The sequence below is a fragment of the Salarias fasciatus genome, chromosome 10 (genome assembly GCF_902148845.1).
Source record: "Salarias fasciatus chromosome 10, fSalaFa1.1, whole genome shotgun sequence".
Classification (NCBI taxonomy): Eukaryota; Metazoa; Chordata; class Actinopteri; order Blenniiformes; family Blenniidae; genus Salarias; species Salarias fasciatus.
Genome location: NC_043754.1, coordinates 27,955,027 through 28,099,205, shown reverse-complemented (window position 1 = coordinate 28,099,205; position 144,179 = coordinate 27,955,027). Strand labels below are relative to the sequence as shown.

At 45.6% G+C, this 144,179-nt stretch overlaps 2 protein-coding genes across 3 annotated transcripts; both read left to right on the top strand.

Annotated features, from left to right (window-relative positions):
* Positions 1-29,113: 29,113 nt before the first annotated feature.
* tiprl (TIP41, TOR signaling pathway regulator-like (S. cerevisiae)) lies at positions 29,114-71,036 on the top strand. Its single transcript, XM_030101548.1, has 8 exons — positions 29,114-29,247; positions 35,477-35,604; positions 53,133-53,312; positions 58,575-58,674; positions 58,767-58,898; positions 58,986-59,081; positions 59,215-59,277; positions 70,221-71,036. Exons 2-8 carry the CDS (start codon positions 35,480-35,482, stop codon positions 70,344-70,346), a joined length of 822 nt encoding a protein of 273 aa, XP_029957408.1. The 5' UTR covers positions 29,114-29,247; positions 35,477-35,479; the 3' UTR covers positions 70,347-71,036.
* A 6,275-nt stretch (positions 71,037-77,311) lies between these two features.
* On the top strand, positions 77,312-105,610 carry ska2 (spindle and kinetochore associated complex subunit 2). 2 transcript variants are annotated; one of them, XM_030101206.1, is made up of 6 exons: positions 77,312-77,348; positions 87,974-88,066; positions 90,592-90,768; positions 99,517-99,591; positions 105,353-105,392; positions 105,469-105,610. In XM_030101206.1, exons 1-6 carry the CDS (start codon positions 77,316-77,318, stop codon positions 105,474-105,476), a joined length of 426 nt encoding a protein of 141 aa, XP_029957066.1. In that variant the 5' UTR covers positions 77,312-77,315; the 3' UTR covers positions 105,477-105,610. The 2 variants fall into 2 exon arrangements, with proteins under 2 accessions (XP_029957066.1, XP_029957067.1); XM_030101207.1 differs by lacking the exon at positions 99,517-99,591.
* Positions 105,611-144,179: the final 38,569 nt, after the last annotated feature.

Sequence of the window (144,179 nt, the reverse complement as noted above, 5' to 3'; positions counted from 1 at the left end):
ACACGCATGTCATTATGCTGTAACACACATGTCATTACTCTAACACGCATGTCATATGCTGTAACACACATGTAATTATGCTGTAACATGCATGTGATTACACTAACACACGTCATTACACTAACACACATGTCATTATGCAGTAACACACATGTCATTACACTAACACGCATGTCATTACTCTAACACACATGCCATTATGCTGTAACACACATGTATTCATGCTGTAACACGCATATGATTACACTGTAACACGCATGTGATTACACTAACACGCATGCATTACGCTGTAATACGCATGTGTTTACGCTGTAAAACGCATGTGGTTACACTAACACGCATGCCATAACGCTGTAACACGCATGTGATTACTCTAACACGCATGTCATTACGCTGTAATATGCATGTGATTACACTGTAACATGCATGTGATTACACTAACACGCATGTGATTACACTAACATGCATGTCATTACACTGTAACACACATATCAGTACACTAACACGCAGGTCATTACTCTGTAACACACGTCATTACTCTAACACGCATGCCATTATGCTGTAACACACATGTAATTATGCTGTAACACGCATATGATTACACTGTAACATGCATGTGATTACACTAACACGTATGTCATTACACTGTAACACACGTCGTTACACTAACACGCATGTCATTATGCTGTAACACACATGACATTACACTAGCACACATGTCATAACGCTGTAACACACATGTCATTACACTAACACGCATGTCATTACGCTATAGCACGCATGTCATTACACTAACACGCATGTCATTACGCTGTAACACACATGAGATTACACTAACACACATGTCAACGCTGTAACACACGTCATTACACTAACACGCATGTCATTACGCTATAGCACACATGTCATTATGCTAACACGCATGTCATTACGCTGTAACATGCCTGTGATTACTCTGACATGCATGCCATTATGCTGTAACACGCATGTAATTACACTAACATGCATGTCATTACACTGTATCACACATATCATTACACTAACATGCATGTCATTACTCTGTAATGTAATGTAATACTCCCGCTGACCACAAAGGCTACTCGACGTGCGATTGACTGCCTTTTCGCTGCTGAATTGTTTGAGGCTGCGCACCTCTGGCTGACGTCACTCCAGTGAGTGTTTTCCGTGTTGGTGAAGCTTGCCGAAGCTTGCGAGCGACTGAAGTGCTTGCTGTCTCTCTCTTGCTATTACTGTTAATTCACGAAGCCATCAAAAAAATCGGGGTTATTTACGCCCCCGGGGTTACTTTCGCCCCCGATTGACCAGTGATCTCTCGTGAATTACATCTCTTCTCCGCCGTTAGCGCCACCGGCGCGCTAACTAGCTTAGCGTGCTAACTAGCTTGGTCCGCCGGGACCGCTATGGCGTCCTCCCCTCTGTCTTCTTTTCTTTCCTGCTCAGTGTGCCGTATGTTGAGTCAGAACCCTGCCTCCCTTGACGGTAGGGGTATTTGCGTAAAGTGCAGTGTATTGACAGCGCTGGAGGCCAGGGTAACCAAGTTAGAGGTGCGGCTGTGCAGATGTGAGGGGCAGGGCAAGCGCTAGCTACAGCGAGGTAGCGGCAGGGCTCGCAGCCCGCTCCCGCAGTGAGAGGAATGTTAGCAAGCCTAGCCCCGCAGCATGTCCCGAGCAGCCGGGGCAAGACCAGGACCGGTTTGTGACAGTCCGGAGGAAGGCTAGTGCTAAGCACCACCAGGTAGCACTCCAAGAACCGCTTCACGTCTGCAATAGGTTCTCTCCCCTCAGCGACGACACACCGACTGAACTGGACACGCTGGTGATTGGCAGCTCTATAGTTAGAGACGTGAAGCTGCCAGCGGTGAAGGTTAGGTGTTACCCGGGGGCCAGAGTGGGTGACATCAAGGGGAACCTTAAGGCTTTTAAAACAGGAAGGTAGGAGATTCCGTCGAGTCGTGATTCACGCAGGCGGTAATGATGCCCGGCGGAGACAATCAGTGGTGCTCAAATTACAAGTAGCCTCGGTGTGTGAATTGGCTAAGTCGATGTCTGATGCGGTAATATTCTCTGGTCCCCTGCCCAATTTGGTCAGTGATGAAATGTATAGCCGACTTTCATCATTCAATCGCTGGTTGTCTAGATGGAGTGAAGAAAACGGAGTTATTTTTCTAAACAACTGGTGCACCTTCTGGGGAAAGCCTGGGCTCATCCGCAGGGACGGCATCCACCCAACTTTGGATGGTGCAGCCCTTTTAGCTCGCAATATGGCTGCTCGGCTTCGTACCCTAAATTGACAATCGAGCTATGAGCCCCGGGCGCAGAGCAGTCGTGTAGAACGCTCCCTGTTGATCTTGTTGATCCTGTCACTAATCCTGCTCCCGGATTTTTACAAGTCAAGCATGGACGTTTACCGGAAGGTTGGCGGTTCGATCCCCACTCCCGCAGGCGTAAAACTGTCGTTGTGTCCTTGGGCAAGACACTTCACCCACGTTGCCTAGTATGAAAGTTGTGAGAGTGAATGGTTGGTGGTGGTTGGAGGGGCCGATGGCGCAGATTGGCAGCCTCGCTTCCGTCAGTCTGCCCCAGGGCAGCTGTGGCTACAGTAGTAGCTTGCCACCACCTGGTATGGTGTGAATGAATAATGCAATGCTATGTAAAGCGTCTTTGAGTGTCCTGAAAAGCGCTATATAAAACCAATGCATTATTATTATTATTATTATTATTATTATTATTATTATTATTATTATTATTATTACCTAGGCAAACAGAGACTGTGTCTGTCCATAGTGCTCAAAGCATTAGAAAAAAGTCAATGGGTAAAAAGCTTAACACCTGTACGAGACAGAATAACTCTTTGAGTAGGAAATACATAAAATGTGGTCTACTAAACATTAGAGCAATCTCCACTAAATCTCTGTTAGTTAATGACCTTATCAGTGACAATAACATTGATCTCCTTGCTCTAACAGAAACTTGGCTTCAGCAAGATGATTATGTGAGGCTCAATGAATGTACCCCTCCAACCTATGTTAATTTCCAAACAGCTAGATCAACAGGTTGAGGTGGAGGTGTGGCAGTGATATCACACTCCAGTCTTTTTCTTAAACCCAAAACTAATGTTAAATTCAACTCTTTTGAAAGCTTAATACTAACGCTTACTTGTCCAAATTGGAAGAATCAAAAGGCTGTGCTATTAATTATTGTGTATCGACCTCCTGGTCCTTACTCTGACTTTTTAACTGAGTTCTCAGAGTCTTTAAGCAATATAGTATTGACTCATAACAAGATCCTTATAATAGGTGACTTTAATATCCATGTGGATGATTCTGGTGACAGTTTGAGTAATGCGTTTATTGCAGTATTAGATAGTATCGGTTTCACTCAAAATGTTGATGAATCCACTCATAGTCACAAGCACACCCTGGATCTAGTTTTAACATATGGGATAGAGGTTAGTGACCTAAATGTTCTCCCTCAGAACCCCATACTCTCAGACCATTTTTTAATTACTTTTCAGGTTTTGATTGAAGACTACTCTGCTCAAAAAGATAAAATTCAGTTGACATTATCTGAAAAATCTGTGGCTCGGTACAAAGAATTGATCCAGCCTGCATTTGCTGCATTACCTTGTGAACTCACAGAAATGAGCTTATTGACCAGTGGTGATAATAGTGATCAGTTTGTTGACAGTGCTATGCACTCACTAAAATCTGCCCTTGACGTAGTGGCTCCATTGCAGCTGAAAACCAATCGACCCAGGCGCGTTGCTCCATGGTTTAATTCTGAAACCCGTGTTCTCAAACAAAAAACTCGGCAATTAGAAAGACTGTGGCGTAAATCTAAATTGGAACAATCTCTGAAGGCTTGGAAATGTAGCTTGCTAAGCTATAAACAAACTCTTTTTAAAGCCAAGACATTATATTACTCTTGTTTAATAGAAATAAACAAAAATAACCCTCGGTTTCTGTTCAACACTGTAGCCAGACTGACAAACAGTCATACTGTAGTGGAACCAATAATCCCAGAATCTTTAAACTGCCTTGACTTTCTTAAATTCTTTAATGATAAAACCATCAAAGGTAAAATCAATGAAGCACTTTCATCAGATCAAGCTCAGGGAAACCAGCCACTGCCGCCACCTGAAATACCTGAAATACTAGATAGTTTCTCACCAGTAAATGGGGCTGAGATTACTTCGATTGTAATGTCTTCTAAAACTTCGACCTGTCTCCTAGATCCAATTCCAACTAAGCTTTTCAAAGATATTCTTCCAGTTATTTTAAATACGGTCATAACTATAATAAATACGTCTCTAGAAATTGGCTATGTGCCACAGTCATTTAAATTTGCAGTAATCAAATCACTGCTGAAAAAACCTAATCTTGATCCTGATATTCTAGCCAACTACAGACAAATATCAAATCTGCCTTTTATTTCAAAAGACCTGGAAAAAGTCGTGGTTAAACAGCTTTGTCGCCACCTACAGGACAATAGTTTATTTGAGAAATTTCAGTCAGGATATAGAGCTTATCACAGCACTGAGACTGCGTTAGTTAAAGTCACTAATGACTTGCTATTGGCGGCTGACGCAGGTCTAGTCTCAATTCTGGTTCTCTTAGACCTCAGTGCAGCTTTTGATACAATTGACCACAATATTCTCCTGCAGAGGTTAGAATGTGAGGTTGGCATCAGAGGAAAAGCCCTCTGCTGGTTCAAATCCTATTTATCTAATAGGTACCAATTTGTTCACGTTAACCAACAGTCCTCACCGTGCTCCCAGGTCAGTTATGGGGTTCCTCAAGGGTCCGTGCTCGGGCCAATTTTATTTCTGTGATATATATGCTTCCTTTAGGGAACATAATTAGAAGCCACGATATCAGTTTTGATTGTTATGCAGATGACTCACAATTGTATTTATCTATGAAACCTGATCAAACTAATCAAATAGACAGACTCAGTGACTGTATCAGAGAAATTAAATCCTGGATGACTACGAACTATCTCCGTCTTAATCCTGGCAAAACAGAGGTCATTATACTAGGCCCCCATAAACTGAGAGAGTGTCTATCTGAACAGATTATCACCTTAGATAACGTGAGGGTCTAAGGCGGTGGTTGCGTCGTTTTGTCTCGTTACTGTGAATTTGACACATTCATTTTATGCTTATTCACTGTTTTTATTTTTACCAATCAATGTAACATCTTGAAGCCCTCTGAGGCAACTGTTGTTGTGATACTGGGCTATACAAAAATAAATGGATTGATTGATTGATTGACATTACTCTAACACGCATGTCGTTATGCTGTAACACACATGTAATTATGCTGGAACACGCATGTGATTACACTAACACATGTCATTACACAAACACGCATGTCATTAAACTGTAACACACATATAATTACACTAACACACATGTCATTACTCTGTAACCCACATGTCATTACTCTAACACACATGTAATTATGCTGGAACACGCATGTGATTACACTAACACATGTCATTACACAAACACGCATGTCATTAAACTGTAACACACATATAATTACACTAACACACATGTCATTACTCTGTAACCCACATGTCATTACTCTAACACACATGTAATTATGCTGTAACACGCATGTGATTACACTAACACGCATGTCATTACGCTAACACGCATGTGATTATGCTGTAACACACATGTGATTACACTAACACGCATGTCATTACGCTGTAACATACATGTGATTACTCAAACATACATGCCATTACGCTGTAACACGCATGTGATTACTCCAACACGCATGCCATTACGCAGTAATACGCATGTGGTTACTCTAACACGCATGTCATTACACTGTGACACACATCTCCTTGCACTAACACGCATGTCATTACGCTGTAACACACTGGACTCCAGATGCTAGGTGCTAAGTGCCACACTCTATACACGAGACACTAGAGACGCTGGACTCCAAACGCAAGGCGTTCGGCGCTGGACTCTAGACACAAGACGCCAGGCACTGGACTCTACACGCTAAGCGTGGACACTAGACACTTGAGGCAAGGCGCTAGACTCTAGACACTAGACGCTAGGCACTGGACTCGAGCTGGGAGGTGCTGGATTCCAGACACTTGAATCTGGACTTTAGACGCTAGGCACTGGACTACAGACGCCAGACGCTAGGTGCTTTATTATAGACGCTAGACACTAGGTCCTGAACTCTAGACACTTGACGCTGGACTCTAGACACTAGGCACTAGGCGTTGGACACCAGACACTTGACGCTGGACTCCAGATGCTCGGTGCAGGACTTCAGACGCCAGACGCTGGAATCTAGATGCTATGCGCAAGGCGTTAGGCGCTGGACTCTGGACACTTGACGTTAGGCGCAAGACTCTAAACGCTAGGCACTGGATTCTACACGCTAGGCGCTGGACTCTACACGCTAGGCACTGGACTCTACACGCGAGGCGCTGGACTATAGAAACTTGAGGCTAGGCGCTGGACTCTACACGCCGGGCGCTGGACTCTAGACGCTAGGCGCTGGACTCTACATGCTATGCGCTGGACTCTAGACGCTAGGCGCTGGACTCTACACGCTAGGCGCTGGACTCTACACGCTACACGCTGGACTCTAGACACTTGAGGCTAGTGGCTGGACTCTACAAGCTGGGCACTGGACTCTACACGCTAGGCGCTGGACTCTAGACACTAGATGCTAAGCGCTGGACCCTAGACACGAGACGTTACGCGCTGGACCCTCGGCACTAGACGCAAGGCGCTGGATTCTAGACGCTAGGTGCTGGACTCCAGATGCTCGGCGCTGGACTCTACACGCTAGGCGCAAGACCCCAGACACTTGAGGCTCGGCACTGGACTCGACACGCTGGGCGTTGGACTCTAGACACTTGAGGCTAGGTGCTGGACTGTAGACGCTGGGCGCTGGACTCTAGACACTAGGCACTGGACTCTACACGGTAGGCGCTGGAGTATAGACACTTGAGGCTAGGTGCTGGACTCTGCACGCTGGGCGCTGGACTCTAGACGCTAGGCGCTGGACTCTACATGCTATGCGCTGGACTCTACACGCGAGGCGCTGGACTCTGCACGCTAGGCGCTGGACTATTGACACAAGGTGTTGGACTCTAAACGCTCGGCGCTGGACTCTAGACGCTAGACGCTGGACTCTCCACGCTAGGCGCTGGACTCTAGACACTTGACACTAGGCGCTGGACTCTAGACACTTGAGGCTAGGCGCTGGACTCTACACTCTAGGCACTGGACTCCAGACGCTAGGCGCTGGACTCTACACGCTAGGCGCTGGACTCTAGACACTTGACACTCGGCGCTGGACTCTAGACACTTGACACTAGGCGCTGGACTCTAGACACTTGAGGCTAGGCGCTGGACTCTACACGCTGGGCGTTGGACTCTTGACACTTGAGGCTAGGCACTGGACTCTACAGGCTAGGTGCTGGACTCTCGAGACTAGACGCTAAGCGCGGGACCCTAGACACTAGACGCTAGGCGCTGGGCTCTACACGCGAGGTGCTGAACTCTAGACGATAGTCGCTAGACTCCACACGCTGGGCGCTGGACTCTAGACACTTGACACTTGTCGCTGGACTCTAGACACTTGAGGCTAGGCGCTTAACTCTACACGCTGGGTGCTGGACTCTACACGCTAGGTGCTGGACTCTACACGCTGGGTGCTGGACTCTACACGTCGAGCGCTGGACTCTACACGCTAGGCGCTGTACTCTAGACGCTGGGCGCTGGACTCTAAACGCTAAGCGCTGGACTCGACACGCTGGGTGTTGGACTCTACACGCTAGGCGCTGGACTCTACACGCTAGGCGCTGGACTCTGCAAGCGACGCGCTGGACTCTAGACACTTGAAGCTAGGCGCTGGACTCTACACTCTGGGCGTTGGACTCTAGACGCTTGAGGCTAGGCGCATGACCCTAGACACTTGAGGCTAGGCGCTGGACTCTACACTTGAGGCGCTAGATCCTAGACACTTGAGGCGAGGCACTTGAATCTACACGCAAGGCGCTGGACTCTAGACGATAGTCGCTAGACTCCACACGCTGGGCGCTGGACTCTAGACACTTGACACTTGTCGCTGGACTCTAGACACTTGAGGCTAGGCGCTTAACTCTACACGCTGGGTGCTGGACTCTACACGCTGGGTGCTGGACTCTACACGCTGGGTGCTGGACTCTACACGCCGAGCGCTGGACTCTACACGCTAGGCGCTGTACTCTAGACGCTAGGCGCTGGACTCTAAACGCTAAGCGCTGGACTCGACACGCTGGGTGCTGGACTCTACACGCTAGGCGCTGGACTCTACACGCTAGGCGCTGGACTCTGCAAGAGACGCGCTGGACTCTAGACACTTGAAGCTAGGCGCTGGACTCTACACTCTGGGCGTTGGACTCTAGACACTTGAGGCTAGGCGCATGACCCTAGACACTTGAGGCTAGGCGCTGGACTCTACACTTGAGGCGCTAGTTCCTAGACACTTGAGGCTAGGCGCATGACCCTAGACACTTGAGGCTAGGCGCTGGACTCTACACTTGAGGCGCTAGTTCCTAGACACTTGAGGCGAGGCACTTGAATCTACACGCAAGGCGCTGGACTCTAGACGATAGTCGCTAGACTCCACACGCTGGGCGCTGGACTCTAGACACTTGACACTTGTCGCTGGACTCTAGACACTTGAGGCTAGGCGCTTAACTCTACACGCTGGGTGCTGGACTCTACACGCTAGGTGCTGGACTCTACACGCTGGGTGCTGGACTCTACACGCCGAGCGCTGGACTCTACACGCTAGGCGCTGTACTCTAGACGCTAGGCGCTGGACTCTAAACGCTAAGCGCTGGACTCGACACGCTGGGTGCTGGACTCTACACGCTAGGCGCTGGACTCTACACGCTAGGCGCTGGACTCTGCAAGAGACGCGCTGGACTCTAGACACTTGAAGCTAGGCGCTGGACTCTACACTCTGGGCGTTGGACTCTAGACACTTGAGGCTAGGCGCATGACCCTAGACACTTGAGGCTAGGCGCTGGACTCTACACTTGAGGCGCTAGATCCTAGACACTTGAGGCGAGGCACTTGAATCTACACGCAAGGCGCTGGACTCTAGACACTTGACACTAGGCGCTGGACTCTAAATGCCAGGAGCTGAATTCTACACGCTAGGCGCTGGACTCTAGACACTTGACACTCGGCGCTGGACTCTGGACACTTGAGGCTGGGCGCTGGACTCTACACGCTAGGTGTTGGACTCTCGAGACTAGACGCTAAGCGCTGGACCCTAGACACTAGACGCTAGGCGCTGGACTCTACACGCTAGTTGCAGGACTCTAGATCTGGGCTACTCAACCCGCGGCCCGCGGGCCGCATGCGGCCCGCAAGCTGTAACGGTGCGGCCCACGGCTGATTGTAAGCAGTGAAAAAAAAAATCGACTTTTAATGAGGAAAAAACGTTTCTGATATGCGGACACCAGAGGGCAGTGTGTTTGACCTGCTGACAACAGGCAGATAAGTGTTGCAATTGTGGGGCTGTACCAGCTGGTGGCGGTAATGCGCCAATAGGCTGTTTGCTCACTGCCGAAAACAAAAGACTCAAAGAAGACTGATCGAAGTGGAGTTCATGGCTGCCGCCGGTAAAGTTAAACTAAAGTTATGTGATGAACACAGGAAAGTTCAACCGTCATGGGAGGAAGAATTTGCTTTTCTGGAGGTAAATAACAAGCCAGTGTGCCTTCTTTGCCAAAAACCGTCCATTCCTAAACGAGCGAATCTTCAGCGTCACCACGACAGCTGTCAGGAATTTATTACAGTAGGACTGCACCGCTCAACCTGTGACAACACTGACACTGTTCTGTCAGTGAGACACTTCCGAAAGTTTTGTTTTTCTTAATATAAATCCTACGTGTATTGGATTTTGCTAAGAAATGTGATACATCGTCCTGATTTCAGGTGAGGGTAATTGTTTTAGCTGTGACCTTCTGTAGGGCTGCTGTTGTGCACAATTTCTGTGAGTAATGCACACCTGTGTTTTTCTTCTGTCACTGTTCTCCAAAAAGTAAGTCACCTGCAGAGCTATGTTTGTATGCTTTACAATGATTTTTTTTTTTTTTTTATTTGCCACCGGTGATCTTTTTTGTGATGCACAAGATTTAATTTTTGCTTCATTTATTTTTTGCAGGAGTAGGCCAATTATTTTTGTAAAGAATCCCTTAATTTATTTACTTTTTGTGGAAAAAGACCTGCTTTTTTGTTGTAATTTAGTGAATTTCTCAAACGCATTGCTTGAAAAATATTTAAAATACTTATGTTTTGTGACAGAAAGTGCTCATATGTGTAGTAAGTATATTCATATTTTGTGAATAAAGCCCCATTTTATAATTTGATATCTGACTTTTTTTAAATGTCATGCCATTTCACCTTTTTGCTTTTTATTGGAAATGCAGAAAACAGCCACAAATAGATCTATAAGGCGTAGTATAATATATTTTCAACAAAGTCTTATTTTAGTTTTACAAAAGACTAATGTAGTTGTCTTTCTATTGTAATGCATTTAAAATTTCATTATTGAATATTAATTACATTATTTAAATGTCTTTTACATAATTCAGTCATATAAATTAGCAAACCTAGGTTGCGGCCCACGCAAACAGAAATGTTTTTCTATGTGGCCCTCGAGCAATGGTAAGTTGAGTAGCCCTGCTCTAGATGATAGTAGCCAGACTCCACACGCTGGGCGCTGGACTCTAGACACTTGACACTTGTCGCTGGACTCTAGACACTTGAGGCTAGGCGCTTAACTCTACACGCTGGGTGCTGGACTCTACACGCTAGCTGCTGGACTCTAAACGCTAAGCGCTGGACTCTACACGCTGGGTGCTGGACTCTACACGCTAGGCGCTGGACTCTACACGCTAGGCGCTGGACTCTGCAAGCGACGCGTTGGACTCGAGACACTTGAAGCTAGGCGCTGGACTCTACACTCTGGGCGTTGGACTCCAGACACTTGAGGCTAGGCGCGTGACTCTTGGCACTTGAGGCTAGGCGCATGACCCTAGACACTTAAGGCTAGGCGCTGGACTCTACACTTGAGGCGCTAGATCCTAGACACTTGAGGCGAGGCACTTGAATCTACACGCTAGGTGCTGGACTCTAGACACTTGACACTAGGCGCTGGACTCTAAATGCCAGGAGCTGGATTCTCCACGCTAGGCGCTGCACTTGACACTCGGCGCTGGACTCCAGACACTTGAGGCTGGGCGCTGGACTCTACACGCCAGGTGCTGGACTCTAGAGACTAGACACTAGGCGCTGGACTCGAGACACTTGAGGCTAGGCGCTGGACTCTACACGCTGGGCGTTGGACTCTTGACACTTGAGGCTAGGCACTGGACTCTACAGGCTAGGTGCTGGACTCTAGAGACTAGACGCTAAGCGCGGGACCCTAGACACTAGACGCTCGGCGCTGGGCTCTACACGCGAGGTGCTGGACTCTAGACGATAGTCGCTAGACTCCACACGCTGGGCGCTGGACTCTAGACACTTGACACTTGTCGCTGGACTCTAGACACTTGAGGCTAGGCGCTTAACTCTACACGCTGGGTGCTGGACTCTACACGCTAGGTGCTGGACTCTACACGCTGGGTGCTGGACTCTACACGCCGAGCGCTGGACTCTACACGCTAGGCGCTGTACTCTAGACGCTAGGCGCTGGACTCTAAACGCTAAGCGCTGGACTCGACACGCTGGGTGCTGGACTCTACACGCTAGGCGCTGGACTCTACACGCTAGGCGCTGGACTCTGCAAGCGACGCGCTGGACTCTAGACACTTGAAGCTAGGCGCTTGACTCTACACTCTGGGCGTTGGACTCTAGACACTTGAGGCTAGGCGCATGACCCTAGACACTTGAGGCTAGGCGCTGGACTCTACACTTGAGGCGCTAGATCCTAGACACTTGAGGCGAGGCACTTGAATCTACACGCAAGGCGCTGGACTCTAGACACTTGACACTAGGCGCTGGACTCTAAATGCCAGGAGCTGAATTCTACACGCTAGGCGCTGGACTCTAGACACTTGACACTCGGCGCTGGACTCTAGACACTTGAGGCTGGGCGCTGGACTCTACACGCTAGGTGTTGGACTCTCGAGACTAGACGCTAAGCGCTGGACCCTAGACACTAGACGCTAGGCGCTGGACTCTACACGCTAGGTGCTGGACTCTAGATGATAGTAGCCAGACTCCACACGCTGGGCGCTGGACTCTAGACACTTGACACTTGTCGCTGGACTCTAGACACTTGAGGCTAGGCGCTTAACTCTACACGCTGGGTGCTGGACTCTACACGCTAGCTGCTGGACTCTACACGCTGGATGCTGGACTCTACACGCTGGGCGCTGGACTCTACACGCTAGGTGCTGTACTCTAGACGCTAGGCGCTGGACTCTAAACGCTAAGCGCTGGACTCTACACGCTGGGTGCTGGACTCTCCACGCGAGGCGCTGGACTCTACACGCTAGGCGCTGGACTCTACACTCTAGGCGCTGGACTCTAGACGCTTGGCGCTGGACTCTACACGCTAGGCGCTGGCCTTTAGACACTTGACACTAGGCGCTGGACTCTAGACACTTGAGGCTAGGCGCTGGATTCTACACGCTGGGCGTTAGACTCTTGACACTTGAGGCTAGGCACTGGACTCTACAGGCTAGGTGCTGGACTGTAGAGACTAGACGCTAAGCGCTGGACCCTGGACACTAGACACTTGAGGCTGGGGGCTTAACTCTACACGCTGGGTGCTGGACTCTACACGCTAGGTGCTGGACACTACACGCTGGGTGCTGGACTCTACACACTAGGCGCTGGACTCTACACGCTAGGCGCTGTACTCGAGACGCAAGGCGCTGGACTCTAAACGCTTGGCGCTGGACTCTACACGCTGGGTGCTGGACTCTACACGCTAGGCGCTGGACTCTACACGCGAGGCGCTGGACTCTAGACACTAGATGCTAAGCGCTGGACCCGAGACACTACACGCAAGGCGCTGGATTCTACACGCTGGGCGCTGGACCCTAAATGCTAGGCCCTGGACTCCAACCTCTAGATGCCAGACTCTACACTCTGGGCGCCGGACTGTAGACGCCAGCCACTGGACTATACATGCTATGCGCTGTACTCTAGACGCTGGGCGCTGGACTCTAAACGCTAAGCGCTGGACTCGACACGCTGGGTGTTGGACTCTACACGCTAGGCGCTGGACTCTACACGCTAGGCGCTGGACTCTGCAAGCGACGCGCTGGACTCTAGACACTTGAAGCTAGGCGCTGGACTCTACACTCTGGGCGTTGGACTCTAGACGCTTGAGGCTAGGCGCATGACCCTAGACACTTGAGGCTAGGCGCTGGACTCTACACTTGAGGCGCTAGATCCTAGACACTTGAGGCGAGGCACTTGAATCTACACGCAAGGCGCTGGACTCTAGACGATAGTCGCTAGACTCCACACGCTGGGCGCTGGACTCTAGACACTTGACACTTGTCGCTGGACTCTAGACACTTGAGGCTAGGCGCTTAACTCTACACGCTGGGTGCTGGACTCTACACGCTAGGTGCTGGACTCTACACGCTGGGTGCTGGACTCTACACGCCGAGCGCTGGACTCTACACGCTAGGCGCTGTACTCTAGACGCTAGGCGCTGGACTCTAAACGCTAAGCGCTGGACTCGACACGCTGGGTGCTGGACTCTACACGCTAGGCGCTGGACTCTACACGCTAGGCGCTGGACTCTGCAAGAGACGCGCTGGACTCTAGACACTTGAAGCTAGGCGCTGGACTCTACACTCTGGGCGTTGGACTCTAGACACTTGAGGCTAGGCGCATGACCCTAGACACTTGAGGCTAGGCGCTGGACTCTACACTTGAGGCGCTAGATCCTAGACACTTGAGGCGAGGCACTTGAATGTACACGCAAGGCGCTGGACTCTAGACACTTGACACTCGGCGCTGGACTCTAGACACTTGAGGCTGGGCGCTGGACTCTACACGCTAGGTGTTGGACTCTCGAGACTAGACGCTAAGCGCTGGACCCTAGACACTAGACGCTAGGCGCTGGACTCTACACGCTAGTTGCAGGACTCTAGATGATAGTAGCCAGACTCCACACGCTGGGCGCTGGACTCTAGACACTTGACACTTGTCGCTGGACTCTAGACACTTGAGGCTAGGCGCTTAACTCTACACGCTGGGTGCTGGACTCTACACGCTAGGTGCTGGACTCTAAACGCTAAGCGCTGGACTCTACACGCTGGGTGCTGGACTCTACACGCTAGGCGCTGGACTCTACACGCTAGGCGCTGGACTCTGCAAGCGACGCGTTGGACTCGAGACACTTGAAGCTAGGCGCTGGACTCTACACTCTGGGCGTTGGACTCCAGACACTTGAGGCTAGGCGCGTGACTCTTGGCACTTGAGGCTAGGCGCATGACCCTAGACACTTAAGGCTAGGCGCTGGACTCTACACTTGAGGCGCTAGATCCTAGACACTTGAGGCGAGGCACTTGAATCTACACGCTAGGTGCTGGACTCTAGACACTTGACACTAGGCGCTGGACTCTAAATGCCAGGAGCTGGATTCTCCACGCTAGGCGCTGCACTTGACACTCGGCGCTGGACTCCAGACACTTGAGGCTGGGCGCTGGACTCTACACGCCAGGTGCTGGACTCTAGAGACTAGACACTAGGCGCTGGACTCGAGACACTTGAGGCTAGGCGCTGGACTCTACACGCTGGGCGTTGGACTCTTGACACTTGAGGCTAGGCACTGGACTCTACAGGCTAGGTGCTGGACTCTAGAGACTAGACGCTAAGCGCGGGACCCTAGACACTAGACGCTAGGCGCTGGACTCTACACGCTAGGCGCTGGACTCTGCAAGAGACGCGCTGGACTCTAGACACTTGAAGCTAGGCGCTGGACTCTACACTCTGGGCGTTGGACTCTAGACACTTGAGGCTAGGCGCATGACCCTAGACACTTGAGGCTAGGCGCTGGACTCTACACTTGAGGCGCTAGATCCTAGACACTTGAGGCGAGGCACTTGAATGTACACGCAAGGCGCTGGACTCTAGACACTTGACACTCGGCGCTGGACTCTAGACACTTGAGGCTGGGCGCTGGACTCTACACGCTAGGTGTTGGACTCTCGAGACTAGACGCTAAGCGCTGGACCCTAGACACTAGACGCTAGGCGCTGGACTCTACACGCTAGTTGCAGGACTCTAGATGATAGTAGCCAGACTCCACACGCTGGGCGCTGGACTCTAGACACTTGACACTTGTCGCTGGACTCTAGACACTTGAGGCTAGGCGCTTAACTCTACACGCTGGGTGCTGGACTCTACACGCTAGGTGCTGGACTCTAAACGCTAAGCGCTGGACTCTACACGCTGGGTGCTGGACTCTACACGCTAGGCGCTGGACTCTACACGCTAGGCGCTGGACTCTGCAAGCGACGCGTTGGACTCGAGACACTTGAAGCTAGGCGCTGGACTCTACACTCTGGGCGTTGGACTCCAGACACTTGAGGCTAGGCGCGTGACTCTTGGCACTTGAGGCTAGGCGCATGACCCTAGACACTTAAGGCTAGGCGCTGGACTCTACACTTGAGGCGCTAGATCCTAGACACTTGAGGCGAGGCACTTGAATCTACACGCTAGGTGCTGGACTCTAGACACTTGACACTAGGCGCTGGACTCTAAATGCCAGGAGCTGGATTCTCCACGCTAGGCGCTGCACTTGACACTCGGCGCTGGACTCCAGACACTTGAGGCTGGGCGCTGGACTCTACACGCCAGGTGCTGGACTCTAGAGACTAGACACTAGGCGCTGGACTCGAGACACTTGAGGCTAGGCGCTGGACTCTACACGCTGGGCGTTGGACTCTTGACACTTGAGGCTAGGCACTGGACTCTACAGGCTAGGTGCTGGACTCTAGAGACTAGACGCTAAGCGCGGGACCCTAGACACTAGACGCTCGGCGCTGGGCTCTACACGCGAGGTGCTGGACTCTAGACGATAGTCGCTAGACTCCACACGCTGGGCGCTGGACTCTAGACACTTGACACTTGTCGCTGGACTCTAGACACTTGAGGCTAGGCGCTTAACTCTACACGCTGGGTGCTGGACTCTACACGCTAGGTGCTGGACTCTACACGCTGGGTGCTGGACTCTACACGCCGAGCGCTGGACTCTACACGCTAGGCGCTGTACTCTAGACGCTAGGCGCTGGACTCTAAACGCTAAGCGCTGGACTCGACACGCTGGGTGCTGGACTCTACACGCTAGGCGCTGGACTCTACACGCTAGGCGCTGGACTCTGCAAGCGACGCGCTGGACTCTAGACACTTGAAGCTAGGCGCTTGACTCTACACTCTGGGCGTTGGACTCTAGACACTTGAGGCTAGGCGCATGACCCTAGACACTTGAGGCTAGGCGCTGGACTCTACACTTGAGGCGCTAGATCCTAGACACTTGAGGCGAGGCACTTGAATCTACACGCAAGGCGCTGGACTCTAGACACTTGACACTAGGCGCTGGACTCTAAATGCCAGGAGCTGAATTCTACACGCTAGGCGCTGGACTCTAGACACTTGACACTCGGCGCTGGACTCTAGACACTTGAGGCTGGGCGCTGGACTCTACACGCTAGGTGCTGGACTCTCGAGACTAGACGCTAAGCGCTGGACCCTAGACACTAGACGCTAGGCGCTGGACTCTACACGCTAGGTGCTGGACTCTAGATGATAGTAGCCAGACTCCACACGCTGGGCGCTGGACTCTAGACACTTGACACTTGTCGCTGGACTCTAGACACTTGAGGCTAGGCGCTTAACTCTACACGCTGGGTGCTGGACTCTACACGCTAGCTGCTGGACTCTACACGCTGGATGCTGGACTCTACACGCTGGGCGCTGGACTCTACACGCTAGGTGCTGTACTCTAGACGCTAGGCGCTGGACTCTAAACGCTAAGCGCTGGACTCTACACGCTGGGTGCTGGACTCTCCACGCGAGGCGCTGGACTCTACACGCTAGGCGCTGGACTCTACACTCTAGGCGCTGGACTCTAGACGCTTGGCGCTGGACTCTACACGCTAGGCGCTGGCCTTTAGACACTTGACACTAGGCGCTGGACTCTAGACACTTGAGGCTAGGCGCTGGATTCTACACGCTGGGCGTTAGACTCTTGACACTTGAGGCTAGGCACTGGACTCTACAGGCTAGGTGCTGGACTGTAGAGACTAGACGCTAAGCGCTGGACCCTGGACACTAGACACTTGAGGCTGGGGGCTTAACTCTACACGCTGGGTGCTGGACTCTACACGCTAGGTGCTGGACACTACACGCTGGGTGCTGGACTCTACACACTAGGCGCTGGACTCTACACGCTAGGCGCTGTACTCGAGACGCAAGGCGCTGGACTCTAAACGCTTGGCGCTGGACTCTACACGCTGGGTGCTGGACTCTACACGCTAGGCGCTGGACTCTACACGCGAGGCGCTGGACTCTAGACACTAGATGCTAAGCGCTGGACCCGAGACACTACACGCAAGGCGCTGGATTCTACACGCTGGGCGCTGGACCCTAAATGCTAGGCCCTGGACTCCAACCTCTAGATGCCAGACTCTACACTCTGGGCGCCGGACTGTAGACGCCAGCCACTGGACTATACATGCTATGCGCTGTACTCTAGACGCTGGGCGCTGGACTCTAAACGCTAAGCGCTGGACTCGACACGCTGGGTGTTGGACTCTACACGCTAGGCGCTGGACTCTACACGCTAGGCGCTGGACTCTGCAAGCGACGCGCTGGACTCTAGACACTTGAAGCTAGGCGCTGGACTCTACACTCTGGGCGTTGGACTCTAGACGCTTGAGGCTAGGCGCATGACCCTAGACACTTGAGGCTAGGCGCTGGACTCTACACTTGAGGCGCTAGATCCTAGACACTTGAGGCGAGGCACTTGAATCTACACGCAAGGCGCTGGACTCTAGACGATAGTCGCTAGACTCCACACGCTGGGCGCTGGACTCTAGACACTTGACACTTGTCGCTGGACTCTAGACACTTGAGGCTAGGCGCTTAACTCTACACGCTGGGTGCTGGACTCTACACGCTAGGTGCTGGACTCTACACGCTGGGTGCTGGACTCTACACGCCGAGCGCTGGACTCTACACGCTAGGCGCTGTACTCTAGACGCTAGGCGCTGGACTCTAAACGCTAAGCGCTGGACTCGACACGCTGGGTGCTGGACTCTACACGCTAGGCGCTGGACTCTACACGCTAGGCGCTGGACTCTGCAAGAGACGCGCTGGACTCTAGACACTTGAAGCTAGGCGCTGGACTCTACACTCTGGGCGTTGGACTCTAGACACTTGAGGCTAGGCGCATGACCCTAGACACTTGAGGCTAGGCGCTGGACTCTACACTTGAGGCGCTAGATCCTAGACACTTGAGGCGAGGCACTTGAATGTACACGCAAGGCGCTGGACTCTAGACACTTGACACTCGGCGCTGGACTCTAGACACTTGAGGCTGGGCGCTGGACTCTACACGCTAGGTGTTGGACTCTCGAGACTAGACGCTAAGCGCTGGACCCTAGACACTAGACGCTAGGCGCTGGACTCTACACGCTAGTTGCAGGACTCTAGATGATAGTAGCCAGACTCCACACGCTGGGCGCTGGACTCTAGACACTTGACACTTGTCGCTGGACTCTAGACACTTGAGGCTAGGCGCTTAACTCTACACGCTGGGTGCTGGACTCTACACGCTAGGTGCTGGACTCTAAACGCTAAGCGCTGGACTCTACACGCTGGGTGCTGGACTCTACACGCTAGGCGCTGGACTCTACACGCTAGGCGCTGGACTCTGCAAGCGACGCGTTGGACTCGAGACACTTGAAGCTAGGCGCTGGACTCTACACTCTGGGCGTTGGACTCCAGACACTTGAGGCTAGGCGCGTGACTCTTGGCACTTGAGGCTAGGCGCATGACCCTAGACACTTAAGGCTAGGCGCTGGACTCTACACTTGAGGCGCTAGATCCTAGACACTTGAGGCGAGGCACTTGAATCTACACGCTAGGTGCTGGACTCTAGACACTTGACACTAGGCGCTGGACTCTAAATGCCAGGAGCTGGATTCTCCACGCTAGGCGCTGCACTTGACACTCGGCGCTGGACTCCAGACACTTGAGGCTGGGCGCTGGACTCTACACGCCAGGTGCTGGACTCTAGAGACTAGACACTAGGCGCTGGACTCGAGACACTTGAGGCTAGGCGCTGGACTCTACACGCTGGGCGTTGGACTCTTGACACTTGAGGCTAGGCACTGGACTCTACAGGCTAGGTGCTGGACTCTAGAGACTAGACGCTAAGCGCGGGACCCTAGACACTAGACGCTAGGCGCTGGGCTCTACACGCGAGGTGCTGGACTCTAGACGATAGTCGCTAGACTCCACACGCTGGGCGCTGGACTCTAGACACTTGACACTTGTCGCTGGACTCTAGACACTTGAGGCTAGGCGCTTAACTCTACACGCTGGGTGCTGGACTCTACACGCTAGGTGCTGGACTCTACACGCTGGGTGCTGGACTCTACACGCCGAGCGCTGGACTCTACACGCTAGGCGCTGTACTCTAGACGCTAGGCGCTGGACTCTAAACGCTAAGCGCTGGACTCGACACGCTGGGTGCTGGACTCTACACGCTAGGCGCTGGACTCTACACGCTAGGCGCTGGACTCTGCAAGCGACGCGCTGGACTCTAGACACTTGAAGCTAGGCGCTTGACTCTACACTCTGGGCGTTGGACTCTAGACACTTGAGGCTAGACGCATGACCCTAGACACTTGAGGCTAGGCGCTGGACTCTACACTTGAGGCGCTAGATCCTAGACACTTGAGGCGAGGCACTTGAATCTACACGCAAGGCGCTGGACTCTAGACACTTGACACTAGGCGCTGGACTCTAAATGCCAGGAGCTGAATTCTACACGCTAGGCGCTGGACTCTAGACACTTGACACTCGGCGCTGGACTCTAGACACTTGAGGCTGGGCGCTGGACTCTACACGCTAGGTGTTGGACTCTCGAGACTAGACGCTAAGCGCTGGACCCTAGACACTAGACGCTAGGCGCTGGACTCTACACGCTAGGTGCTGGACTCTAGATGATAGTAGCCAGACTCCACACGCTGGGCGCTGGACTCTAGACACTTGACACTTGTCGCTGGACTCTAGACACTTGAGGCTAGGCGCTTAACTCTACACGCTGGGTGCTGGACTCTACACGCTAGCTGCTGGACTCTACACGCTGGGTGCTGGACTCTACACGCTGGGCGCTGGACTCTACACGCTAGGTGCTGTACTCTAGACGCTAGGCGCTGGACTCTAAACGCTAAGCGCTGGACTCTACACGCTGGGTGCTGGACTCTCCACGCGAGGCGCTGGACTCTACACGCTAGGCGCTGGACTCTACACTCTAGGCGCTGGACTCTAGACGCTTGGCGCTGGACTCTACACGCTAGGCGCTGGCCTTTAGACACTTGACACTAGGCGCTGGACTCTAGACACTTGAGGCTAGGCGCTGGATTCTACACGCTGGGCGTTAGACTCTTGACACTTGAGGCTAGGCACTGGACTCTACAGGCTAGGTGCTGGACTGTAGAGACTAGACGCTAAGCGCTGGACCCTGGACACTAGACACTTGAGGCTGGGGGCTTAACTCTACACGCTGGGTGCTGGACTCTACACGCTAGGTGCTGGACACTACACGCTGGGTGCTGGACTCTACACACTAGGCGCTGGACTCTACACGCTAGGCGCTGTACTCGAGACGCAAGGCGCTGGACTCTAAACGCTTGGCGCTGGACTCTACACGCTGGGTGCTGGACTCTACACGCTAGGCGCTGGACTCTACACGCGAGGCGCTGGACTCTAGACACTAGATGCTAAGCGCTGGACCCGAGACACTACACGCAAGGCGCTGGATTCTACACGCTGGGCGCTGGACCCTAAATGCTAGGCCCTGGACTCCAACCTCTAGATGCCAGACTCTACACGCTGGGCGCCGGACTGTAGACGCCAGCCACTGGACTCCACATGCTGTGCGCTGGACTCTAAACGCTAGGCGCTGGACTATACATGCTATGCGCTGGACTCTACACGCTAGGCACTGGACTCTACACGCCAGGCGCTGGACTATAAAAGCTTGAGGCTAGGCGCTGGACTCTACACGCTAGGCGCTGGCCTTTAGACACTTGACACTAGGCGCTCGACTCTAGACACTTGAGGCTAGGCGCTGGACTCTACACGCTGGGCGTTAGACTCTTGACACTTGAGGCTAGGCACTGGACTCTACAGGCTGGGTGCTGGACTCTAGAGACTAGACGCTAAGCGCTGGACCCTGGACACTAGACGCTAGGCGCTGGACTCTACACGCTAGGTGCTGGACTCTAGACGATAGTCGCTGGACTCCAGACGCTGGGCGCTGGACTCTAGACACTTGACACTTGTCGTTGGACTGTAGACACTTGAGGCTAGGGGCTTAACTCTACACGCTGGGTGCTGGACTCTACACGCTAGGTGCTGGACTCTACACGCTAGGCGCTGTACTTGAGACGCAAGGCGCTGGACTCTAAACGCTTGGCGCTGGACTCTACACGCTGGGTGCTGGACTCTACACGCTAGGCGCTGGACTCTACACGCGAGGCGCTGGACTCTAGACACTAGATGCTAAGCGCTGGACCCGAGACACTACACGCAAGGCGCTGGATTCTACACGCTGGGCGCTGGACCCTAAATGCTAGGCCCTGGACTCCAACCTCTAGATGCCAGACTCTACACGCTGGCCGCCGGACTGTAGACGCCAGGCACTGGACTCCACATGCTATGCGCTGGAATCTAAACGCTAGGCGCTGGACTATACATGCTATGCGCTGGACTCTACACGCTGGGCGCTGGACTCTACACGCCAGGCGCTGGACTCTACATGCTATGCGCTGGACTCTAGACGCTAGGCGCTGGACTCTACACGCTAGGCGCTGGACTCTGCACGTGACGCGCTGGACTCTAGACACTTGAAGCTAGGCGCTGGACTCTGCACTCTGGGCGTTGGACTCCAGACACTTGAGGCTAGGCGCGTGACTCTAGACACTTGAGGCTAGGCGCTGGACACTACACCTGAGGCGCTAGATCCTACCCACTTGAGGCTAGGCACTAGAATCTACACACTCTGCGCTGGACTCTAGACACTTGACACTAGGCGCTGGACTCTAAATGCCAGGCGCTGGATTCTCCACGCTGGACGCTGGACTCTATACGCTAGGCGCTGGACTCTAGATGATAGGCGCTGGACTCTACACGCTAGTCGCCAGACCATAGACACTTGAGGCTAGGCAGTGGACTATACACGCTGCGCGTTGGACTCTAGACACTTGAGGCTAGGCGCTGGACTCTAGACGCTAGGCGCTGGACTCTACACGCTACACGCTGGACTCTAGACACCTGAGACTAGGCGCTGGACTCTACAAACTGGGCGCTGGACTCTACACGCTAGGTGCTGGACTCTAGACACTAGATGCTAAGCGCTGGACCCTAGACACGAGACGGTACGCGCTGGACCGTAGGCACTAGACGCAAGGCACTGGACTCTACACGCTAGGTGCTGGACTCTAGATGCTCGGTGCTGGACTCTACACGCTAGGTGCTGGACTCTAGATGCTCGGTGCTGGACTCTACACGCTAGGTGCTAGACCCCAGACACTTGAGGCTAGGCACTGGACTCTACACGCTGGGCGTTGGACTCTAGACACTTGTGGCTAGGCGCTGGACTGTGGACGCTGGGCGCTGGACTCTAGACGATAGTCGCTGGACTCCGCACGCTGGGCGCTGGACTCTAGACACTTGACACTTGGCGCTGGACTCTAGACACTTGAGGCTAGGCGCTTAACTCTACACGCTGGGTGCTGGACTCTACACGCTAGTTGCTGGACTGTAGAGACTAGACGCTAAGCGCTGGACCCTAGACACTAGATGCTAGGCGCTGGATTCTACACGCTAGGTGCTGGACTCCAGACGATAGTCGCTGGACTCCACGCGCTGGACGCTGGACTCTAGACACTTGACACTTGGCGCTGGACTCTAGACACTTGACGCGAGGCGCTGGACTCTAAATGCTAGGCCCTGGACTCCAACCTCTAGATGCCAGACTCTACACGCTGGGCGCCGGACTGTAGACGCCAGGCACTGGACTCCACATGCTATGCGCTGGAATCTAAACGCTAGGCGTTGGACTCCACATGCAATGCGCTGGACTCTACACGCTAGGCACTGGACTCTACACGCCAGGCGCTGGACTATAAAAGCTTGAGGCTAGGCGCTGGACTCTACACGCTGGGCGCTGGACTCTTGACGCTAGGCACTGGACTCTACATGCTATGCGCTGGACTCCAGACGCTAAGCGCTGGACTCTACACGCTAGGCGCTGGACTCTGCACGCGACGCGCTGGACTCTAGACACTTGAAGCTAGGCGCTGGACTCTACACTCTGGGCGTTGGACTCCAGACACTTGAGGCTAGGCGCGTGACTCTAGACACTTGAGGCTAGTCGCTGGACTCTACAAGCTGGGCGCTGGACTCTACACGCCAGGTGCTGGACTCTAGACACTAGATGCTAAGGGCTGAACCCGAGACACGAGACGTTACGCGCTGGACCGTAGGCACTAGACGCAAGGCAAACATGTTCAAATCGCCAAAAAAGAAAAGTTAAAAGTAGCGAAAGTAGCTAGAGGTCTCTATGTTGTTGGAGCGCAAAGACAGTCAACCGGAAGTTGCTCTCAAAAATGGCGCCGCCCAGCAGCACTTCCTGAATAAGGTGAATATGGTCATGTCCGTTAGAGTGGAGAGAGGAGAAAATAAAAGTTTCTGTTTGGGAAACAACTGCTCCTTGTTCCTTTCCTGTTTGGCAAAAGTGAACAAAAAATATCACGTTTGATTGGAAAATTAGTTGTCTTTCAGTTGGTGAGGCTTTCAGAGCAGTCAGACTTTTAGTTTGGACCGTAGAGGCCTCAGTTTGTGAGATGCGCGAGATTTTTCCCCATCCGGCTCCATTATAACTGAGAGCAAAAAAAAATGCAGAGCACACACCTTTTCATACCTGTGAAAACGTATATATAACATGAAATTATCCCCACTTATGTTACATCATCTTGTTCGGGAGAATCTGGTGAGCCTTTACGTGTGCTCGGTTTGTTGATAGGAGTCACGGTATAGCCACAATCTCCAGTTGTTCGAGGTGCTGAAAAAGGTGACTTTTTACTTTTTTTCCCCATTATAACGGATGACGGCCGGAGCAAGGCAGGATTTCAGACTTCCAACTTTGAGCGCTAATAAAATCCACACCGTAAGACTTTTGACAAAGTTGTTCAAAACTTTTGTAGAGAAATTTGTCCTCTACCACGTCACGGGACTCTTATGTCTGTACGACAAACGGTCTCGGAGGAGATAATTTTTTCGTGAGGAGTAATTTTGAGCAAAATTTTACTTTGAAAGGGAAATAGCGGACTTCCTGTTGGATTTAGGTCAGGGGTGTCAGTGCTCGAAATGTAGATCTTGATGAGATGAACGCGTGAGTGTTGGTTTGATCTCCCTACGACATTCCTGCGGGCCGTAGCGACTGTTTTAGACGTTTTTTGGGATATAGGTGGCGCTAGAGAGCCGATGGTTTTCATTTTTGTATTTTATAAAATTTTTCGCCGGTCACGATGTGTGTGCCAAATTTGGTGAGTTTTCGTACATGTTTAGGGGGTCAAATTCGCGTTTATTTGGGCGTTAGTATAATAATAGAGAACGACAATAAACAATAGAGACCTTGCCTTCTGGGCTCGGTCCCTAATAATGCATTGGTTTTATATAGCGCTTTTCATGACACTCAAAGACGCTTTACATTGCATTGCATTATTCATTCTCTCCATACTGGGTGGTGGTAAGCTACTACTGTAGCCACAGCTGCGCTGGGGCGGACTGACAGAAGCGAGGCTGCCAGTCTGTGCCCTCGGCCTCTCCGACCACCACCAACCATTCACTCTCACAATTTTCATACTAGGCAAGGTGGGTGAAGTGTCTTGCCCAAGGACACAACGACAGTTTTACGCCTGCGGGAGCGGGGATCGAACCGCCAACCTTCCAGTTATAAGACAACCTGTTCTACCAACTGAGCTACTGTCGCCCCAATATTTGAGCTGCATCTGGGAAAACCAGACAATCCCCGTTGAGCCTCTGATGAAATACATTCTTAGAGCCAGCATGAATGTGGCCTAAGTACTATTTCAGCACTGAAGCCAGAAATTGCCCCCCCATCTGATGTTCACATTCATTCCACACCCAACTGTTGAATATTCTGACCTGTACTGTACTATGTCACATACTTAGCGCCCGGATACGTGGAGCCTGAGTATCAGATGCCACAGTCTGACCATAACCAAAACTTGAAATACTTCTTGGAGTCCACAATAAAGGGGCACAAGATGTTATTGAACAGTTTGTGTTATGGGAAGATATTGTCACCTGCATATGGCCAAGACTTTTGTACATAGTGTCGTATTTAATAGTTTAAGAATGTTCCTAATGTAAACTAAAATATAAAAGTTGTTAAAACACCCCCCAAGAAATTCAATGTTCTTTCAATGTTCTTTCACTTTATACTAAATACCTCCCATATATTATTACCTTTTTTTCTGCCATGAGTGGCCCAAACACATTTCTAAAGCCAAAGTGAGGCACGGGCACAGTCGGAGAAACAGAGGCCAAACCAGGAGCAGAGCAAAGAACGGAAAAGCACAGGGGAACCAAACACAGTGAAATACAAGATGTCAGCATGCAAACATGTGGCATCTGGTTAGACTGACAGGGGAGACAGAGATAAATAAATTGAGGGGAGAATGAGCTAGAAGGGGATAGAAGAATAATAAGATTGGAAATATGAGATTAAGCAGACACAGACAGGGTGCAGGACCAGACACCGACAGCAGGTGGGGCTGAAGACTGCCAGGGAAGTAATGAAGGAACAGAGAAGGTTCTGACAAACAGCTGACATGGTTGTGGTTACTGACATGTATATACTCTTTATGTATTTTTATTGTGCAGTCGTGTTTTTTTTTTAATTTATGTTATAGATATAATTTACTGTAATGCAATATTATTTATTTATATGCTGAGTAATTTTCAGTGTGTGTCTTTTGTGGCTGGTGTGTCATGTTTTTTTATTCCCTTATCCATTTTTTGTCCTGTTTTGTGTTCCCACTCTCTTGGCCTGCACCTTGTCGTGGTGAGTGGGCTTCAAACTAAGACAGGCTTTGACTAACTGTTTTCAGTGCGCATGACCTGATTTGGTGTGATTTTTCAGGACACTTCATGTAAGTTCAATGTTCATTACAACTGTGTTTCTAAAACTACAACACTTGGGTTGTCCTACATGAAACATCTTGTTCCCTGTTGGAGCATCATTATGTATGATCTTTCATTAGCCTGTATTTCTCACATTATTGTACCTAACATGCCAATATCTGTACTATGTCATCAGAACAAGCATCAGTAAGATTCTCACTGATGAAAATTGCCTGCATTCAGAAAAGAGTTATCACAATTCATTATTTTTAGTCTTCTATTCACACTGTGTTTTCTGGCTCCATTCCTCACTACATCTAAACTAAAGTGTTTTTGATTCTAAAGGTCTCAACATGGGAGATAAAAGAGCAGAGCCAACAGAAGGAAAACCTCATCTCGTTCCGAAAAAGCAGGTTGGATGGGCAACACTCTGAATTAGCCATTTCCAGTTCAGCTTCCTCTGATGGAAGGACATACCAACTCTTTCCACACCTGAATATTCTCTGTTCTTATGTTTTGGCAGGTTCTGTTCCTTATCACTTACTTCATTATAGTTGTTTAACATGTGATTGTACAAACAGTTGACTTTCCTTTTGTCATGTCCTCCACCTCAGCCGGCACATAGGGGCAGTATTGCCCTCTCTCCTCCTTCCCCCTCCCTTTCTGTGTTCCTCAGGTGGGTGTGTGTCTCAGTGTGTGTGGGTGGGAGTAGCTGGTCCAGTTCAATCAGCTAATGAGCTTCACCTGTGGCAGAGTGGCCTGATCACCTACACCTGGTCTTCCCCCTGTTTAACCTGGCTGGGGGTCCTCTTAATTCTGGACTGTCTTTTCACCACAGTTAGTTGCTGTCCTGAGAACACGTTCAGCTCCTGTTTTGCTGTTGTTTGTGCTCCGTTAACTCCGCTCTCCCCATTTCCAGTCTGTAGCTGTCTCTGTGCTACCTGCACCCACCTGGGGAAACAGTACGGAAGCTCAGCTCACAGCCAGCCTCAGCCAGCTCTCCAGAACGCTTCCGTGGCCCACCGCTCTGCTCGACACCTTCTGGGAACCTTCCTCCCCTCTGCTGCTCTACTGTGAACTCTGTGAAGCTCACCTCCGTTGGACTGCTCTGGTTGGAGTGGAACTGCCGCTCTTCCGTTGGATTACTCCTGTTGGAGTGGAACTGCTGCTCTCAAGACTTGTGTGAATAAACGTCATCCTAACCTGCAAATCTACGTCTGCTTGTTTTCCTGCGCTTGGGCCTCAGATCCACCCCACGTAACACCTATAACAGATGTTTTCCTTTTTTGTTACAAATATGTAGCTCGGAGTTAGGTTAAATAAATGATGTGGCATGTCCTATTATTTCCTTGTTTGATAGAGAATTTTGAAATTACATTGATTACTTTAGTTTTTGTTTTTTGTTTTTTTTTTCAGAATACAGTTGAAAAACAGTCCTTGGCTACTAGTGATTGTTTTGAAAAATGGTACACTGCAGAAAAATCTTTATTGCTTTTAACAAATTTATAGCGAACTTTATAGTAGTTTTCTGTGTAACTAAAGCAGATGGTTATTAAGACTTGCAAGACCAAACCATAAAGTACAAAATAAAATCTCTCATCTGCGACTGTGCTTTGTTGCTGATAACTAAACATCCCAATGGCCTTGAATTAAAATGGCAAACTCTCGAATAAATATCAATGTGATCTTATGTAATTAACATACTGTACATGTTGCTATTGTTGAAATGTATACACAATATGCAACAATAAAAGCATCAACACAATAAGAACTCAACAAATACTTTTCATTGACACAAGTTAATGTACCAACACACAACACTCTTTCCTAAGACACTGTGGTATGTCTGGGCCAAAACAACATTGTTTCAGCTTGTGGAGTTCAGCTGAGTCTTGATGGACTCTACAAAACTGTTGAGAAATATATCATTTCCCTGACTGGTGAGGTGAACTCCATCACGCAAAAATAGTCCAGGAGTGTTGAATGTTATGACAGGGTGACGTATGAAGCTACCATTCAGACCCTGAACACATGTCGCCACAACGTTGTTCACGAACTTGTGTGTTTTATCAATTTTTGCTGGATTTACACCAGCCTTCCACCGACATCTCTGAGTGATGCCAGAGAAGATGATCTTCATCTCTGGATGCTGTAGGCGGAGGTGGTGTAGATCTGCCTTAACTGCTGCAATGAGAGCAACACCGCCCCATCGCTGTCTTTCTTCATCTCTGGCTCCAAACATCCATGATGTCAGCCTCCTAGCTTGCTTGATTTGCTGGTATCGAAAACAAACGAGTGACGTCACGGATGCGCCGTCCACTTTTTTTATACCGTCTATGGTCAGAACGGAAAAACGAAAAAAAACGGAAACGCGAGAAAAAGACCCGTTTTATGCAAACTGATTATGTCAATTTAACAGAAAATCAAACTAACAAAAGGTACATTGTCCGCCCCGGACACCAAAGCGTCCCCCCCCCCCCCTTTTTTTTTTTTTTTTTTTGTTTTAGTTGGACACCGTCGCTCTCTCGTGCCAGGACGCTGCTTCTGGATATAATCATATTTGAGGTGTCGACATAAACTTTTCCTTGTGTCTGTCTTCTTAGGAATTGAAGCTGTTTGGAGACGTTTGCTTCCAGCAAAGTATATTTGCAATGTATATCAAAGTAATGTTCGCAATTTAGATGCAATGAAGTGGAACCAACGTTTGATTCTGTCCCTGACGGACACTTTTCACCGACGTGCAGGAAACGGCGGACCTGCATCATCAGGGTATGTGTGGAGTTTTGTCTGAATATTTTTATTTGCGGGTTTTTCCTTCACCAGTTCCGTGGATTTAGTGATAATTGATAGTCCTTTGTAATGTTTCGAGTCAGGAATCACAGCTCAGAGTGAAAAATATTATCATTTCACACGTGGAATGTGCAATGTACTCAAAATACGCCTCTGCATGCCTTATTTTGCCGGCAAGATCTCCTATATTAAAGAGACGAGGAGTTTTCTGTTGTCAGATCAATGTACAAAAAAAAGTCCCTCTTCAAGTCTTTTTGGACAAATTAATGTAAATAAATTATGTTCTGATTAACGTATTTTACGAGATCCAGCTTTTGCACAGTGTGTTACGGAATGATAATCATCTTTATTGTAACACGCTCGTAAATGCAGTCTTCACTGCAGCTTGGCAAGATCTCCGCTGAGTCAGCCATGGCCCATGGAAAGAGTTTTGTTATGAATAACTATGTGAGAACATGTAGAACATGTAGGCATGTATAAAAATGTGCATTTCTACTTGTTGCTCTGTTTTTCCGGGTTTGCAATAAAAGTATCCAAGCATGTGTCATTAGAAGTATGTAGAAGAAGAAGAAGAAATTACAAGTATCAAATGGTTTTCAAATCCAATGGTTTTCGAAAACCCCCTTTTAAAAAGGAAGAAATACTGCAGAACCAGGCTCAGAGCTGGAGCCTTTCTGCTTGTGCAGTTGAGGTGAGGGGATAGAACGAAAAAAGGAGAGGACAGACAAATTGATCCTCTGATTCAACTCAGTATTGATCCACTCTCTGTAGATGGATCAGGAAGGGGGATGCTGGAGGGAGGTAGAGAGAGAGAGTGTTCAGTGTAGGTCCCCCAGCAGTCTTAAAGCGATACTTCAACATTTTTGGCAAATTGGCCCATTTAGTGCAATTCCTTCATCATTTTGAACAGCATACTTAATTTTTTTGTGAGGGCGAGCTGTTGTTTATTCAGCTGTGAGTCGGGGAAGGTTTACATGATGGACACAATGAAGGTGGATGGTATTTTTTGGTTCCCCTCGTCAAATTCATCAAATACACAATCCAACAACCCCAAAACACTTTGGTGGACACGTTATAATCCACACATTCACTACGCTGTGAAATATTAATGCAAAATTACCAGATTGAGTTGTTTATGTGAAGATTGCTCAGACGGAACTACTTACTAAACATGGCGTCTGGGCGTAGTGATTTCAAAAAGAAAAAGTAGTTCCCAGTATTTGCTTAAGTGTCGTAACGCTATAATATTATTTGTTGGTGTTCCACAGCGTAGTGAATGTGTGGATTATAACGTGTCCACCAAAGTGTTTTGGGGTTTGAACTTATAAGTTCAAACCCTTCGACCTTTAATCATATGGGGTAATTTGTGCATTGATTCAAATCATTGAGTACACAAATTAAAAGTTAATAGACACATGGAAATTACAAATATCAAAATAACAAAATGAGCATCTGTTAACATTTCATGTCAGACTGTTTGAAATATCAGTTATGAAACAACTTTCCAATGCTTGTAGTTTATGCTGCTTCTCAAATAGTACATTACATACTTGGACAGGTAGTGTATGTGCAGTCTTTTGCAGAAATCACTGAGATTGTCTAAACAATGGGGAAAAAAAATTAAAGTGTTAAAATGTGTGTTCAGCGCAAGGCTTTCCAGCAGATTTCATCTTTTACGTATGGAACAAATGAGTTTTTCTTTAATTTTTTTTTTACCAATTTGTTATTTTGTCAATTTGTTTTGTTTGTTTTTTCTGTGTAGAACAATGTTGCAAAATATTCACCCTATTTTCTATTGTATTATTTCCTCTTGAGTTCAAGTCATAAATATGTTTAAAATAAATAACTTACATTGAGGATTTAAATTTTTGAGTTTTTAACCTGTCTTCTAAAGCTACATGTGGATCTTAAAAGATTACAATTTAATGTAAAACGTTATTTTCCATTAATTCAATAGAAACAGTTCATGGTTTCAAAGTGAAAGAAGTAAAAAAAAATTAAAAGAAAGTATGACAGAATTGAATAGTATTTTATAGCAGGGCTACTTAACTCCAGTCTTGCATGTTTTTTGTCTCTCCCGCTGCAGCACACCTGATTGTAATAAGAGGCTCATTATTGGAGAGACTTAATAAAAGGACTGCAGCCCACGAGGCCTGGAGTAGAGGAGCCCTGGTTTATGGGATAACCATAGTCACTGTTAACAGTGTTGTACCCGAACGTGTTCAAAGAACATCATTCATGAAGTCATTAATATTTCGGGTGAACGTGAACGGCTCGTTCATTTTTTCATAATGAACGGAAAATTGGGAACGCGGTCATTCTGGCATTTATTGAACAGCACTCTTTTGTAGTTCATATTTTGTTCTTGCCAAATTGCAAACCTTGTTGACAAAACTCCGCTCAAACATTAAAAAACAAATTACGATTATGTAAAATATTTTGTGGAAAAAGTATAAATCTGGCAACCACTTGCCGCAACGTCATCATTCCTCGCCATGCACTCTTTTGGCGCGGAGCTTGGACTGTGGAGGGAAGGATATAACAGGTGGAATGGAGGACGAAGAAGCCAGCACAAGCTCAGACTTTCGCTCAGATGGTGACCCATTTGGTTATTTGAAAGAGTTCTACACGAAAGTGAGTACTGACACGGATGGTAGAAACCTAACCTACCACTGTAGACTGTGTCCCCCGGGATTGAAAAAACAAGTCCGGACATCGGCTACGTCGGCAGCTAACCTCAAACGCCACATATCTATAAAGCAAACAGAAGTGGACTCCTTCCTCGATGCGCCAACCACAGAGGGATTTCATGAGTACAAGCTGTATCCCAAGCTAGAACGACTCTTCATCAAATACAACACAGCCCTGCCCTCAAGTGCGCCGGTGGAGAGGCTCTTCAGCATCGGTGGTCAAATATTCAGGTAAAGATAAATGTGATTGTGCTGTATATTCAAGATGTGTTATCAATATCAAGTTTACAATAATATTGTCATCATAAAAAAATAAACACATTTTTCCTTATTTTTTTCTGTCATTCAGGCCCAGGAAAAACCGGCTGGGGGACAGCAACTTTGAAAAGCAGCTCGTCTTGAATGCCAACCAAAACATCGGAAGGTATAAGATTGTATTTAGGACATAAATATTTATTTTTGTTCTGAAATGAGTAGTAGTTTAGTAGTTTGTTTGAGCAAGTTTGACATGAGACTGTTATTGTTGATGTTTTTTTTTTTAAGTATAATATAGTATAATTGTTTTGAGTGTGCATAGCACACATCTCTAAAATAGAAGTATGGTACACTGCAGATGCAAAGTGCAAAAAAAACAAAAGCAATATCTGTGTTTTTGTTATCACAGGGAAAAAGTAACAAAAGTTGCAGCCAGAAGGCAGCGGCAGACAAAGCAGACAACTGAGGGAGGACCGGAGGACCTGCAGGAAGACAGCCTGGACAAACACTTGACCATACAATTATGAACATTTTACATAAATTTTCATTTACATACTTTCACATACATTACTCTTTTTGTAAGAAGCTTTTTTCTTAATTTTGCACTTTAGGGGGAAATGGATACCCATGGCAAAAGCATGGCAGCAACTTTTGAGTATTGCAGTATTATGTCAACTTCATTTTCTGGACTTAAGACTATAAGACTATAAGTTACTACTCTAATATAGAGAGACTTACCTTTTTTGTTAATTTTGCACTATTTCCACTTTGAACTTTGAGCTGAGTGAGTTGTAATTAAAAAAAAAAACAAAAAAAGTTCATGTTCATTATTTTGCATTTTAGGTGGAAATGTTGGATACCCATGGCAAAAACATGGCAGCTACTTTTGAGTGTTGAAGTATATTGTCAATTTTATGTTCTTATATACCTCATATCATACGAGCAGGTCGTCTTATAACCGGAAGGTTGGCGGTTCGATCCCCGCTCCCGCAGGCGTAAAACTGTCGTCGTGTCCTTGGGCAAGACACTTCACCCACCTTGCCTAGTATGAAAGTTGTGAGAGTGAATGGTTGGTGGTGGTCGGAGGGGCCGATGGCTCGCTTCCGTCAGTCTGCCCCCCCCAGGGCAGCTGTGGCTACAATAGTAGCTTACCACCACCCAGTATGGAGAGAATGAAGAATGCAATGTAAAGCGTCTTTGAGTGTCCTGAAAAGCGCTATATAAAACCAATGCATTATTATTATTATATTTTAAAGAAACGTCTATTTTTTACACAGACAATGGCAGCTATAGTTACTACCTTAATCTAGGGAGCCTTACATTTTGTTACTTTTGCACTATTTCAATTTTGAGCCAAGTCTGAGTGAGTTGTAAATTGTGAAAAATGTTCAAATGTTTTGCACTATAATTATGGGAACATTAAACATTTTGCACTCTTATTAGTAGTATGGTTTTAAAATGAAAATACTATTGTAGTATGGTACTGAGTCCCTATAGCATAAAATGGGATTAAAATACAGCATTAAAGCTCGGGTAGGCGATGTTGTCCAAAAGCACTTCTTGTCATACTGAGTGAAATGCTCCTTGCCCCCTGGGAGAAGTCAATACATTATGTGGACGGAAAAAGGTGCGGAAAAAAATCTGACAACCGTAGCGGTCAAAGGACAGTAAAAACTCCGACCAATCGTAAGGCTCGGACCGCTCTTAAGAAACCAATCAGATGCCGTGCTCTGCTGTCTGACAGTCCCATCTGCTCTGCTCCGTCTGTGTGTGTGTGTGTGTGTGTGTGTGTGTGTGTGTGTGTGTGTGTGTTTGTGTGTGTGTGTGTGTGTGTGTGTGTGTGTGTGTGTGTCGCACATCGGCTCACAAGACGCCTCTCGGTAATGACGTCGTGCAACAAAGTACCATAGTACTGTGTGCAAAGCGCTGGTCAGTTTACGGCTGCTTTCACACCTGCAGCATGTGGTCCGCTTGAAGCGGACTGGAGTCCCCAACTCCTGCAGGTTCGGTTCATATGCGCTGGTGTGAAAGCGGACCAGTTAGTTTTGGTCCGGGACAAAGAACTGTACTGAGACCTCCTGGAGGAGGCGGTCTCGGTGCGGTCCCGGTGCGGTCCCGGTGCGGTCTCGGTGCGGTCCCGGTGCGGTCTCGGTGCGGTCCCGGTGCGGTCCCGGTGCGGTCCCGGTGCGGTCTCGGTGCGGTCCCGGTGCGGTCCCGGTGCGGTCTCGGTGCGGTCCCGGTGCGGTCCCGGTGCGGTCCCGGTGCGGTCTCGGTGCGGTCCCGGTGCGGTCTCGGTGCGGTCCGCTGCTGGTGTGAACGTTGACCGGCCTCGGTCCTGTCCGCTCTGTTGTGGAGAAGGCTTTTTGGTCGGCGGAGGCTTCCGTAGCAAGCCGCGCGGCGCATCACGTCACACATGCTGGCCAATCAGGGTTCACTTCCGTCTCCCAAAACACACTATTGTGTGAACAGCGCCACCAAGGGGCAGGAGGGTCACAGTGGATAGTTCATCTGCAAAAACAAGTGGTATGAATGCGAACCGAACTCGTTGACAGCTGCAACATTTATGAATAATTTATGTCTAAACCGAACCACTCTAGCGGACTAGTAGGTGTGAAAGCACCCTACGTTTATGTGCTATGAGAAACATGAACCCCGGACATCTCCTTGAATTTAAAAAACCCGCCCGGACGCCCCGGACAGGACGTAAAAAGTGGACATGTCCGGGTAAAAGAGGACGTATGGTCACCCTAGGCTTGGAGCGGGGTCCCATTGAAAACATTAGTTGAGATGCGCAGTCTTGTTGGTGAGGGTGTGGCGTTGGGCCAAGCACTGATTGGAGTAGGAGGAGCTTCGGGGGGATGGCTTGAGGTGTGCCACTTTCAAATCTTGCAGGCTCTTCAACATCGTCTACCCTAGCTTTAACAGATTAAACATTTTTTGTTTTGTTTTGTACACATTTGGATAACAAAAAAATCAGAGCTTACATCAACATTAAAAAAGAACTTAAAAAAAGAACGAAATAGTTCATTTTGGGAACCCTGAACCTCTAGTTCAGAATCTGGAATAATGAACGATGAACTGAACTAGTTCATTTTGAGTGACTTGAACTGAACTTTGAACTAGTTCCTAATGAAGGTGAACTGTCCCAAGACTGACTGTTAACACAATAGAAAAAAAGAAAGCTTTTTGTGTTATGCGTTGAAGTAACTGAAAAAAGAAATCAATGATTCAGTGTTCTTGAATTGTTTTGATCTGTGTTGTAGTTGATGTTGGCCTCCTTGTCCATGATGATGTCCCATGGCTTCAAGAGCAGTAACCAAGACTTCACTTTTGGACCATGGAGAGTGACTGCAGCCAAAAATCACATCATGAAATCAAAAGACATTGAACGGTGAGATATTTCTGCATGTTTACCCCTGTTAATCTTCATGAAGGTTCATCATTTTTAGTCAATCAATCAATGTATTTTTGTATAGCCCAGTATCACAACAACAGCTGCCTCAAAGGCTTCAAGATGTCACAATGGTTGGTAAAAATAAAAACAGTGAATAAGCATAATATTAATATAGTCATAAAACTAAACTACTAATTCAAATGTACATCTGTCTGAAGAAATATTTTGTCATGTGATATCACATGTTGCTTCCAGGTGAACTTTCCCATGAATGACAATCATCAGCCTCTAGACTTATTGCCGGTGTGATCCAGATTCCTGGTGTGGCAGTGTGTCTGCAATGTACAGACCTTTTAGTTCAGTCTCAGTTTTTGACAGTGGTTTTGATTCTCACTCAGTCTTTGGTAGTATATTGGTATCTCAAATCTTGGTCTTGGAAGGTCTCCTGTCTTTGTGTTTTAGCTCTGTCCTTGCTTCAACACACCTGATGCTACACTGTCAAAAGGATTAGGGTGGTTTAACTTAAAAGAGCAAGTTCAATTGCTGCCTTAATAATGTAAGTGAACACCAATTCAAGAAAAAAAAATATTTCAACTCAGGTGAGTTATAGAAGCTGCCTAATTGATAGTTGTTTATTATTTGAATGTCATGCTCAAAATATACATTTAATGAACTATCTCTGAGAAAATCAGACAGAAACCATTTTAGATGTTGAACATGGCCTGTCTCTCTACTAGGGGTGCAACGGTTTCAGATTTTGGTGTACGATTATAGTCTGAGAAGAAAACACGGTTTTATGGTTGTTATTATTATTAATAGCCCCTCCAGAAAAAATGCGAGCAAAACTTCTTGATTATGCGTACTTCAATCCCAGATTTTGCGAGCTAAAATGCTTGATTATGCAAATAAATATGCAGGATTTTATGCCATTTTATGCGGTAAAATTGCGGACAGTTGTGAAGGATGCTAATAGTTGTGTACTATACAAAAAGATGCCAGATATGTAGGTTACACACACACACCTCCGTCACATTCAATTTTATATTAGTTCGTTATTTAGCTTAAATTGTTACCTCATTTCTCATTGCCTTGGAAAGGGTTTTGGAGGTTGCTGCCTCAGGTAAGGTGAGTTGGTTAGAGCTTTTTATCCCTTCAGCAAGCCTCTTGGTATGCGTTGCGGTGGCGAAGTGTTGCAACACGCTGGACTTTCTCTTGTGCTCCAAAACCAAATTGCACGGGGTGCAAAAAAGTTTATCCCCGCTTTCATGTAGTACACGGGGGCACTGGTTAGCTCAGCCTTCGGCTGAAATATTAGGTGGCGAATGAGACAGATTTTGTTTCTTCATTGTTTTTTCAAACGTTCTTTGAGTGCCTTGAGTCACTTTGTGGAGAATGTGCAAAGTGATGACGTCGGACCGGGCGTCGCATAATTAACGCAGAAATTGTGACATCAAGCGAGACCATTTCTCTTTTTTTTCATGGTGAATGTGAGATTTTTGCGTGGATTGTGCGTCCTTTTGGAAAATATGTGGCCCCCGCATAATCAGCGGCAAAAGGGTGATTTGTGCGTGAATTCATGCGATTGCATGATCGTGTTTTTCTGGAGAGTCTATATTATTAGACATACAAAATCACAACATTCTTTGAACATGTGTTTTATTGTTTTTCCCCCACATTGTTTGTTCATGGCAGCACTCACTGTGTTTATTTTGAACAGAACAGACTCAAGGGCTGCTGGACAAACTATAATAAAACAGGCCGACTAGATGGTGGGCTTTCGTTTTGAATTACGAAATGAAAATAAATAACTGAATAATAAATTATAAAGTAGCTGCCTTTTGAAACAAATAATTCACTTAAAAGTGAAATAACAATAAAGCTGCCTTTTGAAACATAAATAATACACTTAACAGTGAAATGAATAAAAATAAACAACATATTAGATATGTATTTCCCTTGTGAAAAACAAACAGCAGAACCTCTGTACATCAGGGTCAAATGACGATTTACAGTACTTTTAGGTCAAATTATAGTGTAGAAATGTGAGCATGTTCACATTATCAGTGGTCAGTTTTGACCGGTTAGGACACAGGATATGGCCTCATGCACTGAACACCCTTTCCGAAGGCACGCTGGTAGCTGGAACACAAAGGTACTTTCTGGCCACTTTTGAAATCATTGGCATTTCTTCCACATGTTCCTACCACCAAGCCAGTGGGTCAGCCTCGGCAATGATTGAGGGAGGGACAAGTACAGTTTTATCTCATAAATTTTTCTTGATTTGATGGTGTTGCTCCTCCCGTTGCTCTTCCCAGCCCTAATCTGATCTTCTTTGCGGTGGTGAATCTCTGTAACAGTCCAGACAGGCTCTTCTCTTTCCTCTTGTTGGAGGTGGAGGAGGAAGAAGAGGAGGGCCTTTGTGCTGCTGCTGTGGTGACTGTTCTGTGCCTGGAAGTTCTTCTGTTGCAAGTGCCATTGCTTTATCACTACATGCCTTGACTGTAGCTTCTACATCATCAACAAAGGTTGCCTTATACCTGGGATCCAGAAGACTTGCTATGTTCAGCACATTCTTCATTTCAGCTGTATATCATAGCTGCTCCAGCAGGTCTTCTCTGATGACCCGTTCCATTTGTTTGGCCAGATTACTGTCTCCATCTCGATCTTCAAGTATCTCACTGTTGATGTACTCAAAGACTGGTTGCAGGGCAGAAAGTGTGACCTCTTTCTCAGAGGCCAAGGCATCTGTGAAATCATGGAGCAGGCAAAGGAGCTGGCTTACATCCTCCAGGACAGTGATGTCTCTGTCTTTAGGCATGAGATTCCATGTGTTTCGGTCTCCTGCTAGCACCCCACAGACGGCCTGCTGCAACTGCAAGAACCAGGAAATTATTTCACATGTGGAACCCTGTCTGGTGACCACGTCATGAATGAGTGCAAGTGGAGGCTCATCAGGATTTAATTCCATCTGCCTCTTTCTAAGGTCTCATTTCCGTTTCCAGCTTCAAGAAAACCCTTGCACTGCATGTCGGCATGCTCTGGTAGCAGATTCCACCTTGGTCATCTTGACGACTTTGGAAATTGCCAGGTTTAGATTGTGGCTGAAACAAGAAAACCAGACACATGGGAAATCTTCAAAGGCTTTCTTCATCTTACTGGCATTATCTGTTGACAGACTCTCTTTTTTTATCTTCCAATCTGAGAGCATGTTTTCCATCATCTCACAGATGTGTTCCGCTTTGTGGTCACCTGGAAATTACATGTCTCCAGACAGTGAGAGTTGAGTTGCCAGTCGGTGGTCAGGTACTGAACTGTAAAGTAGGGCTGCCACAAACGATTATTTTGGTAGTCGACTAATCACCGATTATTTTTTCGATTAGTCGACTAATCGCATCATATATAAATTAAAGTAAAGCAGTTTATCGCACCACCATGAAGCTGCTCTTATATAGGCACAGTTAGATTTCAGCTTTAAGTGTTTAAGGTATATAGTAACTAAAAATAAAGACAATTCAGATGATAGTTCATTAAACCTTTATTGAAATATGCAACAAACACTTGTTTAACTGTGTACCATAAAGTGCTAATACTTGAGTAAAATAAGGAAAAGGCACTTGCCTAAACAACACAAAAATAAATCCTCCATGTTAATTTTGTATTCCTTAATTTGTGTTTAGCATCAAGCAGAGCAACAATGAGGTGGGCTCCTGTAACTGCGGAATTATTGAAGTTTTCATCTCACTGACTTAAAACAAAAGTGCATTTTTTGTTCAGTGCTCAACTGTATACAACTTTATTCCACTCTGACTCTACATAATCCCAAACTACACAGGGCTCTGGTTCACAGCCAGGACAGTCAGCATTTCTACATGTTGGAGACAGGCTGCTCTCTTCTGGGAGCAGATGTTCTGCTGCTGAGAAAATCCGCTCCGATGGGGTGAAGCTTTGAAACATAATGGTAGAAAACATCAGCGCGACGTCACTTCTTATTAAAACACATCACTGTTAGAGCGTTACAGAAAACATGAAATATGTGCTAAAGGTAGTAAATGAATCAAATCGTGACAGCTAATGTTAGCATTGACAGCTATGAGTCAATAGCAAGTTAGCCCTCTATGCTAATATTATTAGCTTACCGAGACGACGGTCAATCATCGTTGTCACGAGCCACGACGTGCTTCCGTTTCGGCTGCTCATGCATCGCAGTTGTGCTGCCGTGGAAGGCCGGTTCTGTCCTGCTGATGCTGCATTGCACACTTTTCTCTGAGGTTTTCTTTTCATGCTCCCACACTTTGGAGCTCCACTGCTGCCGGGTAGCCATGACACCAGTCTTGTGTCGTTGTGGCTGACACGACTGCGCATGTGTGTCAAATATAGAAAGGCCACTGCCGCGGCAGTTTCGAGACAAAAACAATAAAAAAAAAACTGTTGTCAATCCAAACCACACACCCTCTGCCAGCTGCTTCTCCACACTTGCTCGTACCTCCTTGTACAGGTCCGGTATTTCCTTTTCAGAAAAGTAGGTTCTGCTTTGAACCTTGTACTGTGGAACTGCCCTTTTCATGAGATTGAGGAAGCCAGGTTTTTCCACAATCTGAAACGGCATCATGTGCTTTGACATAAAGAAGGCCACAGCTTTGTTCAGATCTTGGGCTTGTTTAGAGGAGGGAGCATAGGTAGCACACTTTGCAAATGCCTCTCCAATAGAGGGTTGGGCAGTGACAGCAGATACAGCACCAGCCTTTTCCTAAAAGTTAATTAGAAAAAATGAATTAAAAAATGAATAGTCCATGCTTAGATTACCTTTGATTTAACTTACAATAATGAATGTAGTTGATTTTTACTATTTAAATCTTTTACTATTTAAATAATTTATTTTGTATTTTATTAACTTTTAAATCTAACTTATTCATTTAAAGGAGCACAGCGCAGTTTGCTCGTTTTATGCGAAACACCGACCCCTGCAGGCCTCAGGCGTAACTGTAGCTTAGTGAAAAGCTCGTGTCTGTGGCTTGTGCCCATGTACGTGCACAGAAGAGGGGAACTCCTTCCTCGCTCTTTTAGCAGCGCTCCAGTAAAATGTAAGTTTCTCCTGCCTGGTGGGTCTGTGCTGGAGCTGTGGCAGTGCTGGAAGCCGGTCTGTTCTTACTTTCTGGAAGCTCCAGCCTCAGTGCTGCTCAGTTGTTGCTGCTAAGCGTCTGGCGGAGTAATGGTGGACAAAACGAAACCTAAGGATTACCAGGCCAGCGGGAGGCGCATTACGTCAGGCTCAGAGCGATTCGTACCCGAATTACTCATATTGCTGTGCCTTCAGCGCCCTGCACTGGACAATAGGAGCGGCTGTGATCTTGCAAAAATAGCTCTTGCTGCCCATCAGGCAAAGGTGAAAACGTGTGTGGGTGTGAATAATTGAAAATTTAACATTTAAAACTGCGCTGTGCCCCTTTAAGATAAACTTATATACACTGTATAAAATATAACAAATGGGTGTAATAAACTTTTGTGTTATCATCAACTGTATCATCCATGCCTATTAGCATTTTTTTTTAAGTTATACATTTTTAATCATCTAACGTTATTTTGCTGTTTACACACGTTGGTAATAAATGTTAGTATTATTATCATCAACTGTCAGTGTCGTCATCCATGCCCAGTATTATTAGTAGTTATTAGGGATGGGACGAGATCTCGCGAGATCGAAATGCCGTGAGATTGAGTACGTTCATATAAAGGCAAAAACTCTTTATTAACTGGAATATTGACGGAATAACACATTACTTGGTGCACAGCCATATAAACACGTGCAAAACCCTGAATATGCTCATATTCATATTTAAAAACCCGGTCGAAAGGGACATGAAATACTGTTCTGCACATGTTCTATCCGCAAGGAATCTTGGTCTTTTGTGTCCACAAACTACTTGTGATCCAGTTTAATTGATACGACGTCAAGAAAATGTGCGGAAACGATCGTTCAGTTCTTCTCTTTTATTGAAAAAACGCTGCATCGCATCAATGAACATTTGACCACGTCTTGCCGGCTCACACTCTTTTTCTAACAACATGCAGAGAGCCTGCAGCCTGCAGCCTTCTTCCTCTGTGGTGTCTGTGTGAAATAAGGTTGAACATGCAAACAGCACACCTAGTGGCATGAAGTGCAAATGCAGTCATGCGTCGTCTGTGTGCCGCGGTTTGAATGAGGATAGGTGAACCAGGCGGCCGCATAGGGGGCAGTGTACAGGGGGGGCGCCGTGGCTGTACAGGGGGCGCCTCAACTTCCATGTGAGCACTGCTCTGTGCCGCTCAGATGCTGCATGTGAGTAACGCGCCCCCCCCCCCCCCCCCCCCCCCCCGTGTCGTCTCGATCTCGTGGACTCAATCTCATGAGACATCTCGTCTCATGGAATTTGTGTCTCGTCCCACCCCTAGTAGTTATATATTTTCAATCATCTAACTTTATTTTTGCAGTTTACTAAAACACACGTGGGTAATATCCGTTGTTGTTTCCATCAGCTGTCGGTGCCACCATCTATGCCTTGTATTATTATTAGTTATACATCTTTAATCATATAACGTTATTATGCTTGCTGTTTACTTACCTTAAAAACTTCGGCATGTAATTCGGGATGATGATCAAGCAGATGCTGCCGGAGATTCGAGGCATAGAGTATTTGCAGCTGACGTCACACACCCGGCCTCACAATGCTCGTCGGGTAGTTGCCGCCATGTTGGAGTGAAAACAAACATTCGGTCGCTCCTATGACACTCTTTCACTATTCTAGAGGATTATGCGGCTAATTTCAGTCAGAGGAGCGTGAATAGATGGAAAATGACCACAAAACGGTAAGGACATAAAATATGTTGTGTTTGGTGTGAACAGCTTTGACATTTGGTGAAGAAGTGTGTGAGAAACATGCGATCTGAGGCGCTGGCTGTGAAATGTGAAGATCGGTTTTCGGTTTGTTTTGCCGCTGACGGGAGCTGGTCGGCTCAGAGAATATGCTGCCTGGTGTCGTCTTAAAGTGTATATTTTCTAGTTTCATACGATATCCAATATGTTGCGGTGGAGCAAACGGATCTTACGTTGTGTAGCGTTTTGTGTCTGGAGGTGCGGGGGAGGGGGGTGTGACGAATTGTTGCATCTGGATTTTAAAGTTGTTATAAAACAGGTACTCGGCCGTCAAAGTGCAGATGGAGCCTCAGTTAGTGAGATGAAGGCTTCTGGTTTGAGACACAATTGAAAGAAATCATCCTCACAGCACTTTAGTCACTTTATACACCCGTTGAAGTGGAGCAGACAGCTGCTGGACCCGGTACAGGGTTCGGGTTAAATGACTTCTGTGATGAACAAGTCCATTTTGGCCTGGAGTTTAACACTGACATATAAGCTAGCAGATCTACGCACCTTAGACTTTACAAGAAAGTTGTCTGTGTTGTCTCAGTGCTCCCACAAAGTCGGAAACAAAAATACTTGTATGAATCCAGCCTCTTGTTCACCTTCATCGCTGCTTTTGTGTACGCAGAAGAACGGTCGATTAGATAACAATAAATCTCCGTGTACTACAGATCTGGGGTTCTTGAATGTCAGCCGTGCATGGCTGGCATCAAGTACGGGTCCTGCTGCAGCCTGAAATCCGTAGTTTCTCCCGGTATTGGCCTTTGTGTGTTAGGTCAAGATTGTCCACTTGATCTGACAACACAACAACATCCCTACTCTCTTTATCAGTCGATATTTTCAACGTTATAGAACACGAACGTGCACTACTGTATGTAATGAAACCGCGTATCACTGGTTGTTTTCACTCCAACATGGCGGCAGTCCTCCGGTTGCAAACTCCCAGGTCACGTGACTGCAAATACTCTATTGGAGCCCTTAGCCGAGACTTTTCTCCTGCAGATTTTGCAAATTCGGCAGCTGTCATCTTGAACAAGTCCCTGGGCATCCTTGTAGCTAAAATGCTCCCACACTGCCAATTTCAAACGTTTTTTTGGTGGAAAAAGGTCATTTTTGTTGGAGTGAGTTTCATCTGCCTGCTCAGCGATGTCTGCCATTTTAATGTAAACCTGATGACGAACCAGTTTTCTTACTAATCCGTGTATCATTCGTTCAATTGATATTCAATTAAGAATCAAAAAACAAAATATTGAAAAATGAGTCGTTTTTCCTTTTTTCGTTTTTAAAATGAAAACAAATAAGTGAAAATTGGTTTGTTTTTCAATATCCCGTTTGTTAAGACAGATCAAATAAAGGAAAGTTGAAAATCGGCCACAGAGCAGACTTTAATGTGATTTTTTAATTTCTTCGATCTCCGTGACCCGGAAGTTCTATCGTCTGTGTTTTGGTTTTTGTCGGCGGGAAAGTGGGTGGGTCACGGGAGTACACACTACGGAAGGATCAGGCCGAATTTTGCCCCGATCTTCTCCTCCTGACCTAAGCCCACCAGGTCCGACTGTCGGGAGTATGCTAATGAGTTCGGGTCCCATCTTCGTGTAGTGTGCGGGGAGATTCATGGAGATGTTTTCCGGTCGGAGCCTCTCGGGAGGCGTCGGAAGGGGGGATCATAGATAATGAACATGTTGAATATTTCCGATCGCAAATCCTGTGGAGTGTGGAGCTCTGAGAGGCGCTGATCAGCTCTGAGTAGACCTGTCCACACCCTCGGAATAAAGCTCCCTGATTGGCTGGTGCTGCTGCTTAAAAAAAAAAAAATTCCCTCTCAGCTGTCAGAGATGGAGACATATGTTTGTGAAATATATTCTCGACATGACAGTGAAAGAGAAAAGTCAGAACTCCTAAACTTAGCAGTGCAGAAACTGAGAGGTTAATCCTCAATACCTGGATCCTCCTGGATCAACTGGATTTCCTCCATTCAGACCCAAACTCTGATCTGCTCATTCATCTCCATCGCCAGTCCTGCAATAATCCCAATGTTTGAATTCATCTCCACTATTAACCATCATGGAAAAAAAAAAAAAAAAACTTTCACCGCCTTCAGAGAGACGAGCAACGAATAATTAAACTTAACTAATCAAAGCTCAAGGAGTTTTTATTCTGGTGTAAACTATCCAATCTGGGGATAAAAAGAATGATTTAAAATATTTGGTGATTTAAAAAAGCAGCTTTGTCAGAGTCTGCTACTGCTCCACGAGGCAGTACACTACAGGATCTTTTCAATCTTCCTCTACGCAGAGGCCACACACGAGAAGACCCCCCCCCCCACTTGTCAGAAAATTCAAATGTTCCAGTACTGAAGAAGGAACCATAGTTTGAGATCATTTTCATATAATTTACCCTCCACCTTTGATAATGATTCAGCTTATTAATGTGTGCGGGGTTTTTTTGTTTTTGTTTGTACTTGTGGAGCAGTAGAATAAAGTTATTAGCAGCAGTCTGTGGTATTTTTTTGAATCACCAAATATCTTAAATCATTCTTTTTGTCCCCAGATTGGATAGTTTACACCAGAATAAAATCTCATTGAGCTTTGATTAGGTAAATTTCATCATGCGTCGCTCTTCTCTCTGAAGGCACGGAGTCAGGATATTAAAGTTGTTGTTTTTTTTTTTTTCATTTATTTTTTTCCTCATTCTTCCGTGATGGTTAATGTAGGACTTGCGATGCAGATCGGAGTTTGGGTCTGAATGGAGGAAATACAGTTTATCCTGGAGCGATCCAGTTATTGAGGATTAACCTCTCAGTTTCTGCACTGCTGAGTTTAGGAGTTCTGACTTTTCTCTTTCACTGTCATGTCGAGAATATATTTCACAAACATATGTCTCCATCTCTGACAGCTGAGACGGGATTTTTTTTTTTAAGCAGCAGCACCAGCCAATCAGGGAGCTTTATTTCGAGGGTGTGGACAGGTCGGCTCTCAGCTGATCAGCGCCTCTCAGAGCTCCACACTCCACAGGATTTGCGATCGGAAATATTCAACATGTTCATTATCTATGATCCCCCCTTCCGACGCCTCCCGAGAGGCTCCGACCGGAAAACATCTCCATGAATCTGCCCGCACACTACACGAAGATGGGACCCAAACGCATTAGCATACTCCCGACAGTCGGACCTGGTCGGCTTCGGTCAGGAGGAGAAGATCGGGGCAAAATTCGGCCTGATCCTTCTGTAGTGTGTGCTGGCCTTAAACTGACCCACAGGGTCCCGTGACCCGCCCACTTTCCCGCCGACAAAAACCAAAACACAGACGATAGAACTTCCGGGTCACGGAGATCGAAGAAATTAAAAAATCACATTAAAGTCTGCTCTGTGGCCGAATTTCAACTTTCCTTTATTTGATCTGTCTTAACAAACGGGATATTGAAAAACAAACCAATTTTCATTTATTTGTTTTTATTTTAAAAATGAAAAAAGGAAAAACGACTCATTTTTCAATATTTTGTTTTTTGATTCTTAATTGAATATCAATTGAACGAATGATACACGGATTCTTACTGAACGATTGGAGGTTTCATAATTCTACTTCATAATCTTATTATAGTAGTTGGAAGCGCCGTCCAATACGCTCACTCTGGTGCATGAGGGTGCAACTTGTGATGCGCGCAGAGGCTTAGCAGACACCATAAATGCCTAGACCGCTCCAATCGTTTCTTGAATTTCATTTATTTTCACCGTCAACCAATACCACCGCCTCTTCACAATGTGTGGTCACAAAACGTTTGCGCCGTCTCATTCACGCCTGCATGATTGTTGGGCCTGCTTAAATGCACTTCCACCAGAAGTGTTTGTGCCACCCACAGTCACAAAATATAAAATGAATGAATAACAAAACATGAACAATTGATCAACAAATCGATGAATAATTTGATCCAAACTGGATGCAAAATGTGGTTCCTTGCCATAATTTGACTACAGTTTTATTTTTATTTTTTATCATGAGTGATCTGAAAAATATAAATTTGTGCAAATTTTATTTTGAATTATTAAAAGCTCAAACAGTGGCACAAGTTAAAATGACCCCTAAGTCTCAAGTTGGAAAAGTCTCGGCATATTCAGCAGAGCAGATAGTAAAGTGTGGTAGGGGTGGAGGCAGAACTGGAGAAGAGCCGAGGAACCAATGAGCCTCCAAACAGAGTGGCCACACAGCGCCTCGTAACAATTGGCAGGTAACAAGCCCCAGTGGCAACAGATGTACTGGCTATTCCCTCTTCACCCGCCACAGCTGAGGGAATCCTTCATTTATTTTCCTCTTTTTCCTGTATGCTTAAAATCAGCAGGTCCGCACATCTGATCTGAGGTGTAGAGGAGGAAGTGGGTGACATGTTCCCCAAAAGTTGGTCAATTTACCTCGGTGTTGTGGCCTGAATATGAAGTTTCACCAGCTTTAAGATGTTTTTTTGGCTCTAATCAGGTTCTGTCTTGCGCTCCTCCTCGTTCAACGGCTAGGTGCACCCATATAAAATACATAGAGGAAATAAAATAAATTACACAATAACAATAGCACGATCAATATGAACTGACAAGGATTTGCAAAAATTACAAAAATATTAGGGCTGGGCATGTGAAAGCGTTATTAACGTGTTAACGCACTGCTTCCTTAACGCCGACAAATATTTTTATGAGGCATTAACGTCCACCCCCCACCCCCCCACCCCCCACCCCCACACACACACACACACACACACACACACACACACACACACTGTGCTCCAGCTGAGCGTCAAAAAAGCACACACAGCTGCGGCGCTTTCTGCTGTGAAACACGGTCCAGTCCTCATTATTTGCCATCATGAACTCGGCCGAATTATCAGAAAACTCAGGAGGAAAAGGCTGGTAAGAGGCACAAACTGAAATGAGGAGCGCAGATGTGACAAAAATCAAAGTGAAACTTAAATCGCGTCTTTTGCCGGCAGAACGTTTCAGCCCGCTGGGCGGTTTTCAGGCACTGAAAACACACAAAATAAAGTAAATTTCCCTTCAACACACAATCTGGCTTAATGAAGCACAATTCAGCCTGACTGAATTTATTATGCCTTCTCTGAGGGTCAGAAGTTTGAGGAAGTGTGCGCTCATAAAAAACGTATTTTTTCATCTGCTCTGCTCTTGCTGGTGTGTGTGTCTCTGTGTGTATGTGTGTTTGTTGGGGGGTGGGGGTGGCAATAATAAATAATAAATTAAAATAAATTAAAATGTATAAATTATTATAAATCATATTTGATGAATTGTAAAATTATTATTGTAAAATAATGCTTCTTGCAAAATTCTTGCAAAAAAAAAAATAAAAAAATGTCCCTGTCCCTGGCGAGGGGCAGGATGATCATTACAGGGTACTTTTGAATTCATTATTGTATTTTGCGCATAATGCGATTAATCGTGGCTAATTACAGAAAAATTATGCGATTAATCACGGTTAAAGGACCTGTATCATGCTTTTTTAGCTAGTCCAAACCCTATTATTGGCATTAACATGGTAATAGTTTATTTTTGGCGCTAAGGAAAAGTCATTTTGTGTGAAATAAAAGATTTTCGGGGGCTAATTCTGAAACCCGGAAGAGAAAACGCTCTGTTTCACTGAAAATCCCGCCTCTCCCCCTGTGGACTTTGACTGACAGCGAACTTCAACCAATCAGCGCTTCAAAACTAATACGCTGGCTAGCTTTAGCTCTTTAGCTCTAGCTTCTCCACACGCAAAGACATGCGAAAACGTCTTTTCCTGTTAGAAACTGAAGGGTTTTTCTCTGTCTGGGAGAGGATGAAATCAGTTGGAGCCGAAGTCCAGCAGAAAGGATGTCTTTTATTACAAGATGCGCAATCAGGGAGCAGATTCACACAGTTCAGAGTCTGTAAGTGAAAAAGCCGAAGCGGTTCTCATCCATCACTGTCTTATACTTTCTCTGAGGTGTGGTCACTATTACATCAGTTACTATGAATCTTCTGAGGAGCAGCATTAAGCAAAACAAATCCTTAATAAGCGGCCTGGGCAGGGGTCATAATGACCTGTACCAGGTTCGTGCAGGCACCGCATTCCAGCAGGACACATCAGCAAGCAAAAGCTTCTTTTAACAGTACAGAGTATCACCAGTGTATTTTTCACCCTTCAAAACTCACCAAGCGCAGACCCTTCATACTCTTGCTCTTGCTTGATTGTGGCTTTCAGACGATGGTTGAAGTTTATCTCCGTAATCGGAGATACAAAAAGCGGCAACGCTGATTGCCGAGGGCCTGCGGGAGGGAGGGGGGGGGGGCGCTCCTCAGTTGAAAATGCGAATCAGCTGCTGCTGGTCAGAGGAGAGTGGGGTGTTGTCTGGGCGGGGGTGGGGGGGGAGAAGAGTGGTGGGAGGAGTTCAACTTTGTGACGTACTTAGGTTTGAAGAGTTTCAAACAAGCTGTTTTCTACCCGAAGGGAGGGGCTGCTGTAGAGAGCAGCAGACTGGAGGAGATTACTCAGACATGGGTGGAAGAAGGCAAATAACATTTTGGGGGTGATTTTTAAGGGAATTCAACTTTGGGGCATGCTAAAAACCTTAAAAAAGTGGATTTTGCAGTGGATATAGGTATAAGAAATTTAATCGTTGCCCAGCACTAAAAAATATTTATATTTTTTATGAGGCTGACTATTGTCCATAGTGCATTGTGTGTGCGTGTGTGTGGTGATTCAGCCTCCTATGATTAAAATAGTCTGAGAGATGTCAGAAGTTTGGCTAGAACACTAACCCTAACCCTTTGTAGAGTGAGGATGAGTCTAATCTACTATATTTATTGACCGGTGTAAAGGGCACAGAGTACAACTCCCCAACCGATATTAGATATCTGCCCTCTTTATCTTGGATTTCTGAATCAAAGGTGTACCCTTTATAAATAGTATAGCCGTACCTGTAGATCTTACAGGACACGTGGCATGATAAGCTGGACTACTACCACTACAGCTCAGCTGTACTCAATACTTTCTCAAATGGTTTTCTTGAAGGAAAATCGCACCACTAGACAACACTTTTAAATGTGCCAGTGCCTGTTTTCAATTCACGCAGTTATTCAGTCCTTTCAAATTCCATGTGACCATAGGGTCTTTCTTGTTTTGTTTTTATTACATCATCTTCTCAAACAGAAAAAATGGCCATGAAATTCCCTGTTGATGTGACTGAAATCGTTATACGTTACATGCAAGGCCCAGCCTTCCCCATTGAAGAAATGGCCACTGTCTTGCCTATACTAAGAAAAGTCTGCAAAGCAAGCTGCAACCCTACTCAGAAAGCTACCAAAACAACAAAACTAAAAGCTAGAGACACACACAAACATAATTAAATACTTAGTACTTCCAATTAGGAGTAAATACTTACTCTTAATTGGAAGTTTAATAGCTCTGAAAAAATGAATGAGTTGTGTTTTAGAACAGCTCCAAACTGAATTTCTCCATTGGGGATCAATAAAGTTTCTTGAATTTTGTCATTTGGACCACCCTTCAGGATCAGTGCATTGTCCCGTTAGCTGATTCGCTTTTCTGCTTTAACGATTTACCTCCATTTGTAACGTAGTTATGGTGTTACACTTTTAAAAACGATGAGGTCGATTGTCAGTGTAACAGATTAGTTTTATTTTCCCTGAAACAACAGCGACAACAACCATAACAGTATATTTATGTCGTATTGCACTGCCGATAGCTCACTCTGTTAGTGACCAGCCAACTTCTCAAAACACAGATTAAAACTTTTCTAAATCAAAAACATTCAAATTAAGAGCACATAATCGTACAATAATACATCCAGTAGAGAATATTTTCCAACAAAAAGGTATTCACAGTCAATGAACTTCTTTCTAACCTAACTTTTCCCCCATGAACTGTTTCACCTTTTTAAAGGTGTAATATAGAATTTTCTTGAAAAGACGAAACCAAACGTCTGTTACTCGCTTTTTGAAAAACGCGCCTGCGCCAGACCGTCCTACCTGCTCTACTGCTCCTCCCGAGGAAACGCCTATCAATGGCGGAAGCGTGCGAGCGCGAGCTCATCTTCCCTGGGCGTGCACGGCTCTGTTCACAGTTTCTGCGATCGGCCTCGCTCATAAAGCTTGTTTTCTGAAACAGTAACAGTTCATTATGTCAGACTCGCCATCGCTAAGTACTAGCTGAAACCGAAGCTCACCGGCTACATAAGCACTCTGAATGCGCATGGGCAATACGTAGAACCTGATTGGGAGCGAGCACACAACGGCCCTGTTGATTGACCAACAGACCCACCAGTCATTTTGATGATCCACCCGGAACTCAAAGCAAATGGAACATCCTATTTTACACCTTTAACTCAACCTACAACTGTCTTTCAGTAACTAGTATTTATTATTGTCTTAGTCCTTCTCTATGTTCAAAATAAATAATGAAATCCACAACTGAGCTCATGTCTTCAATTTAACTCATTTTCCTTATGACAGGACTCCTCAACCCAGTCCAGAATGAGCCCCTGTGGCTGCTGGTTTTTGTTCCAACCAAGCAAGAGGACACTAGACTCCACCCATTTCATCGAGTCTACAGGTGGACTCACTTGAGGAAATGGGTGAAGTCTGATTGGGGGCGGGTAGGGTATTTTAATTGAGTCCTTTTCTTTTAGTTATGTCTACAAATACACTTTTGGTCTCTCTGAAAACACTGTACCTCAATGGCGTCCGATGATTGTGTAGCACTGCGCTCTTGCTCTGCAATAGTTGCACTATGTTGATCACCTGATGACTGTAAAGGCTTGAATGGCAGCCTGAGTCTCAGTCCTACAGGTATATTGGAGGATGTTTCTGACTGTGGCTTTCCAGGTGGATCATCTCTACTACTGTCTCACCACCATGTTAAGTCAATCTGGTGAAGGCGCTGACGTAAAGACGTTCAGCGTGCTGCACCTGGCTAGCTCAGCTGGCTGCACATACATACGAGCAATGAATCACCCCGTCACCTCAACAGTTCAGTGTTGTGCTGATTTCACTGCATCTTTACTAAACTGTAACAGACAGTTTGAGTGATGTTGAGTGCTGTAAACAGCGATGCACATTCAAAGGTAAGCAGTATGAGCTCGCACACGCTCGCTCCCAGCATTTGATCGTTGTTTTCTCTGGAGGTGCAGGAGGGATGATCTCCACATGTGCATCGTTCAGAATGGCATTAACAGTCACTGGTTTCTAACTTTCTAGGAAGTCCTCCATAATACCTTTAAAAGCACACGGTGGTGGTTACTTCTTCAGTACGGGTTTCTATCGTCTGCCAGATTTCGACCTTAGTGGCTCTTAGGTCCATGTGCAGTGTGTTGTTGACTTCTGGGATAACCGTCGTCATGTGACCAGCTTCAGGAGGGTCTGGGGCGGCAGGACCAACCACATGTACTTTCTTGTCCTTTGATGAGTGCATCCTCAAACATCATCCTGTCCTTGGACATTCAAATGGAGTGTAGTTGTTTTCTAACATCTAGTTGTTGTGTAAAAAAATTGCACAAACGTCAAACTAGTAAGGGTGTGACGAGACACTCAGCTCACACAATATTGGGGTCATGATCAGATGAGACTTGCCGAGACGATATTTCCACTTTGCTTTTACGAAAACTAAAGACAAAATACATGACTGGAAAACCAGACCTTTTTTATTTAACAGTCACAAAACAATGCAGGTGCATTTTGTGCACAGGTCCAATGAGGAGACACCCTAAAATCCAAGTGGTAGTGTCCCCTGGAGACAGGTATCTCTTTAGAGGAACAGGCCTTGAGGACTAAATGGAGGACATGTTTTAAACAAAACTGTTGGAGTTCATTGGCAAAAATGAATGGTCAAAAATAGTAGTGGAGATTCTTCAGCATCTGAAGAAAGCCCAGCGGCCGAAATGTCGAGCTGGCAAATGACGCGATTTAAGTTTCACTTTCATTTTTGTCATATCCGCGCTCCTCATTTCAGTTTGTGCCTTATACCAGCGTTTTCCTCCTGATTTTTCTGATAATTCGGAGGAGTTCATTATGGCAAATAATGAGGACTGGACCGTGTTTCACAGCAGAAAGCGCCGCTGTGCGCTTTTTTGACGCTCAGCTGTGTGTGTGTGTGTGTGTGTGTGTGTGTGTGTGTGTGTTTTGCGGGGGGGGGGGGGCCTGATGGAAATGGGCCTAATGGAAATATTTGTTGGCGTTAAAGGTGTAATATAGGATTGGGAGTGAGCACACAACGGCTTGACGAAAGCAGCTCGTCAAAATGATTGACAAACAGACCCACCAGTTATTTTGATGATCCACCCGGAACTCAAAGCAAATGGAACATCCTATCTTTAAGGAAGCAGTGCGTTAACGCGTTATCGTGCCCAGCCCTAGTTGAAATGTAAATAAAAGGTGAGAGATGTTTTTTACAATAGACTTCTGTGCTGCTTCCCTGAATAAAAAGTCAGTTTTTCCCTCAGCTATATATTAGTTACAGTCACAGTTTTCTGTGAATGGATTACTTCTCTCAGGAAGCAGTCAATTGTCTCCTAGAATGTTTTGATGCTACTTGATTTGTTCTTTTTTTCCTCACTAAATAATTTTCGCCTCATCACTTCGATGTACTATTTTTTGCACTTCCAGGTTAGCAGAGGAGATAAACATGCCTGCTCTTCCAGAGATGTTATTTGGAGACAACATCCTGCGCATCCAGCACACAGATGGCTATGGGATTGAATTCAACGCCATTGATGCCCTCAAGAGAGTTGGCACCAACGAGGAAACAGTCAAAGTGGCCTGTGCTCAAGAGTGGCAGGAGAGCAGGTGAAGTGAATGCTGAACAGTAGTCCCCTGCGACACGGGTGTGAGCTTTACATTGCATTTCACGTTTTTCAAAGTGGACCTTTTTTTAATACATTTTTATTGACGATTGTACACCAGATACACATTGGGAGCAGTACATTGAGATCAAATTGGCACCTAAGGCTAACATTCAATACATGCATTGTGAATTACTCCACAAAGTTTAAGATAGGTGTTGTGTTGTCTTGATTTATTCTTATAATAATCAGACGAGGCGTGAACGCTATTTGCATTTATTGTTTACATGAACAAAACGTATAATAATTTCTGTAACGTTGTATGTACACTACCGGTCAAAAGTTTTAGAACACCCCAATTTTTCCAGTGTTTTTACTGAAAATTATGCCGCTTAATGTCTCATTGTACTCACACGTCAAAGCGAACAAATAAGCAATTGGAGTCAAAAAAGAAATTATGGAATCAATTTATAGACCAAAATGTATTCTAAACTGTTGACTCATCACAGTAGCCACCTTTGGCAGATATAACAGCTGAACACACACGTGGCATTCTTTCCACGATAGAAGTCAAATATTCTTCAGAAAATTCTTCCCATGTCTGTTGCAGAAATTCCAATAAATGTGGCGCTTGTGGGTTGCTTTGCTTTCACTCTTCTGTCCATTTCATCCCAAACCAGCTCAGTGGTTTTTAAGTCTGGAGACTGTGCTGGCCACTCCATGTTTTCAAGTTTACCAGCTTCTTCTTTTTTCGCAAGATAGTTGTGGCATAGCTTGGACTTCTGTTTTGGGTCATTATCTTGCTGTAAGATGAACCCCTGACCAACTAGACGCATCCCAGAGGGTACTGCATGGCGCTGCAGGATGCTGTGGTAGCCGTTTTGGTTCAGGGTGCCTCTGAACAAGTCACCAACCCTGGATCCAGCAGAACAACCCCAGACCACCACACGTTTGACAGTTGAAGCCACACACTGTGGAAGCATCCTTTCAGCTGCTCTCCGCCGTACAAAGATCCTGCTGATGAACCCAAGATTTCACATTTTGATTCATCAGTCTATAACGCCTTTTTCCAGTCTTCAGTAGTCCAATGGCAGTGTTTCTTGGCCCAGGCAAGCCTCTTTGTCTTATTCTGACGTCTTAGGAATGGTTGTCTTGCTGCAACTCGTCCAGTCAAACCCGCAGCTCCAAGTCTTCCCTTCACAGTTGAAACAGAGACTTGCTCACTACGACCACTATGAAGCTGTGCTTGAAGCTGTTGTCCTGTGAGCCGCCTATCACGCAAACCGTTTACTCTCAGAAACTTGTCCTCTGATTCAGTTGTGGCTTTGGGTCTGCCAGACCTCTTCCTGTCAAAGTTTGCCCCAGTTTCTGACTTCCTTTTGATGGTGAAGGAAACTGTACTCACTGCCCGGTATTGTTCTGAGATGTATTCTGTTTTTCCGCTTTGTAACCTTACTGTTTGTTTTACCCTCGGGTAGTTCACCACTTACCGTATCATTTCAAGCTACTGATTGGACTTGAGTGACTTGAATTGCAATAAATAACTGGAAAAATTGGGGTGTTCTAAAACTTTTGACCGGTAGTTTATGTACGAGGGGGTACCCAAAAGAAACCGGAATTTGGTCAGAAAACAATAATAATAATGAGTTCCGACTTCTGGCCGTCAGATGTGCTGCAGGTAAGCCTCGTGCACATCTGTGAGAAATCTGAGCTCCGAGAGTGACACTGACGCCTGTCAGGCGCTATTTATAGTAACAGAGTGCAGAGGAGGTCTGCGATTTTTTCCAAAATGGCGACATTGACTGGGAAGCCAGAGCAGCACCTAAACATTAAATTCTGCTTTATGCTGGGAAAAAGAGCAGCAGAAACACTCACCGTGTTGCAGCAAGCCTACAAGGATGATGCTCTGGGGAAGACTCAGGTCCATGAGTGGTCCGGGGGTTTGAGAAGGGCCAGATGTCGGCGCGTCAGGTCCGCTCAGCTGTGAAAACAATGCTGAGCTGCTTCTTGGCTGTCCAGGGTCTCGTCCACAGCGAGTCTGTCCCTCCAGGTCAGACTGTAAATCAGGACTACTACAGGAAGTCCTCAGACGCTCCGTGAGGATGTGAGGAGGAAGCAGAGCGTCGTGGCGGAGTGGAGCCGGTTGATCCACCACCACAGAGCGCCAGCGGACACGGCGCTGCGCCTCACGCAGTTTCTGGAGAAGAATGAGATGAATCTCCTCTCCCATCCGCCTGATTCTCCAGATGAAGCCTCCAGTGACTTTTTCTTGTTCCCCAAGTTGAAGAAGGAGCTGAAGGGACAGCGGTTTGCAGATGTGGAGGAGGTGACAGAAAAACCGCAGCCGGCCCAGAATGACACTTTTACGCACGGGTCTGACGACGCATTGGTGAAGTGGGAGACACGGCTGGAGCGCTGCATTAATGCGGATGGAGATTATTTTGAAGGCGACAGTGATGTTTTATTTTGAAATGTCAGAAATAAAAAGTTACAGTCAAATTCCGGGAACTTTTGGGTACGCCCTCGTATTTATAAATAGAAAGTTAGGGCCTTTTTGGTTTTTCCTTTTTTAAAGAAAGTACAAAAAAAAAAAAAAAAAAAAAAGTTGAAATAAACAAACCGAAACATTGGACAAATGAAAACCGAAAATTCTATGTTGATGCAATTTTACAAACTCCTGATTGTTTTGTTGGATGAGACAAGTTATTCAAGCAAAACAACTTTGTAAGTCTAATAAATTAGGTCCTTTTAAGCCAGGGGTGGGGAACCCTGGTCCTGGAGGGCCGCAAACCTGCATGTTTTCCATGTCTCCCTGCTTCAACACACCTGAATCGAATCAAGATTCATGGCCAAGTCCAGCAGAAAGCCTGATAACGAGCCTCATTGCAATCAGCTGTGTTGAAGCAGGGAGACATGGAAAACATGCAGGTTTGCGGCCCTCCAGGACCAGGATTCCCCACCCCTGTTTTAAGCCATAACTTGTTAAATTGATCCCTTTGAAGTTGCACACATATTACAAGTCTCTCCATTAGAAATATTTGGTGAACAATAGTCTGCCATTCTTGAATTCCTGTCATGTCTGCTTGAAGCCATTTTTTAGTCAAAGGTATCTTGACTGACATTAAAGGTATAATATAGGAATTTTCTCAAAAAGACAAAGCCAAACGTCTGTTACTCGCTTTTTGAAAAACGCGCATGCGCCAGACCATCCTACCTGCTCGACGGCTTCTCCAGAGGAAACGCCTATCAATCTTCTCCAGGCGTGCACGGCTCTGTTTGCAGTTTCTGCAAGCGGCCTCGCTCATAAAGCTTATTATCCAAAACAGTCGCAGTTTCATGATGTCAGACTTGCCATCAGTAAGTACTAGCTGAAACCGAAGCTCACCGGCTACATAAACACTCTGAATGCGCATGGGCAATAAATAGAACGTGATTGGGAGCGAGCACACAACGGCTTGACGAAAGCAGCTCGTCTGAATGATTGACAAACAGACCCACCAGTTATTCTGATGATCCACCCGGAACTCAAAGCAAATGGAACATCCTATATTACACCTTTAATAAAATTCTCATTAAGTATTTCTTTCTATGAGTCGTTATGTTTGGGATTTCTAAGCCCAGGTTCATGTACAAGAAATCAAAGGGGATTTTGATGTTTTTTTTGGGGCTGGAGTAATAAAAATATTAATTATATTTTTCCAACCAAATTCTGTCCAGTTTGATGATGGTTTCTATTGCATTTTACACATCAATTCCGAAGCATAATACTTAATCACCTTTGCCCACTTTGCCGAGAAGATTCTTTCTTTTGTCTTCCGAAGAAGCTGCGAGCCACTTTGTATTCAGAGTCCACAGCGGGTCCCGTTGCACCATCACTAGTCCTTCTTGCCTTTATTTTTAAATTACTGAGTAAATCCATGTTTAATCCCGACAGTAGTAACGGTAATTTCATGCTCCATCACTGGTGACCATGATTGTTTCAGTCAGTGACCTGCCCCCTCCATCTCCTATTGGCTAACACGTCCCCTTGACTTCGTTGGTTGGACTGTAGGATTAACAATTCAAGATCCATAGTTTTGGAAGAGGGTTACTCTGATGGAAAATACAAAACCTAAATAACAGGGCAGGCACAGCTGGCTTTGAGGGGCGGGTGCAGCCCCGCCATGCCAACGGGACTGAACACTTTAACATAGTTGTACTTGATGACATTGTGCGCAGCTCTTGTATGTCGGTGGATTTCATTTCCACTCCATTCTGGCCTTTGTGCTAGTGGTGGCTGGGCTAACTGCCCCTCAGCTGGGCGGTTAATGTGTACTGGCTTCTCTTTAAAGCGATACTTCAACATTTTGGCAAATTGGCCCATTTAGCGCAATTCCTCAGTCATTTCGAACAGCATACTTACTTTTTTTGTGAGGGCGAGCTGTTGTTTATTCAGAAGTGAGTCGGGGAAGGTTTTCAGGACGGACACAATGGAATTGGATGGTATTTTGGTTCCTCCTCGTCAAACTCATCAAATACACAATCCAACAACCCCAAAACACTTTGGTGGACACGTTATAATCCACACATTCACCACGCTGTGAAATATTAATGCAAAATTACGAGATTGAGTTGTTTATGCAAAGATTGCTAAGACGGAACTACTTGTCTGGGCGTAGTGATTTCAAAAGAAAAAGTAGTTCCCAGTATTTGCTTCAGTGTCGTAACACTACAATATTATTTGTTGGTGTTCCACAGCGTAGTGAATGTGTGGATTATAACGTGTCCACCAAAGTGTTTTGGGGTTGTTGGATTGTGTATTTGATGAGTTTGACGAGGGGGAACAAAAATACCATCCACTTCCATTGTGTCCGTCCTGAAAACCTTCCCCGACTCCCCTCTGAATAAACAACAGCTCGCCCTCACAAAAAAAGTAAGTACACTGTTCGAAATGACTAATGAATTACGCTAAATGGGCCAATTTGCCAAAATGTTGAAGTATCGCTTTAACAAGAGTCTGAATGTGAATCATTGATTCTGAACATATTGTTTAGCTTTAGCATTGATGCTTATGGAAACATCAATGGTTTGGTAACACAACAACCTCATATTTTATTTCAATGTTCAATATTCCAAAATGCAAGATACAAGGACTGACTGTTCACTTGCTGTTTGATACGTATCAGTCCCCTACTTCAATCCCAGTTCTTAATTTTCAATCTTTAATGTTTATTTCATATTTATTTGTTATTCATATTGTAGATTCAGTCAAGTTTTCTTCTTTCAGAGCTGATTCTGAGCACTCCAAAGAGGTGGTGAGACCTTATGACTGGACATACACTACAGACTACAGAGGTACTCTTATAGGTGAAGGTGTGCTGATTAAGGTAAGTATTTTTTCAGGAATACAGTACAACATAGTTTTCTTGAAAAATGATTGAGATACTAATGTATCCTGTGGTTTGATTTCCTTCCGAAGGTGACAGAAACAACAGAGCGTATCGACATGGAGAAGCTAAAGGCCAGAGAACACATCATGTTCTTTGATGATGTGCTGCTCTTTGAAGATGAGCTTCATGATCATGGAGTCTCGATGATCAGTGTGAAAATTGTGAGCTGCTACTTTTCAGTTTCATAAGGAACATTCCAAAAAATTGATTGTGATGTGTTTGTGTCTCGTACTGTGTTTTTTATGCAGAGAGTGATGCCCACCAGCTTCTTTTTGTTACTGCGTTTCTTCCTCCGAGTTGATGGGGTCCTGATAAGAATAAATGACACTCGACTGTACCATGAGGCAAGTTATTTCACTTAAGCCAGCATAAACTCTTGTGTAAATTTGATGACAAAATACAAGTTTATCCAGTCTGCACTACACTACACTGAATGGCTGGTGCACTCATGAATGATGATTCTGTGTTTGATTTCAGGCTGGGAAGGATTTCATGCTACGTGAATTTAGCACAAGAGAAAGCAAAATAGCTGAACTGAAGGTGAGCAGGATGCATGTACTAAGAACAAAGGGCAGTCTGCAGAGCTGAGACTACTTATAAACTGTCCTGAAGGCACAATGTATCTGTCACTTTGGGCATTAACCTGACACATTCTTTCATTTTTCTTATGGTTTTTTTTTTTCATGTTTTCAGTTGAAATTCAGTTTAGTGTTGCTAAATGTCTGATGAGCACATCACATATAGTTTTATAGAAAACAGTCTCAAAAACCCAGTCCTGAATACTTCAAGGAGCCGTATCATGCTTTTCCCACCGTGCCAAAGCCATCTACAGTCAACAATAAGCTACTTTATCACCCCCAGCACTACGGAGGACTTTTATATTATGAAGTATTACTAATTCTACGTGCCGTGTTTTCAACATGAAAGTCCAAACAACTTGACTTCTCCTTACCCCGGAACCAGCTTAACAGCATGACCATTGCAAGTATAGACCTATGATACATAAACCCCACGTTGACTGGATTGAATTGTCTACCAGGTTTATATTGTATACATCCATGGTGCCTGCATGCCACTGTCTTGTGGAAGTTGTTCCACAGTTGCTTCTTGATTGGTTCCACCGCCTGACATGAACTGGTGGTCAGCCAGTCGGTTGAGGATCGGTGAGGATTTGCACCTCATTTTCAGTGCCACGCAGTAGACAGGAGCCAGTGTTTCCATCTTTTGGTCCTTTCCACTGACAGCTGACGGGTTCTTTCAACCTGCGCAGGTGTTCCTCGTAGTGAAGGCACCGCCCCGAGCTCTGCACCAGGAGATAATTAACCTGGCTGTCTCAACATAGATAACACTGTTCAATGAGTCTTCTGTAGCCTCATCTGTGTGAGGAAGAGCATGCTGCACTAACTGTATACGCTCAGTTTCTAACCAGGACTGCATTTGTCTGTTTTGTTGGTGAGTGACATTCTTAATGATGAAGGGCTAGAGCTTTTAGTTTCTGTTGGGTTTCTCTCACTGTAGAGCCAGCCTCAAGCCCATTTTACACTGGATGCAAAATGGAGCCATTTGGTGTCGAGAGAACACCAGAGAATCATCTCTTGATGCCCGGGCTGCCTTTGATGCTCGGAGTCTCGTCTGGCGACACAGTGTAGTTCAGGAAAAGTGGTCTGTCCAGGGCAGTGCAGATCACATCCATGCACTGCAGCTGTGAGCAGTACACCTGGCCCACAAACACTTCTTGCCATACCTGTGGGTAAGGCACTTACTTGTATGGTCAGACAACAACTCTGGCGTCTTCCACATCAACCACGATGGTTGCACCAGGTCCACCCAGTTGTTGCAGGCCTCCCAGCAACTTGCCAGGTTTACTGCAATCTCTCTGGCCAGCTTACGGGCCATATATCTGCTGGGGGCCTGAACCCTCTACCAGACTCCCTTTCCTCCACCGGGAGAGTGTTGCTTTCACCTAGGGGTGGTGCACACGATTTGGGATCTTTCGGCAGGGTGTGGTCAGTATACCGTTTCCTCAGGTGAACAGGGGCACTGACCACTCATGTTCTTCCTGAGGGGAACCACCAGCCCTCTGGGCCAGGATGTGCTGGCCCACCCCTGGCCAGAGGGCCTCCTCTACACCCTTCCACCGCTCCCTCTGATCTGGCGGACACCCCGGAGAATTCTCCGGGAGGGCCACATGCTCCAAAACACCAGAGTGGTATTTTGCTGTTTACCTGACAGTTTCGACAGCTGTCAGCTGTCTTCTTCAGAGTGTTTGTCATGTGATTTGGATTATAACTTGGAAGACCAATGAACCTTTTTGGACTAGGGCCACATGCTGTTGCTGGTGGCCTCCTTCTGATCAACTGGTTCCCGTGCTGTGCAGACTCTCTCGCAGTGAACCATACCAGGTTGTTAAGTGGTGCAACATCTGCAGGGACCTCGTGCTTTGCCTGGGCCTCACAGTCTTGGATCTCTTGCAGGCTCCTCTGGATGGAAGTCACCCTCCATCTACCTTGAAGGTGTGTTTGGCAGTAATGTCAGCCCAGCGTGCTGGAGTTGCATTAGCACAGTTGGGAGCCACAACTTGGTGTCGGCTTTCTCAAGAGGGCTCTAAGGCTTGACCCCCAGAGAGCCCCATGGGCCCCAGCATGGGACCTGTACTTAGTGCTGGGGTGTTTTTGTCAGCCTCCCTGTGAGCCCGGCGCTACAGTGGAGCTACAGTGGGGGGGGCTCAGGGGAGCCATCTTCTCCGTGTGACATCAACATGGGAAGCAGAGAGTTTTCACGGGTAGGGGAGGGGCTGCCTCTCTGAGCAGCAGAAAATTGAGGAAAGCTCAAACACGCAGGCACGAAGGAAAAAAAAACGCTTTGGGGTTGTTTTTGATGAGTACATAACTATATAACAAGGTTAAAACATATAAAAAGTGAATTTCGCATGATACAGCCCGTTTAAACACAGTAACAGTAGCTTTAATTAAAGCCGCAAGCGGCACTGGTCGGGACCGAGCCTCCTTGCCGGCTGGCGACTGAGACGTCCACCCACTAACATGGGAGTTGTTACCATCTCCCATCCACTAACATGTAGCTGTTAGCATCTGTCATCCACTAACATGGAGTTGTTAGTATCTTCCATCCACTAACATGTAGCTGTTAGCATCTCTCATCCATTTACATGGAGTTGTTAGCATCTCTCATCCACTTACATGGAGTTGTTAGCATCTCCCATCCACTAACATGGAGCTGCTAGCATCTGTCAGCCACTAACATGGAGTTGTTAGCATCTCCCATCCACTAACAAGTAGCTGTTAGCATTTCTCATCCACTAACATGTAGCTGTTAGCATCTCCCATCCACTAACATGGAGTTGTTAGCGTCTCTCACCCACTAACATGGAGTCCTTAGCATCTCCCATCCACTAACATGAAGCTGTTAGCATCTGTCGTCCACTTACATGTAGCTGTTAACATCTGTCACCCACTAACATGGAGCTGTTAGCATCTCCCATCCACTAACATGGAGCTGCTAGCATCTGTCAGCCACTAACATGGAGTTGTTAGCATCTCCCATCCACTAACAAGTAGCTGTTAGCATTTCTCATCCACTAACATGTAGCTGTTAGCATCTCCCATCGACTAACATGGAGTTGTTAGCGTCTCTCACCCACTAACATGGAGTCGTTAGCATCTCCCATCCACTAACATGAAGCTGTTAGCATCTGTCGTCCACTTACATGTAGCTGTTAACATCTGTCACCCACTAACATGGAGCTGTTAGCATCTCCCATCCACTAACATGGAGTTGTTAGCATATCCCATCCACTAACATGTAGCTGTTAGCATCTCTCACCCACTAACATGGAGCCGTTAGCATCTGTCATCCACTAACATGGAGTTGTTAGCATCTCCCATCCACTAACATGGAGTTGTTACAGCATCTCCCATCCACTAACATGGAGTTACTAGCATCCCTCATCCACTAACATGGAGTTGTTAGCATCTCCTATCCACTAACATGGAGTTACTAGCATCCCTCATCCACTAACATGGAATTACTAGCATCCCTCATCCACTAACATGGAGTTGTTATAGCATCTCCCATCAACCTACATGGAGTTACTAGCATCCCTCATCCACTAACATGGAGTTGTTAGCATGTCCCATCCACTAACATGGAGCTGTTAGCTTCTCCCATCTGCGTTTGAGAGTCACTGAATGAAGGCACTGAGTGTCAGAGTTTGATTGACAGCTGCTGTCAGCTGTGTAACTGCACTGTATGCCCATATATGGTCATGTCCATTAGAGTGGGAGAGAGGAGACAATAATGGTTTCTGTTTGGGAAACAACTGCTCCTTGTTCCATCCCTGTTTGGCAAAACTGAACAAAAAATATTACGTTTGATAGGAAAATTAGTTGTCTTTCAGTTGGTGAGGCTTTCAGAGCAGTCAGACTTTTAGTTTGGACCGTAGAGGCCTCAGTTTGTGAGATGCGCAAGATTTTTCCCCATCCGGCCACCATGCCCGGAGGGCAAGGTCTCTATTGTTATTCGTTCGTTTATTGTTCTTCTCTATAAAGGTAATAATAATAATAATAATAATACATTTTATTTGTAATGCGCTTTACATTTCAAAAGAAATCTCAAAGTGCTACAAAACAAGATTAAAAACAATTCTCGGGCAGAAATACAAAGATCAGAAAAAAAAAAAAAAAAAAAAAAACATAACATATTAAACATATTAAAACTTCAAGTCAAGACCAAGATGGAGAAGACAATGGATCTAATAGGCCTTTTGAAACAATAAAGTCTTTAGGCCTTTTTTAAAGGTTTCCACACTTAGTGGGGCCCTCAGCGTCTCAGGGAGAGCATTCCACAGCCGAGGGGCCACTGCCTGGAAGGCCCTGTCTCCCATGGTGGAGAGTTTAGTCCTGGGTTGTTGGAGGCAGTAGGTGGAAGAGGAGGAGGAGCGGAGACTTCGTGTGGCGGTATGGGGTGTAAGTAGTTCGCGGAGGTAGGACGGGGCAGTTCCATGTAGGCACTGGTGAGTGAGGAGGCAGACTTTGTAGTGGATTCTGTATTTGATTGGCAGCCAGTGGAGAGTTTTGAGTATCGGTGTGATATGATCGAATTTGCGCCTCCTCGTCAAGATCCGGGCAGCACAGTTCTGAATGTGCTGCAGCTTTTGCAGATTCTTGCCAGGGATCCCGACGAGGAGGGCATTGCAGTAATCCAGCCTGGAGGAGATGAAGGCATGGACCAGCCTCTCAGCGTCTGGTTGGGAGAGGGAGGGGCGGAGTTTGGCGATGTTTTTGAGGTGGAAGAAAGAGATTTTACAGAGGTGGTTTATGTGGGTTTCAAGAGTGAGCTGAGGGTCAAAGATGACTCCAAGATTTTTAACAGAGGATGACAGGGAAATGTTATGACCAAAAATGGGAATACTGCTGAAGGGGAGGGACCGAGTTTGATGTGTTGTACCAACCAAGATGGCTTCTGTTTTGTTGCTGTTTAATTGAAGAAAGTTTTCAGACATCCATGCCCTTATCTCCTCCAGGCAAACACAGAGTGCTGGTGGTAGAGCTGAGGGGAGTGCGGAGTCCATTTCTATGTATAACTGAGTGTCGTCAGCATAGCAGTGAAATAAGACATTGTGTTTTTGAATGATATGACCAAGGGGAAGCATGTATATGGAAAAGAGGGTTGGACCGAGAACTGAACCTTGTGGTACACCACAGCTTACCGAATGGGGGAAAGACTTGGATTTGCCGAGTTGCACATATTCTATTCTGTCCGTGAGGTAGGATTGGAACCATTTGAAAGTGGTTCCAGTGATACCAATCACTGATTGGAGGCGATGGAGCAGAATGGTGTGATCGACGGTATCGAAGGCAGCTGACAAGTCCAGTAACAGGAGGAGGGATGGTGAGCCCTGGTCCGCAGCCATGAGTAGATCGTTCATGACGCGGACCAGAGCTGTCTCTGTGCTGTGTGCAGATCGGAAACCAGATTGAAATTTTTCATATAAGTGATGGCTATGAAGATGGGAATGTAGTTGGGCTGCAACCACCTTTTCTAGTACCTTGGAGAGGAAAGGTAAATTTGAAATAGGCCTGTAGTGGGCAAGGATTTCGGGGTCGAGAGAGGGCTTTTTCAGATGGGGGCGGATGACTGCTGTTTTGAGAGCTGGAGGGACCTGACCGGACTGGAGAGACTGGTTAATGATTTCCGTGATTAGTGGACTAATGGCCGCAATGTTGGATTTCAGTAGGGAGGTAGGCAAGGGGTCCAGAGGGCATGTGGAGGGTTTCATGTTTTTTATGATCCTCTCCAACTCTGAATGAGTGATGTTTGAGAAAATGGCGAATGAGTGTAGTGGCATAGGGAGAGTGGTATCAGAGAGGGGTGAGGCTGTAGTAGGGATGTTAGACCGGATTGAGGCTACCTTATTGGTGAAGAAGTCCATGAATCTGTTGCACTGATCGGTGCTGACATCGGTGTGTGTGTGAGAGGGAGGTTTGATCAGTGAATTGATTGTTGAGAACAACTGTTTAGAGTTACTGGTGCTGTTTGAGATTTTATAAGAGAGATATTGAGACCTGGCTGTGTTTAGTGCTCTAGAATATGATTGTTGATGCTCGCGGTAGGCCTGTTTATGCACATGTAAACCACTGGAGACATCTTCGTTCCAGGGCACGGCCAGCTGTTTTCATTTTGCGCAGCTCTGGGGTGTACCATGGGGCAGATCGGGAGAAAGTAACTGTTTTAGTCTTTAGGGGTGCATGTGACTCAAGGATGTTATGAAGATTTAAGTTATAGTGGTCAACAGAACCATTAACTGATGGGAACTGCGTGACTGGTGAGATTTCCTGTATGTCGTGGTTGAAGAGTGTCGTGTCTATTTCTTTTAAGTTTCTGAACTGGATTTGCCGTCTTGTTTTTGGGTGGGAACCTGCTAGGGGCAGTTCCAGAGAGATGGCCTTATGGTCTGACATTCCCAGGTCGAAGACTTGCAAGTTTGTGATTGCAGGGACAGCGTCGGTTATTACAAGATCGAGTATATGACCTTTTGCGTGAGTGGGTATTGTGACATGCTGGGAGAGATGCAGATAGTCCAGGAGTTCAAGGAATTCTGCAGCAGGGCGATTTGTAGGACAGTCAACATGCAGATTGAAATCTCCCATTATAAGTGTATTTTGTGATGTTGCACAAATTGATGTGAGAAGCTCTTGTAGTTCATTTATAAATCCAGGACATGTTTTTGGAGGGCGGTAAATGAGGACAAATGTTAGTGTTTCTTTTTGTGATCTACATTTGAATGTAAGACACTCAAAGGTAGTCAGCTGTGGTTGTGGGAGAGGGGTTACGATAAGGTCTTTATGGTAAATGACAGCAAGACCCCCTCCACGACCAGAAGTCCTGGCCTTCTCCAGAAAGGAGTATCCTGGGGGACAAGCTTCATTTAGTGTGATGTAAGATTGTGGTTTGTGCCAGGTTTCAGTAAGGCACATCATATGCAATTGGTTATCAAGGATATGGTCCAATATTAGTCCGGTTTTATTTGTAAGTGATTGAGAATTGAAAAGTGTTATTTTGATTTTGGATATGGGCTGGTGTTTTGGAAAAGTCCGGAGAAGGCGGAAATCCACCCCGCGTTTTCCATGTCTCCGGCGTGTCTCAGCCTGACGTAATCTGTTATTGTTCCTTGTGGTGGTCGTTCTCGGATGACGTAGCTGCCAGTGACGCGTTGCGTGAGCGCCGGTGAGATGCCGGCAAAGTTGTGGTGGAAGCAAGCTGGTGGAGTATTCCCCGTTCTGGGCAAGGATCGGCGATCTTCGCGCAGAATGTGGTCGGCGGTTGTGGAGCCCGTGCCCCTCTGCGCTGACTGGAGCGGCTGGGCTAGAGTGCGCCGGGTGGAGGTTGAGATCCAGCGGGGCTAGCACCCGCGTACTGTCCCAGTTGGAGACGCGACTCCCGGGCTCCATCCCGCTGATCGCCTCGGCCGTCCTGGGCACGGGTGACACCGTGACACTCGCAGGGAGAGCAGATGGATGGAGGTGAGTTGATTGAGGTGCGGTGTAGAAAGAACAAGGTGAGAATACCTGAAAGTTATGGATGTTGCTCCCATTAGCGGCGATGTTAGCATGGTGGTGGCTCTGGTCTGGTCCGAGGTTGATGGGGCCTGGACACTGGTGGATGTCCCCAGATAGCAGGAGGCAGATGACGATGACAAGAGCGATGGTTTGCCGTTGTTTCAGTGCAGTTTTAGTAGTTGATTGACGGAAAAGGTGCGGATGAATGAACGTAGCAGCCAGGGCGTACTTTCCGAATCCAAAATGTTTGCATCCGTGGGTTGTCATCGGCTTGTTTAACAATGACAGTTTCAGGTCGTAAAAGTAATGATCCGACGGTGTCTGACTGACACCAGAAAATGTCACGAACAATATAAGAATGAATAGAGCCGAGACTACTCCTGCCATACCTGGCGCCGCCATCTTGCTAATGCGGGAAGAGTGCGTTCACACCGGACGCGTTGCAAGCGTCACAGGCATCACTGACGCCTCAAAGTTGACGCATGTAAAGTGTGGAATTCAACGCGTGCTCATCTGTACATGAAGCTTGCAATGCTCGCGACGCGCGGCAAGCTGTCTTCATGTTGACAATGGCGGAATCGGTGCCGAAATCGATCTGCTAAAGCTGATTTCACATTCGCTCTAAACTCTTCAAATGTATAACTTTATCGAGTTTTTTTTTTTTTTTTTTTTTTTAATTAGGCGACAAAGTGGTCATTTAGAGCCCAAGTGTGTCGTTTGTTTGTCCGAATACCAACCGTTTATGATTTTGTTCAGATGAATTCGGCGAAATGTGAGCCAGCCGCAGTGAGCGGCTCCAACACGGAGGAGTCAGAGAAGCAGAGGAGCAAGGAGAGAAGCAGAGCACACAGGAACCCTGGACCCACCACGGGGGCCCCCCACGTGCCGGGCTGTTCCCCCGACCCAGCAGCCCAGCCTCCAGGCCCAGTCGGGCTTTGGCGGCGGGCGACGCGAATCACACCATCGGCCGCCCCCGCCTCTCCGACCGGCTCCCCGGCAGCCCGCAGCAGGACCGAGACGCGCGGTCTCACCCAGCGGTCCTACAGAGCTGGCCCGCCCCGGGCGTCGCACTGAGTCTGTTCCGGAGGTCTGGCAAGCGCAGAGTTTGTCACACCCTCCGGGGCCGGACCCAGATCGCGGGGCCAGCGTGAGGATGAGGTTCACTTTCAGCTGTACTTCCGCCTCTCCCGGGCCCAGTTTGACGAACTTCTGGCCTGCATCAGCGCTCAGAGTGCTCGTCTGTGATTGGATGACGCGCGCGTTGACGCTTCCAAAGTTCAATTTTCCCAACTTCAGGCGTTGACGCCTGCAACGCGTGACGCGCGTCGCCAACGCTCGAAACGCTCGGAAAGCGACGCTCGAAAACCGCCTGACGTGCGTTAGGTCCGTTGAACCTCGTCCACCAGAGACTTTGAATGTAAAAGCAACGCCGTGACGCTGGCAACACGTCCGGTGTGAACGCACCATTATACTAATGCCCAAATAAACGCAAATTTGACCCCCTAAACATGCAAGTAAACTCACCAAATTTGGCACGCACATCATGACCGGCGAAAAATTTTATAAAATGGAAAAATTATCCCCATCTGCTCTCTAGCCCCACCTAGAAACAGTAAAATAGGCGCCACGGCCCATAGGAATGTCGCAGGGAGATCAAACCAACACTCACTCATTCGTCTCATCAAGATCTACATTTCACGCACTGACACCCCTGACCTAAACCCAACAGGAGGTTCACAATTTCCCTTTCAAAGTAAAATTTTGCTCAAAATCACTCCTCACAAAAAAATTATCTCCTCCGAGACCGTTTGTCGTACAGATATAAGAGTCACACGACGTGATAGAGGACAACTTTCTCTACAAAAGTTTTGAACAACTTTGTCAAAAGTCTAACGGTGTGGATTTTATTAGCATTCAAAGTTGGAAGTCTGAAATCCTGCCTTGCTCCGGCCCTCATCCATTATAATGGGGAAAAAAGGAAAAAGTCATCTTTTTTCAGCACCTCGAAAAACTGGAGGTTGTGGCTATACCGTGACTCCTATCAACAAACCGAGCACACGTAAAGCCTCACCAGGTTCTCCCAAACAAGATGTGTAACATAATTGGGGAAAATTTCATGATATATGTACGTTTACATGTTCACGAAAAGGTGTGCGCTCTGCATTTTTTTTGCTCTCAGTTATAATGGAGCCGGATAGGGAATAATCTTGCGTTTCTCACAAACTGAGGCCTCTACGGTCCAAACTAAAAGTCTGACTGCTCTGAAAGCCTCACCAACTGAAAGACAACTAATTTTCCGATCAAACGTGATATCTTTTGTTCAGTTTTGCCAAACAGGAATGGAACAAGGAGCAGTTGTTTCCCAAACAGAAACCATTATTTTCTCCTCTCTCCCACTCTAACTGATATTACCATATATGGGCATGCAGTGCAGTTACACAGCTGACAGCAGCTGTCAATCAAACTCTGACACTCAGTGCCTTCATTCAGTGACTCTCAAAAGCAGATGGGAGAAGCTAACAGCTCCCTGTTAGTGGATGGGTCATGCTAACAACTCCATATTAGTGGATGGGAGATGCTAGTGGTGCTAAAAGACCCATGTTAACAGATGACAGATGCTAACAGCTACATGCTAGTAGATTGGATGCTAACATTTCCAGTGAAATGAATGGAAGATGCTAACAGCTACATGCCAATAGATTAGATGCTAACATCTTCTTTTTAAAGGATGGGAGATGCTAACAGTGCTAAAAAGAACAATGCTAACGGATGACAGATGCTAACAGCTATATGCTAGTTATTATTCTATCGTGGAAACAAACTCAAATTTGACCCGCTAAACATGCACGAAAACTCACCAAATTTGGCACGCACATCCGGACTGGTGAATCATTTTATGAAAAATAAAAATTAACCCCATCTGCTCTCTAGCGCCACCTACAAAAGCGAAAATGGTCGCCATCACCCGCAGGAATGTCGTACAAATATCAAACCAACACTCACGCGTTCGTCTCATTGAGGTCTAAAAGGTTTCTGGAGTGTCAAAATAAGAGCCTCAAACCTTTTCAAAATAAAAGTCCAAATTTTATGAAAAATGACATTTCAAACGAAACACTGACAATTTGGGGTTAACTAGTGTCAATGACAGGATGTACTACCTTTCCAAAATAAAAGCCCAAAATTCCTTCAAAATAAAAGCCATTTTACAACAGAAAATGAGGTAAAATCAAGAAAATGGATGTTTACAGATTAGCAAAACTCCCAGTGACCTGGATTTCGGCCAGCAAGGTACCAGGACGTCTCAGTCGTGGGCCGACGGGGAGGCTTGGTCCCGACCAATGCCGCTTGCGGCTTTAATTGTATTCATGTCACTATTGTTATTTTAACACTAATCTTTCTCTTCCTCAGAATGTTCCAGCGGCACTCTACACTGATCCTAATGAGATTGCACAACATCTAACCTTGAAGCTGATCCAATGTGAGAAGCTGGAGCTTCCTGTGGCGACGTCTGTGTCTGCTGGTGAAGTTGTTTAGTGACTCGTGGGACCTTTCAGTTGACAATGTGTTGCATGACAGAACAAGCATTTCTAAATCGCATTGTTCATCTCCTAATTTGAATCTTACAAGTTTTCCTCTTTATTTATGCACAAAGTAGTTTCTAGAGGCGATTTCCATAGAGGAAAGCCTGTTGAGTCCTCATAGACAATTTAGTAAACTTATGGAGCAGTTTGCACCGTTGTCATTGTTCTGGTTTCTGGCATGCTTCATTTTACAAAAAATTTCTATTTCAAAATTACAAATATTTCAGTATGTTTTCTCAGTTATTTTTAAAGATCAGGCAATGCTTTCAATACTTGTATCTCATGATAACTCTGCAAAACCACAGAAACAGTGATGTTTTATAACAGTCAACATTATTAGGAATTTCTGTAAATATTGCCATTTGTTACTGACCAAAGGCAAAAAAAGGGTTTTCTTTCCATTTACAAGAAACATGTATGAAATGTATGATTGTCTATCATTTGATCAATAAATTTGTTTTTGCAAAAAGTATTACAAAGCTTGAAGTAAACAACCTCCAATTCCTACATTTTTTTTTTCTTTTCTCTTAATGAACTTTGATGCTACAGCTTTAAAAAGGTTCACAATTTTTGTTGCTTCTATCCATCAACTCTTTTCATTGTATCCATTTCTTCTAAGGCTCCATTAAATACATTGTCTCTGTCTCAGTCCAATGCTTGCTCTGAGCCGCCATCTTGGAATATGTACATCTCTGGGAATGAGCATGAGCAGCACTACCAGAATTATGCTGAAGCAGCATAAAAGGTTTACATGGTTGAGGGATTGTTTGATCCCACTTTAAATGAGAACGAACTTCCCACTTTATTAAGTGATAAAGATTAATTAAGTGTTTACAAAGTCATTTTAATGTGGAATTAGCCTTTATTCCTAATTAAATAGGAATTAAAAGTCACATAAACAAAGCCATTGTCCAGAACTGTAACTCATGTCAACTAAATGTGGATAATTTCACACAAGAATTATTGTGCTGGCACTAGCAATTAAACACAAAGGCAGTATTGACCATATGCCACATCCAGGGACATCACTGGATTTTGAGGATACGAGGGCTCAGTCCCCAGGAGATACACAGGATGTGAGCGAGCATAGTGAACAAGCACGAAACAGCTAACAAAGACTGACAAATTATTCATTAGAATTTCTTCTTTTTCTTTTTTTAACAAAGTACAACAGCAAACAGGCTTTTCGCAACAACACTGTGTTTACAGCAGCCATTCTCGAACTGGGCTCCCCAAACCCCCAGGAGTCTGTGAGCCACAGCTTGGGAGTCTGTTAAAACATTTGTAATCTGTGATGACTGGCATCACGCACAGCTCCTGCTGCTGCTTTGTGTTTCTAGCTAGTGACCATGGAAACATTTAAAGGCCTCAGTATACTCCCCCGTCGCCGTGACGGCGTTCCTACGACGTCTACGGGCTACGCCAGGGCTTGACGCGCGCCTCCCAAAAAATGTGACTTCGCATCGAGGTGACGCGTGGTGACGTAAACGTCAAGGGCTGTGATTGGTCCGCTTTTGCGTTGTTTATAGAATAAAGGAGAACTCACCCGGAATGCTTTTCTGATCCGAACAGGAGAACAGGAGCTTCAGGAGAAATTTAGATCCAAAATTGAGCGGCGCACGTCCCAATACTGTTAGCAGTGTTAGCACTGTTAGCAGACGGGGCTATGTGTATAGCCGCTCCGAAAACGGCTTTAATCGTCCAAAAACTCATTAGTTTCACCAATATTTCATCACGGTCCGCTCAGCCTCTCCTCCACCACAGCCCGGTGTCGCCAGATATGTCATATATGCAGATATATGTTCGGTAAATGCACGCATGTCTAGATATGTATGTCTAGAAATCTATGTCTATAGATCTATGTCTAGGTAAAGCCGGAGCTACGGAAGCCGCATTGTTGTTGTGACTGCTAGCGGCTTGGCAGAGGAGGGCGTTCCCTTGACGCAGGAGCAAGATATGTCCAGTAGCGGCGTAGGGTTGCCGACGTAGGAACGCCGTGGCGGCGACGGGGGAGCATACTGAGGCCTTAAATCAGCCCTCTTCGTCATGTGGTGCTTAGTCTGATGAGTTTGGTCTGATTGAGAACAGAGACAGAAGACCAAGATGCATGGAGAATCTTCAGCTGGTAGCAGATGAAGCCATGGAACCACCGAGCTACGTGAGGTATGTAATGTCAGAGGACTGCGCCAGAGCTCCACATCAGAATGGCCCTAGTGAATTCGATCACCAGCGACCGGAGGCCTGATCTACCATGTACGACCCGCATCTAGTTGAAAAAGCCAAAAAAAAAAAAAGATTGCTGACCTGAATGAGGACATTCGAGATCAAAGACACTCTATTGGCTAAGACCCAGGCTGTGGCCCACCAGCCATCTCTGGTGATATGGTCCTTTTCAGATGCCGCCGCTGCTCCCTCCTGTTCCATACCCAACCACCAGCGCTCATGGGCTGAGGTTGTGATCTGGGGAAATCGAAAACACAAGACCACAACAGTTCCGCCTCCACTCTCCATCTCGAACTGCTTCCTGGTTCTGACGCAGGATGAAGACGACAGCGGTGCTGGCAGCGAAGCCTCCGGGTCTGTGGCGATCTCCGCCTCTCCTGCTTCTCCTGCATCCACTGCGGCTCCCGCCTCGACGACCCAGCAGCCACGGACTCTGTGTCCCCCTCTCTGCTGCTGGACCCCGAGACGGTCCCTCATCCCACTGGATCTGGACCTCCTCACCCCGTTGCAGCTCCGCTGCTCCGCAGTCCCGGACCGGCAGTCAGCGCCGCGGTCTTCAACCTCCGCAGTCCACCGCACACTGATCAGAGATGCCATTCGTCTACATTCCTGGACACTCTACCGCCCGGGTCGGTCTGATGATCGCTGTTCTGAGGATGAGGCTGCTAGCGGCGGTGCTGCTGCCCCGGCGGAGCACCACCCAGACATCAATGCTCCTGATCCTCCTCGACCTCTCTTCAGCCCGTCTTCGTTCATCATTGCGGACAGCATCGTAAGGAGGATTCGTTTCTTTAACGCCACCACACGGTGTTCTCCCGGTGCCACCGTCCCCACCATCCTGGATAAGCTCCCGGAGCTCCTCCAGTCCGCCCCTCCTCTGGGTGATTGTTCATGTTGGCTCCCATGACACCACACGGTGACACACCGAGCTCACCAAAAAGGATTTTATGGACCTTTTCAGCTTGTTGCAGAGCTGCAGAAAAACTATTTACATTAGTGGACCCCTGCCGACACTCTTCCGGGGTGCTTGGCGCTTTTCTAGGTTCCTCAGCTTGAACACTTGGCTCCAGCAAACCTGCTCAACTCACAACTGTAACTTCATCTACAACCTCTTCTGGAACCGCCCTGCTCTCTATCATCATGATGGATTACATCCCAACACGCTGGGAAACTCCGTCCTGTCAGGTAACCTCCAGCACGCAGTCCAGACATCTCCAGCTGTCAATTAAGCTGACTGACTAAAGGTAAGTCCCGCCCACTCTTCACACAGTTCTCTTTTTTCATCTCCAGCAGACAGCACGTTCACAAGAGGAGAGGAGAAACCTAAACGTTAGGAGAAACGTCATTTCTCCTAACCTACAAACCTAATCAAAACCCAAACCAAATCTGCAGTGGAACAAAAACCCACAATAGTCAAATGTGGACTGTTAAATATCCGATCCCTCTCCTCCAAATCCTTGCTCATTTATGACCTAATAACTGATCATAATTTAGATATATTAAACCTCACTGAGCCCTGGTTAAGGAAGGATGGATATCTCAGTTTAAATGAAGCAACCCCAAATACACATCAACTATCTTTATTCCCCAATAATCCGGCCGAGGCGGTGGAGTAGCGTCCATCTGTAACTCTAAACTTCTAATCAGTCCCGAAACTAAAACCAAGCATAAAACCTTTGGAAGTCTCAGTCTGAATCTCATGGACTCCAGCTGGAAAACACAGAAGCCAGTCCTGCTGGTTGTAGTGTATCGCCCCCCTGCTATGCAACATACCTTGAATTTTTGTCTGAATTTTCAGACTTTCTCTCCAGTTTAGTCTTAAGTTCAGATCAAATCATTTTAGTGCGAGACTTTAATATTCATGTAGATGTCGACACTGACAGCCTTAAAGTGGACCTATTATGCTATTTTTCAGTCATGTCATATAGGTCACAGACACCTAAAAACATAGTATATAAGTTTGTTTGCCCCAAATTCGTCCTATTTTCGGAGTTTGAGCGGTCTAAAAAGTGGCTCTGAGGAGCCTTCTTCAGAACAGCCTGTTTTTGACAGCCTATTTTCCGTGATGAACTTGAACGCATCTGGCCACGCCCACCTCGTAAATTCTCTGTCGTTAAGAAAGCACCTTACAGGAAGTTACACCGGAAGTTTCAAAATAAAACACAATGCACAACCTCACGGACGTAAACTTTTTCCTATATGTTGTTATTCCGCCGCCTCGGGAGGAGAGAATCAGCTGAACAGGGTCCAGACAGCAGCAAACGCGGAAGTTCCCATTTTTATGTAGATTGAACCATACAAAAGTAACTCTTGGACAAAGAAAAGCTCTCATTTGAGATCAAAACATAAACCATGTACTCATCCTTGCTGGAAGTCTATAAATCACAGATCAATGTGGCTGGACGAGCAGAGCGACCTCGCAGAAGCGAAATGAGGAGTGTTTTTTTTATTTTCTCTTTATATCATGTGTTCGTGTGATATCGAGAGCAGAGAGCCTCTCAGAGGAGCAGCCCTCTTCATGCGGACGGCGCTGCCGGTGTGTGTTGACTTTGCGCCCAGTGCGCAGTGCGCCTCTACTGGGCACCGGAGCTCAACAGCCTCCCGGCGAGGAGAGGAGCGGCCCAGCGGCCGCGCGAGCCGTGCGTCTCCGCCGGCTTCGGGACCAGCTTCCGTGGAGCAGCTCCGGGCCGTTTACCCAATCGGCCCCAACTCGGCCCTGGAAGTCAGACGCCCGGGCGCCGTCACAGCCGCGGCCGACTCAAAGAGCCTCTCTGCTGGGGAGAGGAGCTCCGCTACGTTCCCATCCGAGCGAACTGTGGCTAAGTTAGCAAAAACTGTCAGCTCGTCAGCTGACCCACCTGAAGACGGAGGAGGAGCTGACTTTATGAAAACACTGGAGATGGATGAGAAAATACAGCCGAGATGAGCGACCTGTCCGGGGGCGGCCAAAGGCTGGATTCTCTTCTGGGGGGGAGTGGCGTTCCTCTTCATGACTTCGAGAAGAGGGAGGTTTCAGAACCGCGTGTTTGAGTGTATATTTTCTTAAAAGTGGAGCCACAATTGAGGGAGGTGACTGAATTTTTCACTTCTGGGGGATCATACAGAGGCTCTGGGAGGCAACATGACTGTAAAGACTCCTTTTTAAAGTGAATTTTGCATAATATGACTCCTTTAACATTGCTTTCAGTTCATTACTTGATACAATTGTTTTTTTTCACAGAAGGTGAATAAACCTATGAACCTGTGTCTACTTCAGTGAAAATAAATGATCTCTCCCCTCTCTCTCTCTGGGATTGATATTTCATTCCATTATGGGAGATTGAAAAATTCAGAGCACCAAACCCCCAGAAGATGAAATTGTCTCCTAGGTGGACTAGAGCCGTGACTGAGGGCTCGCATACAGAACATCAATGGCGGCTGATCCATTGATCTCATGAGACAACCTGGACTCATTGGGTGCATTCAATTCTAGTTGGGGATCCATCCAAACAGTTGATCCATGGACTGATTTAGACCCAGTGGATGCAAGCAGTCCTACAATGTGGAACCGGCTCCCAGTTCTGCTCCTTTCTCTCATTTCAATGTAATGTTTCATAACTATGTGTCACTGACCACTGACGATCGTTCCTCTTTTAGCCTGTGCACTCTCTGTTTGTACATGAAATGTATATAGATACAACAATTTGTCTGCCCTATCTCCTTCTCTTTCCGTCCCCTCACCCCAACCAGAAGCCACTTATGAGCCTGGTTCTCCAATTTTTCTTTCTGTTAAAAGGGAGTTTTTCCTTTCCACACTTGCTCATGCGGATCTGTTGGGTTTGCTCTGCTGTCTGAAAACAATGTGTGCAAACTTCTAGGAAGCCATTTGGCTTGTGTTTTGTGGGTGAACCCCCCCCCCCCCCCCCCCCCCAAACAAACACACACTCCTAAATGTCCTGTATCTCAGGACTCGGCGAGGCTGGTGCCTTGAAGCTTCAAACTTCAAACTCATATTCTCATATTTTAGTTTGCGTCAGTCAGAATTGTTTTTGTTTAAAAAAAATTGTTCTATTCTAAACAAAACAACACCAAATTATTTAGCGGGTTTAAGAATAGTATCACAGTAAATGGGCCTAACGACACCTCTGGCCACGTAAAAGCACAGATGGCAAAAGAGTCAAATCTGGTAGTAGGATGAAATCCAGGTCCACCCAAAGACCTTTGCTTCTCTTTCTTGCAATATTTGAATGTTCATCAACTCCATTTTTCACATTTCTTTCACATTTCAAAGAAGGATCGCAGCCTAGTGCATATATGTGAAACTGTGGCTTCTTCATTCAATATTCCCCTGCTGTACAGTTCTCACGAGTTTCTGTTTTTCCACTCTCAGCTGAGTGAGGACCTTTCAGTCTGCAGCCAGCACTTCAGTGCGTTCAGTGTTTTTCAGACTGTGAATTTGTTAATGTACCGCATGTAAAACTGCTCTTTTAAGTCATGCTGTATAATGTGTAGCTGTCTCTCTGTGCGTGTGCTTACGTGTGTGTGTGCGTGTGCGCGCTCTATATTTCTATGCGTCTATATAAATGTATCTATGCCGGGCAAAGCGCGCAGCCATGGGCACGCACTGAAAGGCCTGCCCCCATCACACAGCCGTCCAATCAGCTGCGTCTGTTCCTGACGTCGGACCAATCCGGTGTGAACACACTGGCCTGTGTTCAAAATGGAGACCGCGGTGGAGAAGCTGGAGGCGAAGGTGAGAGTTTGCGTTTCGAGTCTTCGTGTTCCACAGACACCTGGTCTTTGCTCTTCTACTGTGTGGAAACTGGCTGTTCATCGATAGCTTGGTCTGTGTGCCTCGCCGCAGTCCTGTCTTCATCCTTATCTTCTACAGCAGCTTTCAGCCTTGCTGCTTTTATAAGGCTTGCCTGCTTTGCGCGAAGTCTCCATGCTCAACACAAAACCGCGATAGCCAAGCAAAAGTCTCAATTTCGGCATCATATCACTATTATCACGACATAAATGCATAAAAGTAATCTGTTGTCAAAAGTGGACATGCGCACCTATTAAAAGAACTGTTGCTCCTGTTCTGGAGTGATGCTGGACGTGACTGTAGATACTGTACAAATGTAATATATTGAATATAAAAATAAACTGTTGAATTCTAGAACAAAATAATGCCCCTCCATAAGCAGCGGTGATTCTTATGGAAGCCCATTTCTGCCACTTGAAAAAGAAAAACACGCACATGGTATGTCATAATTATGAGATAGTAAGTCACTGTGAGATACTTTTGCACAAGTCAAAAGTATCTTGTCTTTGTTGGTGTGACCTCTGCATTTCAAATGAACACAGAAGTAGGTTGTCAGTACATTGAGAACTACTTTAAACATGGCTGAAATAAATTCAGTGCTTGATGTGCTTGCTGACTCACATGGTGTTATATTACCAAACACACCCTGGAATTTCAGCAAGAAGCAGCTCTGAGTTGGAAAGGATAAAACTATAATATGGCTGAGGTTGCAACTTCAACTGCATCTGGAATCCTGTGGTCACTATCAACAGCTGCTGATTGTTGTAGGCAGTTCACAACCCAACACGACAGATCTCTATTAGAGCGTGTTGTACCTGGTCTCCACAGTAGGTGGCGCACACAGACAACGAGTCACGCATGACTTTTAAAGGAGTGCTGATTATTACCTGTCAGGTAGCAGCTTACAGAGAGACCCACACAGTTTTTGGACCGCTGTTTCGTGGCCTCACTTTGAGCCGTTCGTTTCTGGTTTTGCACACAGGTTATGGATAATATAAGTACATATAAAATAAATACGTTCTGAACATAAATGGACTTTGGCTTCTTTTGAAAAGCCACGGATGATACGTCTACTAGATGTTTTCGGGAGCAGCCCCTCAGTAGCTTAGATTTTTCACATTTAGTGCTCAGCTCAAGATCAAGTCAGTACAATCCTCATACAGGAAGCGGCTGTGCTGGAGCGCATGTGCAGATTTTATCTCATAATTTCAATTTACTATCTCATAATTATGACTTACTATTTCATAATTTTGACTCAGTATCTCATAATTCCGACTTAATATCTCATAATTATGACTTAATATCTCATAATTATGACTTAATATCTCATAATTTCGACTTACTATGTCATAATTATGACTTCCTATGTCATAATTATGACTTGTTATCTCATAATTATGACATACCAAGTGTTTGTTTTTCTTTTTCAAGTGGCGGAAATGGGCTTCCATAGATTCTAAAGTGTGCTGGAAGTCCAGGTAAAAATTCCCCTTATGTAGGCCTGGGCGATTATATGATCGTGATTGGTGATCGTGATTCGATCACGGTGATCAGCTGTGAGCACATTTACTCGATCAGACATAGCAGAAATGTGCGTGACACACTCGACTTTTTCCTGCTCAACTTCCGCCTGCAAGTTGTCTGAGAAGTAAACAGAGATGGAGCTGAACGTGGAGCAGCGAAGCAGATGAAGTCAGCCATGTATTGGCGTTATCTTCTGAAGATGAGGCTGCTGCTGACAGGACAGGCTGCTCCACCCGCACCTCTGCTAGCACACCGATCCGCAAGGAGTCTGGTCTTTTTAGTAGGAACTACTTGTGATACAGTTTAACTAACGATGGTTCAGTTCTTCTCTTTTACTGAAAATGACGGTGCATCGCATCATTGAACATATCACCACTTCTTGCCGCTCACGCTCTGTTTCTAACAACATGCAGAGAGAGCCTGCAGCGGCTGCGGCACCGTTCTTCTTCTGTGGTGTCTGTGTAAAATAAGGTTGAACATGCAAACAGCACACCTAGTGGCATGAAGTGCAAATGCAGTCATGCGTCGCCTGTGGCCGTGGTCTGAATGAGGATCTCCTGGGGTTATTCCAAATGTTTCAGAAACCAGAATATTTATCTTAACACGAATATTGACTGCACGTAAACACAGCCAGTGTCGTCTTTTCAGGCCACTGCACCATACGAACAACGTTCTAAGAGAAGAAAAACGATTAATTTTGTCTATTTTTTTTATATTATTGTAGTTTTGCACCGTTACATTTTAAGTCTAATCTGTCCAATCTAGATTATTTAAATTTTGTACATTTGATGCAAGCATTAATGATGGCAGCAGCATATTTAGCATCACTACTTGAAAATAATGTTTCCATTCTGAAGCACCTTCATTATCTCCAGGCGGTTTCTTTAGTTTTTTAATCTTTTATAGCAACAAAAATCCTCAGGGCTGTAAACTGTCACACTTTAACTAACGATCGTTCAGTTCTTCTCTTTTACTGAAAAAACGATGCATCGCAAGATTTTATTATCTTGGTGCTAGATTTTTTTTTCCCATTTACTGCACTGTTAAGTGAAATTGTTCTTATATTTTTCTATGTTTATATTATTTAATTTGCATTGCTATTTGCTTGGTTTGTTAATAAAATGTTAATCTATTCTATAGTTCTAGTTTTCAGTGCAGATGCTTTAAAACTGGTTTAAAAACAATATAACATATCGTGATTTTAATCGAGATTGAATGATATGAAAAAAAAAATCGTGATCATTTTTTTTGCCATATCGCCCAGCCCTACCCTTATGTGAAGTTAAAATAATGCAAAACCCCTAAAAACACACAAAACCTGTTTTACTCGCATCCAACAATTCACAGGCAAATCCGAAATATCACTCACAAACTAATGCATTTTGATTTGTAAATAAGAAACAAACCGAGAAAATAAATGTCATGTCAGAAACTATAACATGTTTTACACATACCGTATTTTTGACACTATAAGGCTCACTGGATTAATAGGTGCACAGTCAATGAATGGTTTTTATTAAAAAAAAATTCATACATGGGGCGCACCACATTTTAAGGTGCATAGGATGTATAGAATAGTATGAGAGAAATACATACTGGCAGTCTAGGTGGTGACATTCTCAGTTGAAATGTGTGAGTAAAGCAACATATCAGAGCCAGTCTGACTGAGGATCGCTCCTCTTCACGGATGTGCAGCTCAGAGCGGCCACGACTGGTCGAACTCGCTCGGTCACCGGGGTTCAGCCAGCTGCCGTCTCCTGAGTGAAGTGTCCCACCGACAGCTCAGGCAGCCGGCCGGCCGCTCCCGGCGTCCCGGCGGGCGGCCTGCCGGGCGGGGGCCGGCCGTTCTCGGAGTCGCAGCGTGCAGGCTGCCGCCCGGCGTCCAGCCGCTCCCCACGTCGGCCGGCTGTGCAGCCGCTCGCCGTGCTCCGTTCTGTTTAAACTAGCTAGCTTAGCGGCTTAGCAAACAGGGGTTGTTTGCGCATATGATCAGGGTGATTACCGTAATTCCCGCAAAAAAGGCGCATCGAATTATAAAGCGCTCTGCTGGATTTTGAGAAAATTACAGGCTTTTACATGTGCCTTATAGTGTGTAAAATACGGTACAAAGAAACACATTTCTTCAATCACAAAAAATATCCTTCAAGTGCAAAGTAAAATATTTCAAATACACAAGAATATTCTTCAATTACAAGAACAATTTTACAACTACATGACTTGACAGGCTGTGACCACTGTCACTGTCTTTGACACCACTGTCATGCGACTTTTGGGAGGTTCTTCAGACTCAGACTCCTTTATTTTCATTCGATCCACTTTAGGATGAGCGAAATATTGTTTCTCCGGTCTCAGTGTTTACAATGAGACCGGCTAAAAGCTAGGAAAACAAAATATTAAATAGTGCTGGAGTAGTGCTTAAATATATAGCTATAAAAATATATGTTTGATATATACACGTACACACACACATACCCTATATGTGTAAAAACCTATACAAGAAAACTAAAAATTTACACACAAAAATTGCACAGAAGAGACAGCAGCACATTTCGTAAGTGGCAGCTTAGAGTGAGTGTACAGGATCCTGATTATGTATGCGGTTGGATGTGGAAGCTGTTCAATAGTCTGACTTCTACCCAGAGGTAGAAGTTCTTCAGTCTGGATGTTTTTGTCCGGATGCTGCACAGCCTCCCTCCAGAGGGCAGAGGAGTAAACCGGTGATGTGCAGGGTGGGTGGAGTTGTGGAGGATGCAGGTGGCCCTGTCCCTGCATCTGGTGATGTAAATGTCACTGATTGGTGGTAAATTGCACCCAATGGTCCTCTGTGCAGACTTCACCATGCTGTGCAGCACCGTCCTCTCAGCCACCGAGCAGCCTCCATACCATACCGCGAGGCAGGAGCTCAGGACGCTCTCCTCAGTGCAGCTGGAGAAGGATCTGAGGACTTTAGACTTCAGTCCTGCCCTCCTCAGTTTCCTCAGAAAATAGAAGATGGGCTTTGCTTATGACAACTGCAGTGTTGATGCTCCAGGTGAGGGTGTTGGACAGGCAGACACCAAGGTATTTGATGGATGGACATTCTCCACTGCTACTCCATCGATGTAGAGTGGGGAGGGGCTGGAGGGGACAGACCTGTGGAAGTCCACAACCATCTCCTTGATCTTCTGAGTGTTGAGGATGAGGTTGTTTTCTCTGCACCACCGTGTCAGGTCCTCCACTTCCTGGATAGGTGCCGACTCGTCTCCATGGGTGATGAGTCCGACCACCACTGTGTGGTCTGCAAACTTGACAACCAGTTTGTTGTTGTGCCGAGCTCTGCAGTTGAAGGTCACCAGCGTGTCCAGCAGCGGGCTGAGCACACATCCCTGGGGTTCTCCGGTGTTCAGGGGAGGATGAGGTAGAGGATGAGGTGTTGTTGATCCTGACATTCTGTGGCCTCCCAGTCAGCAAGTCCAGGACCCAGTTGCACAGTGATAGTGGGTTCCCAGTTCAGCCAGGTTGGACACCAGTTTCTCCAGGATGAGGTTGTTAAATGCAGAACTGAAGTCCAGGAACAGCAGCCTCAAGTAGGAGTCCTTGTTCTCTGTGTGGGAGAGGGCCTGATGGATTACAGTGGAGATAGCATCAGCTGTGGAGCAGTTCTACCTGTATGCATACTGGTGGGAGCCCACAGCCACATTGGTGGTCTGCTTTAGGTGCCTCAACACCAGCCTCTCAAAGCACTTTATGGTGATGGGGTGCAGCTGGGCGGTCGTCATTGAGGCACAATGCTGCAGAGGACTCTGGCACAGGGATGATTTAAGAAGAGACACTTTCAAGAAAAGAAGAAGAGGAGTGGAGATGATGATGAGGAGACATCAGGGAGGAGTGGAGCTGCTCTGAAGATCTGAGGAGATCTGAGGAGATCTACTCAGCACTCCATGTTTCAATACTGGAATAAAGATGTCAGTGAAGCGTGAAGCTGTGTTCTGGTCATGAAAATTCAGTAACAAGATATGAAGTCCTGGAAAAGTCATTGAAAATCAGAGATGAAAAGTGTCTGAACCCTGTTAAAACTATATAGATATAACGTGCGTAACGTTCAGAAATTTCTATGACAGACAAAGCAGTTATGATGGAAGATGAGATTTATAGCTTCAAACTAGTCTGAGAAATTGTGCAGAGATGACATGCTTGTTAACGTGAGTCCAGCTCAAAAGGAGGGTTAGGGGTGTTGACGCGGCGCGATTTTGCGTCCGATGCTGAAGTTGGGAAATCTGAGCTTTGACGCGTTGCGATTTTGCAGCAAACCAATCAGAGAGCGTTTTTATGGTGACGTAGATCAGGGAGCGGGGACCGGTGAAAGCGACAGTCATCCTGGCGCAGCTCTGGAGCAAAGAGTGAAACTCGCCAAACTCTTACCGTCTGTGGATATTATTGTGCACCCAGGCAAGGCGTACTGTCCGCCGACAGCGTCGTTGTCTGGCTTTATGAAGCAAATAAAGCCAAGCCACCGGCTCAACAGTGTTAGCCATGATGCTAAGCTATAGGAGTGTAACGGTATTTGTATTCGTCCCGTACCGTCACGGTACGGGGGTCACGGTTCGGCACACACAATCACACGACGAATACACCAGTGAGTAAAAAAAAAAAAAATTCCAACCTTAGATGGCGGTAATGAGCCTAAAAGCTGCCGGCAACCACCATTGTCACAGAAGAAGAAGAAGTACAACAAGCAGGTCCAAACATGAACAATCAAAGAAGAAAGTACAAGCGGAATGAGCGCTGCAGTGTGTGGCGGAGCGGATTAAACGGGAGAGTATTTGTTCCGTGCGTTCCCTCATACGGAGTGACGTGTGACGTGCCAGTAAACAGGAAGCAGCACAGTCAAAAAACCAGCAGAGAACGCCACGGTGGTGGAAAAACACTTTTTTAATACAAAATCCCGACATAAAAAACATTGGAGAGGCGAGATGGAACCAAATCGCGCAACAGCGAGTTGTATAAAGAGCTCCATGGCAGAATACGAGCGATCGCCGGTTGGTGTTGTGGATTAACTGGTTCCCGTGTTAACGAATGACAGCGGAGGTCTGTGTAAACACACGCTGATTACAGCAGTTGTTAAAGTAAGACTCACAAAAGACTTCAAACGTATACACTCACTGGAACTGTCGATAACCAACGTTCGCCAGAACGACTAGATGTTTCAGTCATTATTGGTCACAAGTTAACACGGGCACCAGTTAATTCGAAACATCGGCATGGAGCAGAGCTCACACCGAGACGTGCTGCTCCGTACGGCGGTGCTCCGGTCAGGGGAGCAGCTGCTCCTTCAGCAGCGTATCATGGAGATTTTGGGACATTATTTGAGCAGATATCAGCAGATAAAAACTCTCTGCTTGGCGCTGAGGACTGCTGCTGCAGAGAGGAAGACCTGCAAGTTCCTCGTGAGACTTTGTGCGCATGTCACAGGGTCCTTGTAAACGAGGATTCATCGTGGATGCTTTGTATGCTGTACATCAGGGGTCGGCAATTAGATTTGGCGGCGGGCCACTTTTTTTGGGGGGGGCACTTCAATCGCGGGCCAAGGGGTCTCCGGGCTAGCGGACTGGAGGGGGGGGGGGGGGGGCAACGGTAGTGTTTCACGCGACTGCATTCGCGCAACAAATGACACCATGCCGCGCTAGACGCCCGAGTTTTATCGCTGGTGTGTGAATTCATTCGCGGGACGCGTCACGCTGGAACAAATACGCAGCACAGAACATCCTGCAGAAACATCACAGCTCCTCCTCATCGCCTCCTGCAGCAGCAGGTGTGCACCCGGCTTTCTGTGTGTGTGTCTGTGTGTGTGCGCGAGCGCGCATCCTGATCAATAGTACGGGTTTTGTTCTTTTTTGTTTTTATGACTGTTTTTACTGTTCAGCACTTTTATGACTATGATAAGTGCTTTTACAAATAAAGATTGAGATTGAGATGCTCCGCCTGCCACCGTCGCGGCTCTCTAATCGGCATGAGGAAGTCTGGTCAGCTCCGGCTGCAGCGAGGCGCCGGCATCGCCTCTGGCTTGCATGCTGCGCTACGGAGGCGGACTGAGCTCGGTGAGTTCCAGCGTCTTCTGCAGGAGCTGCCCGGACGGCCGGTTCCAGCGCTACTTCAGGCTGACGCGGTTTCCACCAGAAGCGGTGAACAAGTGAGATCGCGCACGCCGCTCGCCTTGGCATCATGCCAACTGGTCAGAGCCCTGCTGCCCTCCGTCAGCACGTTCGTGAAGACCTCCACGCTGACAGGCTGTCCTGGCGCTATTTCAACCAACTCGAGCGACGAGCAATGGAGCGGCGGGTGGCGGGCGGCAGCAAGTGGCAGTGCAAGTCGACGGGCGTGCGGATTTTTCCCTGGAAACGCTCGCTGCCGGCCGCTCACCGCGCACTCACTTGCGCTCTATGTTCACCAGACGAGGCGCCACTCCTCTTTATTTTTCAGTGACAAATTGGAAACCACAACTAAACAACACATCTTTCAAAGATTGTCTATTGCAACACAATGACAGATATCGCACTCCAACAGGGGTGCGTGCGTCCGCTGGAGGGCCCGGGGTAATGCGTGGGTTTGTGTGCGCGCGTGTTGGAATCCTCTCGCGGGCCGGATTGAACGGTTCGGCGGGCCACATTTGGCCCGCGGGCCGCTAATTGCCGACCCCTGCTGTACATGAATACACTCGCGTTTAATTCTATTGTTTACAATCGGATTGAAAAAACACCATGTAAACTGGGCCAATAATGTGTCGCATGGGAAAGCTTGGGAAAAATGTTCTGGTACATTTGTGAGCTTTTTTTACTTTTTCCCCACTGTACCGAAAAACGTACCGAACCGTGACCCTTACACCGAGGTACGTACCGTACCGTGGCTTTTGTGTACCGTTACACCCCTACTAAGCTAACACAGGAAATACAGCCGGAAGCCCCGCCTTCCCACCAGACACGACGCATTTGACGCGTTCGGTGTGAACGCGACTTTTGGCCCTGCGTTGTTCAGTGTCGGACCCCAGAATTGACGCGCGTTCAGCTTCTCGCGTTGACGCGATTTTTGACGCAAAATCGCGTTCGGTGTGAACGCAGCATTACTCCCACTGGGTCCGGGTTCCTCCATTAATCAGTGGAGCAGCTGTTTTGTTTGATGCCCAATTAGAATTGCACCCATTGAATCCAGGCTGTCTCAATGGATCAGCCACGATTGATGTTCTATCTGCGATCCCTCAAGCACGGCTCTCGTCCACCTAAGAGACAGCCTTTTCGTCCAGGGTTTTGGTGTTCTGACTTTTTGGTCTCCCACACTACACTGCCCCCTGCAGTTTCGGGGCGGAGCCGCATATAGCATGAAAGCCACACATCTTATTTCTGGGCGTCACATCCCTGTGGAAAGCATGGTTCAGGTTGGGTGCTGACCTGGTGGAGACTATTGGGCCACTCTCCGCTTCAGGTGAAAGTTATTACTACCTAAAGCAGCTTCCTGAACACACCTCAACACACCCACCTGAGGAAAACAGAAGGAGGGGGGAGGAGGGAAAAATGGTGCAATACTGCCCCGATTTGGTGGCCGAGGTGGAGGATGTGATTTACTCGATGGAAAAAAATAAATGAAAGCAGGATGGTGTAGTAATACCGCATACCACACTATTGAGCCACCCTTACCCACCACACGGGGGATTTCTTCACTGCAACAGCCCTGCCTGGAACTTTGAAAAGCTCTTGACAGGTGCTCTGACTGCAATGCACTACTGCAGAGACAACTAGTAGTGCAATAGTAATGTCACAACTCGGCCTGTCACGATAACAAATTTTGCTGGACGATTAATTGTCCCAGAATTTATTGCGATAAACGATAATATTGCCGTTTTTTTTTGTTGCAATTTTTTAATTAATGCAACAATTAGGGACGCACCGAAATGAAAATTCTTGCCGAAATCAAAACCAAAAAATGAGGAAACTGTTTTTCTGAATGACACACATAATATTACAAAGCATTTATACCTCCAGAGGCCAACAGCGGTCTGACAGGTTGAGCCATTTTCGGCCGAAAATTTTCGGTGGCCAAATTTTCGGTGCATCGCTCCTCATTACACTACAGAACCGAAAGGAGTCAGTATGAGACGTTTCTAGTGTCTTTGGAAAATGTAAATTTATCACGCCTGGAAAACTTACCAACCTCATTTTTTTTATCGTGCGATTAATTGATTTATTGACTATCGTGACAGGCCGAGCCACAGCATCTGAAAACTGCAACGTGCTGCTGCACATAGCATCTTCCGCCATGTCAAACACAAGATGGAATCAGTTTGAAAAAAGATATGTGATCCATTTTTGGGTTTGTTTCTCTGACATGTAAGACAAAAAAACTTCTCTCATTTGACTATTTATTGGAATTTTGCTAAAGTTTATACAAACTCATTTCCATTCAGACAGTTACAGTGAGCAAGCTGTTGTCATTCTGCAACCACACTCCCAGAAATAGATTATGTGCGTTTACCAAGCTTTTAAAGAAGATCTTCCAACATGGTTAGTTAAATCGATGGGGAGCAACCATCCACAATTACTTGTTTTTAAATCAGAACTGAACAATTTACTGCATTAGATATTAATTGACTGTCTCTGAGAAAAACAGAAACCCGTATGTAGGTGACACGTCTCAGATTTTACTGATACTGGGTTTATTGACTCTTCAGATAGACTGGGAAAAAATGGGGTGAAGTCATTTTTGTTCAAAAAGTAATTGTTGGGGGCAAAATGGCACTCCTTCTAATATAATGCCGAGGAAACAGTTTAAAAACTGCTCTCACATGTTAAATTGAGGTATTCTGAACCTCTTGTTCTCAGGAGCACAGCACCCTGGGGTGAAGAATTTACCCCACGCAGCCTTCTTAATACCTTGCTTAATTTCTATGATTTTGATGTAATTCAATGTATTTCCTTTGTGAAGCACTTTGAATTGCCTTGTGGTTCCATAAATAAATAAATAAATACATAAAAAAAAAAAAAATAAATAAAACTGTTGTAACTTTGTCTTTACAGTTTCTGAAGTCGGACGCGGACTTGAAATACATTGAGAAGCGTCTGAAGTTGGATTTCATCAACAGCACCGTCGAAAATCGATCCACTTCTAAGGTAAATTCACAGCTTTTGCAGCCTTCACCACTGTCAACTCACAAAAATCCATTTTAATAATATTGTCCAGTCATCTTCAAATCAATGACTCTTAAGTGTCAACAAAGGTAATTGAGGAGTAAAAATGAACAGTATTATAAGACAACAAAAATAGGAACGATTACTGGTAAAAATGATAAACCGCGGTAAAATGTCCGCTACAAATTTTAATTACCGTTAAACTGTGTTTCATTGCCACAATCCGGAATATCTCAGGAATAGGCCCACTATTGGGCCTATTCCTGAGATTTGAGAAGTGCAGCAGCAGCAGCCGATCGGACACAGGCGCACTGCACAGTAAACAACTCGTAAATATGGCGGAGAGCAGTACTGCCGGCAGTGCAGAGATTCTCCACTGACCAAGCTCGAAGTCTGGAAGTACTTAGGCTTTTTTTAAGACGCCGAAGGGAGACTGGTTGAAGACAGCAGCCCAGTCTTCCAAAAATGCCACAAGAAAGTATCGGTAAAGGGTGGAAACACGTCCAACATGATGGCTCATCTACGGGACCACCAGCCGCAGCTGTGCAGCGAGTTAAAAGCAAGTTAACTAGAAACGAATGCATGAGGGGCTTAGGGAACCGTCTCGCTTCTGCTCCGGCACAATGCTAGCTGCGTGGCTAAAGCTAAATGCACCGTTGTTGCCGACAGAAAGTCTGACATAGAAACAATGGCTGGTTAGTGTTCAGAAGACAGCGTTACACGTGTGTGTGTGTGTGTGTGTGTGTGTGTGTGTGTGTGTGTGTGTGTGTGTGTGTGTGTGTGATGAATAATAATTATTAATAATTACAATGACCATTATAAATCTGCTTTCCTCTTATTTCCAGAGAGGGTGTGTAGTGGACAGAACCAGGACGAATCCTCAAGCTTCTACTAGGGCTACACGATTTTGACAAAAACCTAATTGCGATGTTTCTGACCAATCATGCCATTGTGATTCGATTTGCGATTTTCACATTTTATACTTTCAAATGCAGAAAACTGCTAAAATTATGGTAAAAAATAATTCTTGTTACTTTTACATGGTCTTACTCAGGTTGACACATAAAATTACACATATTGTAAACTAACCTGACAAAGCTTCAGGCAGCGGCAGCGAGACGCCAGCGTGCTGTCTGCATCACGTTTGGGAAGAAAGAGTGCGTTGTTTTAATGAAATAAATTAAAAAAATAATGAAAATCCAATGCTGTCCAAATTGTAATTGTTCTTGCTTGCATGGTTCACAGAACATTATTTAGTTTAGTAACAGTTTTCAATGTGAAATAAATGGAAATTAAAATCCAGAACCGCAAATAGGCACCACTGTGAAACCAACTTCAACTCGCAAAAAAAAAAAAAAAGAAAAAAAAAACTCGCCAGCCTCTAAAGATAAAAGGTAAAAAAAAAAATCCTTATTGCTGTAATATTGTTAGATCACAGTCAGTTTAGTAACCCTACTCTGGGTCGTCTTCCCTCTCATTCTTGGGCTGCGCTTCATGTTTTCATGGAGAGAGAGAGAGCATCTCATGCTGGATGAAGGCTGAGCTGTGGGGCGATCGGGGGAGAGAGAGAATAACCTACGACTTGTCGACGTTTCTGTTAATTGTGTAGAGGTGTTGGTATAAATTAGACGTGTTTCCTCTGGATCTGGCTGCTGCACGGCGACACAGTTTGGCTCGCTTTTGCTCCACGTCGTTTTTTTCAAACCCAGAGTCCAAACAGCTGAACTACAGGTCTTCTTGATACCAGCGGCTCTGCCCCCTCTCCTGCTGTCATCTCAGCCATTTTCACACCGTGATCGAGTCACACTGAAAACTTTTTGCTCCTCACGACACCGCAGAGCACACATGCAGTTTTTTGTTAGCAACCTGACGCTAGTTAGCTGCAGCGGTGCAGTGCAGACATACTTGCTTTCTATTGTCATTTCTGATTGGCCGGTGGGCTGGAATGCCAGACTCGAACGTTTTGATTGGCGGATAGGTCTGTCACTCAAATGCCTCTAAAAACTTCAGCCCTGTGCGGTTCGGTTACCGCAGTAGTTAAAACCTCAATTTCGATGAGATGTTGGTTAATCGTGCAGCACTAGCTTCTACTTCTTCGGTCACAGCGGCGTTTTAAAGGAAGGCTGCTTCTGCACCGACATCGAAACATGCCAAAGACCTCACAGCAGCTATCTCATATTTTATTTTGATGTTCTTTCTAAAATAAAACGTTGTTCATTGATTCAGGTGTACCTATGAGTACTTTTTAAACATTTTGAACATATTTCACAGTACCATGATAATATCAATAACTGATCATTTTGATCACAATTAACGTGTTGTCAAATTTTCATATTGTTACATGTCTACAACAAAATAATCAATCACTAAAATAAAAGTGAGAATGTAAACTGTAATTAGAATACCAATACAGAACATGTTGAGTATTTCTTTTATTTTTGCAGGGCCAGTAATTGAGACTTGATTGTGGAGCATTATTCTGTTGGCTGATGGAACTGTCTCTGCAGGCCAACCCTGTGCTGATGTTGGACAAGCTGAAGGTTATGAAAGCCAAACACTCATCGCTGTGCTCTAAGGTGAAAGAGATTTCGGCTGCCCAAAAAGAGTCCATGAACTTCATCACCATCAACTTCAATCACGCCACAGAGGTGGTCCAAAACCTACAAAAGACAGCGGATGTTCAGGTACCTCTTCAAGCATACACACTCCAAAATGCTTTAGTACTTTCCTTGAAGACTTTAGTTCAGTGCATTGAGTGTTGAGTGAGTTGAGGTTGTTAAGCAACCTCAACTCACCAACTGTGAAATGATCACTTTTTGATTTGATTAACACATTTCACAGATATATTCAAATAATCTACTTCTACTACATCTTTCTGTAATGCTTTGCAGAGGGGCCTGTTGTGGCTGCCATGCAAGCTGGACTCTCTCAATTGGATGGTTCAGTATTCCCATGTGGCCACATGACAAAGTGCCCTTAAGCAACACACTGAATGAAGATATCTCACTGTAATGTACTTTTTAACCGTAATCTTTTAACAACTTTCACCATGAAGTTAACTGAAAAGCTTATTCATCTTATGAAATGATGGATGCCTTTGACTCAAAGGCGTAACATATGCATTCATTCAAACCGTTTTCTGAGGTAGCATGGCACACATATGCTTGCATATGTTAGGTATGTGTCTTGAATGACACCATACAGTGGCAGGCTCTCACGGCACTTCCCCCTTTTTTATTTCTGTTCTTTTAAAATCCTGTGTTTTGTACTCTGTTGTTCTGTTATTCGACAACGCACTGCGAAGGCCAAGGTTCACTCTGGTCCTTCTGCTACTTTTTTCACTCTTTTCCACCGGGGCTGGCAATGCCATGAGGAGCCACATTGTTTGCAGTGGGGATCATCAGCTGCTTGCACTCTGAAACACAAGAACATGCCCCAGGGCAGACCTGCAAGCTACGAAGGAGGAGATGGAGCGCCGTGCCAGGAAGGAGTGATATTGGCCTGTCCTCCTGTCCTGGGAACGTCCCCAGTAAAATGCATGAGTCAACGGCACCGGGGAGCAGAATCATGGTGTTTACAGAGACCTGGCTAACGCCGCTGGCTCCGGACGTGGTCATTACAACAGACAGATTTCACATGCACGGACAGTGGAGCAGAAAAGAAGAGATGGAATGACACTTCGTTAAAAATGAAATGCAGGTGGCACTTTGCTTAGTGCATTATATGAACCCTGCACACTTTGGTAAATGGTAAACTTGTATAGCGCTTTTCACACTGCAATATCACATCAACCCTTTCACACCATACTGGGTGGTGGTAAGCTACGACTGTAGCCACAGCTGCCCTGGGGCAGGCTGACGGAAGCAAGGCTGCCAGTCTGCACCATCGGCCCCTCCCACCACCAACCATTCACTCTCGCAACATTCATACTAGGCAAGGTGGGTGAAGTGTCTTGCCCAAGGACACAACGCCAGTTTTACGCCTGCGGGAGCAGGGATCGAACCGCCAACCTTCCGGTTATAAGACGACCTGCTCTACCAACTGAGCTGCTGTTTAATGGATTTAAGTTATTAATTAGTTATTAATTTAATGGATTCTAAGTTAGCCCAGGACCCACCTCTACAAAGTTTCATTGCAATTCGTCCATTACTTTTTCCGTAATGTTGCCAACAAACCAACAAACTGACATGATTCCATAACCTCCTAGCAGAGGTAATAATCCACCATCAATAAGTTAAAAAAAAAAAAAAAAAAAAAAAATGCTCTGAAATGCAGGTGACACTTTTTTATGAACTGCATTATGAACATTGCACATATTCCACATAATAGAACATATAAATAAATAAATCACTATCAAAAACACTACTAGGCCGGGTAGGGCTACATCAGTGGTTCTCAAACTTTTTCTGTCATTCCCCCTTTGGAGGAAGAAAAAATTTCATTCCCCCCACCCCAACAAAATTGTGACAAAATAGGCCACGTTTAACTTTATTGACATATCAAAATCCTGAATATTCCTTTTACTGTGCATTTTCACAACTAGAAAACAGTAATAAAATGTGTATTCACTTTGCAAGAACAATATCAATGAGTTTATAGACAGACGAGCAACACCGTAACTAATCGTCATTTAATTTATTTTATTTTGAAAATTGACCGGATTCTCTTGCCTTTTCTGTTTCTGACTTCCTGTCTGGTCCGATCTGCTTGATCCAGCTTGACATATGGCGCTCTCGGCGCTTGCGTGAAAAATAGAACGCAGCGGAGCGAGAGGGCGCGCTGCAGGGCGCGAGCCGCGGCGCGCCCCTGCGCGTTGTGTGCGGGCAGTCAGATAGGTTAACATGGGAGGCCATCAGAAACTCTGTGCGCCGCGCTTCCGCGTCCAGTGCGTCCCCCCCGTCCTTTCCCCCCGTGACTCGCGCCACCCCTGGGATGCGTACACGCCCCCCCAGCGGGGCACGCCACACACTTTGAGGAACACTGAGCTACATTAACAATTCAACAATTCGCTGCATAAGTGAAAGGAGGAATTTTTGTTCAGTGCAATCAACATAACATGTTCTAGTGTCAGGCGAGACCTCAGTCTGGTAACTATAAGTCCAGCAGCTGAAAAGACTCTCTCCGCTGGCACAGATGTTGCAGGCACGCGCAGGTAGCGACGTGCAAGTTGAGACAGCTTTGGGAAGGATCACAGGCCTCCAGCCAGTACCGCTCCAGCTCGTCGTGATCTTCTGTATGTTCTCCATAGCCATCCCAAAAAAGTCCAGATAGGAACTTGTCTTCCATTTTGGTTTAGGTTGAGTGGATTCAGCCCAGGAAGTGGAAAATGTGTTGCTGTCTTCGTGTGGCCCGTCACGGTCTTCATCAGCAGAAGCAGCAGCCTCCTCATCTTCCTCCTGAACATGGGCTGGGAGCTGGAAGCTATGATCCTGATCAGCAAACTTTTCTCTTACTGTTTGTCACATCTCTATTGGGAGGAAGCTGAGGTGCTTATGGCGGGGATCAAGGGCAGAGGCAAGCAGCGCCACACAACCAGCTCTCTTGGTTCTTTGGACTCGTTCTTCTCTCCAGCGATAATGCCATTGTTTTCTTGAAGTCCACCACCACTTGCTGGGGTCCCCTACTGAGTTGAGATGCTTATAATTAAATGGATAGAAATTATTAAAACTTAATAGGGAGCATAGACTCGATTGTGTGCCATTTTTCGTCAGTCAGCTCCAGCATCCTGGTGTCTGTCAGTTTCGTGGTTCGATCTGAAAGGACAGCATTGATGGCGCATCGCTCCGCTAGAGTGGTCTACATGTCGAAGTATCCTTGGGCAAGACACTAAACCCTAAATTGCCCCCAGTGCATGGACTGAGCACCTTGTATGGTGGCCGCCACCACTGGTGTGTGAATGTGTGTGTGAATGAGATAACACAGTGTAAAGCGCATTGGGACTCCTGCAGGGGTGAAAGGCGCTATGTAATACCCCTTTCCCACTGCAACTAGCGGGTCGTCCCGTGTCTGCGACCCGCTGTCGCCTTTTTAGACGCCTTTCCCACCGCCTGCTGACCCGCGTCTCACCTCCTGCTGGCGAGCCGCATCGCTGCGTTTTCCCGCACTGATGGTGTCCCACGTTGATGACATCATCAGCGCGACGGAGCAAAACGAAAGTAAACAATGCAGCGGAAAACAGTCCCTGTTACCTGTAGACAAATCTCCTCCTCCCCACGGATCAGAGGAAGCTCTCTGGTCTCGCTATCTTGCCATTTCTGGGTCGTCTGGACGAAGGAAATCTCACGCTGTGTCCAGAAACAACAACTAGCGCGCTAACTTAGCCGCGCTGCGTCGACGTCATCATGTAAGTTCCTCCCACTAAAAGCCGGTAGAAAGCTGACTCGGGAATTTACCGGGTCGATTGCAGGGTGAACGACCCGGGTCGAAATCCCGGGTCAAACCTTTTCCCACTGCCACGACTTAGCGGGTTTAAACGGGTTTTTTGGCCAGTGGGAAAGGGGTATAAGTGTAGTCCATTTACCGACAGGCGACCTTGTCATCTGCTACGTCAAAATACTGCCAAACGGTGCTGATTTTCTTGCGCGGTAGCATCGCCATCTTTCTTACTTTACTTTTCCAAACTTCCTTCCCCAGACTTTGTGGCCCTTCCCCCTGCTCTGCTGTGTGTGGGGGGAGGGGAGGAGGAGCAATTCTCCCCCTGGCTGCTCAGCCTGTTTACAAAGAAGTCGGAGAGCAAGTGGAGAACAAGATGCATGATGCTTACTTAAAGCGACACTAAGGAACTTTCAGTTTTCGTTGATTTTGGCGGCGGCAGTGGACAAAAGCGGTAGTGTTTTGCCTGAAGGAATACTACAGTTCCCATGAGGACTAGCGCGTGGCGTGCTGTCGGACTGAACTTGCCTACATTTGTTTCCAGAGGCTGTGTGAAGGACGGATAGCGACGAGGTAATGAATCTAATGGTGGCTAAACAATGTTCTATCATGATGTGATGCATGCCGTAAAGCAGTCCTCACATTTGGAGTTTACTAGTGAGCAGGGTTCCTACCACCCTCCTCACAGCTGCTCAGTCCAAGTGAAAGCAATACCTGTCACGGTATACCTCTGTCACGGCCCTCAGGCCATGACAGAGGGATCATTCAACTAGCTGTCAGTCAATGTATCATCACAAAAGATATTAAAATGTTTTATTAAGGTTGAAGGACGGCGTGTGACGTCACTCCCCTCTGTCCTGTTGGTCTCACCTGCCGGAGGAGCGAGGCTGTGGAGCGTTTACCAGGGAGGATCGGCGCCACTGTGGAATATATAACTTGGTGTTTTGGGATCTACTGGATTAAACCGTCATCTTTTCCACGGAGCTACCGGGCTGGAGAGGAGGAGCTGTGGAGACCAGCGGACTGAGGTCTTGCCGGGGCGTGAGTAATTACCAGCCGCGGGCCACTCAGTCGGTCCCCACGAAAAGAGGTGCGGCCTCGAACTTTGGGAAACTTTGGGCAATAAAAGACGGGACTTTGTGGAGACTTTGAGTTTGTTATGGACTTCCCGTGTTGTGCGGCGTTTTGTGTTTGATATATAACGAGGAGCGCCCGAGCGGCAGGTTGCTTGTTTTCTGTTGGGAGGGGGTTTTGTTAGAATAAATGCTGCTTTATGTTGCAGATCTTAAGTTTCTCTTCTGCTTGTTAGTCACCTCTGCTGGTTGGTGTTTTCCGCCCGTGACCTCTTTAAGCGTAGTGGCAAGATCGCCTTGGAAATAATAGGTGAATTGTTACAGAGTGGTGGCCCGTACGGGGATCGCGTGGATTAATTACATCTATCAGCGCATCTACGGGGCTTATACAGGGCTTAGATGGTATTCGCGGCATATTTAGACACACATTTTGTGTGCCAGATTCCAGTATGCAGCTCTGTGCACAGCGTTTTTGTTAATGGGTGTTTTTTTTTTCTCCTTTTGCGCACGCTTTACACGCGTCTATGCACAGCTCTCACGCGGGCGCGTGCATCACACATGCACATTTGCGTGCGAGAGTAGGTGCAGTTCACTCTGGTCTTTTCACAAATAGACATAATTCATGTGCTGATGCCTGGTCGCACTTTCCAGGGGTGTTCCTAAAGCATGGAGGGCCACACTACAGAGGGGCTGCAGCAGGCAGTGGACCGCCTGGAGACCCGGCTCAGAGAGGCGGTGGACCGCCTGGAGACCCGGCTCAGAGAGGCGGTGGACCGCCTGGAGACCCGGCTCAGAGAGGCGGTGGACAGCACCCTCAGCAGAGAAGAGGGTCTGAGTGCAGCTATGGCCCGCCTGCGGGAGGAGCTCAAGGAATATGTGGATGCGGAGCTGCAGAGGATGGAACAGGTGGTTGCAGCATGTTTGAGGCGGAGAGATGAGCAATGGCAGGAAGAGCTGAAACAGCATGAAGCCAGAAGCCCTCTCATTAGGGAGTCCACTGTTCCTTCTGCTGTTCCCACGACCTCCGGACACCGGTCTCCTACTGATGCTGCAGTCACCATTCCACCAGTGACTTCCTCCGCCCCACCCATCTGCTGTAAGGAGATTCCCCAGGCTGGAGAGTCAAGGAGCTCTGCAGATAATGTGAACTTTTGCGTGGCTGACACTGGTCCTGGGGTTCCCCAGGCTGTGGCTCCTACTGTTCCTGAAACATACTGGGGGGACCTGCCGAGCTCCTTCCAGGAGGTTGTGGACGCGCAGGCAACTGACCCGACCTGCCAAAAACTCGGGCTCTCCACACCCCAGGTCAATCTGGGACGTGTTCATTACAAGCTCCAGCAAGGGGTGTGGTTCCGGGGGGTTCCGACTAAACATGGGGGAGTCACCTGCCAGCTGGTTGTGCCTGCCACGTTGGTGCCACAGTTCTTGGCCTACTACCACCACAGACCTTTTGGTGGGCATCTGGGCCAGATGAAGACCCTGCTGAAGGTTCTCCAGGTGGCCTGGTGGCCGACGGTCCGCAAAGACGTCTGGGGGCACGTCCGCACCTGCACTACCTGTCAGCAGGACAAGGCCCTCACTGAGAAGCCTGCAGGTCTCTTCCAGTCACCCGACGTCAAAACTCCCGGGGAGGTGATTGGAGTGGACTTCTTGGGCCCGTTTCCCCCCAGCAGGGACTGGAACTCCATCCCGATGGTGGTGGTGGACCATTACAGCCGGTGGGTGGAGTTATTCGCCATAAGGGATGCCAAGACTCCGAAGGTCTGTAAGATTCTCAAGGATGAGATCTTCACCTGCTGGGGAGTCCCTAAGTACCTTGTGTCGGATCGTGGTCCCCAGTTATCGAGTCACCATATGGCACGGCTGTGTGAGTCCTGGGGGGGTGTCCCAGAAACTCGCAACAGCCTACCACCCCCAGACCAACATGACGGGGGGGGGTCGACCACACCCTGAAGACCGTGATGGCCTCCTTCGTCAGGGACCACCACCAGGACTGGGACAAAAGGCTGCCGGAGCTCCGGTTGGCCCTCAACACGGCGGTGCATGAGTCCACCGGTGCAACTCCAGCCATGCTGGCTCTGGGCAGGGAGCTGAAGGGGCCTCTGGAGAGACTTGTGGGGAGGGCACCAGCACCACACACAACCACACACCGGACCCTGCACACACACACACAGCTCAGGAGGAGGTCAGGAGACACGTGGGCGTGGCTAAAGCTAGGCAAGCCAGATGCTATAGTGCACGACGCAGGGATGTACACGTGGAGCATTTGCCAGGGTGGATCAGCGCCAGAGTGGAATATAACTTGGTGTTTATTTGGGATCTACTGGATCAAACTGTTTTTCCACCACGGAGCTACCGGACTGGTGAGAAGGAGCTTTGGAGACCAGCGGACTGAGGATTGTACCGGCGTGAGTAACTAACGGCCGCCGGCCACTCAGTCGGTCCCCGTGCAGGGACGTGCGCCTTGGACTTTGGGGAACATTGGGTAATAAAAGATAGGACTTGGTGAGCCCTCCGTGTTCATTTCTGGACTTCCCGTGTTGTGCGGCGTTTTCTGTTTAATTTATGAGGAGGAGCGCCCGAGCACTGGGTTGCTTGTTTTCTGTTGGGAGGGGTTTTCTAGAATAAATGGTTTATGTTACAAGGATGAGATGTGTTACAGATCTTAAGTTTCTCTTCTGCTTGTTAATCACCCCTGCTGGTTGGTGTTTTCCGCCCGTGACCTCTTTAAGCGTAGTGGCAAGATCGCCTTGGAAATAATAGGTGAATTGTTACAGGGAGTCCCTGCTGTTCTGCTCCGCTGGAAAAGGGGTTCACCGGTGAAGGAGGGGAGTTGGTCCCGAAACTAAAAAGTCCCGACCAGCGGGTCAGTTCGGTACCGGGTTTAGTCCGTGGGAGAGACGCGCTGCGCACGTCCTACCTAGACAGAAACTTAAGTTGAACTAAAGATGACGTCTGGTGACGTCTGTTTGACTGGCGGGCGGAGCTCCCGCCCCCGGAGTCTGCTTGGCCAATCAGACGGTGATCTGGGTCCTCCCTCCTCTGCTCTGGGGAGGAGCCTCACGAGCGCCCTCGTGAGGTGGGACGGTGGTATTGCACCCTTATCTGGTTTTCTTGCGCTGTGAGGAGAGATGAGCGGCCATTACAGGAGGGTTTCTTTGTTCTGAGCACATGGTGGAGGAGATGGGCATCCATTTTGAGGCTCTGTGGCCCATCATGGTGCTGGCCTCCTGCTGGGGGAAGAAGTTTCTCTCCTTTGTTCTAGAGAACTTCAAAATCTGCTGCGTCTCCACCACAGCAGGGGTCATGTCTCCTCTGTGAAGGGGGACAGTATTCGCAGACAACATGACTCTGGGTCATGTCTTGAAGGGCCTGTGGCCTGCTGAAAAGGCCTGGGTCCTTCACATTAATATTTCCATTAATGTGTCCCCAACAGACCGTAGTTTGTGAGTCTGACATGGTGGTCTGCAGCACAGGGACTCCATTTCTCTTCATCCTCGACAGTGCGGAAGTTTTCTGCAATTATTAGTCTCTTTTCAGATGGTGATGATCATGAGTACAAAGAACTGAACCAGGACCACCACAGTGCACTAGTGGTGCCAGCAGAACTACCTCAAATCAACTCAAGAAAGACCAAAGAGTTTGTGGTGGATTTCCACAAGCGCAGTCCCCTGGCGCACTTGATGGTCATTGAGAGAGCGGAGTCGTACAGGAGGCAGGATGTTTGTTTAAGGAGGCGCTGGCCCCTCTCGCCCCAGCGTAGAGCCGACCCCGGTTCACTTGCAAGTGAACCAAGACCCACGTTTTCAAGTGGAAGGGAGTTCACTTCTTTGTTTCATTTGGGCTTGCCCAGACTCTACTGAAACAAACTCTGGTCTGGACCAAACAGTGCTGCTGTCATCCCTGAGATGCCACTAGAAACATTATGGCGTTCAACAGGAATGGTGTTAGGATTTACTGTCTCCTTGTCTCCCTGTCTTGCTTCAGATTGAACCACTGACCAAATCAGAACAGGAGTCTGCAGCAATACTGAATTCAGCTTCCGGTCAAATGAAAGCAGAGGTAAGACATCCAACTGTCTCACTCCTCCAACCATATATATATATATATATATATATATATATATATATATATATATATATATATATATGTATATGTGTGTGTGTGTGTGTGTATATATATATATATATCTTATTTATAGTTATCCCAATGAAAGTGGAGAGAGCAGGTTGAGGGTGAATGTTTAATGTAAGACAAAAGCAACACATATTAACCACATAGATGTTAAATATGTTGGTTTGAACAGTCAAAGATATATCATATTGCTTTTAGGTTTACAAATGGCACATTGTGTTTGAAATGAGGATTATGACCACTTGGAAAATGTTCCCCTTTTTAAATGGTCCCTGGATCCAGAAAGTTTGAGAACCCCGTTTTATATAGATAAAATGTACAATCCAGGTTTTTAGAGCAGAATAGAAGGCTTTATTAATCCCACAGTGGAGAAATTTACAGGTGCAAGAGGATCATGGAACGAACAGGAGGGTGCAATAAAGAACAAGTAGTGCATATCGTAATAAGGACTGATAATAGGAAGCTAAAAACAATCAAGATCTGTATATACAACATGAATCATATTAAAATATAACAGGAACTATATAATTTTAAGACATCATTCTCGCGTTATTTTCAGAAGCCAGGCAGAAAAGTTGTTCCTGCGTTTGTCTGGCAGAAGGCCAAATGTTTTAAATGTGTTTCCTTCTTGTCCTCTGGCATCGTAAACGTTTGAGTTTGTTTGTTTTTTTTAAAGGGGGCTTCAGTGGGGCTTCGCTTGGGTCTTTTTTAAGGGGGCTGAAGTGTCTGAATGATATCATGAGCACTTAAAGCTCGTGCCCGGAGTTTTGAAAGAGAGAGGTTTTTTAATCCAACGTCTGGAGGCTCCGCCCTCCCTCTGCTTTCATGAGCGACCAAGCCACGCCCCTTTGATTGTGCACTCGCATTATCTGTGGGGTGAAAATGAGAGCCTCCGAGTCCTACAGCATCCTCCATGTTCAGCTGTTTACGGTGGATGTTCAGCAGACAGTGGATATATCTGCTGCAGAGCTAACTCTCCTCTGCTGGGCGAGCGGCCGTGCTCTCTGGCTGCTCCACACTTTGATTGACAGCAGGACAAGGCGGAAGCTCGAAATCTATTGGCTGACGCTGACCGGCGCTTTTTCGGATAACATGGGGGTCTATGAGATGAAGGCGGGGCTCATAAATAAATTTTTATATTGCTTTATGCTAATATTATAGTAAAGTATTGAACCAGACTGACACATTTAAGCTCTGTTAAAAAATGATACATCCATCCATCCATCCATCCATTTTCTACTGCTTATCCGGGGCCGGGTCGCGGGGGCAGCAGTCTCAGCAGGGATGCCCAGACTTCCCTGTCCCCAGACACTTCCTCCAGCTCCTCTGGGAGGGATCCCAAGGCGTTCCCAGGCCAGCCGAGAGACATAGTCTCTCCAGCGTGTCCTGGGTCTTCCCCGGGGTCTCCTCCCAGTGGGACATGCCCGGAACACCTCCCTAGGGAGGCGTCCAGGAGGCATCCTAAACAGATGTCCGAGCCACCTCAGCTGGTTCCTCTCGATGTGGAGGAGTAGCGGCTCTACTCCGAGCTCCTCCCTGGTGACTGAGCTCCTCACCCTATCTCTAAGGGAGCGCCCAGCCACCCTACGGAGGAAGCTCATTTCGGCCGCTTGTATCCGGGATCTTGTCCTTTCGGTCATGACCCAAAGCTCATGACCATAGGTGAGGGTGGGAACGTAGATTGACCGGTAAATCGAGAGCTTCGCCTTTCGGCTCAGCTCCTTCTTCACCACGACGGACCGATACAACGACTGCATCACTGCAGCCGCTGCACCGATCCGCCTGTCAATCTCACGCTCCATCCGTCCCTCACTCGTGAACAAGACCCCAAGATACTTGAACTCCTCCACTTGGGCTAGGGTCTCTCCACCAACCTGGAGGGGACAAGCCACCTTCCTCCGGTCGAGGACCATGGCCTCGGATTTGGAGGTGCTGATCCTCATCCCTGCCGCTTCACACTCGGCTGCGAACCGCCCCAGTGCATGCTGTAGGTCCGGGTTCGATGAAGCCAACAGGACAACATCATCTGCAAAAAGCAGAGATGAAATCCTGTGGTTCCCGAACCGGACCCCCTCCGGCCCCTGGCTGCACCTAGAAATTCTGTCCATGAAGATTATGAACAGAACCGGTGACAAAGGGCAGCCCTGCCGGAGTCCAACATGCACCGGGAACAGGTCCGACTTACTGCCGGCAATGCAGACCAGACTCCTACTCCGGTCATACAAAGACCGGACGGCCCTTAACAAGGGGCCCCGGACTCCGTATTCCCGGAGCACCCCCCACAAGACACCACGAGGGACACGGTCGAATGCCTTCTCCAAATCCACAAAACACATGTGGACTGGTTGGGCAAACTCCCACGAACCCTCGAGCACCCTATGGAGGGTATAGAGCTGGTCCACTGTTCCACGACCAGGACGAAAACCGCATTATTCCTCCTGGATCCGAGGTTCGACTATCGGTCAGATCCTCCTCTCCAGTACCCTGGAATAGACTTTCCCGGGGAGGCTGAGGAGTGTGATCCCCCTATAGTTGGAGCACACCCTCCGGTCCCCCTTTTTAAACAGGGGGACCACCACCCCGGTCTGCCAATCCAGAGGCACCGTCCCCGACAGCCACGCGATGTTGCAGAGACGTGTCAACCAAGACAGTCCCTGCACATCCAGAGACTTAAGGTACTCAGGCCGAATCTCGTCCGCCCCCGGTGCCTTGCCACCGAGGAGCTTGCCAACCACCTCAGTGACTTCAGCTTGGGTGATGGACGAGTCCACCTCTGAGACCTCAGCCTCTGCTTCCTCCACGGAAGACGTGGTGACGGGATTGAGGAGGTCCTCAAAGTATTCCTTCCACCGTCCAACAATATCCCCAGTTGAGGTCAGCAGCTCCACCTCCACTGTAAACAGTGTTGGCGGAGACCTGCTTTCCCTTCCTGAGGCGCCGGACGGTTTGCCAGAATTTCTTCGAGGCCGACCGATAGTCCTCCTCCATGGCCTCCCCGAACTCCTCCCAGACCCGAGTTTTTGCCTCCACAACTGCTCGGGCTGCAGTTCGCTTGGCCTGCCGGTACCCGTCAGCTGCTTCGGGAGTCCCATGAGCCAGCAAGGCTCGATAGGACTCCTTCTTCAGCTTGACGGCAGCCCTTACTTCCGGTGTCCACCACCGGGTTCGGGGGTTGCCGCCACAACAGGCACCGGAGACCTTACGACCACAGCTCCGAGCAGCTGCTTCGACAATGGAGGTGGAGAACATGGTCCACTCGGACTCAATGTCCCCAGCCTCCCTCGGGACATGAGAGAAGCTCTCCCGGAGGTGGGAGTTGAAAGCCATGCTGACAGAGGGTTCCGCCAGACGTTCCCAGCTAGGCATGTGCCGATATGAAAATTTGATATCACGATATTGGTGGCCCAAAATATCACGATTCACGATATTATCACGATATTTGGCGCATTGCTTTTAATTCTATTGAAAATGCCCCAAAACATTGTGAAATCCATCAATATCTGTCAACAACACTGTGCATTTTAGCATGCCTGAGCACATTTTGATAAAGTAGAGGGAAAAAATGAAACTTTACTCTCACCTATTTTTTTTTCCAGATTCCATACTGAAAAACACCATGATAACAATGAAATAGCCATAAAGCTGCCACTGACTGCATTCAGCAGCTCCTGTACTACAACTGGACCAGGTTTTTATGAGATCAGCATAAAGCACACAGATTTTATAGTGTTTACTTTGGATAGAACCAGGAGAACCCTTCATTTGGCCATTTGGAGACCAACCTATGCCAAGCTATAATAAGTAGGTTTATAACTTATTTGAAAGGAATCTGACTTTAAAATACTTTTAATTTCCACTACAGGAATCTGTATGCAATTCAGCCTTTGGCTCTGATATTTAGCCACTATATCATACATTTCTGCAGTTTTTGTGCAGAAACTTATAATTTTGCACAGTGTTGTGCACAGTACAAAATACTTTTTTAATAAATGACTGAGCCATAGCATTTAGTTTCCAACTGAAATATATTTATAATAAAATAAATACAAAAATAGCCAATTATATGACAGGAAAAACAAAAAAAAAATCCCCTTTGCAACATGTAAACACATGAAGAAAAAAACAAAAACAATGTGCAATAAGCTGTAGAAACGCACAATGAAGATAAATGTGCACGTTTCAGAATAAAAAATTGCCAAATATCACAGAAACAATCACTGATTGTGTGTGTCGCGTGTGTCTCGCTCTGCTGTGCGCACTGCTGCGTCGTTTAGAACCAAGATGGCGGCGGCGCTCGTGCGGTTATGCTAAAAGATGTCTCCCACCTGGATGATGCCTCAGTCACGTGTATCATATCGTATGAACGCTCACCAGACGCGAACGAGTGTCAACAAACTTTATTTAAACTCCCAAGATTAACGACAAGCCCACAAAATGGCGACAATAACATTCAGGCGCATGACGCGCTGTCACTACTGCAGAGGATTACGAAGTTAATTTTGGTCAGAGGAGAGCGTGGATAGATGGAAAATGACCACAAAACGGTAAGGAAATAAAACATATTGTGTTTGGTGTGAATAGCTTTGAGATTTGGCGAAGAAGTGTGAGAGAAACGTGCAATCTGAGGCGCTGGCTGTGAAATGTAAAGATGGGTTTTGGGTTTGTTTTGCCGCTGACGGGAGGCGGTCGGCTCAGAGAAGATTCTGCCTGGTGTCATCTTAAACAGCAGGTTTTTCTAGTTTCACGCGAGGCCCAGTACGTTGGGATGGAGCACACGGATCTCTGGTTCTGTTGCGTTTTGTGTCGGGAGGTGTGCTGAGGGGGGCGGTACAGTGTCTGTCGGGCCGAACGCTTTAATGCCTCGTTTTATCATCCTGGCATAAAATTACTTACTTTAGGGGTTTTCTATGGATGTGGGACTTTTGTGGTGGTTTGCAGTACATTTTGCTGCAGAGGCTTTGACACCTTGGGTAAGATCAATAGCTGTTTCGGTAATGGGCTTGTCTCCAGATGAAACAGACGATATCTTGTAAATGACGTGATATGATAATCTCAGCTGTCCAATATCGTAAATCGCGATTATATCGTAAATTGGCACATCCCTATTCCCAGCAGACCCTCACAACACGTTTGGGTCTGCCAAGTCTGTCCGGTTTCCTCCTCCGCCAGCGAATCCAACTCACCACCAGGTGGTGATCGGTCGACAGCTCTGCCCCTCTCTTCACCCGAGTGTCCAAAACACGCGGCCGGAGGTCAGATGACACGACAACAAAGTCGATCATCGACCTCCGACCTAGGGTGTCCTGGTGCCAAGTGCACTTATGGACCCCCCTGTGCTCGAACATGGTGTTCGTTATGGACAAACTGTGACTAGCACAGAAGTCCAATAACAGAACACCACTCGGGTTCAGATCGGGGAGGCCGTGCGATCCAATCACCCCCTTCCAGGTCTCACTGTCGCTGCCCACGTGGGCGTTGAAGTCCCCCAGTAGAACAATGGTACATACACTGGAAACGAACGGAAACTCCGGACACCAGCGTTAAGGCCTAATTTATCCTCCAAATGCAAACAGCATACTTGCCGATGATTGTCTTCTTTCCCTTATTTTCAGAACTTGTATTTCTTTGTTTTCTTCTTTTTTTGACTTTTTTTTATGACATATGTGCTTTATTAAAAAAAACATTTCAGGTAATGCGGATGTCTTCCACAAAGAATTGGGAAACTTTTGGTAAGTGGTGTCTTTATCTGTAGACTGTCATGAGGAATATTTAGTTTTTAATGTTGTATTATTGTTTCTCCCTCAGACACCTGAACTGCCAGAGCTTCAATAAAAGGACATGACATGAAAAATGGAGGAAAATTTGGATTTCTCTATGTCAGGGTCAGAAATGAGAGCTGACCAAGTTCCATATAAGCACAATGAAATCAAAGTGTTCAAAACAATAAAGATATGTTTAATCTCCAATGTTGCTTTTTTAAAATTATTTGAAATGGCTGCCTTATACCACATTAATTAATTTAATTGCAAATATTTGCTTGATTGTCTTATAGTTAGCTCTCAATTAATCGCAAATTGATTAAACATTTTTTTATCTACTCTAAATGTACATTAAACAGGAAAATTTCGAGTTCTTAATCCACTCATCAGCATGGAAGTGGACCAATATGCTGCTTTATGTAAATGCATGTTTATTGTTGTTGCCACAATCCAGAACAATATCAAATACTGTCCAGAATGTTTGAGGTTCTCCACAGAGCCTCAGACTCATAAAATAGGCTGAAGGACATTTTGACCTAAATGGAACATCCCCCCGCCCCCCTCCCCGGGGCCCGTGAGTGGACGCACACCCCTCTGAATGGACGGCCCCCCATACATTACAGTAAAGCACTGACATACAGGTATTGTAGCCTACCTCTGATGTACAGTAACGCATTTTTTTTTCCTTTTCTACAGTGTCTTTTGACCTCTCTGTCCATACAGTAACTTGCATTCTCTCTGTTGTTGCAGCGAATCGAAGAGCTTGATATGGCGAATTAACTATATGAATATATTATTTTGGTAACACTTTACTTGAAGCACCTGGTATAACATTATAAAATCAAAGTCTCCCTATGCATGAGTGCGTTAGGGGCGCCTATCTCCGTTTCTTACCCCCAGGCCACACAGCTCCTGTGAGTAGTGAAAGCTACAGTGGGGGTTTAGACCGCTGGTAGCTCTGTGTGTGTTTGACCCCCTACCCTGTTCTATATATGCCGAGCACCTGGCTAGAAGGCAGTAGGTACCATTTTTAAGGTCTTTGGTATGAGCCGGCCGGGATGTGAACCCACTTCCCGGTTGTGAGGCGGATGCTCTATAGGGGTGCAACGGTTTACGGTTTAAAACCGAACCGTACAGTTCGCCCTGCACGGCTCAATTCACCTTTATTCGGCCCCGAATCCCGATCAACTCGGTTCCAAGCAACTGAAAAAAAAAAAAAAAATTACCAGTAAATTTGTCAGGTGCGCCGCCGCTGTGAACAACCGACGAAAACCAGCATTGTTGTCACGTGAGTCTGCTGGAGGTGAGCAGACGTCATATACGTAGACGCCCCATTCAAGCTGCTGTGCCACATAGAAGTGACCGTAAATCGATCAGTTTTCAACTTCTGATCGAGTTTATTATAAACATCATACATGGAGGACACACAGACAAACAGAATGAAATGAAGTCATAAACTCTACAGAGATTTTTGAGAGAATTAGTTTAAGGATGTATATTGTACTTGATTGCTGTTGATAGTATGGTTGTATGACTCTGATCAGCATTGTTGTGATATTGTACTGTTCTATCTATTATCACATTAGTATAAGTAATATTTTTATTGTATTTAAATTTTATATTTGCTATTATGACTATTATTGTCATTGTTATCTTTTAATCATCACAGTATTGCTGTTTCCATATTAATTATATTGTATTTTATTTTGATAATCTAACTTAACCCTGATAACATGTGTAAGCCAAATAAAAGTTAAGACTTAAGGCCTCCACACACTACAGGATGATCAGGCCGAATTTTGCCCCGATCTTCTCCTCCCGATCGAAGCCGACAGGGTCCGATTGTCGGGAGTATGCAAATGAGTTCGGGTCCGATCTTCGTGTAGTGTGCGGTGTGTTCAGAGGGATTTTTTTCCAGTCGGAACCTCTCGGGAGGCGTTGGAAGGGGAGATCGTAGATAATGAACATGTTTAATATTTCCGATTACAAATCCTGTAGTGCAGGGATCACTAACTGGCGGACCGCGGTCCGGATCCGGACCCAGACGCCATCCAATACGGACCCGGACTATATTTAGCGGAGCGCGGCGTGCGGCATGCGGAGCAGTACGGCGTGCAACGCGCGGATCGGTGCAGCGGCGCACAAAGCGGTGCAGCACGGTTCCTGCATGCGGTGCCCGTCCATGCTTCACATTCTTGCAGACGGAGCCGCGTCATCGATCATGTGACCGCCCATAGCAACCGTCCTCAAGGGGGAAAACTACAGCCTCCCGCAGTTCACTGTGCCTTGTGCGTTGTGGTTTTAGGTGTTATTGTAGTGTCATTTTACATTTGTTCAGTGCGTGGAAGGTCTTGTCGGCTATAGATGGCCTACACACACTACGACCAGCTTTCTGGGGACAGTTTGGCCCGATATAGGACAAACTGGACATTGTGGGTGTTAAAGTGCCTCTTCAGACTCCCTGCTGACGAGTATGACGGTATGTGGGATTTTTTTAGCAATTCATCTGTGAAGCGGCACTGTGTGAACAGCCGTCTGCTCCGCTCCGTCTGTGTGTTTCATTACCTCCTGCAACTAAGGAGTATCATAGTGTTGTGAGCAAAGCGCCGTCAGTTTACATTCACGTGTAATTGTGCTATAAAAAACAGTGAACACCGGACATTTTCCCGAATTTATAAAACCCGCCGGATGCCCCGGACAGGACGGAAAAAGTGGACATGTCCGGGAAAAAGAGGACGCTCGGTCACCGTCTCCATACAGCCCAGGTTAGAGGAGGAGACAGTGCAGGAGGAAGAGGAGGAAGAGGAGGACAGGGTTTGCAGCTTGCAGCCACAGTCGGTGCGTTTCGGGTTCCGTACACTCACTCGGTATCGTATAAAATGATAGAGTAGGATTTTTTCTTTTATTGTTGGTGCAGCCGACCACACAACAACTTTTAACCATCTTAGAACTTCGTCCGTATTGTACGTCTTTACTGTGTCTAAGCGAGCGGAGACGACGGCTTTCCCCTTTGCACTGGTTGCTATGGGCGACAGACCCGGATGTTGGCCAAATGCCCGGATGTCCGTCTGTATGAATGTCCGCGTTGGTCCGCGTGACGTAAAAATCGTCATGAATTCCTGTCCGCTAGGGTCCCGCGGACGTCCAAGCAGCAGCCAGATTTTTAGACCGCGTAGCGCGCAGCTCGTGGCGGTGTGTGCATGCACCAGAACACCACAGCAAACAAAACATTACGATAAAAGTGAAAGTAGACGGAGCTCCAGCCTGATGGTTCCACTTAAAGACACCGAAAGAGTGAAAAACTTGTGGAAAGACAGAGCAGACTGTCTGGAGGGAGGAGAAGGTCTGCAGACAGAAGTGAAAAAGTAACTAATCGCTCCGGCGGCGCCCCGCGAGTCAGAAACAGGAAAAAAAAAAGACTAAATAAACTTTAATACTTAATGATAATGTACTGACAATGTATGTGGTTAATTTTCTCTAAATAACCTGTAATAAAGGCGCAGATAAACAGTCTGTCGTGCCGGAAAAGCTTCGAGGATGCGTGGGTCAGCAGCATTGAACGTTGCGCACAGCTGAGCTCAAAATGTAGTCTGGGAGAACTATGGGAGAAAGCGCGTGGGCCTCGGTGGAGCGCGGACACTCCAAAGCAGACGCGGAAACACGTACATGTGAAGCATGGACCAGCCTTGGGTTGGGGAGGCGCGGAGCGGCGCGGTGCCTGCATGCTGCGTCAGGATCCGTGAGTGGGGTGCTGGATGGGCCCCCCGCCTTTAATTCTGGGCCCCCCCCCCAACCCTGGGCCCGGCACAACAGACCTGTTTGTCCCCCCCTGTCGGCGGGCCTGGAGCCCAGTATGATCAGTCCACCAGGATCCTGACAGTCACTCACTGCCCAGCAAGTTGCTTGGATTTTGGGGCAGCACAAGAAACCATGTAGTGATGGGAGGTTGTCAAGGAGGGCATGGATTCATTTGATTTGATAGTCAGCTATTGATGACATGCAGACACTCATAGAACTACTAGGTTACATCAGCATATACCACACTGATTCAGTTAGACATTATGATGTTCCGGACCTTTGCTTTAACAAAATATCCCTGACCGGAACGCTGTGAATTTTAGTTGCATACCCCTGCTGTAGTGTGTGGAGAGGCGCCAATCAGCTCCGAGTAGAGCTGTCCACACCCTCGAAATAACGCTCCTTGATTGGATGAACAGCTCCATCTAAAAAAAAAATCCCCTCTCAGCTGTCAGAGCTGGATGAATATATGTCTGTGAAATATGTTCACTATATATGACAGTGAAACAGAAAAGCCAGAGCTCTAAACTCAGCTGTACAGGAAGTGATGGTTAATCCTGTCGCTCCTGGATGAACTGGATTTCCTCCATTCAGACCCAAACTCCGATCTAATATCTGCATCTCCGCCAGTCCTGCAATAATCTCAATGTTTTAATTAATCTCCGTTATTAACCATCACGGAAGAATGGGGAAGAAAAAAATAATAATAAAAGAAAAAAAAAACTTTCCACTGACTCCTGCCTTCAGAGACAGAGCGGACTATAATGAAACTGACCTCATCAAAGCTCAACGTGTTTTTATTCTGGTGTAAACTATCACATCTGTGGACATAAAGAATGATTTAAGATGTTTAGTGATTCAAAAAAGCAGCTTTTATTTGACACAGTCTGCTAATAACTTTATTCTACTGCTGCACTCGGGACTGAAAAGTAAAAAAAAAAAAACACACAAACAGATTCGCTAATAAGCTGAATTATTATTAAATGTGGAGGGTAAATTATAATAAAATGATCTGAAACTATGTTTCCCTCTTCTGAACTGGAACATTTAAATTTTCTGACAAGGTGCTGACAGTCCGTGCTCCGTGAGGGGGGGGGGGGGTCTGCACTGAAGGAGCGATACCGATGTGAATGAATGAACTGAGGAAATGAATGAGTTCTCCTTATTATTGAAAGTGGAGATGAATGTAAAAACAGCAATGAAGGGAAACAGCACAAAGTCACGTTGGACGACGCCAGATTTGGAGGAGAGAGGAGCCGATTCTCGGCTGAAGAATCTGCTGGTGTGTGTTCTGCTCCACAGTGACACACACTAGAAGATCAGGAGAGGGAGATCGGGTGCGATCTGTCCTCTGTTGTCTTGCAGTGTGTGGTGTCTGAATCGGGGAAGATTGAAAAAATCCTGTAGTGTGTGGCGGCCTTAAGAGGCATTGTCATCTTTTGGAAAGTCAAACCTCTTGTTTTTTTAATGAAAAGCATGAACCGAAACCGTAATCCCAAAACCGAGGTACAAACCGAACCGTGGGCTAACTGAACCGTTGCACCCCTAATGCTCTACCACTAGGCCATCACTCAGGTGTAACACATAAGTAGTTATAAACACTCAAATGATCACAATGCTTTATAGCCAACTATACAACATAGGATTAGGGTTAGGGTTAGGCCCTGATGCATGTTGATCATTTATGAGTATTTATAACTATAGTTATACAGTGCAATAATGTATTTATAATGTGTTATACAGAGGTGCTTCAAGTAAAGTGCTTCCATTATTTTCATAGATGAGGCTGGGTTTACTGTAATCTGGTCAAGGGGAAGAAATGTCGTAGGCCAGCGGGCCATTGTTGGGGTCTGCAGCCAGTGTGGTGGGAGCAGAACTGTGTGTGCAGCACTAAATCACCATGGTGTTACAACAGACTTGCTGCTGGTCTTCCTTGATGACCTCCACGAACAACTTGTTCCATCAGATCATACTAATGATCCTCAAAGAGTTACTGATGTTGTCCTCTGGGACAGTGTGCGTTTCCACCGGGCTCTGCTTGTACGTCAGTGGTTCCAGGACCAGCCACACTGTACGCTGTTATTCCTCCCACATTACGCTCCATTCCTCAACCCCATAAAGAAGTTCTTCTCTGCTTGGAGGTGGAAGGTGTGTGAGTGAAACCCCCAGACCCAGGTCCCACTGGTCCAGGAAGGAGCCTGTGGGGACGCCAGCCTCAAGTCCATTCAGGGATTCATGCGCCACTCAAGGCGGTTCTTCCTTTTCGACCAAACTGGTTCCAAGGCCAAATCGGGGCCAGGGCCAAAGCGGTGCTAGCCCCGGGCCTCCTGAACACGGGCTTTGCTTTTCGACGGCCTCGGGAGCCACGGAGGCTGAGGTGGAGCTACGTCACAGCGTCACTGCAGAACGTCAGTACGTCACTGTGGGCGCAGGCTGCTCACCACAACAATGTAGGACTCCCAGAAAGTTTTTCTGGCTCTCTATTTTTCACGGCGAGCTATCAAATCATTACCATGTTGTTCAGTAGACCATGAAGGTAAGCGGGCCGGCTGCCGCATAGCTAAAGCCCCTTTTCCACAGTGACGGTAGGGTTCTGGTAAGATCGGATCAGATATGCGCGCATTTCCATTGCCAGTGGTGACGTCATAAGGGTGACGAGCCGTGACCAACCGCAACCATTTTCGGTCCTGCTTGCGAGCAGTGTCGGTACCCGATCCGTACCGGAAACCTGATTTGTACTGCACATGTGTGGAAAGTGCGTCACTTCCGGTACTCGTAATTCAATGCACTTTACGGCATTTTTAACCCCAAGAACAAAACAAACCAACAAAGAAACCACAAGATCCGTACTGCGCAAGTGCACATTTACTCCACCTTAAAAAAAGACTTTATTTAAACTTTCGTTCAATTTCAGTAACCACTAACCAGATGGCGATGTGACAGGCTAGCTCAGCAGGAGGCATCAGGGCTAATGCCGAGGCATTCGCCGGGGTTCTTGCCCAGCGCGGTGAGACATTTTGGGCCACCGTCCTCGGCCAGTGCGCACCGCCACCCGGTCAAAGTCATGGTTCTCTGATTTTTCAGTGTCAAGGGGGGGATGCTCTGGAGGTGTGTGGCCGCCCATGGTACATCCTCCCCTGTCACAGAGTGCGCCCCCACCCGGTCAAAAATCATGGTTCTCTGACTTTTTTTCAAAGTGTCAATGGGGGATGCCAGGGAAAATGAAAACAAGATTTTGACCAGGTGGTGGCGCTCTCCAAGACCTGGGGCATGTTAGGTAGTGTCTGTATGTTATCTACCTGTGCATCAATACATGCAGAATGTTGAGTCAAAGTTGTAATGTTCTCAGGAAATGACACTGGATTGATTGCAAAAATAAAAGGGGATTTATTAACGTACAAAACATGAAAGAAATAAACAATGGATGCTGAAATCTGAGGAACTGGTGCCATGGCGCTGAGGAAAGAAACCAAGCAGCAGGGAAGGAGCCAGCCCACAGCCTTACACAGGTTTACACAATCACACAATTCAGATTCAGATTAACTTTGTTGTCCTAAAAGAAATGTCTTGGACAAAGTGCCACATCAGATCACATCACTGCAATTTCAACAGCCACACAATCAATTCTTACTTCCACATAACCCATCAATACATTTTTAATCCATCCCTACAGTCTCATCAGCACTGTCTACTGTACTCAAGATAAGAACCGACAAAGCATACTTAAAAAGTCATCCAAACCATATAGCAACATAATACATCATAATGTGAAAAAAAATCTAATTAAACTTCAAAAATACTAAATATTGTAAAAATGTAATAGTCTAAGATAAACACAATCAAGTATAATAAATAAAAATCTTAAAACCTGTTGATTTGATGTTACTCCTCGTTCAGCAAGGAATAAAAGAGAATTTATAACGGTTTGTTTCATATTTAATAGCTCTAAAACGTTTTCCGGATGGCAATAGCTCATGTTCTGAGAAAAGGATATGGGATGGATCAGTAACAAGTTTGTGAATCAGTTGAACAACACATCACAGCACAACTTCAAACACAGGCAGTCAACATGTTCATTCCATTTAAATGACTTATCGATAAAAAAGCCTAAATACTTAAAGAACAGACCTGTTTAATTGAAAAACCATTTATTGCTACCAGTTCATGCATACAATCACATTTAGGATCAAATATCATCTCTTTTGTTTTCCTTGTATTCAAAGTAAGATGACGGTTATCACACCAAGCCTTAAAGGCTTTGATTTCATTGTGGTACATTGATGGGCACTCACCGACTTAAAATTGCAATATCATCTGAAAATGAAGTTATTAGATTGAGTGCTTCTATAATCATGTGTACAAAGTAAAAAGAAGAGGATTTTGATTTGATTTGATTTGATTTGATTTGATTTATTTATTTCATTCATTTAAATAAAACAAAAAGTGAATGCAACACACTTGCATCTGCATACTTCAGCACAGATATGAATGAAAAGGTACAGAAAGAAGCAAAAGCTTATAATATCTGCCCCTTGTCAATTCAGAATCCTTTAAACTTCCGATGTGCGCGCTGCATACAGTACATAACAAAGAAACTATACATAACAAAAAAACAAGTGGTCATCATACAACACAAATTTCAAAGATGTCCTACATGGCGTCTTTGTATCTATCCATCAGAATTAGTTTCACACTCTTTTTAAAACAATGGATGGATTTTGAGGTTTTGATTTCACACTCAAGGCTGTTCCATAGATTTACACCGTGGACTGAGACACACCTTTCCTTTGGTTTAGTTCTAAACTTAGGTTTACAAAAAAATCTGATCCTCTTAAATTATACTTACTTTCTCTCTTTTTGAATCTATTTTGCAGGTTTTCTGGTAATGTTTTCTGGTGAGCTTTATACATACATTTGAGAACGTTGAATTCTACCAATTCATTAAATTTTAATGTTCCTAATTGTAAAAAAATTGGATTTATGTGAGCTCTGTATCCACTGCCATTTACAACACGAAGAGCACGTTTCTGTAAAATGCAAATTGGATCAAGGTAGGTTTTACATGCATTTCCTCACACTTCTGTACAGTAAGTCGAATGTGGAATAATTAAGGAATTATACAACAGTAACAAAGCATTCTTATTGAGAGACTCTTTAACCTTGTGTAGCACAGCAATAGTTTGGGATAATTTTGTTTTAACATGTTCTATGTGTGATTTCCATGTTAAATGTTCATCAATTAAGACACCCAAGAACTTTGGAAAGTCTTGCACAAATATCTTTATCTTTACAAGTAAAGACCATAAATTTTGTCTTGTTAATGTTTATAGATAGTTTGTTAGCATTAAACCAGTGTAATACTTTCTGAAACTCATTTTCCACTGTTTGTAACACCTCATTTATGTTTTTTCCCGTGTAAAACAATGTGGTATCATCTGCAAATAAAATACATTTTAGTACATTTGAAGCAGACACAATATCATTCACATAGAGGAGAAAGAGAATTGGTCCAAGGACTGAGCCCTGGGGTACCCCACAAGTTATATTGCAAAAGTTGGATTTTGTGTCAGTAACTTCCACAAACTGACTTGGATCTTTTAGGTAACTTGCGACCCATTGATGTGCGACCCCTCTGATCCCATATTTGTATAATTTTTGCAGAAGTATCTCATGGTCTAATGTATCAGATGCTTTCTGAAGATCGACAAAGATGCTTACTAAAAATGGCTTATTGTCCATAGCATTGGTGATTTCTTCAGTCAGTTCCATGAATGCTGTTGCAGTTGAATGATTTGCACGAAAACCATACTGGCTGGGACTTCAAATTTTGTATTTTTCAATAAATGTATTCAGTCTAATCACAAACAATTTCTCTAATACCTTTGAAAATTGTGACAGCAAAGCCACGGGTCTGTAATTTGAAAAATCATTTTTATTACCTTTTTTAAATAGTGGTATTATTTTAGCTCCTTTCAGGAAACAGTCCGGTGGTGAAAGACAGATTACATATATACATAAAAGGTTCAATAACAGCATCTATAATGTTCTTTATCAGCAGCATGTTCATGTCTGTATAATCGTTGGATTTTTTGTTCGCTAATTTATTCACAATTGACAAAATTTCATTCCCATGCACTCTCTCCAGAAGAATACTGTTTACATTTTCTGCTATATTACAACCATTGTCTGTGTTTACCTTTGGAATGTGCTCTGATAAAGTTGGTCCAATATTCACAAAGAAGTCATTAAATTCATTTGCTATTTCCTCTTTACCAAAGATATCTACATTATTCTTTATGAAATAGTTTGGGATATATGATTTAGCTTTGTTTTTATGCAAGACTGTGTTTATTATACTCCATGTATTTCTAATGCTATTTTTATTTTTGTCCAATAATTTGGTATAATAGTCCTTTTTTTTGTGTTCTTATAATTGATACAAGTTTATTTTTATATTTTTTATACTTAACCTCTGCATCTTTTGTTCTCAATTTAAGAAACAACTTATATAAGTATTTTTTTTTCTTACATGCATTCTTCAATCCGTTTGTCATCCATGGACAATGAGTATTTCTCTTATCCTGACCACGAATTTTAATCATTTTGCAATTTTTATCATATAAGCTTATGAATGTAGTCATTAATGCATTATATGCATCATTTAGATTACTTACATATACATGATCCCAGTTTTGCTTTTTGAGGTCTTCTTTAAAGGCCTCTGAAGCCTTACTTGATTTATCTCTTATAACAATTGGAGTATTGTCTTGCACAAAATCAAAACACAATTTGTCATAGATTAGAAACACAGGGAGATGATCACTTACATCTACTATGAAGATGCCACTAATTATTTCACCGTATATATCTGTATATATGTTGTCTATGATAGAAGCGCTGTGACTAGTGATCCTGGTTGGTTTAGTTATCATGGGGCATCGGCCAGCCATTTCCATCTCATTTTTAAAATTGTTGGTTACTGCAGGGTTTCCAAGATCTATATTGAAATCCCCACACAAGGTTACAGATTTATTAACATTTTCAAACAATTCAATGATTTTATCTGTGAATGAGTGAATACCTGCCCCCGGCGGTCTATACACACAACTTACTAATATATTTTTACCCTTGTCATTAATGATTTCTATAGTTAACATCTCCATTAAGTCGCTCACAGTTGTTTTCTGCTCCACAATCTTACATTTTAGATTTGCATCAACATAGAGGGCAACACCTCCTCCTTTCTTCTTTAACCTATTTAAATAAAACATGTTGTAACCGTCAATGTGTACCTTGTTAATATGTATGTCCTTTAACCATGTTTCTGTAATGGCTATTACTTTGAAGGTGCGTTTAAGATCACTGAAAAACTCCCTAATTTTTTTCAAATTTACATGGTCAGACTTTGACTATTAAGATGTATGATCGAAAATGCTTCATCAGAAACATCATCCGTTCTAGTATTAAACTGTTTTGCTGTATAATAATTACAATCTTCAAGTGTTATAATCTTATGTGCTAACTCAGTTTCCAATTCATAAATTTTATCACTGTTTGTGTCAACGTTTGTGTCCATAACCACATCAGTGTGTAAGTCCATGATGATGTGTACCCAACCTGTTTTCTTTCAGTGTTTTCAGATCTTCTCAGATGTGGCCTTCCTCCTTCATTGTCCAGTCTTCCATCAATGTCCAGTCTTGTATCTCCCAAGTTTCTTCATGTCTCTAATCATCCTTGCTGCTCCACCGTTGTCTCTTATCCATACATTTCCATTCCTTGTCCATGTCCCAGTAATCCTACTCTGCTTTCTCAAAAGTCTTGCTTCTCTCGCGATGCTTCCGTTCTTTTTTGTAAGATGTTCGTTCATAAATACATTTGTGCCTCTCAGATTTCTTGCTTGCATGAAGACATCTTTTTTCATGTTCCTGCTAATGAAACGTATTACAATAGCAGGTCTGGTGTTTTCTGACTTTCTGGGTAAAGTGTGACAAACAGAACTCGCTTCCTTACGGATGTTGATGTTTTTACTGTTCAAGAAATCCACCACCTCTTGCTGCAGCGACAGCAGCTCTCCCCGCGGTGCGTCCTCCGTGATCTCTGCGTTGGCTGTCACTCTGGCGTAGGTCCGGTGTCGGGTCTCCAGCCCAGAAATGATTAAATCCTCCCTCCGTGTGTACTGCTCAAGTTCGTCGACTCGTAGTTCCAAGAAAGAAATCCTTTTCTCCTTTTCATTTAACAGAGTTTTCAGGGTTGCTACTTCATCCACGAGTTTGAGCAGCTGCTTCTGTTGTGATGTTATCTTTGACAGTTCTCCAGACATAAAGTTCAATGATTGTTTGATCTCCTCCATATCGTCCGTCTTTGGCATGTTCTTTGTTGTTCTTGTAAAATATCCACTCTTCCGACTTTTGTGGCGCTTTGGCTCCGAGCAGTATGAGCTAATCGGTGCTAAAGCCAGTTAGCCCGTATGTGGCTAAGACTGTGTTATGGCAATTTTATTTAATAAAGGGCTTCCGCCGGTGAGTTCGTTTTGGTATCTTTTATTATGCTGTACAGCAGGAGAAGTCACGCAGTCAACAGAGTAACAGAGTGAGTTCTGCCCTCGCAGGGGCGTGCAAGCCTCTAATAACTATCTGCTACGTTCACTCCCAGGGGCCTTGACTGCACCCAGCCGTAGCCTGGACACAGGAAGACTCCCACGAGTGCCGCAGCTGCTACGCTAAGATTATCAGGAAAAGTAAATTCTAGACAAAGCATTCGCGGTTCCCCACACATCTGAGTGTGTGAGAGCTACGGGTATTTATAACAAATAAATCTAAGCACTGCAAAACAGTTAAGCATGCACTCAATAGAAATTTCCACCACATATTCCCCCCTTTTGATTAAATCAATCACGTTTTAATCAACCTTATGGGAAATTTCACCTGATCACTCAACTTCAAATCATCAAACCATCAGGATCAGTGGAGATGTGTGTGAAAAAGGAATCAGAAGGTTCAACAGAAGAAAACGAAGAATACTGAGCCAAAGTAGCCATGTGAGCCATATCAAACAATGAATCATGAGAATAATGCTGCAGATTATGCTGCATTAATGATGGAAGTAAATTCTAGACAAAGCATTCGCGGTTCCCCACACATCTGAGTGTGTGAGAGCTACGGGTATTTATAACAAATAAATCTAAGCACTGCAAAACAGTTAAGCATGCACTCAATAGAAATTTCCACCACAACTGTTAGCATACAGCCCCGCAGCTGCGCCTCACACCGGAAGCGGAAGTGAGGAGAACTAACAGCTCCTTGAGGAACTGGGGTACTGTAGTTCTTAACTGTAGAAAGAACGCCATTCACATTCACCTGTTGTGACCCATCAGTCAACAAAGAAAATACTCATTTAATTATTAAGGGATTCATTTCTCATATCAAAATGCAGATGGGGACAAACTGTGTGAAATGGGATTAATAACAGATATAAAATAAAATTTAAAAAATAAAATAAAAATAGCCCAGACTGCACAACTGACTGATTTTAGCACATTTGGCTGCAGAAGTGACTGCAGTAGCCTGGGTTCCTCTCCTCTGAATAGAAGGCTAGCACTTCTCCTCTTTTCCCTCTGCCAACATATCCTGTAGAAAAATCAGAACAGAAGAATGGCCTCTGAGCGCTATTTTCTTCAGTGAGATTTTCAGTAGTACGAACCTTTAGTAGTGAAACTGGGCGCCATCCTCCTCACTCTATGGCGATCTGCTTCTGTCGGAGGAAGCACTCCGTTAAGGAGAAAAGTTTGTAGTTGCACGCACAGTGTAGCATCCATGCTGAAGCTGTGTAGAAGAGTCGAAGTTGACGCAAAAAAGAACGATTGTGCTGCTAAAGCTGTATCGTGTCGAAGAGTCGAAGCTGAAGAGTCGAAGCTGTCGCAAAAAGAACGATTTGCCGAGCTGTCGCAAAAATGGCGGGTAGCGGAAGTGACGTACTTTCCGCACATGCGCAGTACAAATCAGATTTCCGGTACGGATCGGGTACCAACAAGCAGCTACCACCCGTACTGTGCCGGATATGGTAGGGCGGGACTTGAGCACCCGTGTCTGCTGATTGGTCCGTGACAAGTGCCACTCTAGCTAGCCCGCGAAGCAGCCAGCCATCTGTGACGATCTGTTCCACCGTCTCTCCACGACAACTCCGCAAACCTTTCCAAAAAGTCTACTGAACACCGGTCTTCACGGGAGGAGCAGCGGCTGCTTTCCATCACTGCAGAGGAGGTTCAACACAACCGAACGGCGCCGTTAGAAATGGAAAAAAAGGAGAAAAAAAAACACCGCAAACGAAAAAAAGGAAAAAAAAAAAAAAACACCGTCGTCTCAGAGCGGCTGATCTCCGTCGCTCCAGACCCGGTCAGCACCGCGCAAAATGCAAGAAACTGAGGAGAGATTACAGAAAAATAAAGGGTCACAACAGCTGCAGTGGGATCCTGAGGAAGAACCGGCGGTGTTTTGATGCCATGGACCCAAGGCCGGATTAACCATGAGGGCAACTGGGCAATTGCCCAGGGGCCCGAGACCTGCAGGGGCCCACAGCAGGAGCCGCATAACCAGAGCAGAGGCGTAACTTACAGAGGGTTGGTGGGTTATGAAACCCTCGGGCCCTCTTTTAGTGAAATCCACTGCCGAGGATTTTTGTTTGTTTGTTTAAATCCAAGGCGGAATGAGCAGCATCTGCTTCTTTTTTTTTTTCTTTTTCAATTAAGTTTTATTCAGAACAAGAACATATACACATACAAACAAGGCACATGAGTATTATCAAAATTAACAAGCTACTATTATAGATTGAGCAGTCAGTGTAAATCCAACAAAACAATTAAAAAAAATAAAAAAATAAAATTTATGAGGGAGCTTTTAAGTTAAATCAAAATTTTCCAATAAAGAAAACAAGTGAAGGGCTTTTCTATTATCAACTAATTTTAAAGATTTACAAAAAGAGAAGAACTCATTCTTCCAGTGAGTAAAACAAGGTCTAGACTTAAAATACCTGCATTTGTGAATAAAAAATTTTCCCAAAAGCAATAAAACATTCAGTAAAAATTCTAGATTCTTGTTGTCTTTAAACACACCAAACATAACAGAATCTTCTGTCAGGGGAAAACCAATGTTCTTTGAAAGCAGCCAATTCCTTAAGGGCCAATCCCAATTCTACCCCTTACCCCTACCCCTTACCCCTACCCCTATGATATGTGCGTTCACGAGGCTTAAGGGCTATCCCAATTCTCCTTTTTGAATAGGGGTAGGGGTAAGGGGAAGGGCTATTTCACCCCTTTCAGCGAAGTCTGCATCGATGCTCCCTATTCTCTATAGGGGTAGGCGGAGTTTCACATTGGCCAGAAAAAAGCAACATGGCGCCCACCACGGAGTCGCACAAATGTAAGATTGCTTTCTGTATACTATTTAAAAAGCTATAAAAAGTGTATTTGCTTCACTGAATTTATAGATAAACTAGCGTGACAGTGTCCCAGTCATGGATTAACGTTTTAGCGCTGCGCAGCACCGTTTCCAATCGTGAATTTGTAACTTCTTTAGAGCACTAATCACTGAATTAACGTCATCCTTTATCATGTTTTTAACGTAATATGTTAGACACAGGGACCCCCGATGAAACCCGACTGCTGATTCAGTTTAGAGCCGGGTTCCTCAATTAGCGGACCGCGGTCCACGACCGGACCGCGGCACACCTCGCTGCTGCCCCAGGGCAAATGTATGGAAAAAAAAAAGAAAAAAAATCTTTCTTTAAACGCTCCATGTTCCGTGTGAGCAGCGTTCTTGTTAAGTGTTGCCAATAGATGGCGCCCTTACTCTATGTAAATAATGTTGATGTTCTGTTTGACAAAGAGTCGCACATCTGATGTCATCATTGTGCTCCAATCGGTTCGATTCGCTGAGAGCAAACGTGTGTTAAATCTGGAGGAAATGCTGAAGAAATAAAGACGTCTGAGGAGTGAACAAGATTGACTCAAGCTCCGCTCATTCTTCATCACGCAGATGCCACTGCGCTTCTCAAGCTTTACAGTTCTGCACCGCGCCGCTCTGCGCGTGTCCAGCGCACTCCGTCGCACCGCACTGCTCGGCAGTCCTCGTATCCGCCCCCCCCCCCCCCCCCCCCCCCACAGGGCGCTGAAGTCCGGACCCATGCTTGTATATAAAAAGCAAATGTGGACCTTCAAGATTTGTATTTCAGGACCCCTGGTTTAGAGGTTAAAAAGGAAGAAAAGTTTTTGAAATCAAAATACAGTGCCAAAACACATTGGGAGTAAATTATATTACTCGTCTAAGCTATAATATGTCAGTAATAAAACGTGTTTATATAAATATATCTGTATTACTTTAGGAAATTCATAAAAGAAAATGGCTTGGAAGGGGAAGTTACAGCCCAGCAAGCTTCAAAAAAGTGGGAGAACCTCAAAAAGAAATATAATACCATTTTTAAAAAAATAAAAGTAATTTCTAATGTAATTTCTATCATTTCTAATATCCATAATTTTTTGTTGTTATAGGAGCGCGGCGGGGCTTAAAGGGCCAAGGGGTATCCCAATTCATAGTGCTGCAAAGATAGCCCTAGCCCTCAGCCCTATTCTAAAAGGGGTAGGAGAGTGATAGGGGTAGGGCTAAGGGCTAAGGGGTAGGGGTAAGGGGTAGAATTGGGATTGGCCCTAAGTCACACCAAAAGGGGTGTACCACACTGCAGTGAAAAAAACATGGTTCAGGTTTTCAACATCCACATCACAGAACACACAGTTATTTGCATCAAAATTAAATCTTAGTCTTAGAAACTCGTTTGTTGGGTAAATTTCATTCAAAAGTTTGAACTGGAGTTCTTTGGTCTTGGGAGGTAACGGAAATGAAATATAATTTTTTTCTTATGCTTTTAATTTTCTCCACCTCAAATCACTTCAAAATATAAGACCTTTTGATTGGATTTGGGTCGATTTCATCTAGCAACAGTCTTCTAATAGTTTTGTCACATGCACGATCACCAAACTCAATCCCCCCAATGCACAACTGTCTCAGTCTCTGGGAGACTTCAGAGTTTCGGATATCTTCTTTAACCATTGCTCTTAAAGAGATCGGTATTGCATTTATTACTTTTGTGTATTCCTTGAAGTTACATTGTATTTGGTATTTTTTGCAAAAGTCTTCATGTAATAACGGGTTCCCATTTTCATCTAGCAGGTGAGCCACAGCCCAGACTCCTTTGGAATTCCATTCTGCTTTATAAACTGATTTCCTGTGCAACAAAATATATCGGTTATTCCAGATTGGTGTATTGTGAGGAGTAAAATTATGGCAGTATAGCAATTTCCAATAGAGAAGGATTTGTTGATGATAGTTAGAAAGTTTAACCGGAAAAAAGTATGTACTATATTATATGTCAAACCGAAAGATTTATGGCCCCCCAATAAACCCCTCCCCTCGCCATTTGTGCACCATTTGTCCAGCGTTTGTCCACTGCGCATTTGCCCCCCCCCCAACTTCCTTCCGTCTGAGGTCTTTTGAAGTTTTTACGATGTGTTAGGTGTTGACACATAAAAATGCGCCCGGGTGATGTGACAAAGGGCCTTCAAGTGTTTCACAATTTGTACAGTACGCCTACACCACGAGACAAGAGAAAAAAAATAATAAAGACAGGATTTAAGGTCGGCGATGTTGTCAGAATATCCAAGTTGCGAGGGGTCTTCGATAAAAAATACGAACAGAGATTCATGAACAAAGTATTTACGGTGTCAGAATGCATTCCGCGTACTCCGCGTATATAAACTGAAAGATTATGACGGCGAAGTGATCGAAGGTTCATTCTGTGAGACGGAGCTGCAGAAAGGGAAAAAAAAAGACTCATTAACATTTCTCAATCATACAATTTTCAAACAGTCTGTTAGATATTACATTTTACTACAAATAGATATGTCAGGGTGTCTGTAGCACTTTAGATGGTTATATGACCTTTTTAAAGCTCTCCAGAGGTGAACCTAAAAATTATGATCTAAACAAGAAACTCAGGTTTCATCTTAACATGTAAAGCAAATAATCAAAAGTGTTACTATTTGTGACCTGAAGATAACCAAATCTGCTCCTAACTTGAAATTTTAAGTTACTGCTCTCAAAACTTTGAAACATGTCGTGTCCTTTGTGATAAGCATCGTGAAATTCTCTGATATTTCCCAGTTAACGTGATCACTGGAAAACCTTCACATCCACCCAAGTTCTAATATATAGATCTGAAAATACAACTCAAAAGGAGGTAAGGTTTTTAAAAAAGTGTATAAAATACAAGAAAAGGTATAAATGAATAGTAAAATCATTCAAAGACAGAGTCTCATTCTAAATATTCAAAATAAAGCCACACAAACTTAATCAGGAAGCGTAGACACGCGCTTGAATAAAAACAGAATAACTGGTTGATAATTTTCACAAACTCAAATTCAATTTTCTGTATAAGAGACAATAATGATGTTGTCGATGTACGCCAAACAAAACCGAGTCAGCAGGTCATGTCAGCTTTGAAAGCTGCTGTCTCACAGCTGCAGCGTAGACGGTTGGACTGTCTGAAAAAAAACAAACAACGTTAAACTTGTAAAGCGATATTGTTGGTCACAGAAGGTGAAACTAAACAAATCCTATGTATTCCTGTGTACAGCAGAACACAAATACACAACTGTGTACCATTTCACTCTGGCTGCTACTGATACTAAGATAGCATTAACATCTGGTACAACCGGAGTTAAAGGAATGACGCTGACATTTATTTATTTTTCCTCGGGTCCTGTGCAAATCTGTACTTCTTTGTTCCTGGTTTCAAAAATGGGGTTTATTGGTGTGGTGTTTGGAGACAGACATGACACTCCTTGTTTCAGCATTGTTTGAACCACTGGTCTGATCCCCAGTTCTTTTTCCTTTGATAAGAGATACTGTTTAACTCAAACAGGATATTTCGCATAGTTAATTGTTGCTTGATAAGGTTCCACAGCCAGCAATCCTACATGATTTGCAAATACAGATTTTCTTCTCCTTTCTAACAAATCCACAGAAACATTACCAAAGAACAAAATATGACAACCCCTTGTAAGAGCAGCATTTATATCAGAACAAAGAGAACAAAATAAAGTGCTTAGATTAAGAAACATATACAAACATCAGCTTTACATACCTTTTCCTGTTGCAATTTCTTTTCTGAACAGTCTCAACCAGCTGCACAAGAAAACAGAATTTCAACTCAATATACATTTTCTCACTCTTTTTCTACTCTGACAGACAGTAATCACTCCGTGCTGCAGTTTGCTCCACTGTTTTAGGTGGTGTAAAGATTTGTTGTGCTTCCACTCTTGTCTGTATCTGGTTTATAGCACTCCCTACATATAACGTGACTCTGTTGCTCGTCTGATACTTTAAAACTGAACCATCTCTGAATTACTGAGCCACTGTTTTTTTTTTTTTTTTTTTTTTACTGAATGGGGTTTTTATTGGGGTGTTGTTTGGGACACACATGGCACAATGACTCCTCGTTTCAGCATTGATTGAACCACTGGTCTGACCCCATTTCTTTTTCCATTTGATCAGGGATACTGTTTTAACAAACAGGATATTCCGCATAGTTCATTGTTGCTTGATAAGGTTCCATATCCAGCAGTCCTACATGATCTGCGTGCTGCGTCCATAATTTAGATGGAACAGACGCTCAAACTGACGGAGGTTGTAACAACACATCCAACTGAACTTCTGCTTTTGTTGTATTTTGCAGGATTTTAATGAACAAAAATGCAAAGTGTCCTCGTCATACGACCAAACAATAACATTTTAGTTGCTATCTTCATCATCTGGTTGTCTATGAAGAAACTGGTAACAAATGTCAAGCATTTTAGTCCCAGTGATCATTTGTAACTGCACTTTGAAGTTTTTACGATGGGTTAGGTGTTGAGGAGATGAGTAGGAGCAAGACAGACGGATAGAGGGGGTGAATTTATATTGTACTCAGAGATGGCAGAAAAGTGTGCCATGAAGAAAGTTAGGGTGGAAGATGTGAAAGATTTTTTATCATCTCAAGACACCTGTACTCTGCATAAACCGGCCAGGGTACATTTTCCAAGGAACAGAGTTTTTGTTACAAGACCTCTCAAACAGTTTCAGGCAGACCTTTGCGATAGGAAGACGGGCTCACCTTTCCTCCTCTCCTCTCTTTCATCCTCTGGTTGTCTATGAAGAAACTGCTAACAAATGTCAAGCATTTTAGTCACTGACCCAATACTGCACCGATGAATGGTTCAATGTTTCCGTGCACATCTTTTAATAATAACATCAGTCCCTCTGGAGAGAAAGACAAACAGTATTTGTGGACTTTCTACTCTGTCTGAGAATGGTTTATCTACTGGTCTGCTTGACAGGATGCTAATGTTCTGATTCCCTCTATTGTGAACAGTCAAGTCACCACATCAACATTTAGCAAAACAGAGGCTGCTTTTGCCAAACAGTGAAATACTGTCCTACCGTCTGATGTATGTTTGGAATGTTTTACTGTTACTCACTCTGGAGCACAAATTCTATATAATCTTAATTGTGATAGCATATCTTTTTCCTAAATCACAAACACATGTTGAAATTTCCAGCCATCTCTCTCAACCGGTAACATATAACCATCTAAAGTGCTACAGACACCCTGACATATCTATTTGTAGTAAAATGTAATATCTAACAGACTGTTTGAAAATTGTATGATTGAGAAATGTTAATGAGTTAAATGTTAATGAGTCTATTTTTTTCCCTTTCTGCAGCTCCGTCTCACAGAATGAACCTTCGATCACTTCACCGTCATAATCTTTGAGTTTATGTACGCGGAGTACGCGGAATGCATTCTGACTAGGGCTGTCACGATATCAAATTTTCTCTTCACGATAATCATGACCAAAAAATATCACAATAACGATATTATCACGATATCAGCAAAAAATTAACTAATAATGGTACATTCAGATTCATCTTTAATTTTATTTTTGTTTGTTTTCTCTCTTTTCCCAGATGAATTACATTCAGAATACCTGTCAAATAAGGTGTTGAAACAATATGAGAACAGTAACTGTACAACTGCATACAAAAAGTGTAGTTACACTCCACTAATTAAAATCTGATAAACTGATTAACAGAGGATCCACACGCAGAGGCTTAATTTACGTAGGGCTGGTGGGTTATGAAAACCCACGCGGACCCTCTTGGGTTGAAATCCTGTCCCACCACCACACTGCCGAGGATTTTTGTTTGTTTGTTTGTTTAAATCCGAGGCGGAATGAGCAGCAGCTGCTTCTCTCCAGTCAGAGGCGCCGCTACTGGCTCGGGCCCCGAGCTGAAGGGGGCCCCGACAGACGGCGGATATCAGCGACACAACTTGAAACCCACTGCATACATTACAATGACACGTCTGGAACCTACCTAATGGGGCCCCACTACTACCCGGATGGGTGCAAAATCTGCTTATAATTACAAGATTAACAAAATCATTTGTGGATAGCAGAGACAAAGCATTTATGTGTAACTGAAGAATGACAAGTCATATGTCTACTGAACAATCACGGGGATATTTTTCTTTTTCTGTTTCCATTCTCTGCTTATGGCAGATTTTTATGAAGCTCGGCATTTCTTGCAAATTGGCGTGTCATCAGACTTGTCCGCTTCCACTTTTTGGAACCCAAAAAACTCCCACACCACCGACTTCACTTTCTTCGGGTGAGGATAGAGCGTCCCGCTGTCGTTGTCGGCCACCGCCGACGTGTTTAGTTCACTCGTGACGCTCGCTAACTGGGAGCCGCGCTAGCTAGGAGCCGTGCGGCTACCGCTGCTCTGCTGTGTTTATATGAGAGGGGAGGGGGAGAGGCTGGGGGGCTGCAGGAGGGAGAGAAGCAGGGCGGAAGAACAGGAGCGGATTTTGAAAATACACTTCAACACGTTTCAAGTGGCACTAGATCCTCTATGCGATATTATCATGTGCGCATTTTGAACACGATATTGAAATTTCATTTTTTAAAATCACGATTATCGTCAATACCGGTTTACCGCGACAGCCCTAATTCTGTCACCGTAAATACTTTGTTCATGAATCTCTGTTCGTATTTTTTATCGAAGACCCCTCGCAACTTGGATATTCTGACAACATCGCCGACCTTAAATCCTGTCTTTATTTTTTTTTTTCTCTTGTCTCGTGGTGTAGGTGTACCGTACAAATTGTGAAACACTTGAAGGCCCTTAGTCACATCAGCCGGGCGCATTTTTATACTGCTGTGGTGAGTGTTATTATAGCTTTTTACTAAGTCTGGTAGGACTTCCACGCACCGTCTAGTGTTCTTAGCAGTGAAATTCTAGTCTTTAGCGTTTGGTTAAATCTTTCAACCACGCTCAAAGGTGAGCCCGTCTTCCTATCGCAAAGGTCTGCCTGAAATTGTTTGAGAGGTCTTGTAACAAAAACTCTGTTCCTTGGAAAATGTACCCTAGCCGGTTTATGCAGAGTATAGGTGTCTTGAGATGATAAAAAGTCTTTCACATCTTCCACCCTAACTTTCTTTCCCGTCTCATCTTGAACCGCTTTATGAAGCCGCTCTACCCCACCGAAACTACCAGGATGACTCAGCTTGTAATATAACCTCTTCATGACACGCTTCTCCGCCATCTCTAAGTACAATATAAATTCACCCCCCTCTAACTGTCTGTCTGGCTCCTACTCATCCCTTCAGATGTGTCAACACCTAACACATCGTAAAAACTTCAAAAGACCTCAGACGGAAGGAAGTTGGGGGGGGGGCAAATGCGCAGTGGACAAACGCTGGACAAATGGTGCACAAATGGCGAGGGGAGGGGTTTATTGGGGGGCCATAAATCTTTCGGTTTGACATATAATATAGTACATACTTTTTTAACCGGCAACGATCTCCATTCAAAGTCACAACGCAACAAAAAGTCTATCCCTCCCACCTTCTGAAAAATCATGTGAGGAATAGTGAACCAAAATAAATACCCATTACTGATGAACGATTTTAGCCATTTTAATTTTAAGACGCCATTCATAATATCAAAATCTATCGCGTTTATACCCCATCTTCATACCCTTTGCCCATATCATTTTTCCTTATGTATTGACATCTGTTTCTCCATATAAATCTAAAGTTAATAGTATTTATCATTTTGATCACTTTATTCAAAATCGGTAAAGAGAAGGCGGGGTAGATGACTCTTAACAAACTATCCATTTTTGTTAATAAAACCCTTCCAAAAATAGAGACATCTCTTTGTAACCATCTAATTAGTATGGATTTACATTGTCCACAGTATCACAGATATTCAATTTTTCAGTTAGCACCTTGTCCTTGGAGATAACAATCCCTAGGTATATGACTGTCTGTTTCACGTCTATGTTACACACAGACTGTAATTGACAATCATGTAAAGTCAGAATCTCACATTTTCTCAAATTAAGTTGTAAACCAGAGGCCATTGAGAATGAATCAATAGTTTGCAGAGCCAGTGAAATTTGATCAACCTACTCCAAAAATAAAGTTGTGTCATCTGCTAACTGACTTATCACAATTTCTTTCTCTATTACCTTCAACCCCCTAATCCTACTGGTTTTGATTAAAATAGATAACATTTCAGCAACCGTTATGAACAATAACGGTGAGCTCCCACAACCTTGTCGAATGCCTCTCTTAATGTCGAACCTGGGAGAAGTACCATGACCTAGACTTACTGAACTATTAATCCCATTATAAAGCATTCCAATAAGATCTATGAACTTATTTCCAAAACCAAAATGATCTAAAGTTTTTAAAATAAAGGAGTGCTCCACCGAATCAAAAGCTTTGTAAAAGTCTAAAAACAAGATAAATGCCTTTTCATGAACGACATGCCGATAGTCGAGCAAATCCCATATAAGTCTAATGTTATTGTGAATTGACCGGCCTTTTAAAAAACCAGACTGCATTTCGCTAATTATTTCAGACAAACCTACTTTTAGTCGTGCAGCAATAGCCCCTGAAAAAACTCTGTAGTCTGTATTCAGCAACGTAATTGGTCTAAGATTATCCAATATCCTTTTGTCTTTGCCAGGTTTAGGAATTAGGATGATCAGACCTTGTTTCATGGTAGGCATATATTCTTTTTTCTCTATACATTCCTTGAGTGCATCAAACAGCAAAATTCTGATTTCCTTCCAAAAGTACCGATAAAAATGAGTTGTGAGCCCGTCTGGCCCTGGGGATTTGCTTAAAGCCATTCTGGGAATAACAGAATCTAACTCTTCCACTCATAAATCTGACTCACTTCACTCTTTACAGGACTCTTCAATGTGAGGAACAGACTTCTTAATCTTGTCAAAAAAAACATCAGCATCCTCTATAGAATGAAGTGAGGAGTAGAGATCAGAGTAAAAAGAGAAAACTTCCTTTTCTATACTCTTCATGTCTTTGTTTTCCCCTCCATTGATAATCAGACTTGAGAGAGAATTTCTCTGTTGTCTACTTTTTTCCAAATTACTAAAATAAGAAGAATTTTTTCCCCTGCCTCAATCCATTTTGCCCTCGACCTAATAAACGCACCCTGAGCCCTGTTCAGATAAAGATCATCCAAATTAGTTTGCGGCTCTATTGACTTATTCTTTTCCTCTGGACTTCAGGCTGGTTTATTACAAATCAGAGTTATATCTCTGAGCAGCTTCCTTTCATTGTCCCTTATCTTCTTGTTAAGATCTTTGCCAAATTGAATAGAGAACTGTCTAATCTTAAATGTAATAAATTCCCACTTGCCTATTTTGCTTTCAAGTGAGTCATTGCTGCCATTTTCCTTTATTAATTCTCTAATTTTGGTAGAATATTCTTCATTAAGCAACATTCTGGCATTAAATTTCCAGTATCCCTTGTTTCTGATTTCCTTTCTGGTGGATTCTCAGATCAAATCAGTGAAACAATGATCTGACAGGGCAGCTTTAGAGATTTTAGATTGTGAAACATTAGTCAAAACACTATCACTTCCTAACCAATAATCAATCCTGGATTTACAATCTCTATTAGGTTTAAACCATGAGTAACTTTTAACATCTGGGTTGAGGTTTATCCATATATCTGCCATAAAACCATGAACAATGTCATTTTCCTGAGATTTCTCTAACCTTGGAGGCATCCCATCCACCCACTCATCTGGAGACAAGTTCCAGTCGCCTCCCACCAAGACGTATTCAGTAGGATATGAAACCTTAAACTCAGAGATTACCTCAGTCACCTTTTGTAAAAGATTCCAATTTTGCCGATCATTGTTATATCCATAGATATTCCTTAAAACAAAAAACAGACTTTCCACTTTTAACACCTCCGTTAACCAATGAGCCTCTCCATCTGCTTCATGTGTAACAATCTCTCCTGGGAATCTGTTGAATGCCACAGCCTCACCTCCTGACCCGTCAGAACCGTGGCTGAGTAAAATCCTGTCTCCCTGTTGATTAGTCCAAAACGATGCATCTCCCTCTGCAGAATGAGTCTGCTGTAAAAGTAAACAATTAGACTTTTGCCCTTTACAAAACAAAAAGAGTGCTTTCCTCTTCACGATGTCCTTGAGGCCCCTCACATTTAATGAACCAAATGAAAGTTTAACATTTTCCATGAACACTAAAGAAGAAAAGACTGAAAGAGAAAAAGAAAAAAGAAAAAAAAAGTGCACCTGTAACCTTTACGCAACCTCCTCAGAGAGCGAGCCAACCTGAATTCAACAGCGTTTAACGTCCCGTCATTAAAGTTTCCACTGTGTTATCAAGAAAGTTACTTCTTTTTCACTTGTTGTCGATTCGGCGTCCCTCGATGAAACCATGTGCTCCCTGGAAAAAGGCCACCTCTCCTTCTTTTCTCGCCTGTTCAGTTTGTGGCCAGAGGCGTCTCCTCTGCTCCCAGTCCTCCCTCGGCAACACTTCTGCAAAGTGGATCTTCTTCTCCTGGCACCTGGGAGTTCTTGGTCCGGCGCCAGATCTCATCTTTGATCCATCTCCTGGCCAACAGCACAATGACCTGCCTGACTTTGTCATCCATCTTCCTTCCAACTCTATGAATATCAACTGCTTCCTCCATTTTCATCTCCAAGTCTGGGGCAATTTTCCGGAGGATTTCGACAACTTGCACGCGGATATCCTCCCTCCTCTCTCCTCCAGGCCTTTAATGCGGAGCGACCACCTCATTCTGTACCGTTCTTGTTCCTTCACTCTTTCCTTTTGTGGCCAGGTCGAGTGTTTTTTTTTTTTTACATAATAAATTATAATTACTTTAAATAACACTATAAAGTTGCTAAAATTGGAGACTTTTATATTTACAACGCCAGCTGGTAGAGACCAGCGTCCCCAAAGTTATCCTGCACAGATAAAAGGCCGCAGATTCGTTAGACTGATGGACCGGAAACAGATATCAAAATAGACTTTGCTTTATTTAATTTTAACATTCATTTATGATACAAATATTTTCCCTTTAAAAGATGCATTTCCATTCACACACTCATCCATTCAATTCAAAATAAAGTTACAAAATGGAACCTGCATGCCTGGAAAATAAACCGAATTTAAATGTGGCCTCCTAAAGCAGCAGCAGCAGCATAAAGGAGGAAACCCAAATGGCAGCAGCGGAAACCAGTCACGTGGAAGGAAAAGGCCCGTCTTTGCGACCCCAGAACCTCTAAGGCAAATCTCACCGGATCCGCAGTGGCGGATGAGTTGCCACACGATGTAGGGATAGAACAGGAAGGGAGCACTCAATATTAACTGCAGCGGCGCCCCGCCAGAGACAGCGTTCAGATCACCAACCACGTGAACTCAAGAGCGGTGGAGAAGCAAGTTTAACTTGTCTCTCGCTGAACCGAGGGTTTCATGGCAGCTTCTGTGCTCCTGCAGCACTGCTTGAACTGACAAACGCCAGAGAGAGACGCGTAGGTGAGTTGAGTCTGCAATTAAAACTCCGGTGTGGCGCGAGGTGCCGCCCAGCGTGCGCGCGTGCACGCACTGCACGTGCATGTGATAGTGCACGCCCATGCACCACTATATTCTATCCCCCCCCCCTTTTGATCGTCGACCCGACGATCGACTTGCCACAAAAAAAGGCAGACCACCAATGCAATTTGTTAAATGTCCAACACAGAACGAGGAAGGTTGTAAGGGTTGGGGTGGTGACCAGCTGTGACCCAGATAATGGAAAAAGAGAAGAGGATTGTATTATTGAACTTTGAAGAGGATTGCACTTTATTTCCATGGGAAGGTCTGACATTACAGGAGGCCTATCAATAATAGGCACATTCCATTTTGTTTTTGTTTTTTCAAATCCTCAAAATAAAAATGACACCAACAATTTGATTTCTTTACTGTATTTCTATCATTTCATCAATGTGACAAAACATAATACAAAAATACTGTAATACAAGTTAAACGTAAAGCACCAAGTATCGTACAGCAGGGTCGTCATGTGGTGTTTCATTCTCTCCAAGATGTGCTGCAGGGAAAATAAACATACACAGGGGTGCACATAATATTTTTTGTCTACTTCTCAGGGGAGAACCTTGGGTTGTTGCTTGGTCCTCACATTTTTAAATACATTTTTTTCCCATGCCTACCTACAGGATGAACAAAATAGAGGGATACCAGGACAGTGTTACATAGCCTGAAAATGAAGAGAAGCAGTGCAACAGAATGTCTGAAACCTTGTAACTTTCACAAAATATAATGCTGTTTAAAGCTCTGAAAAATAAAAGTGCTCGTGCAGTATCAGCTTTCTCACTTAAACCAGCGGTTTTCAAAATGTGAAGCATCTCCCCTGGGGGGCACCAGAGGGCTTCAGGAGAGGTGCGGCAAGCTTTATGTCCCTGTGCGGCTGCCGTACCCGCAGTGCGGGAGTGCAGACTCAGTGCAGTCCGAAGTATTATGCGCGTCATTTTACTCACAACAGCAGAACATTGCACCTGAAAATAAAGCTCCGAGTGAGAACCGCCCCCCCACCATCCGACACACAGATAGCCTTGCTATCCCCAAATCTTGGTACGCAAATGAGCGTTACAATGTTTAATCAGGTACGCATTTTTTAATTTGGTAGCGCATGCGCACTAGCGCACCGCTTATTTGCACCCCTGAATAAACAGTCATGATGCTCATTATGTATGTGTAGTTTACTTACTCATTTTGATAGTAGGCTAATATAACTAATACACATTATAGCCTGTGTTGCCTTCATATAAGGCTTATATAAGACTTTTAATTTTTTGCGGCTCCAGACGGATTTGTTTTTTGTTTTTTTGGTCCAGTATGGCTCTTTGAACACTTAAGGTTGCCGACCCCTGCATTAGACCGACTGTGCACAAGCCCAGATGGACCACCATCCCGGGTAACTTCCGATGGGTTTATTCCCTTGTCTGGTCCTGAACAGGAGCAACGGTGTAGACAGACCCTCCTGCTGGGGGAGCTCTTACGATAATATGCGGCACAGAGGACCACAAGTCCTGAATCTTACATCGACCTCTCACGTTAGTATTACGCATCAGAATTAGCTGTCCTTCATTCAAAGGATTACCACACAGATGGAGATCATGCTTGGCTTTGCGGCCTTCAGCCGCTGTTCTCTAAAGCCCCTCTTCTACTGCGCAGCTGGTTACGGTACGGGTCGGGTCTGGTAGGATCGGGTCGGTTAAAGCGTACCAGGCACAAATCACGTGTCGCGTTTCCATTTGCGGGGTTCCTGTTGTAATGTAGGCGGGGTGATGAACGGCCACAGGAAGTGATGTCATTACGCACCGGCAAACGCGCCAGCAAAACAAGACATCAGACGGAGGAGTGGAGGAGCTCTGAGCAGCTCTGCTCAGCTCCTAATGTTTCAGTACTGAATAAAATTACATTTCAGTGAAGCGTGAGGCTGTTTTGTGGTCGTGGAAATTCGGTGATAAATTATGAAGTCATTGAAAATCAGAGGAGAGAAAGTGTCTGAATCGTGTTGACACTATATAGATATTATATTATGGTCACTGTAGAACCCCAAATCAACCATGGACACTTCATTATCCACGCATTCTGTTGCTCTAAAACATACTTGAACATATTTCTATACACTATAGCTCCAGTTTTATTTTGGTAGTAGTAGAAGTGTTATATTTTAGATCTGTTGTATATTAAGTTAGATCTTTTCGTCTTTTAGATTTCTATTACTTATTTGCAAATTTCCTCATTTATTTGCAGCCGTTTGTTCTACGAGCCTCCAGAACTGAATGTCTCCATGGTGAGATAAATAGTCTATTCTGTTCTATATGAAGCACAGATCTGCTCACATCTGGGTAAAAGTCATCATTTTTTTCTGACAGACAGAAGTTTGCTGTTAAAGGTTTAGTTTCAAACCAGTCTTAGGAATTGTGCAGAGACTACATGCTTGTCACCATGAGGCCGGCTCAGAAGAAGAGTTGGTTGATGACGGGAGAATTGTTTTATAAGGCTGTATTTAGTGACAGTTGTGTTTAAAGCTGTAACAGGGTCACATTAAATCAGTACTGGCTTCTCCCTACATGTACATGACTCTGGCTCCGCCTCACCTTTGGCTCTTCAGCAGCAGTCAGACTGAAGTGTGTTTCCATAAAGCAGCCTGTTACTGTAACGTGTCACAGTGCAGAATTGTCTGAAGTTCATGATAATCACCATATAAAATATTCAAAATATCACCACATACAACCTTTACAAATGAAGTTATTTCATCCCCATTCAGCACCACTACTTGGACAGAAATGCCAAATGCAAAAACACTGCTGAGCTCGTGTTGAGCAAGAACCAGTGAATTCAGACACATATGGGGTGAAAACTGTTTTTATTGGAAAGGACATCAACACCACTAGTTGTTGAGTTTGCTCCTGTGTAGCGCTGGGTTCTCGGGGTCTGGACCAGCAGAGAGACCTGCTGCAGGACCAGGAGGGTCTGGACCAGCAGAGAGACCTGCTGCAGGACCGTCTGAAGGCCTGGCTCTGCTGCTGCTGAGAGGACAAATCAGCCTCATTCAGCCTCGCTGCCCTGCTTCATCTCAAGGAGCTGCAGGTTCAGACGCCGCTCCTTCTGCTGCTCCTCCTGATGGACATGCCGTTCATCACGCTGCAGCGTTGCAGCTCACCTGAAGCCTGGATTTCTCTCAGGGCTCCGTCAGGTCTGGGTGGAGCTCCAGCCTCCTCCTGGGTAAAAAGCAAAGGGTGAAAGAGAGCAGTTCAGCAAGGCACTGCCACCCCCTCCCTGCCTCCACCCATCAGAGCCTGTGGTGCAGCTGGTGGAGACGTTCCTGGACAGTAACACTGCTGGATGTTATTCCCAGGGTGTAAATGCAGAGTGTGGCCGATCAGCTGACTGCTCTGCTCTTCTGTAGTGGATTCAATATGATCTATTGTCGTTTGTCCAGCAGTTCTTGCTACTTCACCAGTTTGTGTTCACTGTAACACTGGACAAGAGACAGCTGTTCAGCGTCCACAGTTCACCAGAGCAAAGTGGAGCTGCAGAAACAGCAGCATAGATTTATTTCAGTGCTCTGTATCAATAGTACTGCACACTGGGCCCTGGATCCAGCTGGAGCAGCAGTGGTGAACGTATCAATGTGATACTTGATAGAATTCTACTTGATAGAATACCAGTATAGATGCTGAATCCTTTCCTGCATTATCTACAGCATGAACAAAGCTGCTGCTCACCTCCCAGCTGCTGGGGCTTCATAACAGTCTGGCTGGAGGTGGAGTGGATGCTCCATCCTGCTCCTCCCTTCTCCACCCCTGGGCTCAGAGGACGACGACTCCTGGTCCAGGAGTGACTCCTGTCCTCCTGCAGAAACGTTACACAAACCACATTAATGCAACAGACAACATGGAATATGATGTCCAGCTGGGTGCAAAGCTAACTAGCCTAGCCGTGTGCTAATACTAAGCAGCTAGCGCGCTGCATTTATTTAAGACAAATTTAAGACAGAAACCTCAGATTTCAGTGGTGGATAACTGTATGTGAACACTGGTGGTTGTACAGTTCAGAGTTTAAAACTTACCATCAGCTCCTCCTCAGCCGGGCGGCCGCTCCATCCTCACAGCCTCCTCTGCTTCACTCGCCAGTCTATGTTCATAACTTCGGTCCATGGCATCAAAACACCGCCAGTTCTTCCTCAGGATCCCACTGCAGCTGTTGTGACCCTTTATTTTTCTGTAATCTCTCCTCAGTTTCCTGCATTTTGCGCGGTGCTGACCGGGTCTGGAGCGACGGAGAGCAGCCGCTCTGAGATGACTGTGTTTTTTCCCCCTTTTTTTCCATTTGCGGTGTTTTTTTTTCCCTTTTTTCCATTTCTAACGGCGCCGTTCGTTCCGTTGAACCTCCTCTGCAGTGATGGAAAGCAGCCGCTGCTCCTCCCGTGAAGACCGGTGTTCAGTAGACTTTTTGGAAAGGTTTGCGGAGTTGTCGCGGTGAGACCGGTGGAACAGATCGTCACAGATGGCTGGCTGCTTCACGGGCTAGCTAGAGTGGCACTTGTCACGGACCAATCAGCAGACACGGGTGCTCAAGTCCCTCCCTACCATATCCGGCACAGTACGGGTGGTAGCTGCTCGCGAGCAGGACCGAAAATGGTCGCGGTTGATCAGGGCCAGCGATTAGGCTGGGCATCCGGGGCACTTGCCCAGGGCGCCGAGCCATAGGGGGGCGCTTGATGAGGCCATGAGGCGCACCGCCCAGGATGCGCCGCTGTGACAGCCGTTTGAGCAGCGCACTGCTTGGTTCGCTCGCTTGCGCCCCTCGACAACTATTGCCGACTGTCCCCCCCCCCCCCCCCCCCCCCCCCGGCGACAACTTTCGGCGACACTCGGCGGTCCCCCCCCCTGCTCAACAACTCTCGCGGCGCGACTCTCCGCGACACTACCACGGGGCGCTCATGTCGGGCTTGCCCAGGGTGCCTGAGAAGCCCGCGCCGGCCCTGCGGTTGGTCACGGCTCGTCACCCTTATGACGTCACCACTGGTAATGGAAACGCGCGCATATCCATCCGATCCTACCAGACCTGAACCGTACCGTCACTGTGGAAAAGGGGCTCAATGCTCTTTTGCACCTTCAAAAGCCAACTGGAGACGAGCTTGATGTTCCACAATCCAATCATGGGGATACCCAGCAACAGGTTCCTCGACTAGACCTAACAGAAAGTCCACAGGTAATCTGGGTTCCTGGCGGAACATGAGATAGAACGGTGACTCACCAGTGGAATGGTGAGGAGTGGTATTGTAGGAGTATAAGACTTGGGGCAGACATGCACACCAGTCACGTTTCCGGGAGGCTGGTAAGGTGCGGAGTAAGTCGTGCAATGTACGGTTAAACCGTTCGCACTGGCCATTTCCGGCCGGATGATACGGTGTCGTTCGTGATTTTTCAACGCCGTAAAGTTCGCAAAGCTGCCTCATCAACAAACCCTCAAAACTCCGGCCCTGATCAGAATGTATCCTAGCGGGGACGCCGAACTTCGAAAACCACTCAGACACCAACACTCTAGCTACAGTCACCGCCCGCTGGTCTCTCGTCAGAATAGCTAAAGTATATTTGCTGAACACATCGGTGATAACAAGTACATTCTCCAGTCCAGTTGATGATGGTTCCAACAAAGTGAAATCTAGCGCTAGAATTTCATTTGGTCGGGAAGCCAAAAGGTGACCCATAGGAGCCCAGGCGAGTAGACGGGAGTCCTTAGAGACTTGACACCGCTCGCACTGGCTGCACCAACCTCATCTCCCACAAAATTCCACTTCTGGACGGTGTTCCCGTTCACCAACGCCATCGTCGAATTCCTCCATCAGAATATGAGGTAGTCAAAGAGCACATAAACCAACTGCTCCAGGCGCAGGTCATACGTGAAAGCTCCAGCCCTTACGCCTCGCCTATAGTCTTAGTCCATAAGAAAGATGGAACGTTACGGCTATGTGTTGACTATCGGCAACTGAATGCGAAGACCCGCAAAGATGCCTTCCCTCTTCCTCGCATCGATGCATCGTTGGATGCCATGACAGGTGCCTGTCGGTTTTCAACTATGGATTTAGCTGCCGGGTATAATCAGGTCCCAGTTGCAGAGAAATACAGACTAAAGACTGCGTTTTGTACGCCTTTTGGGCTCTTCGAGTGGAATAGAATGCCTTTCGGCCTTTGTAACGCTCCAGGAACTTTCCAACGCCTCATGCAGTGCATTTTCGGCGATCAGCAAGGGCAGTCTTTCTTGCTTTACTTAGACGACATTATCATCTTTTCGTCCGATGTCAGCAGCATTTGCAACGGCTGGACTGTGCCTTGGGGAGGCTTAATCAGGAATGTCTAAAAGTTAAGCTCAGTAAATGTAGCTTCTTTAAACGTGAAGTTAGCTATCTTGGACATGTCATTTCTGATAAAGGTGTTTCTGCAGACCCCGCAAAAACTGAATGTGTGGCAAATTGGCCAACGCCCAAAACAGTTACTGAACTTCGGTCTTTTTTGGGCCTTGCGAGCTACTATCGCCGCTTCATTGAAGGATTTGCAAAGTTAGCAGCACCGTTGCATCACCGAGTTGGCATTTTGACAGGCAAGTCGAAAAAGAAAGGAAAGCAGTGTGATCTCGAGCTCTGGACAGCAGAGTGTCAAGGAAAGTTTTGATGCACTAAAGGCAAAGTTGACGAGTGCGCCTGTGCTTGCATATGCAGATTTCTCGAAGCAGTTCATCTTAGAGGTGGATGCAAGCCACAGTGGGTTGGGAGCCGTGCTCTCCCAGGAGCAAGACGGGAAGGTTAGACCAGTCGCATATGCGAGCCGTGGTTTGCGTAGGACGGAATGCAATATGGCTAACTATAGCTCAATGAAGCTCGAGCTACTTGCTCTAAAGTGGGCAATGACTGATAAGTTTCGGGAGTACTTGTTAGGTCAAAATGTGTTGTCTACATCGACAACAATCCGCTTAGCTATCTTGCGAGCTTGCGTCGTTTGATTTTGAGTTGAGGTATAGATCGGGTAGGAGCAATCAGAATGCAGATGCTGTCCCGCCAACCAGGCCTCACTTCCCAGGATCTCGCAGAATCACTCCCTGGTAGCCTTATACCATATAACTTGCGAGATTCAGGTGGCCCATCAATGGTGGAGGCATCTCAGTCTATTGTATCTGCCTTTCCGGGTCATTCATCTGGTGACATCCGTGCCCTTCAAGCAGTTGATGGTGTGATACAGGAAGTGCTGAACTTTTGGAGGACAAATCCAATGGGGTGTCCCCGCGCAGGTTTTTATCCTGCCGACAACGCCAATTGTGGCCAGGTCGAGTGTTTTTTTTTTTTTTTTTTACATAATAAATTATAATTACTTTAAATAACAGTATAAAGTTGCTAAAATTGGAGACTTTAACATTTACAACGCCAGCTGGTAGAGACCAGCGTCCCCAAAGTTATCCTGCACAGATAAAAGGCCGCAGATTCGTTGGACTGATGGACCGGAAACAGATATCAAAATAGACTTTGCTTTATTTAATTTTAACATTCATTTATTTTTTTTGGAACTTTATTGCCATATGCACAGGGCAAAACATGACAAAACAATAACACTGTCCTGAGACTGGGCATCATTACAAAAAAAAAATCAGAAACAAAGGAGAGAGAAGAAGAAAATATATATATATACAGGCAAAGGGTAATCCTATTTCAGAAACTCAAGCATTGATGTCCACCTTCTGTCAAAAACAGGGGTTTTTAACTGCAGTTGTGCTGTCAGCTGCTCCATTAAAAAAACTTGTCTGATTTTTTGTGTCCATTGTGTAACTGTTAGGTTTCAACCAGCACATTGTTATAATTTTTCTTGCAGTCATTAACATTAGATGTAGAAGATATTCTTGGTCGTGAGAGAGACTGTCTTCTTCTTCTTCTTTTCCAATATGTCTTTGATGTTTTTCCAATAATCATGAACAACAGGACAGTCCCAGAAAATATGGGCTTGGTCACCCACGAGTCCACAATTTCTCCAGCATAAATTACTTTTACTAATTTTTGACAAAAAAGTTTTTAACGGAGTTCTGAAAAACCTTATTTTTGTCTTCCAGTCAAATTCTTTCCAAGCCTGACTCCCCACACCAAGATGACATCCTGAACAGACATTTCTCCAAACATCATCCTCCAAAATCACATTTAGCTCCAGTTTCCCATTGCTGTTTTATATGTAATGTATTATCTGACAGATCACTCAGCAGTTTTTGATACATCACTGATATTTGTTTTTTCATTACCACATCATTTTCAAGAAGATTAATAAAATGTGTTTCGATATTTGTTGGTTCTCTTCTAATGTATTCCCAGTCCAGATGATTTGTTAAATAACTCCTTATTTGTAAATATCTATAGAAATCCTTTGATGATATATCAAATTTGCTCTTAATTGAGTAAAGTTTTAATGACATTCCCTTCAAACATCTGATTTACTGTTATAAGTCGGTCTCTCAGCCCATCTGCTAAATCCACTGTCTGATAAAGATGGAAGGAATTCAATATTTCCATGTATTGACATAGCTCGAGACAGGGAAACCCTGCCCTTCAGTTGTTTTTGGATTCTGTTCCAAATCTTTAGTGTATGCTTGACCCAAAAATTTTCAATTTTTATTTTTTTCTGTGATTGCTGGTTAAGGAATGGGAAACATGAGAGAGAGATACCTGGCAACGAATATTTTTCCATAGAAACCTACTGTGTTTCTGGATCACAAATGATCCATGCCACCATAGCCTTCAACTGGGGCCTGCCCAGTAGTACAATTTCAAATTAGGTAGCCTCAGGCCCCCATTTTCTTTGTCCGACATCAAAATATTGAGGCGCACTCTTGGTCTTTTCTTTTGCCAAATAAATGTTAACATTAATTTGTCTAATATTTTGAAAGTGGACAGGGATGGGTAAATTTGAAATAGGAATAATAATCTAGGCAGAAAATTCATTCTTATGCATTCAATTCTCCCCAAAAAGAAAGTGGAAGTAAATCCCATCTATTTAAATCATTTTTAATTTGTTTTAATAATTTATCATAATTTGCTGAAAACAAACCTGTGATCTTTGGGGTAAGAATTACTCCAAGATATCTAAACCCATGTTTAGAGTGTCTTAATGTCACCATATCAGCTGATTGGTCGCAGTGATGGTGCTGGTAGGGATTGTTAGCAGTGCTGTGTTCACATCTTCCAGTAGAGATTCCGATGGTACTTTATCATTACTTAGCCTTGGCAGCCAGGAGGGTGTTGAGTTCCCCAGGACGTCATGACCTTCTCTCTCAGGTCAGCTGCTCTCGTGTTCAGCTCTGTTATTGGGGCTTGGTACCCAATCTTGTAGGACCTGTCGTCCTGGCTCCCCCTTGATGTAGCATCTTGTACCGTGGGTGAGGTGCTGGGTCTTGGTACCCATTCCTGTTGCACCTCATCAATCTCTAACTGTGACAGTAAGTTCCTCTTGCAGATATTCAAGCACTGACTTAGTAGCTGTTTCTTAGTCAGCTTAGATGTTGGATTTCGAAGTAACCATTGTTCCCACATTCTCTGCATGTATCCCCTTACTGCTGTAGTAGCATTCCATTAATGCTCTGTTCTCCGACCAGCTCCACGAGTGTCTTGTTCCAGTAGTAATTTGTCATCAGTGTGCCCTGGTTCCACAACAACTGACGCGGACCTTGTTGACCCGGGCGACGTCCGAGCCGGTATGACTCTTTCATTTATGGTTTCGCTCATGCTGAGGTGTGGACATGTATGTGTTAAAGCTAGGGTAGACGATGTTGTCCAAAAGCACTTTTAGTCATACTGAGTTAAATGCTCATTGCCCCCTGGGAGAAGTCAACACATTATGTGGACGGAAAAAGGTGCGGAAAAATCTGACAACTGCAGCGGCCAAAGGACAGTAAAACTCCGACCAATCGTAAGGTGCGGACCGCTCTTCAGGAAACAATCAAATCCCTTCGCAGTTCGACCAGCCCCTTGCACGTACATTTCAATGGCGTGCACTGGCCCTGGTTCAGTGCGGCGCGCGCGTTACCAAGGCGCTCACGGCTCGCGTGGAAAAATAGAACGAAGCAGAGCGGGCGCTGCTCCTCTGCGCATTGTGGTGCGGCAGTCAGAAGGTTAATAACATTGGAGGCGATCACAATCTCTGTGCGAGTGGCGCTCCCGCGCACGGCGCCTCCGCTACCAACAGGAGCTCCTCCAATGGGGTGGGAGCGAGGCGGAGCCTTGGGAGATGCTACATTCGTGCTACATGCTAGTTTTCAAAGATTGCCGACCCGAGCTTTAAGGGCCTTGTCCAAGGGCCTAACTTCGAATCCCCGACCTCCTGTTCCAAAGTCAGTGTCCTCTACCACTAGACTATCCAGCCACATGTGTATGTATATGTCTATATGTATGTATGTATATATATATATATATGTATATATTATATATATATATATATATATATATATCTATATATATATATATATATATATGTATATATTATATATATATATGTATATATGTATGTATATATATATATATAGGGCTGTCAAATGATTAAAATTTTTAATCACATAATCACAGCTTACAAATTAATCACGATTAATCACAAATCATCGCAATTTCCAACTATGTCTGAAATATACCCTTTTTTCCTGTATTGCATTAACAAAAAATGACAGGACGTGATTATATATATTTAACATGTGATGTGTTTTATATTTAAGGCTCCAAATAAAATAAATATTCAAAAAACTAAAACATGTGTAACAGTGTAAATATCTTGAAATTCATGTTAAATTTGGGATACAGACACTTTGCTCTTATTGTATTTTATTTTGAAAGTCTCACCGTGTTCTTATTGTATTTTATTTTGAAAGTCTCACCGGAACTGTGTGACTGTAACGCTGCGCAGCTTATCTGTGCAGTTTTTCCGGTGTCTGAACTGGGTAAGTTATCTCTGCTTCACTCACCACACGGCCTTTATAAAGAGCATTACATTGATGACTGAAATAGATAAAAGTTCTTGGTAACACTTTACTTGAAGCCCCCCTGCATAACACATTATAAGTACATTCATAAAGCATTATAATGCCATTATAACATGTGTAGCTATAGTTATAAACATTCATAGATGATCACAATGCCAGGACCTAACCCTAACCCTAACCCTAACCTTAATCCTATGTTGTATACTGCTGTATAGTGAGTTATAAAGCATTGTGATCATGTATTAGTGTTTATAACTACTTATAATGTGTTATAAAGAGGGGCTTCAAGTAAAGTGTTACAAGTTCTTTTAATCCATCACTTTATGCATGCATTACAGTAAGATGCGAACAGAGATCAGCTGCTCAGTTGTTGGTCTGTATCCCATGTATTCCAGAATAAACTGTCTTGGAGCTCCCATCCTGCCTGTCCCTTGGATTTGCTCCTACGCATCAAGCAGTGCAAAGTAGTGAAAGTACACATGCACACCATAACATAATGTCTCTGTGTGTGCAGCGCTACCTCTGCAGTCCCTCTGAAATTACAGGAGTTACATTTCAGGTCTGTAACAAATGCAGTAACGCAAGAAAAGTTAAACTAAGAGATACCACACTTTTTTTCTTGCACAATTGACAGGGCATTCTTAGCCAGTGTTCCTTTTTGTGTGGAAAACAGAAAACTGCTTCAACATTTTTTTACTCAAACAAGTAGAATCCATGGGGCAGCGGCTTCTCTCCCTCCATACTGCTTCTTCTTCTGTTTTGATGAATGAGTTGACCTCCAGGCCTCCTTTGCCTCCTGTCTGCTGCCCGTCCAGCTTCACATGTCCGCTGTGGGTGTGCGTTGGTCCGGTAAAAATCGTCACTGAATTCCTGTCCACTAGGGTCCGCGGACTGATCTGCGGACGTCCGCACAGCAGCCAGATTGTGGCTGAGGGGAGGCTCTTCTTC

Excerpts from the sequence above, each read along its gene's own strand:
- tiprl (XM_030101548.1), top strand. The coding sequence starts at position 35,480 with ATGTTGGCCTCCTTGTCCATGATGATGTCCCATGGCTTCAAGAGCAGT. Across the intron at positions 58,899-58,985 it reads CGATGATCAGTGTGAAAATT|AGAGTGATGCCCACCAGCTT; the intron begins GTGAGCTGCTAC and ends TTTTTTATGCAG. Across the intron at positions 59,278-70,220 it reads GCAAAATAGCTGAACTGAAG|AATGTTCCAGCGGCACTCTA; the intron begins GTGAGCAGGATG and ends TCTCTTCCTCAG.
- ska2 (XM_030101206.1), top strand. The coding sequence starts at position 77,316 with ATGGAGACCGCGGTGGAGAAGCTGGAGGCGAAG. Across the intron at positions 88,067-90,591 it reads AAAATCGATCCACTTCTAAG|GCCAACCCTGTGCTGATGTT; the intron begins GTAAATTCACAG and ends CTGTCTCTGCAG. Across the intron at positions 99,592-105,352 it reads CCGGTCAAATGAAAGCAGAG|GTAATGCGGATGTCTTCCAC; the intron begins GTAAGACATCCA and ends AAAACATTTCAG.